Source organism: Dermacentor andersoni, chromosome 6 (assembly GCF_023375885.2).
Source record: "Dermacentor andersoni chromosome 6, qqDerAnde1_hic_scaffold, whole genome shotgun sequence".
Classification (NCBI taxonomy): Eukaryota; Metazoa; Arthropoda; class Arachnida; order Ixodida; family Ixodidae; genus Dermacentor; species Dermacentor andersoni.
The window spans coordinates 138,997,283-139,141,461 of record NC_092819.1 but is presented as its reverse complement, the minus strand read 5'-3'; the positions used below and the strand labels follow the sequence as shown (position 1 = coordinate 139,141,461).

The window sequence follows — 144,179 nt, the reverse complement described above, 5'->3', positions numbered from 1 at the left end:
GCACATTTCAGTTGCAGACTCAAACGGTCGTAGCATCTTTTAGCCAGTGCTGGTTCCGCATAGATATTTTGCATTGACGTCATCTTAGGCACCATCTCAGTGCACTAGCACGTCGAGAAACGATACGTAACCAAGGAATGTGACAGCACGACAGCCGCGTCTTGAACGGTGCGACAAATCAGTGAGAATCCGGTGAAAAACAGTCCCCGTCAGAAAGCAGCAGGATTTACGCGTCATGTTATGCTGCACCGACCCCATGAAGACCGCCATGTTTGGGAAGTAGGACGGTGAGGGTCCGTCCGCGACGTCGTGCGCGAACTATGTGTTGTTCAAAATAATGAATAAAAGCAATCTACAGAGAAAACTAGACCACATATTTATTTGTGTATTGCTACAGCCCGACGAACACTTCATGAACAATTGTGTTCACCCGTAGCTGCATCCATTTATCGATATACCATGCCTGCGGGCGCATGATGGTAGTGCATGCTTGCGTAATGGAAAACCATGCCATTTTGTATACGTTACGGTCTGCTAACGAAAGCAACGTCTGCATGGCCTATGTATAAAACATGCGCATGTGCCATTTTTATTACACGACCACTTGTTTCACGTCGTTTACCTTTGCACACAAGTATACGTCATCAGCTCACTGAAACTTTCTGGCACCTTCGTTGAAAGCAAGGCTGAAACGTTTTCAAAAATGATGTGCTTAGATGTACCTTCTGGCCGACGTACAGTGAAGCTGCGTCGTCGGTAGGACACGTCGTCTTACCGCCTTCAGTATCACCGGCTAGAAGGCGAAGAACTGGCGAGTGTAAACAGCGGGCGAACAAAAAAAAAGGCCTCAGGGTGCAGCCGACGCCTCCTGGGCAAAACGTTGGCTCTTTCTTTACACTTCCTTTGTTTGCCTACTGTTGATGACTTTGTCCTCATCCTCTTCTGAACCACTTGTCTAGTTTTACCGGCACAAGACGCATGGTTGGCACAATAGAGACGTTCCAGAAATAGTTGGACTCCCCTCGCCCAAACACTTCACCCCTTGCTTATAGCTTCAAAGACCAATCGCTTCTTTGGACGCCCGTCCTGCTAGCTTTCCCTTACCCGGCACAAGAGCCTCTGACACAGACTGCATCTCCAAAGTGTAAGTAAAGAGTGTTGTGCGTGATCTTCGAAGTGCTCACCAGATTTTCCAGTCTTCCACGCGCTTTGGTCCACAGGTTCAGTGCCCGGATGGCTTCAAGACCGTTTTTGCGCGCCGCGCCGAGTAAGATCCGCTGGGCACGGTTGTAATCACACGTGCGCACCAGCCAGCGTGGAGACTCGGACGTGGAACTGTAAAAGACAAATGTAGGGTGTAAACAGTACGGTTTGAACGGCCATCGCGGGCTATAACGTAGCGTTAGAGGTTTCAGCCACCGTTACCGCCCCGGCTGCGTTATGCCTTGGCGTACCCGAGGTGGCCGATGCGGAGGCCTCGGGCGGCGGAGGACAGCCTACGCTTCCACGTCCTGTTTTGTATTGATGTGCCTGACGCCAGCCCATGATTCACGTTGCGGATTGAGTTTGGCGACAAAATCGTCTTTTTTCTCATCCTATGGCCGTGCTAGGATTGCAGCATAAACATACCATAAAGGTCCAAACTCGGCCGGGAACAGGTAAAAACTTGCTCGTGAGCCACGTGCAGCCCGTGGACTGTGTGTTGTGCATCTCCGTTCTAGAACTATACGATGCAACTTGGTATATGACGACAGGCGATATGCTTCAAACTGCCTGATTTAGGACACTGACAGCAAACAGGCGTGGTGCGTATAGACCGTGTGGTGAAACGCGTGTCCGCCGTGTATTACAGCAAAGCGAGAGACCGCCCCACTGTTTCTGACAAGAACGTGTGACCCACAAAGAGGCTTCGGAAGTCGGACCTTTATGGTATAATGTCGCGAACGCCACTGAATAACTACGCGAATAACTAAGCGTTCGCAGTGAAACAATGAGCATGCAATACGGACACTGCAAATGTGCCGAAAATTGCGAGACAGGGAGGATAGAAAAAATGAAGCGGTAGTTAACACGTCAATGTCGTGTGGGCATTCGGTTCCCACGCCTGGCATTATTTCATTCTTCAAATCCTGTTCGAAATGTTTCCAACAAGGAGGAAGGAAAAAATTCTGCAGACACACTTAAGACTGATCACGTGTGGGAATGCGAAAGCATTACAATTGCTTATGTGGAGTGTTTTCGATTGTTGTTTTCGACATGCATTAAAGTTCTTTCTGCTGAATCGGTGTGTGTGTGTTTTCGTATACGTTGGCCAGAGGTTGGAAACCCTCGAACCATTTTGCTGCTGAACAATGAATATATTTTATGCCTAATGGTAGGTCTGTCGCGACCATGGTCTAAGAATATTATACCTATGTATACAATACTCTTACGCCGTGGTCTTTACTCTGTCGTCTTTATTCGTGTTCCCGTGCTTCGTCTTCTGAGACACGCTTCCGTGGGCGTCCACGTTTCAGAGCTGACGCTTCGGACTGTATCGCAGTAGACACAGCACCAATGAAATCCGAAGACCAAGTGACACAGGGGGAGGCAGCGACGTGACGTGTACAATGACGCACACACTAGACACAACTTTATTCACCCACAACGGTGGAGTTACCGTGGCGTTGGGGAAGCGGGTTCCTCTCGCACCCCGGAATCCCGCGCTCGATTCTCACCCAAACAAAAACGTACTTAATTTTCTTTTCAAAGGAATTAATTGACTTTGTTAACATAAACCTGCCTGCAAATTTTACGTGAGTCCGAGTATTTTTTGACGTGTTTTTACTCTTCGCACCATCGGCCATTTTTGTTACCATCTTTCGGTCACGCAGCCGACGAGAATGCCGGATTTTCGCGCAATAACGCATATAATGTATTCGCGTTAAGACTAAGGACAGGCCCTGATGTCACTCTCTGTGAAGCTCAGTGGCGCTGGAAGTTGTCGTTACTCTACCATGAAACCAGGCCAGATTCTCCTGTCTTGTTTAAGTTTCTCGCCATCGGCGCATAACCACGCTGGGCTGCTCGCCGCATTTATCCGACCAACGGATCCAATCGCCGTGTACTCCATTGCTATACGACCTGTGATAAGCCCTTCTGCAGTTTATGAGAACAAACACGTAAGCTGGTAGTGGCGTTATAGGAATCTTTTTGCTTTATTGAACACGTTTTGGGCGGCCATACACTGTGGAGATGTGACGAGGCACAACGTGCCCACGAACAATCCGGCAGAGGAGAACGTCGTTACGTGGTTAAATGCACCGACTGCGGTCTGAGGTACGTTGTTCTCACGGTAAGCGACGCTTCATGGAAACAAAGTTCATCGGTCCCGTACAGGAAGCGGTTTGACCGGGCCTACGTGCGCCCATGACCCGTTTGATGTGCACGCAGGCGTACGTTCTTCTGACGACCCTTGTTCACTCTTGCAGCGCATCCACCAGCCTTGACTACCCTGCGCCCTTTGAGCACACAGATAAGATTACTGCAGCAAGGGGCATTCGTTCCCTTATTACTCACAGCAGCCGCTTCTTTACTATCCTTCAACATGGCTGTTTTACGTGCCACAAATGCATCGCACACCATCAAAAGCAGAAACACTGCGCAGGTGTCACTGACTTGCAAGCAGTTTATCGTACGTGTTCTCAAGCACAGCGATCTCAGTCTGAGATGACACGTTAGTGTGAATCCACAGAAGGCGGGAAATATATTGCAAGGTCGTCCTTCATCCGTGGCATGGTACATGGTGTACGCCGTTGCGTGGGCACTCATTTCACGCTTTCTGCTTCTTTCAGTCTCACCTGACCACCTCAACAACTGGGAGAGCACGATCTAGACAACACAGCGGTACAAAACACGCAGACATACGCAATCCTACACACACGAGGCTTTTTCCACAGTACGAAACCTACGGAGCGACACGTGTGAGCGCACATAAGCATAACACAGCCGCCATTGTGACACGACAGCATGGCCGCTACAGCGCCAAAATATCACTTGATTTCCTCCACACTTTTCTCCTAGCGCGCAGAGGGCAAAGGGCCTCTCCTCAGTTCTGTTTACTTCCTGCATTGTTTTCAGTCGTTTTTACTTCAGAAAAACGCTGTAGGCCGAAGGTTGGCCACACTGTGTATCGTAGAAAGAGAACCAGTCATGTGTTTGTCCTGCAGGTTGCGTGACTTTCTGTGGCGTCTGCTGCTATGCGGCAGCAGTTCTAACACGAAAGCGTTTTATGCCGGCGTCCATTATTGACTTTCTGTGACGCATGTAACAGATGTGACCTCGGCGCGAAGAAGTAAAATAGCTGGCTGGTTGCAGCACTGTGGAAGTTACACGACTTCATAGCCAATAGGAAAGGCAAATGCCCCTCGACATGTGCGAGTCCGCGCCGCGTCGTATTCTCAGCTTCTGCTTGCCATCCTGTTGCACTCTCCATGGTTGGTGAATTGACGCAAAAAATGTTTTCACACCGCAACTATAAGCTGCATTTACGTGCATGCGATTCCAGGGCTTCGTTTTACCTTTACACTTTCCCTCCATGTTACCTTGCAGCCTCCTTAGGAAGTAGTACGCCCAAATGCCCTTACAAACGTTCACCTGCGCCACAGCCTCTGCCGGCATATAATTTGCGTTTGCTCGCTACCGTCATCACGTACCATGCTCGAGGGGGTTGCAAATTAACGATGCAGTGATCAATTCAGCTTATATAGCATTCCGCATCGTCAATGCTTTACCAATGCCAATGCTGTGGCGCGATCTGTTATCTAGAAATCAAACCAATTTTACGGTTCGGTGCTGCATCTGTAGTCCTAGCAGCGTGAAAACAAACAGCAGATCTCAATAATTACGACCAACAATACCTAATTATTTGACCTCAACTGGAGATGAGACACAGCGATGACGGATTTTGCTGCTTGTTTCTTGCTGACAGGGCGGAGAGCCAGTGACAAGCGGAAATTCGCATCGAAGGGTGTGGTCGGCGCTGTATGGGCGCTGCCATGTTACGGTTAGGGGGTCTATTACGGCTACCGGCGTCGACTGCCGCAGTAACTCCTTGTTTACGGCGTGCATGAGCAAGGCTCCTGGCCTGTCGCGTATCGCCGTACCGTATCATGTAGCAATAAAAAATAAAGCTCTCTACTGTGTACCCAATAATCAGCCGTTTATGCCCGGAACTATATACCGCTGAGCAAGGATATTACATGTGTGCGCCTCGTACCTTCGGCAGTGCTGCAAGTGAGATGGAGATAGGAGCGGTTAAGCGAAGTACTGCATCGTGACCATAAAACGAGCGCCGACAGGAAGTGCTTTGGAAGCCACAGAACAACGGCGGGTCCAACGCGGTATGACCTGGTGTTGGCACTTTACGCTAACGGTGTGTCCGGTTTGTCTTTCGCGTCGGATCAGCCTGTTGCGCCTCGTCGCAAATGTAGTGCGGCTTCAACAAGCATCAGCAGTTCTTACATGCCGCCTACTGATTCGCTTGTTATGGCACCAACTAAGAAAACTGCTGCGCTAAGTGGCGCAGAAAGACAACGGCGTCGATGGCCGAATCTCGGCGAGAGGCACGCCAGCGTGAAACAGAGCACCAGCGTTTAAAGGGCTGCAGAAAAAAAAAAAAAAATAATCGCCGTTCCGCCGGAAAGGCGAAGCACCGATTGCGATAGCAAATTAGTACGAAGTAAGGAGAGTAGATTTATCGGCCGTACAAACTTGTAAAGATTCGCTAACTAAATTAACAATGATAGGAGGATAGAAATTAACAATGATATAATCTGTTTGCAGAGTGAAGGCATGTGAGGGTGAGCCGGCGAACGCGGTTCAATCTCGTGTGCGCGAGCGAGTAACGCGGCCCGGATGCGTGCCCTCTTTTTGGCCCTCCCATGTGGCGTACGCGGTAGAGAGGTGAGGCGGGGGAGGAGGGAATTCTTCTCCGGCGGCTGCTAGGGTGTCTCATGTCCCCCTCGCCCGCCGCTCCTTACAGAGTGGACACAACCGCGGCGTCTTCCACGGCGTTCGTTGCCCACGCGAATCGCGGTCGCCGTAGTAGACGGCTTTGGCGGACGCTGTAGGGACGCGTTGCCGGCGCTCGTGTCTTGAAAGCGGTCTGCGACGTGGCTAAAGGTCGCGCCATGCGCCCGTATGGCGGGGCATCACTGCGATCCAGATTAGGGTGCCTCGATGCGCGCGCGCGCTCTGCTGAGGGTGAAGACAACTGCGTCGTCTGCTACGGCGGCTGCCATTGCCATGCCTACTTCAGAGGCGCGGGCGTGCGCCAACAGGCTTTTTGCACTTGCCGCTGCAAAAGCGCGCTTGTCTTCGCGACCAAAAGACAATACAACTGCGTTTCACGCCTTTTCTAATGAAGTGTCACCAGAACAGGCTTGTAAGGGGCAACTGTCCAAATATTTTAAGATTTGGACGGTCGTTTCTCCTAGCACACGGCGACTCGGGTGCTAGATTGGAAAGAGTTCATAGAGCGCACTAGGAACCTAACTGCAGGATTAAAATAAATTAATAACAGCAATATCATAAGCAGGTAGATTGCATTCAATTACTCAATTGTGTAACTAATTAAGAACGCTCCAGTTGCCTTATTCACATTTATTGTCAACCTAGAATGACGGTTTTTTTGTAGAAGAAAAAAGATTAATGTGCTTTACGTACCTTGTCCTAAGAAATAAAAGCCAGCGCATTCGCCACACGTACACGAACCGAATATCGCAGTACGTGAGCCGCGCATGCATGCATTGTGCACTGAAAACCCCAAATATCTCCAGGCATTTTTATACGCGTGTAGTCGGCCATTCGAACTTGGCGGGACCACTGTATATTGGTCAAATGATGAGGAAAGTTATTAGTCGCAGTGAAAATACATCCGTTTATACTCGAATGGAATCGAAATTTTGAGGTCATTAATAGGTCAAACTAATGAGAGTCGACTGCATTAGTATATTCAACGCGCACTTAAGACAGTGTTTTAAAGACAAAATAACAATCTATTGCCGCGATCAGAGGTTAGTTGAAAACAATCATTAATATTGTTTAAAACCATGAAAGTTGTTTATTTGCCCCGAAAAAAAATATTTCAGGGTACTTTGAAGGCATGTTTGCACAGATTATCCTTGTCTTCAGAACCTGGAGTCAGTGCAATTTAGGACACTTATTAGGTGTAAAAATAGGAACTCTGCTAATGCTAGCAGCATGAGTGTACTTCAGCGTGGATAGAAGCTTAGGTTAAATTAACTCCCGCACACGTCTTGCTTGCGTGACCATTGAGACGAGCTTTCTGAAGGTGTCGGAGGAAGATGCGCAGTCTCAATCTTGCGTACCTGTCGGTCAGCGTTTTCCGTATTTCTTCATCATGGCTTGCGCACAGCTTCAAGCGCGGTCGGTATGCTTGCTTGCAGCAGACCTTTCCTAGGTATGCTGTAAGTGAGCGGACAGGTGACTTCATTGTCACTAGTTTGCCTGTGCACCATGAGTTTATCCCTACAAAGTGCTCCTCGTAGATTTTGAGCATGTGCATCACATCATCACTGGGATAAATTAGGTTGTCACCTTCTGACACATATTCCTTCAGAGCAGTCAGAGAGGCATGTTCGTCACTAGCACATCCCAGTAGGGCATCCTTGCATTGCTGGCAGCTGACAGACGGCAAGATTCCTTTCAAAATGAAGCCTCCTATGTAGTGTAGAATGCTGCACTCTGTTGTGGACAGTTCTTCAATGAACAGAATTTCTGAGTCGTTTATCTCATCAGCTTCCACTTCTGTCCTTTCTTTCTTTGCCTGGGAGAGAAGGTCTACCAGATATTCGCGGTCATCGAGATCGTAGCTCGTCGTCCGTGGGGTAAATAAAAACTGGCTCACGCTCACAAGCCTCAGAGCGCATTTCATATCATACGCACTGGGCACAGGTTTTCTTAGTCGAACCACCGAAAAGAGGTTCTCCAGACAATCCTGTAAGAGTCTGCTGGTAAGAAAAAAATCGTACCCCTCATTTCCCAGCAACACTTCTTGGAGGTGGATGACAACGGTTGTTGCAATGAGAAGGCCAGCTTGGCATGGTTTCCACAGTGATGTGGACCCCATTTTCGTACTTCTAATGGTCTCCATTGCCGTGTGCAACGTGCCTAGGGCGGCATAATACTTGGCCATACTCCTGCGACTTAAGGCCATTGTTGGGTTGCGAGACGACATTAGAGAATACCATTTGAAAATGAGCTCCAAAAACCATGCAGTGGTTTCAGCTTCTTCTTCAATTAGAGATGCTCTTATTAAAAACCGAATAGCAGCTGGTGCTTCGCGGAAAAACTGAACGGCAACACCAACTTTCATTTTCGTGAAATGGCCACTGCTAGTGTGCACCTCGCATAGGTTGGGCGCTACCTTGAGCTCGTGCTCTGTGTCATAGTCGAGCACAGCCTGAACATGCTCGAGTTTGACCTCCGATGATGGCAGGTTGTTCTCCTTTACAGTGGCGTCACTCAACGTAAAAACTGATGAACTTAGTAACTGTCCTCTGAGATTTTTGAGAACGTGTGCAGGGTAAGCCGTGAAAAACAGTTGCTTTCCATCCAAACATGGGTGTGGTATAGAGCACCCAGTTGAGGAGTTCCTGTGGCTTGAAAAGCCAAAGTCTCGCCACATCGCTCGATTTGACGCACCCATATCAGATGTCACAACACGAACTCTGAGGGACACCTGGCTGCATAATTGAACAAGCTCAAGGACATAGTGCTTGAGCACAGAGCCCTCTACGTGATGTCCGGTGAATTCATAAGCGATCACCTGTTTCCACCTCTGATTTAAACCGCCTAGCATGAACACTAACGCGTGATTGGCAGGCTCGTCAGGCTTTGGCGGTAGCGTCTTTCCTCCAAGGAGCGCATCTTCAGCACGGTCCAACTCATATCCACTTGAAATCTCCATTTCATCCAAAAAAAGGATGCAATCTTTCTCCACCTCCTCCATGGCCATTGCCTTGCACCGCATGACGTCAATCACCTCGTGAAGTATCCCCGGAAGGAACTTCAAACCTTCGAGCCTGCGAGTCAGTGTCCTGTTTGAGGGAAGGGGATATCCCAGCTTTCTGAGCGTTTTATATCCAGTTGTCCCGCAAGCGAACTTAATTTGAAGGCCTTGCTTGACCGTTTCAGGCGTCCAGGAATTGCCCCGGTTGTTGCTCCTAGACAGAGCACGGAGCTGATCTTCATTCAGGAACTTGACATTTTTTGAAAAATTCCTGATTTCGCTTTCAAGCCTCTGAACTTGATTTTTGAGGCCCTTAATACTGTTTCTGGCGGCAGCATGATGGTCCTGAAGGTCTGTGTATTTCCTCGTGATGTCCGCTAGCTGCTTCTTCAGCTCTGCAGAATACGAGGAAGCAGTCTGGGTCCCACTAGGTTCGCCGGCTTGCTCTCTCCTGTCTGCATCCTGAACCTGCTGTGGACACTCAGCAATGACATTGCTGACCTGGAATGAGTCCATTTCGGATGTATCTTCCTGAAGCGGAGGTCTGAATTGAGACTGCTCCGTGGTCTCAGAGAGCGTTATTCCTTCACATGACGAGCTGCTTGCTTCCACGGGGGTCGCATCTGATTTACCATTTGAGAGCGAGATCTCTGAAGCCGCTCTCTCCTTCGGTGCTTTTCGCTCCTTAGGTAAAGCTGCAACATAAAAAAATATGCACTTTAAGATCGGTTTATTCGACCTGGCGAGCTAGTACATTCTTTTCTACAACAAGCAAGATGGGACCAAGGATCACATCTTTTCTACAGTGTACTCTTGAGAACGCACATAAACTGGAGCAAGCATGTTAATGTTGTACGCTAACGTGCACGAACCCGACATTTCCAGAAGGTTAAAAAGGTTTTTTTTTTTATTTAATGCTATCCACAAGCATGTTCCCGAGACGGCTTGTAAGCAATGCAGGTAACAATAGCTATATAATACTTATCCGGACTTTAGAAATAACAACTTACGTTTGAATGAAAAAAGAGTTGGAACTGCATTCGGCTTCAGCTTTTTCCATCCATCTGAACGATGCTGTTCAAGGCTGCTTGGTTCAAAGTGAGCCTGCAAATGAATGTGTAAGGTTGAGGCACATTAGCATTTTTGTTTCACTGTAGATGATATAGACAAAACCAAGTATATCATATAACTGGTATGTCCAAAACTGTGTAGTATAACCAAGTGTGTCATAAATGAAACTTTGTTTTACACTTGCTTGACGGAGAGCATCCGTAGAGCACCCAGAGCGAGATTTTATTTACAGACCCCAAGTATAGATAATTAATATAGCAACGTGCGAACAAAAATTCCAGTCATCATGAATATGTGCTCGCAGCAAACAATGCAGGTCATAGAGACGAGGGGGTGCATGTGCTCAAGGACAGGGTGCGAAATAAGTGATAGCAGGTACCAAGAAAAGCCTATGCAGAATGCACTGAAAAAGTGAAGCTTTATTTTCGCATGCATTACTAATCGAACAAATTCACTTTTTCTCAGCTGTTATAACATTTTTAGGACAGTACCACTAATTTTATTTGTAACAAGCACATGAGCACAATTATGCCATGTGTACTATAAGCGGCTTTCCGCGCATCTTATACCGAGCAATGAAATCAATTAGGTGGTATCAGTGATGTGAGCTGCAGTGGGTACACTGTTACGGCTGTCGCTAAACGTTTTAATGCGAGGGCAGCTCTCGCATTCCTTGGCTCGTTGTGCGAAAAGCCCGCCGTTGCCGTGGCAGCAGCACCTCCCCCCCCCCCCCCCGTATTTAACCCGGGGGGCGGGGGGGGGGGTTATGACGAGTGTATTGTCACCGCGGGGGTGACAATGCACAAGTTTAAACCTGTCGGCGTGGTGAAGGAATGTAGAAGAACTTCTTGCTGGGCGAGTTGGTGCATAGCTTTCTTGGGATCGAGCATAGCTTTCTTGGGAAGGAAGGAGCGAGCAGACAGCGGAATATTTCTGCAGCTACCGAGTGCATTAAAAGGAAAATCCCGCGGTCAACATCAGCTGGCCTTCAGTTTTCGGAGAGCGAGGTTGCGGTGCTATGCCGTCTTCACCGTCTGAGGTTCAATCACTCGCGTCCACATCACCACTCGAGACAGCAAAGCGTGGCCGTAGGCGGCAGGGCATGGTGAGAACTCCGCAAATAAAACCCAGCTGAGAGATCGCAATATGACCGATTTGTCGTCTCGCTTTGTCGCGACCTCATAATAAGCAACTTTCGGAGCTTCGCAAAAATTACATAGCCGCACTACACATTGCAGTAGCATTTCGCCGCAGCCCTACACTCAGCAACAAGTAACGCTCTCGCCTTTACACAACATAATGATTGCTTAGGAGCCCACATAATCGAAATAGACTGCACTTTTCCTTTATTTTACTATGAAGGGGAATTGTGTGCGCCATTGTGAAGAGATTTCATGTTCATTGTTTCAAGTTAAAATGCAGTCAGTGAGTCAGAGGAGCAGGCGCACCAAAAAAGGCCTCAAGCTTTTTTTCAGCGAGAAAGTCTCATTCGAAGGAAAATACTCAAACAACGCCTCCTTTTTTCTTCTTTTTTCAGTCTCTCGCGTCAAGAGAACGCGGGCATTTTTGTCTTCTTAAAAGGTGCGGAACTTTCCGGGCAGCGATACTCGTTCTGTGAGCCATCTAATTTGCTCCCAACATTTGCCACACAATCCCTGTGCACGAAGTTGCTAATCCTCAGCGGCACTTAATTTCAGAGCGATCATATTTACACGTCCCTGTTCAGACCTTCCACACGTTCTCTCAATAAAAATGAATCGCGTACCTCAACGGCACGCACATGCGGATCCTTTGGCATACGAAGGAAAGTTTTACTCACGCTGCACATGCACGATGTGTTTGTCGGTTGCCACTTGTCGCGCTTGGTCTTTACTGTCCAAAGCAGCCTTCTCTTGGGGTCCCTCGGGAACTGAAACATTCTCCATCCCTTTCTGGAGTGGTTGGTGCACTGCGGCACACAACAACCCGGCATTTTTCGATGTGCGCCACCGGTCAGCACCAAGAGAAAAGGCGACAGAGCGAACGCGCGTGTTACGGCCGCCGCGCCGCCGCGAGAAAGGGCATGAAAATGGCCGCAGGTGGACTGTCCCGGCCGAGGAGGCGGCACTCGCCCTCCCAAAGGGTGACCTCACCCTAGAGAGGGCGCGCGCGCATCGAGGCACCCTAATCCAGATGTCAGGCATGCACGATCGCTTTTTCGAGAGTGCATGTCGAGATTTGTAGAAATTCAGAAAGCACAAGATTGTGTACCTGCGTGGCTGTCAAGGGTGGAACCCTTGACCGTGCTCAAATAATTCTAAAATAGTCAGCCCTGTAAGGCTGACACTTGGGCTGCAATATTGCTAATTTATCTTGTTTTCTCAAATGTCATTTGCTGTTTGATATAGTTCTACAAAATAGGCAATAAATAAATAAAGAAAAAGCGAAAGGGCATGCCCGCGCGGCCCACATCTTCAAAGCGATCATCGATGTTTGCAGAGTGCGCGTAATGCCGGTAGCTTCGTATGCGCTGTGCTTTGGACGTCTCGTACGCGTTGAAGGGACATATACATGGAGGTAAATTGGCTCGCGGCTGCTGCCGCGATTCCTAACTCCAGCGTTTTTACACACAGTTTCCGTTATCATCGAGCGATGTGTGTTCACGTTTACCTGCGCGTACGTGACACCGTGCTGGTTAATTTCGTTAAAACACGTTGACGGGCTAGTTGGTTTGAATCCATGACAGGATGTGCAAGCATGACTGAACAAGGACGTAGAAAGAACCCACACACAAAGAAAGCGCTCTCTCAGTGTGTCTGTTTCTTTCTACGTCCTCACTGTGTCACGCTCACGCATCTTTTCTTTGTTAATTTAGTTAGTAAGCGAATGTTTGCAAGTTTATACAGCCGACATAACTACTCTCCCTAGTTCGTACAACTATATAGAAATTTGCTATCGCAATCGGTGCTCCGCCTTTCCGGCGGACCTGGGAATTTTTTTCTGAGTGCTGTCGTCTCATTTTGACGCTATTCTCAGTGGGCAAAAAATAATGCTTCAATAATTCCTGTGCGAAGCTTCGTGATAGTGACGCAGAAACATTTCAAAGCTTTCCAAAACCGTTTTGGGGATCACGCTATGGGCATCAAGTGATTAAGATGTGGTAGAACCGTCTTAAATGCTTTACATACGTGGAGTACAAGCCACGCTTTGGAAAGCTTTGAACAAGCCATAATGGTACGATTGCTGATGAAATGAAAATCTGGATATTGGGAGACCATCTGGTTTCTGCGAGAGAAATTTCTCAGCCTGTGAATAGCAATACAGATGTTGTGAATGCCATTTTATGTATGATTTAGACACATAACAGGGGAGCCTGCGAAGCTTGTGCTTAGGATTCTGCCTGCAGCAGTTCGATGACCTGTCAGCTTCACCAAAATAACGCGACGCTTCTTGCGGCTGATGTCACGCACTCCTTTTTTTTTTACGATACCGTGCTAGGTCAGGATCTACAGACACGACACAATGCTATACCGTTGGCTGTTCAGAAGAATTGAAAACACCTTGTGGTTTTCAATTTTCAATTTCGTGTGGGCACCGGCTTTAAATCCCGAGAGGAGCAACGCGGTGGCTGCCGTATAGAAGCACTTGCCGAGGAGGGCCTCTGGGATTTTGCTCGAAAAGCGGAAGCTCCGCAAGACTCGTTGCGTGAAAGCACAAAGGAACTATACCATGAATAGGATTAACGTAGCGAAAACATCAGGTGATGCTTTTTTTTTTCCTGGAGCGCTGTGGACTACTTTTCGGAGAGACGTGGTCTCTCCGCTTTTCTCCCTTTATGAACCTTGTCGCTGTAGAGAGCTCTGAGGACAGCACTTCACGACTTTGTGTTGTATAACCACAAATTCTTTACGAGGCCTGTTGAAGGGTCGCTTGATAAAACATTATCGTACAATTGAGCAGGCAGCAACAATTAGGTAGAACGCAAGAATTTGCGACAATCATGTAAACGACTAGCGTTATGTCGGAATCTGTTGTCAGGCAAAGGTCAGGACGGGGCCTAGGCTAGTAGCCCTCGACGAAAGCGCAAGCACCACTGGCATCCCGGCAGATGCTGACAGAACTATTATAGCCCACCTTTTAATTAACTTCATAGCCAGTTACCGAATAATACGTGCTTAATAGCGTAAAAAGGTGATAGCGTGCGGTCAACTGTCGCACACTGGCTCAGTTCGTCACAGGGAAGAGGCTACATAAAATGTTACGTTTATCACATACATTTTCAGGCGCCGAAGCATGTTATGCCAGAGTTCGCCTGACGATGCAGTTTCGGTCTTGCTATTGAAGTATAGATCTCCATATGGCATAGGCATCCCGCAATAAATTAGCCAGTGACAATGCTTACGCTGCAATCAATAAATGGCGAACATCAGACGGCCGGATCTCCATATTTTTATATCTATACTGCCGTACACTATCGATAGCGGGAACTTACCCAAACTGGAAGAAGAGCAGTAAGACAGGCATCATGGCAATGACGATGACGAACCTCCAGCCAGCAGAGGTGCGGTGCAACCACCCTAGCGCCATACTGGCTCCGCTGTTGCCCAGCTGAATGGCCATCACGTACACGGCGAGATCGCGGGGAGCTACCACTTCGGAGACTGCGCGAAAAGAGCAGCAAAGGAAGTCTGCACGATGCTAGAATACACGCGCCTCAGTCGAGAGCTTTAGCTTTCCCGTATACATATTGACCTTTAAGGCACGAATTTAAAGACCGCCGTTTCCAGCATGCCATGTGGTGGCCGGCAGATTCGGATACGCCACGGGGCGACGCAAGGATCACCGAAAATTTGCCGCCTGTGTCAAGGTTGCCACGTTGAACGTGGCCCGTTGCAGTGCCGGGAGTGCGGCGACAATCTGTTGCCTGAACACATGGGCGCAATAGCGCATTGAGTGAGCGGTTTTTTTTCTGGTTGGCGAAGACGCAAACTCGGTACGCCCGAAATGCAGGCCAGCATGCGTCCCGACGTTCAGCGAGCGAGGGTGCTAAAGCTTAAAGCCTCAGAATTTATATCGAAGCGTGAGAATGCTTTTTCCTGTTACATGAGTGCTGTAGAAGATGAATAATAGGGATGCATGCTAATATATATGCCACGGCTGGCACTTTACTTCAACAGGTAAGTAAAACATGGTCGCTTACTGTAATCACAGCCGTGTTCTCTGTCTTTAAACTGTGGCACGCGATATTGCTACAAGCGTTGGTATACAGGGTGTCCCAACTATAATGCACCATCATTTAAACATACGCAAAATGTCATGTAGCCAGACTGAACCATGGTAATGTTGTTTGCTTTCGCTTGGAGATACATAGATCATTTTTTACATTCCGCCTAAATACATTAATCTTAATTTTTTATTCAACTTATCAAACATTATAATTAGATGAAAAGGGTCCATGAGAAAATTGTAGAGCAACACGAAAAATTACCGATACAGGTTTCTGTTTCTCAACACGTGCTACATAAGAATGTTTCTCCTAGCGTGAGGGAAGCTCGCGAATACACGCGAAATTGCCGTGCGACTGGCCGCTCGAAGCACTTTACGTGTATTCGTGGGCTGCTTCTTCGTGACACGTGACAACGTTTAGTGCGAGAGGAATGCAACCTGCGCTCACTCAGGACAGTCGAAATGACGGCGATAGGCGTGACGCAAACAGCGACGCAGAAGCGTAGCACAGTGTAGAGGTACGGCGACGACGCCATGGACAGCGACAAACCGGCGGCACTCATCGGCAGCAGGCAGATCAGTAGCGAAGTTCGACGGCCAAACCTGCGACAAGCCCATGATCGCGCTCTCAAAAGCCTTTCTAATAAAAGTTACGTGCGAGTGCACACCTCAGCAGTCCGCGCGCCAGGGCAGTAAGACGGTGGGACTCAGTCGTCTGCTAAATGGTGCCAAGCGGTACGAACGGATTTACCAGACGCCTAGAGGCCCACGCAAGTTCACTAAGCGCAATATACTGCGCATTCGACTTAAGAAAGTAGCCAATGCTTTATGTTAATACGCATGCATGCTGCGTCGCATGCAGCACCAATAACTAATAATCGGCGCCAAGAGGGTGCTGACGAAGGTGCCTTCGCATTTTGTTTCTTGACAATGCGGCAAGGAACTGCGCCAGATGCAGAATTTGAACGATCGGGACCAAGAATTGTTGCGATTGTGCCGCGAGAGTTGAACAAGAGCACATCCGCAGCAAGTGCAAGATGTCTTTAATTCTTACGAGAAAAATGCCGCTCCCTGTATCAGCCGCAGCCAATAAAGAAGGAATGGTTCTTACGAGCGAAAAGCTTTGTGCATTAATCTTTCCGCAGCTCGTGATTATAAGGCACGCCAAGGATGCCTTTTGCGTGTAGTTTGTTTAAGGCTTTGGCTGAGCTGAGGGTGAGGTTGAGGCGCTTTGGCTAAGATGGATGCCAGTTTGCCCAAGCAAATTCACTTCACTCTTGAACAGAGCCAGTGACGGCTAACGCGTGTGTCGTGCATGTGCTTTGTTCCGACGAATCAATTTGTCTCACGAAAAGAAGCAACAATACTGACTGCACGGTTAATCAACATTTTATTACTAGTATTTAATTATGAACACTCACTAGGAGAATTCAGCGCGAACCATCCTGCCAACGTGACTTTCCTTCAATTGATTCTGCAGCGCCTCGTAAACAATTATTTAGCTTTGATAGAACTATCCATAGTCATTCTTTATGCATGACCGAAAGGGTTACGGTTCACCAGCTGAGCAAATATGGAGAGCGGGCCTCACCTGTCGCTCAGTATGCCTGCCAGTATGATGCCCACAATGGCGCCGAGCGTGTAGGTGAGTGACGACCTTTCGATCCACCAGGCTCGTCCGCACACCAGCTCCCACTGCAGAGCGTGCAGACACTCGTTCAAATTGCAACGTAAGTGTGAAGAACCAGAATATGCCACCGGAATTAGCATCCACAAGACGCCTGTCTTCGTAAAACAAGGCTTAAGTAGCGTCTTGCACGTGACGTGACTAGCACGAGCCGCTTGCTGTGATGCCTTTCACAACAAAGAGCGTACAGCAAAACCTTGAAGCATTACCAGCAATGGAGACCAAAGAGAGTTAACGAAGGCGAGAGGTATATAGCTTAGCAGATCGCATAAAAAAGAATTTACCCTTCATAAGAAGTTATCCTCTTCACTTTAAAGAAACCCATTACCTCGTTATACCTGTGCAGATTATGTACTTAGGTTTCTGGAGTTGAGGTGGCTCTCCAAAAGCGAAGTCGGTCGCCTCCGCCTTGCTAGAGGCAACAAGCCCGAACGAGAGTGGCCACCGTAGCACAGCGCAGAGTGCGTTATGCATGCTTATTGATTTTGCACAGTCGGAGCAGTGCTTAACTGGTCATGGCATGCTTTCCGAGGCCATCACATCATCTCTATAGGTCATGGTTACACAAATCACGTCCAGCCTCCTCTGCCTCATGGTTAGCTCAGATGGGAGAGCAACCGCCCAGAAAAGGCGTTGGTCTCAGGTTCGAGTCCCGGAACAGAACGATTTTTTAATAAATTGCGAGGCTGTCCTTCTGAGAAAAACTGTATCGGTTTCCTTCATAGCTTCGTGCTACAATTGGGTGGATGGCAATTTTCCCTTTCATATACTTTCCTTCACCTTGCGGGCTTCCGCAGAATTGATTTTTCATTGTGAATTGCTTCGAAAAGCTTGAGCTCATGGGAAATATAACTCTAGGTTACTCAGCAGTTTCGTTATTTCAATGGGACCTGTCGCAGTAGTCAGAATTGCTTAATCGCCTAGAATTTTATAAACGCATAGTTCAAACTTTACGAAGTTTGTAGGTGTTTTGTAAATAAAACTTTGTGGTTTATTGTATCAAAGGCTTTAGTAAAGTCTAAAAAGACCGAGCCAGCAAAGTATCCGAGATAAGGTGAATGTCGAATATAATCAGTTATTGCTAGCAAGGCCAAGTTAGTCGAGCTTCCTGAACGAAAACAAGACTGACAGGGCTTCAGCAAGCTAAATTTGTTGAGGTAAATGTTAATACGACGAAGTATTAATTTTTCTACAACTTTACTAATTGAAGGTAAAATACATATAGGACGATAGTTCGCAACTTGAGCTTTGTCACCCTTTTTATGAACAGGAATGACTTTAGCTTTTTTTAGACTTCTAAGGAATATACCATTCTTGAACACAAGGTTAAGTTACTAAGAGCATCAAAAATAGTCGGAGCAACAAGCTTTAAATGAAATGCGGAGATTGCATCAAAACCAAGACTTGTGTCCTTTAAGCTGTAAATCTCAGTAAGGTCTTCTTCAGATGTTACAGGAAACAAAAAGAAAGATTGGTCGCATCGGCTCGTATGATAAACGGAAGGAACATGGATAGTATTATAAATTTCATAAAAGTGATTACTGAACGCACGAGCAATGCTAGGCAGGTCAGTGATAGTCACATTAATGTAAATTACTTTTTTTCAATGGAACTGCCAGAACGCGGTACATTCAAAAACTCGTTGATAAGTTGCCATTGTTTTTTTGGATGAAACTTATTTCTAATGAATTGAATTTCGTAATATTGCCTTTCTGATTTCTTTAATAAATTATTCAACATGTTGCAATATTTCTTAAAGCGTAATGCTAAATTAGCATTGAAAGGCTGTTTTTTACTCTTCCTATACATGTTTTCTTTTTTTCCTCATGCTCACAAGTAGCCCATTGGTGATCCAAGGATTATGCGGAAATTTAAATTTCTTTTTGCACTTAACTGTGACAGTGTTAGCATTAACAGCTTTTAAAAGTAAACAGGAAAATAACTCGAGCGCTTCTTCTGCATTTAGTTTGGTAGCTATAACTGTCCAGTCAACTTTGTCAATTGCATCAACAAAACTTATGTTATCAAGATACCAGGGATCTGACCTAGGAGGGTTAGATTTGAAAGTAATGAACACAGGGTAATGATCTGATATGTCTATGTCAGTTACACCAGACTGGTGAAGGCAAACTATTAGTGAGGGCATGGTCTAAGAGGGAGCTGCTTCCTCGAGTGGAAATCCTGGTGGCCGAAGTTATTAATTGCTTATGCCTAAAGCCAGTAAAACAGTCCGAATAAGCGCATACAGTACTATTGTCGACATCGAGCAAGTTAATATTTATGTCACCTACAATTAGGACAGGCTTGTTTTCATTAGTAATTGTTTGAAGAACTAAGCTAAGATGATGAAGGAAATCAGGTATGGAAGAAGATGGAGAATGGTAACTACAGCCAATAATAATTCCGCCACAATAATTTGGAAAAGACAAGGCATCGATTTTGATCCAAACAGTTTCGGAGTGAAATGTATCTATGGAAAGGTCCAGTCTACGTTTATACTTAATGTGGTGTGCGACAAAAATCGCGCTACCACCATGTTGATATGCAACACGGTTACAATACTCAGCCTGATAGGCATGGAACCCGTATAAATTGCTATCAGCCGGGCCAAGCCATGTCTCAGTTATGCAGATGAACGAAAAAGTGTGGGAAAGAGAGTCGATGAATGAAGATATGTTATCATAATTCTTACGCAAACTTCGCGCATTGAAGTGAAACAATGAACAACCACCAGATTAAAGCAGTGATCTAGCTTCAGAAGGTGAAAACAAAGACATGTTTGAGGGAATGACGGAATAACTAAAACACAGACTAATCGCAAATCAGGTTAAGTGGTGACGCTGAGGTCAGACTCAGAGCTTATGAAGAACACTTTGCTATTTTCTGTCTTGCGTGCTTTAATCTGACAGTTGTCTGTTCAAAGGAACTGCCACTTATGCTGCTTCTTTAGAACAAAAGCTCGGTTGAACAGACGTTTGTTCTCAAATGTAAGGTGCTCATTGACATAAATAGGGCTATGATTGTTACCAGAGAGCCCAATCATGGAGGTTCTCAGGCGTGCCTTTCGAGCCTTACGGAGGAAGTGATTCTTCTTGACATGGGAGCTAAATCGAATGATTAAATTTTTATGGGGTGATTTGCTAGCGAACCAATGAACTGTGTCGATGTCCGCCACATAAATTTGGCAGTAAATTGCATCAGCGACAGTACTCAGCCTTACTAACCTCACTGACGATGGACACCTTCCTGTCGCGCAGGTTAAACTCCCAAGAAGTGCAGCTGTCGTTCGTGCCGGGCTCCAGGCACGGGTTTTGCTTTCCCAGGGACACATTTGTGCCGCTGCACCAGAACTTGGGACGCACCGCCACCACCTCGGGCAGGAAGTAGTGCAACTCCTGCAACAACAAGCTTGTGTTACAAGCAGGTATTCATTTTTCACGTCGCGCAGGAAGTGCAAGTCAATTAGCACTGCGCTATGGCGTACTTAGGCGGTGGACATGTTATGCACCTGCGCCCCTGTCTCGTTTATAGAGAACAGGATCGCCGGGAAATCTGGAGCGTACTGGCGCTGAGAAGTTGTACAACGTTTGTATTGCTGCGGCCTTAGTAGAGTGCTGCAAGCTAGCCGTGCAGTGCCGGCATCTCTCAGGACCACAAACAGTAAGGTATGCACAAGGCTAACCTTTTCTCCGGCAGTTTCTATAAGCTAGCGCTGCAGCATTCGCAGGTCAGTACTGCCGGTGTGAGCCTGCTCACATTGTCTTGCAGAGCTCGCGGTTGCGAATGATCGGGCTTTATGCGATACAAGTTTAGGCAATCGCCAGGTAGTGATACGAAGGCCTACCGTTGAGAGTGCAGCAGCGAACGTCTTTATTACTAGGCCAGAAGCAAAGGCACACCGGTATCTTGCCTAACTTACAGCTAATGATGAGAGAAAAAAAAATCAGTGGCGATTTAGCGGTAAATTTTCTCTTTCGCTTCTCGTCAATGGAGTGTTCTCGTTGGTCCTGAGACTTCTTTACGTTTGCGGAAAGCCAAGTTCCCGGACAGATGCACGGCTGCAACGACGCTGGTAGCGCCATCTGGTGACCCAATGTTTAAACAGGGAGCACGCAAAACTAATACTGCAGTGACCTAGAATATTACATTCAAATGTTGTTGTAAAGCGCTGATAGCGACACAGTGGTTCAATTGGTGTACATTTACGAAATCTCTTTGTTTCGACAATAACATTGAGGCGACACAACAATTTATCGCTCATTTTAATCTGGCAGAGCGCCACGAGATGTCGCTACCAGCGTTACCACCGCCGGCCCGTGCTCTGGGAACTCGGTAATCCGTAACGATTAAGAAGTTCGCGGACTAACTAAAACTATGCAGCATGCGCCCAATGCTCGGTACAGGGACCTTGCTGCCTTCCATCCCATCTCAATGCAGACTCTGCGTCAAGGATAGAACCAGAAATCTGGCGCTCCACAGCGGAGCACCGTATATATATATATATATATATATATATAACAGCTACCCTACTGCGGTGCGCATGTCATAGGGTGAAATATTTTGGATTGTGGCACCACTGCCTCCCTGCAAGTATCATGGAACAGCACGTGCAGGCAGGAACCTAGAATAGATGTGTTAGACGGTAGGTCAAGGGCGCACAGGTAAATTACCGGTCCGGAACGACAGAGACTAGGCGATCTGTGAAAAGTGCCGAATGATGCTATAAATACTGGGAATATTTTGTTAGGATATGGCAGCGCCCAACCAGCGATGAATGGTGTCGTGCTGCTCTTTGGGCTTACTTGAGTGCCGGGGAAACAAAAATGTATTTGCGGCACAGGCTACTCTGAGATATCATGAATATTGTAGACAAAAAGAAAAAAACGAAATCAATTTTCACCAAGATTTCACAAATCACCAAGATTGCCCCGAAAAAGGGGCAATCTTGGTGACACGTGCTAAATGCTCTCTGCAAATGGGGTTCCTAGCGTCATCTCCGTCGTCATCATCAAACGAAGAGAAATCTGCAAAGCAGAACGCGAGTTACTTTCTTAAGAAAAAAAACAATAAAATTATTTGCAATGCACTTTCTTTGGCATTAGAATGCAGCAAAAATTTACTGCGTTAGCATTAGACTACGATTTTCCAACAATAAAGGGGCCACGGTACGTGAAGACAGCTGGCACAAAATTTGCACGGCGTTGGCGAAACACTGTCTTACGTTTATTTCATTTTCACTCCCTCACACGCGCTTACGGTGCGGACACCTCGTCCGTGCTTGTTAACTAATACGCCTATAAATAAATGTGCACTAAGTATTGGCTAATAAATGGTTTTAATAAATATTATGGCGCTTCGATGCGCGATGCTTCAGTCGGCGTAAATACCGCACATTTCAAATGCCATGCCGCGTGCTGTAGTCAAGTCCATGCAATCGCGGCTTTAAGAGCGCGCATATTACACTTGCTGTATTCTACGTAGCTGCCATACCTGTGTGAACAGGGCGACAATACCGAAGAACACGCAGGCGTTCTGATAAGGTCCCGCGCCCAGGGCACCGAGGTAGAAGTCCATGGCATCATCTGCTTGGGCCATGGCGGGCGAGTGTTCCAGCATGGCCAGTCCCATCGGTGACTTGGGCAAGTGGCCCGAGCGGTCTTCGGCATGATGCGCAATAGAGCTTGTACGCTGCCTGAGGCGCTCGGGGCTGACGCGGCCGAGTTCTAGGGTCAGCCTGCTTAAACGTCCAGGCGCCATTTCACCGGGGTCAGCCATCGTTTGGCTGCGAAGATAAAGAACATCAGGCTATATTTTTAACTCCAGAAGACATGGTTATTTTCGCTAGTATGCCTGTGCACAAAAGTGAAGTGACATGCTTGAGGTAATATCTGAATGCACTTAGAGCGCAAATGGAAACAAGGATGAAAGCAAGAAGTAACAAAGACAACACTAATATTCCAGTGATCTTATTCGCAGAAGAAAAGCGCTTATATTAAACTTTGCCGTAAATCCCCAAATGAAAAAAAAAAAAGCTACGAAGACGACGCTGTCACCTAATTACACTGCAGGGAGCCACTGATCCTTCCATGTCACGTCAAAGGACACGGGTGATGTTTAAATGTTTATCTGTGAGGACAATCGATCCCACATTTTCAGACACATAGCTACCTAGCGCAATCGCGGCTGCCTCACATATTTCCGTTGTCATTTCGCCTTTCCTGCCGATAATTTCCCAGCCACCACGTTTGGTCTGGAGCCACAGTAGCAGCGGTGTATTGCCAAATTCCCTGCTCTCCACCTCACGTTGTTGTCACGTTCAAGCAGGTGGCCAGCAAGGCAACGTTCGCACTGGCTAACGCAGCATTTGCTGCACGAAAGTGGTATCCTGCACATGATACCTTCTGCGCATATGCGTGTGACTTTCTGAGCTGAGTTTGGCGGCCACGATGTGGAATGCGTTGCTCGCACTTTGTTTTGCGTAAGCCCAGCAGGAGCCTTGAAAGGACTCGAAAGCTCATACACTGACCACGCTCGTCAGGTCACACCTTGACACCTGGACAAGACGGCCCGTAAATATAGGCAGAACGAGCAATCTCTACTGCGGTGCTCTCTCGTGATGTATTTGGAATCCTCTGTTGCCACATCGTTCGTTTATCACTTTTCTGGGGGCATCCTCAGAAGGGGAAACGTGGATGCGCAGGGCGTATTCGGGAGCGACCAGGCAGTCAATCTGCTCTCGGGAACCTGTTTCAACTATTTGTGAGCAAAACAATTTTGAGTCGTGAAGGCACGACTGCGCAACTTCATTTTCTTTTATTGTGAGCTTGTACAATTGCTGGGAAGAGGTGGTTTTTCGTGTTAGGTTTATATTTCCAAGGTAGGCGGTTTCTGAATACAGTGTTCGAGATCTAAAATTGTAATTCTTAGTCAACAGGCACCTCTTACGCCAATGTAAGTTGAAAGATAATGTTAAAATGCGTTTATTGCTTGTAGCACCTGTTCTTCCGCCATCTGGGCTTCACAGTTGATAAGAAACAGGTAATCGTTTGCATATGGAAATATTTTAACAATTGTTATATTGGCTCAGCTGTTTGACCAACTTCCGGTCGCACTTAACGGACGCGAAATTACATGGATTGGAGGTGCCTATAGAAAAATCTTGCTCTTTAAGTTACAGGTCACTCCTTCAGGTAGCGTATTTAGCACCGAAGTGCATTTTAAGAAACTGGAGAGAACCGTTGTAGCGTATTTAGCACCGAAGTGCATTTTAAGAACCGTTAACTCTAACGCCCACAGTATAACTTTTCTTTCAAGATGATGTGGGCGTCAGTGTTATATGAACTTTCTGTGGATGCAGCAATTCTGTGCTTTCAATTTCAGCTGGACAAGATTGGTATGAGTAAAAGCATAACTAGTTGCCAGTGAATTCGCAAGCAAGAGCCACTGACAATCATCATTGTACTGCGCCTCTCGAGTTGTGGCCCTCGCTCTCCTGTCAATTCTATCCTTTGATAGCTGCTCAAATGCAAATAATTAAGAAGAACCAGTCCTGAGCGGGAAACGTCACAATGAGAATCTACAAAGGCCAGCAGTGTATCAAAAAAGAGCGATAACTCAATGGTGGCCACTTGCATAGAGTCAATTCTAAAGAGCACCTCACGGCAACTCACTTCGAGTTGAAATAGCGTTGGATTAAGGCTCTACGTACAAGCAGCAAATGAAGGTGTTGTATAGTGTCTCCCTCTGAGAGATCTCCTGTTAACTGTCCAATCATGTTGTGGTCTGGTTTGGCTAGGTGGCGCACCCCCTTTCGGTCAAGTGTTTGGCTTCGACCAATGAGGTGGTGACATCTGGCAGGGAAGTCTTCATGCATTAACCCCACAAAGCTCGAACACCATTCAACGTCAAAAAAAAAAATTTAAACAATTTTCTCACACGTATTTCTAGCCACGGAGAGTATATTGGTATGAAGAAAGCAGCAAATATATAATTGAGGAAAAATTAATTAGTATGCTAATTACTTAATTAGTAATTCATTCGCTGATCTATACACAACTCAACACTTCCTTCAGAATATCAAAAATGCTAGTATGGGCTGTACATTGTGTTTACAGCACTAAATCAGTTTTTTCAGGCATCAAATTATACGCATCAGAAATGATAGATTGGGCTTTGTGGGGTTAAACGGCCACTTGCCGGCTGAGTCTTTTGTGTGGTTTGCTCAAGAGCGGTCGTCTCTGCGCTTCGCTCTCTCGCGTCGCCGTCGTCGGGCGCTCACCGCGCTCTCTCCGGACGCCGGGCCCCCGCCGCCAGCCGCTGCCGACACAACAGAAGGCATCTGCGTGTTGCCGCTGCATTACGGGCCATTTTAACCGAGCGCTTTTCTTCTCAATCGGACACCGCTGAAATGCCTTGCCAGACCGAAAATTAAATCGCGTTCGAGTATCGGTGTCGAAGGCAACAACTGTGACCGTCGTTTTAAGTACCGAGGCGATGCCTGTCAAATGACAAGCGCACTAAGAACAATCGAAGCGTACTTCGGTGGCCACTGCATTCGTGATACGTCTGTGTGATCTAATCGAATGCATGTCGAACGCTACGCTGTCATGTTAGAAAAGGGTAATGTAACGTTGCACATTAGTTGCGGCTTGGTGCAGAAATTATGATAGAGCCAGTCAGTGCACTTACCTTCAAGTAGAAAAATCGGGACAGGCGATTGTTTTCTTCGTCTTTCTCTTTTCACGGCAAGCGAAAATAGAAGAGCGATCGAGTTACTAATGAGCCGCAGCGCTGCGTCACGCGCAAGAGGGAAAGAAAGAAGAAAGAAAGAATTCCAACAAAAACCTTTCTCAAAACTTTTCTTTAATTCACATTTAATTTGATCTTTTTATAGTGAGGAAGAAAACGTGAGCTGTAAAATTTCACATTAGTGATTTTTTTATATTTGTCTAAAGAGAGACAATTCTCTTAAAAAAAAAAAATTAAATTATGGGGTTTTACGTGCCAAAACCACTTTATGATTATGAGGCGCGCCGTAGTGGAGGACTCCGGAAATTTCGACCACCTGGGGTTCTTTAACGTGCACCTAAATCTAAGTACACGGGTGTTTTCGCATTTCGCCCCCATCGAAATGCGGCCGCCGTGGCCGGGATTCGATCCCGCGACCTCGTGCTCAGCAGCCTAACACCATAGCCACTGAGCAACCACGGCGGGTAATTTTATTTTTATACAAAGACAAAGAAGTTAGTGTACTACTAGAATGAGATATGGAATTGCTCTAGACTTTTTGAACCCAGCCACAGCAAATTTTTCAGGATATCGACACCTCGCTTAGAACAAAAATTCCTTGCACACCAGTAAAACTGAAGTAATTTTACTTGGTTATGCTGTCGAACACCATTGTTAAACTTTTATCATCACAGGGCTGGTCTGGCACCCTCCCCTTTGTGCCCATTCTGTACAGTAGATGAAACCATAGATCATTTTTCCTTATTCTGCCGCCGTTTTTCCTCTTTAAGGAAATATATTTTTAGAACCGACGTTCCCGCAACCTAGCTTAAATTTCTACATGTTAAATATCCTTTCCCTAGGAGCCTTATCTGTTGGAAACTACAACAGGTATGTCTGCTCAGCCGTGGAGGAATTCATAGTTGTTTCGAGATGGCTTAAGTTTGTTCAGTTTTTCATACATTACTTTTATCCGTTTCCACATTACACTTCTACCAGTTTTTGTAACACCATCTTCCTAATACCATCCAAATCTTGGCCAATCCCCAGCAGTAGGTACGCGCCATCAAAGGAGGATATCCTATCCTATGCTACAGCTTTCCCTGCCTATTACTTTGCCCTCAGGAAAAAGAATGATGAGGGCTGACGATGAAAAGGAGGTGCGCATTTCCTTGGAGCAGAAACTACTGCCGTAATAGAAAGGTTCAAGTCCTGCTTACCAAGTTCTGATGTCGAATACTACATTAAAGTATTGCCTGCATCAATCTAGTCTGGCAACCTCATCCTCGTGCACATACTGTGGTAAGGATGAGTCATGTGGCCATTTTTTCGTAATTGAGACAATACACCTTAGAAGGACAATTTCATGGTACTGGATTCAATGTAACGATTCCTGATATCCTATGGGTGGCAGCCTCTTGTTGGTGCAGATGTTGTGATGTATATAATTGAATCAGGTAGATTTATTTGCAAGACTCTTCAATTTCTATCTGACTTCATTCTTTTCAGCTATTCAGAATTTCTCAGTAGTGCTTCTCTCTAAGATTGCGTAATCATTTTCGATACCACACCCGATTCTTGGCCACTCCCCCGCAGTGGGTATGAGCCACTCTTGGAGGACAGAACAAGCCGGTATTGGCCGATCTCCCAGACTGGGTATGTACCACTAAAATCTGGGCTCTGCATTCGCTACACGCCGGGATGGGGGACGCGGCCGAGCAGCTGCAGTTGCAGCTCTGCGGGATGGTGGCTCGGGACGTGCTCGAGGGCCTGCACGTCGACGACCTCTTCAACTGCGCGCGGTCCAACGCGCTCTGGGAAGAGGCCGCCCTGCCACTGCTGGCAAAGAGACTTCGCTTCTTCGTGCTACTGCAGGTGATGTACCGCACCGCCTTTCGTGCATGCTTTTAACCGGTGTCATTTGAGAAAGAGGTCGTTCAGGTTGGCATCTGCAGAGAATATCAGTGTGTGTGTAAGAGTTTGAAATCTTCAAGGCATCAGTTATTTCAGTGTCACTCGCGGGATACTGGCAGGAAAACAGAGCGGGCTCTATGTTGATCTTGAGGAAGATCTGGAGGGATAACGATAGAAAATGATTAGTGGTAACTAACATTGTGCGCTTTTGTATACTGCAGTGGGGTGGCGCGCGCGCGCGCACTCAGGTTCAAGCAGTATGAGAACTCACCTCGTTCATAGCAGCGACAGCTGTGAAAGGCGCTTTTTAAAGCTCAAGATAATGACAGTGTCCCCAACACAGCTCTAATAACCCAATGAACACTTTGAGGACCAACCGACTCGCCCAAATCAAAGCATTGTTGCTCGACGTATTGATGGCGTTGATAGGAGTAGTAGTCAATAATGACGAATCCTTAGGAAAGTCCTACCCAGTCAACCACTCAGGGTTTCACACAGGTGCACAGGTGAGGTCACAAGCATTAACGCATCTTAACACCGCAAAGCATATATACAGTCCTATAAATCAACCACAGGTTCCTAAACGAAACATGCACACCCGCATACAAGCATGCTTGCGACATTGTGCTGCAGCTATTGGCCCCTTTCGTTGTTTTTAATGCGATTAGCACTCTTTGGGTACTTGAAGCATTTTTCCGACTCTAACCATCTATGTTTCTAACTGTTTTCCCGCCAACCTGGGTCACGGGTATTTCATGGTCATACCGGTAGCGCATCCGGCTGATGTGCTGAGAGAACAGGTTTTGAAACCAACCTTTGGACCAACTTGGGTTACTGAGTATGTGGTGCTGCATAGCTATGGCCCGCTCTTCAACAAAGCTGAAATGCGGCACATAGAATAAGCTCTTTGACGTCACTGGTGATAAGGCGCAGGATATGTGACACTGCGTTTGTACCGCCCTTCTATGAACCTATTTAACGCCAACTTGGTTAACTAGGCTCATAGAAGAATAAAAATGGGTTGGATCGCATACGGCAGACCTTGTCAGCTCCTGACTTGAAGCTTACCATTATCAGTGAAAAGGAAGGTGTACAATCAGCGCATTTTACCGGTGCTGACATATGGGGCAGAGACTTGGAGACTGACAAAGGAGCTTGAGAACAAGAGGCAGCTCTAGCTCAAGTACTCCTACCTAAATACATGTAAAAGTAGAATTAGTATTTATCGGTAACCACTGTATCAAATTTAACAAGGTTTGTTGCATTTAAAAGAAAAACTTAAATCTAGTGACTGTCGGTTTCGTATTTTTGATTTAGATTGTCAATTTTTTATTTAAGATTGGCAAAAACCAAACGTTTTCAGAAAACAATACTGTAAAGTTTACAACTCGAACTCAGCAAGTAAAGCTGACATCACAATTATGTGAATGGCATCTGATAATACATCTAAAGCGGAGAAAATTGATACGGTACACATGAATCCAAGAAAATGACTAATGTGGAAATACAGCTTTTGCAGGATCCTTGTACACAACGTAACGCATTCATGTAATATATAAATTAACTCATCTAATTTGTCCGCTTCGAATGATCTAATCGATGCCGTTTACCAAACCGCGATATCTGTTTTCGATGCAGAGCTATTAATTTATAAACTTCGTGCGTCTATATTTTTTTCAAACTTTCGAATTTCTGAAAATCTTTTTCACAAAATTCAAGCCTTACATCGAAATTCCGCTTCCAGCAGTCATTAGAATGTAACTTTCTCTCTCAAATGCAGCAAATTTCATTAAAATTGGTCCAGGGGTTATTTCAGAAAAGCTTTTCTGCGTTTTACACGTACTTGAATAGGCCGCGTCGGAGTTGGGCCCGAGCTAAAGCTTCCTCTTGAAGGGACCCTAAAACGACTTTGACAATTTTCTACAAACGTATTGAGCCGTTAGAGTAGGTCCTTTTGATCGTTAATCGACGCATCTAATTTCCCCGCGTATAGCGTGCAATTTATCATAAGGTTTTAAGAATGTACTTCGCTGCAAATCGCAGCACAATGCTCGGCGGAATTTTCAGCCGCCCCTACCCATATGACCTAAATCACCCAATTGACGTCATATTGGCGAGCTATCCGATTAGCTGCCAGGGCGCGTTATCTATAATTTTTCCACCTTTATGGTGAACAAATGATCTTCGTAATAGTTGGAATGTTAATTTGTTTCTATAAAAGGAAGGTAACAGAATGGTAATGCAGAACAACAATTTATCACTACACATACGGACTTCCTGCACACAGCAAGCGTCGTCTGCTTGTGTAACAACGTGCTCCATTTTGACGAGAGCTCCGCGGTCAGAGTCGGTCTCGGTCTTTTTGCGAGCACTATGATTCGACTTTGTTGCGTTATGGACTGCAAACATAACGACTGGCATAGCGACTGGCGATATGTCAAGCTGCGACATCGTGTCCCTCTGTAACTCAGCAGACGAGCGGACTGGCTGCAGCGCATCGGACTGCCGCTATCCTATCGGCGCCATGATTTGCACGTTTGCGTCCGTCACTTTACACCGGAAGATTACTGACGCAACAGCGTTTCGCGAGGCCGGTATTAGGGTAAACGCAAGCGCAAGGGGACAGGGCCTGGCTGTCTCCCCTTGCGTGTCGTTTCACGGGATGAGCAGAGGCGCAAATGTGGTCTGCATGGTGCAGCCACCTGGTGGCACAGAGCTCAACCACACACAGTAGGAGTAACAAAATGTATTCTTCTTTGCTGCTGGTATAAATTTTTCGCAGTAGTGTAATCGTTAACACGTTGTTTTTGTATTTGTTTAAAATGTTTTACATTTGGTTAGAGCAATATTAGCTCTTTGTTTGGCTGGTTAAGCTCTACGCCAGCGGGTGGCTCGACCGTGGAGACCGATTAGGCAGCCCACGTACGTCTACACAGAATGCTCGCAACGCACGCTGCCTCGATATCTCTCGCTTGGGGTCAACTGCCAAGCAGCTGGCGGAGAGTTTCGAGAGGCTTCGCCTGCTCGCTCCTAGCGAACCGGAAGTTGACGACACGACGTGCCATCATGACGGAGAGCCAGTGGAGGCGGAGCTTAGCCCCGATCACTCGGCGAACGAGTTGAGGAGAATATGCATGACTATGGAGGAGGGCAACTTGTAATGATCCGTAGCTCTTTTAATATGAGACGTTTCACACAAATTGTGGTGCGAATGATTAACTTTAGCTGTACGCTGCGCGTCTACAAAATTTCCCCGAACCATTTCAAAGGCCCTTTAAGGACCGCGCAACGAGCGATGGAAAGAAGAGTGCTAGGCATAACGTTAAGAGACAGAAAGATAGCGGCTTGCATCAGAGAGCAAACGGGTATGGCCGATACTCTTACTGACATTAAGAGAAAAAAAATGGCGCTGGGCTGGTCATGTAATGCGCAGGTTAAATTGGACCATTATGTTTACAGAATGGGTACCAAGAGTAGGGAAGCGCAGTCAAGGACGAAGACTAGTTGGTGCGACGAAATCAGAAAATTTGCGGGTGCTAGTTGGAATCGGTTGGCGCAGGACAGGGTTAATTGGAGATCGCCTTCGTCCTGCAGTGGACATAAAATAGGCTGCTGTTGCTGGTGATGATGATGGTTAACTAGGTATATGCTGCTGTTTGTGAGCCGCTGCGCAGGGACGAAAATGATCCTTTAAATTATTCCGATGCTCAGAGGGATACAGTTAACGGGCATGCGTAGACAGGTGTTTACTGTCATCCTCTTCAGCGAGCAACTTCACACGATATTCGTTTATCCCCCACAAAAACCAACTTCGTATTTCTTTCTTAATGACGAACCAGAGGGTAAGAGCGCCAATTATTCATATGACCAATTTGTACCATGGATATGGCTATAACTTTATTGTGACAGGGATAACTTCTTACCCTGTCTTGAGGAAGGGGTATAACCAAACGTAATAAAGTGGGCCAATTAAACTTGCTCTAGGTCAGAGGGCTAGAGTATGTACGCGAGGCAACTTTCCCTTGCGAACCATAAAATTGGGTTTTATTGCGAAACTCATGCGGGGGCGGTTCCAGTCGGAGCCTAGAAAATTTGATGTACTGGAAAAAAGAAAAGGACGCTGCTCCTCGTAAAAGAGTTAGACTCAGAGGGGTCGAGCAGAGAGTCGATTAGTTCAAAATAGTTTTCGTCTTTCACATTGCGTGGGAACAAAAGTAGCTAAAGGCAAATTAAAATGCTTCCAATTATGAATGGTGCACTCCATTAGCAGAACTCCAGCTAATGGTGCACTCCATTAGCAGAACAGGAGCGGAGACAAAGATCGGGGTGAGCAGAGGAGTAGCGCAACGAAAGGGCGACTCGATGATCCCCCATTGAAACGTATCACGCGCTCCGAGATCAGGCACGAGTGCGAAGGTATATCACGTGACCAGAGTGTTTAACTTCCCGCGGTGGTAATCGCACGAACTTCGATTTTCAGCTGCCATTGCAGCTGCATACTGAACCAAAACGACCGAAACACAGCCAAAATAAAAGTATATGACGCGTTGGCGTCCCGTGCCTTCCTTGACCCTCCACTTTTCGTGCGGCAGCAGTGCTAACTGCTCACGACTGCACTCGGCGTCACCGAACTGCTCCTGTTCTTCCATTGGAACGCAGCTGCTGCGGAGAGAGCACGTTGAGGACGCTTTTACAGTGCTCCTGTTGACTCAATAATTGCGTTGTAAAACTGTCCTGCTCCGGAGATCGTTCAATAATGGCTGACATTCAAGGTTGATAAACAAGCATAAAGTAAATGATATCTGAAATTACGTTGCGGGCAAGTTCATGTGGCAGTAATAAATCGATGCAGCACGAAATAGTTCAAAAGAAAACTTAATTGCCATAAGAAAGAGCGAGATGAATGTAATGAAAAGGTAAGCGTGGCAATGTCATCAAATTCGACTATACAAAAAAGGCAGCAGATGGGTTATATACTGAGCTGTAGAGTACCGAACCCACTCAACCGTGATTGCAAGAAACAGAAAGGAACCAAGTAGCAAACAGAAAGTGCATGTTTAACGACCGATAAGAAAAGGTTAAAAAATTCGGCTTCAATTCACGCTGTGAAGGCTGTCAGCCAGTGAAGCTGTGGTCTCACATGACCCGATGGATCAATGTGACGTAGACTTGAACGATTGAGCGATACACTACATGAAATTATCGATAATAAGACAATTAAGTACATTGTACCAAAACTTTGTTCCTTTGAAACGATATCGATAATTTTCGCCACTCTTCGTGTTCACGCTGCTCTTCGAGAGTCCCAACTTCGCGCGGCCTTCTCAAGGCGCTATCAGAACACAATTGAAATCAGTCGCTAGCCGAGATCCTGTTTTACGTATGAAAGTGTAGTGACGTCACTCCGTGCTTCGTACGCTAGAGTTGCTGCTTCCCGGCAACTGCATCTTATGCAACTGTAATTTTTACGGGAAAACACACGCAGCGAACACTGTGCTTCGCATTTTTCGAACGCGCCTTATCATCTATCATACGATTGTGACACTTGTTTTGTGCTTTTATTTATTGAAACGAATAGCGGGGCGTGCCTTGCATGCGCAGCTCAAATCAAGATGGGTAGTTTTCTCTTCAGTTCGTGGAATGGCTTTCTGTCGACTTTTATGTCGCCGGGATTCCAGGATCCGAGTCATATATATCTTCGCTGTATGGCTTTTTTTAAGCCACAGCAGCCCGAACGCGAAAAGATACGTTGAAATATGCAACATGACAACAACACATTGGTACTGTAGTTTCAGCGCAAATTGAACAATAAAAATGATTAAACTGGAGTATTCAAACCTTCATGAGTGAAGCAAAGAATTAGCCTATATATCTGGTGTTTACTCATCTTGTAATGGCGCTGAGCCAGACTGAGTACGGCTGCTAACGCAGGGCTCACCTGACAAGACTACCAGGCCTTGTCGTTCTGTCTGGTGCATCCTGGCCCTTTGTAAAATCATGTATGTCCCGTGCCATAACTCTATATGATCATTTGGATTTACTTAGGAACAATCCAGCTTGTGGTACGTGGTACATATAATTTTCCAAGAGGGTTTGTTTGTAGCCGTACTCAGGTGTTTGACCTTTACTTTCTTTTCTTAGAGCCATCCCAGTACCACGATATGTACGAAAGTAAGGTCTCAAATGATCATTTCATCTTTGTAAATTAATTCAATTTTTCGCTTTATCCCTTTTGCCCCGCCAGTTCGTCTGCCCACAAATCATTGTCTTAATTATGCACCCTAACACATCCGCGTCGTAGTGTTTGGAACAATCCATCATTGATGTGTTTTTTTTTTTCATTTTTACTTCTTATATGCAGGACAGATTAGACGATCCATTCACGCGCAGCAAATTTCTGGAAGAACTCCATTCGCGTCTTGCGGTCGCCGAGAAAGCGTCAAAGCATCCATCCTTTGCCATAATCCTATGCTCAGAAAGGCACTATGGTAAGTTCTTCGGGAGAACGACCCAACTGTTTACAGTAACATATCAAGAACCGTTGTTTAATAACTATTTCTTGGAACCATAGTTAAGCCAGTTTCGCTCATTCGAGACGGAGCGATTCGCTTATCAAGCAATCTTAAGCCAAGATTATGTCTCAGCTGGTATCTGGTCGTCGTGGGTTTTGGAGGCTTCACCCGAGCAGCCAGCTTATGTCACTATGAGTTAAAATATTTACGTATATGCGTCTCCATCGCCTTGTAATTTCATCATGTGGCTTCAATTTAGATGGCAATGTAGTGACTTTGATAAGAATGTTCTTTTTAGGAAAACGCCTGATAGTAATCAATAATAATAATAATAATTAAAATAATAATAATAATAATATTAATAATAATAATAATAATAATAAAGAATAGTCAACCCTGTCTTTAGTGTAGCATTACTGCAGTATGGAAAAACACTATAACGAGGTTCTACCAGAATAATACAAATTTAATGTACTCCGCAGGTGTACAATAAAACAAAACACTTTAGCTCATTCGGGTTACTTCTTATGGCTGCCATTAGACAGCTGCCAGTTCACAAGAGACGAGACATTTTACTCCACTGAATAAAATCCATCGAAAAATGCCATATTATGACGCCAGGTCTTGCTCTCGATAAAAGTTAATAGCTGACCAAATGATCTTACTGCCAGTTTTCAAGTAGTAATCGTTCAACTGATGAAGTCTAGAGTTTGGCAGAATGACATCTTGTCAAGTAAAAGCGTGATTGAATGATTGGTTAAGTGGAGAAATTAAAGTAATTTTCTTCGCCTTGGGATCGTAAGTGAGTCTTGTATCACGCGGGAAATATGGTGTATGTTTTAGTCTTCGCGCAAGGAATTTAGCATAATTTTTACTAATATTCTCATGCTCTTGAGCCTAAGGGAGGTAATCTGAATTGCAAGTGACATTAGATAAAGTCTCGTAGGCAAATGTCACTTGTTGGCAAACGCCCAGACGTTTTTAAATCGAAGCTTTCTTTGCCTCTCCTCCCGACTTTCCGGGCGCTGTCATGGTCTTGCCGCGCGTGCTGCTGGTTTTTTTTTTTTTGCAACTCCACCAGATGGCGCTCGCTGGTCACGTATGCAGCAAGTATGCGGCCTGTATGGTGGGCAACACAGCAACAAAGAACGTCAAGCGGCAAGTCAGAGAGGCTGCAATAATCTCATGGGTAGCGGCAATGAAAAAGAAACCTACCATGAGTAACTACTTCAGAGGAAAAAAAATCAGGAAAGAAACCATTTATGATAACTCAAAGGGAATCTCATTACTTTTCGAAGCGAGATCGGGATGCCTTAGAATACGCACCTATAAAGCGAGATATAAGAAGGAAGAAGAAGCATGTGCTTGCTGCGGTAAAGCTAGGGAAACGACGGAGCATGTTTTATTAGAATGTGAAGACGTCTACCCAGCGGTTGATTTAGGCACCACTGGCCTCCTTGAAGCCCTTGGGCTCAGCGGGAGCAGTGGTAAAGCAAACATGTCCGTAATAGGCATTAGTAAGAGGCGATTGGAGGATTGGTGGAAGAAAAGTAGGGAAATGACAAAAAACGGAGAAGTACAAAAGCACAGTTCGTAATAGGTGATCAGAAAATTTGGGCGTGGTAGTTCATAGTGTTTTTTTTTTTCTTTTTTCATCGTTTAACCAAGGTAGGACATTAGGCAGTATAATAGCAAGAGCTTGGTGGCGCAACCCACCGCCCCGTTCCAGAGGGGACGCTCATAACATCCATCCATCCATCCATCTATGAAGAAGAAGCACGTAAACCCGGGCCAGAAAAGTGATTCTCAATCGTGCACTGAGCGTCGAAGACACCAAGGCCCGAAAGAAGCAATGCGCGGAACAGGAGCGTCTTTGCTCCCAGTGAAACGTGGTGCAGACTGCTAATGCATGTACACAATGTGTACATGCAATTATCATAATTAATTGAATTACGCACAGCCTCATAATTCAGTTAAAGTTTACCATTTGTGCCACGGTGCGATTTCTCAAGTGAGGCAATGATAATGCTTAACTGTCAGACATGTCTTTTAGCAAGCACCAACTAGGCCAACAAGCAGTTCTGTTGCGATCAACAACGCCTCAAGCAAACGCGTCACCCCTTGTATTTTGTGGACTGCGCAGACGAACAGTAGTGATGCAAGCAAGGTAACGTTTAACATCAACTCACTACTCTCTTATTGGACTAAATACTGAATAACATACACATTCACTGCCAACATCACCGCTAATTATTGTCAATCAAAGTAATCAGCCAGGAAGCTTCGTTTGCAATGATTGCCCCAGTGCGTCGGATCAACAAATTTTTGTTTGGACTAGTAAAACAACTTTTCAATTTCACCGAACTAATGTAGTGCTGTATGAATAGGATTCCCTCAAATGTTTAATGCGATCAAACGTATGCGAAGATCTGTCTTATGGTGCTGAAAAGACAGCTGCTCCAAAAATGTATCAAGATGCAGGGGAAAGTACCTCAGATCAGGCACGTACCCAGGGGGGGACCCGGGGGGGCCCGGCCCCCCCCCCCCCGAAATCAAGTGGCATACCCCCCCCTCCCCACCCACGCCAGATCAATGTTGATACTTGGCAGCTGTTCATCGGTCAGCATTATGCTGCCTTTTTCACTCCTTTTAGATGGCGGTAGTTATCGGCATCTCTTGTAATGTGAAGGACAGTTTTCTCATAGATTCCGCACCCGTGCGATTAACTCGAGATGCGTTCAGTTGTCACCATCTATTCAACCGTCACGCGCATAGCTGTTGCTTTTGTTAGTTCAACCTTCTCTGTTTAGGCAGATCCTGGGACCAGGAGAGGGATACGGCTGTTACTCAGCTGGTCTGTACCCTCATGGAACGAGTTGCGGCCGGAGAAAATGCCAATTGCGTTTAACTTTTCAATTTGCTTCATTATTTCCTCGAGTTACGGCTCGCCGCGACGTTGGCAGATGCCCGGAACCATATACACGTGATATGGGTTAGATAAGGTGGGAAATAAAATAATGTGCAAGAGCGTCCATCATGAGACCCTGCAATAACCCTTAAACCCATAAGCAAGATGACTGTCGCCCGTTACCTCGTCTGTTTTTCCCTAATTGTATAGCACTTCTCGTGCAAAATTGGCAACTGTAAACAAAAAATCGAAAGGAGTTGAGAAATTAAGCGATCTACTAAGGGAGAGAGCCAAGGCAACAACCAAACTGCAAGCAAAAGCGAATAATAAAAAAAGTTCATCGTTGTTTATGAGAATATTTATGCATCAACATATCTTTATTTAAAAAGGAAGTAGAGAAAAGGCCGCCAGAAGTGGAAAACAATTACTTGTTTTGAATGACGCTTCCACAGTTATTGGTCGAACCGCCTCACGTAGCCATTTCTCTGCTGTGCATATGTGGGTGTTTTTCTAACCTATCGCGGTGAGCGCAGTACGTCTAGAATCGCAGAGTCCTGCGCTCTACGCGGTTGTATGGGACTGGTGGCCGCACAGCGTTACGCAATTCGCGGAACTGTCAAAACTGATCAACAAGGCGAAATTAACTGATATTCGAAACTATAACATGAGAAAGACTGAAGAAGCCGTAAAAAATGAACGCAGCCTGAAATCAGTAAAAAAGAAACCTGGCATAGGACAAACCATGATTGATGCACTAAAAGATAAGAAGGATAATATCATCAGCAATCTCGAAGATATAGTAAAAGCAGCGGAAATATTCTAAGCTGACCTGTATAGAGTACCCAGAGGAGTCACGATACCTCACTTAGAAACAGTAATGACCAGGATAGAGAAACTCTCCTATAACTAGCCATGAGGTCAGAAGGGCCCTGCAAGACATGAAACGATGAAGAGCAGGAGGAAAAGGTGGAATAACAGTCGATTTAATCAAAGATGGAGGAGACATAATGCTTTGAGAACTGGCGGCTCTTTATACGAAGTGTCTATCGACTGCAAGGGTCCAAGTAAACTGGAAGAATGCAGACATACTAATCCACAAAAAAGGAGACGTTAAAGAATTGAAAAATTATAGGACCATTAGCTTGCTCCTAGTATTATATAAAATATTTACCAAAATAATATCCAATAAAATAAGGGCAACACTGGATTTTATCAACCAAGGGAACAGGGTGGCTTCAGGAAGAGATACTTTACAATGGATCATATCCATGTCATCAATCAGGTTATCGCGAAATCTGCAGAGTACAATAAGCCTCTCTATGTGGCTTATATAGATTACGAAAATGCATTTGATTTAGTAGAGATACCAGCAGTGATAGAGGCACTACGTAATCAAGGAGTACAGAACGCTTACGTAAAAAGCTTGGAAAGTATTGCTACATACGTGTGGTATTTGTTTGTTTGAACGATGCGCGTGGGCGGCATAACTCCAGAAAAGAGGAGGAAGAACGAACTTGGCTCGCGCTGTGAATCTAACCGGTCAGCGCTGCAACCGTTGTTGTAGATATAATCTGTAAATAGTTTCTCGTCTTACTGACTCGTCCTTCGCGGAAGAATATCTACAGAGGTTCTACAGCTACCTTAATTCTATACAAGAAAAGCAGGGGAGATACCTATAGAGAAAGGGGTCAGACAGGGAGACACAATTTCTCCAAAGCTATTCACTGCGTGCTTAGAAGAATTCAAGCTATTAAACTGGGAAGGCTTAGGAATAAAGATCGACGGCAAATATCTCAGCAACCTTCGGTTTGCGGATGACATTGTTCTATTCAACAACAATGCAGACGAGTTACAACAAATGATTGGAGACCTTAACAGAGAGAGTGTAAGAGTGGGGTTGAATATTAATATGCAGAAGATGAAAATAATGATAAATAGCCGGGCAAAAGAACAAGAGATCAGGATCGCCAGTCGGCCACTAGAGACTGTGAAGGAGTACGTTTACCTAGGTCAATCAATCACAGGGAACCCTGATCATGAGAAGGAAATTCACAGAAGAATAAAAATAGGTTGGATCGCATACGGCAGACATTGCCAGCTCCTGACTGGAAACTTACCATTATTATTAAAAAGTAAGGTGTGCAATCAGTGCATTTTGCCAGTGCTGACATATGGGGCAGTGACTTGAGAGCAAGTTAAGGACAGCGCAAAGAGCGATCGAACGAAGATTGCTAGGCACAACGTTAAGAGAGAGAAAGATAGCGGTTTGGATCAGAGAGCGAACGGGTATAGAGGATATTCGAATTGAATTCAAGAGGAAAAAATCTAGCTGGGCAGGCCATGTAATGCGCCGGTTAGATAACCGTTGGACAATTAGGGTTACAGAATGGGTTCCAAGAGAAGGGAAACGCAATCGAGCACGACAAAACACTAGGTCGAGCGATGAAATTAGGAAATTTGCGGGCGCAAGTTGGAATCAGTTGGCGCAGGACAGGGGTAATTGGAGATCGCAGGGAGAGGCGTTCGTCCTGCAGTGCACATAAAACAGGCTGATGATGATGATGATGATGATGATGATGATGATGATGATGATGATGGTGGTGGTGGAAGTGGTGGGCCCCCCCCCCCGAAAAAAAATCCTGGGTACGTGCCTGCCTCAGATGTCTCATCTGGACTATAATCGTGGTTGGGACTCGGAACGACGAGTCGGATGCGCATATGAATGAATACTGTGTTTGGCTAGAGAGCGGTGCAGCTATGTACGATTGGTGGGTATGACTGTGGTGCCACAAGTTTTCTAAATACTTGTTACTGAACACCCAAAACTATATAGAGTATAATGACTAAAGCACCGGAATAGTTGTCCACAATTAGTCGTGCTCATCGTCGCAGAGTTTCCCTGTATAGTTTTACTATCCATAGTTAGGCAGCAACTGAACACGTGCACGAAGGTTTAGTCATAAATATCACTACATGGATGAAATTTGAATCCTATGCATTGTTCAAGCTTACGTATAACCGCATAGTAGTTCCAAGCTTACAGTGGGTATTTGCCGTACATTCATAAATGGCTAAGGAATACGAATTTCACCATTTCATCTGTAGCGCGACCCCCTCGTCACCTACAACAATCTCACCCAGCACTATAATTTAGTCAAGAGAATCATGCCGCTACTTCCCAAAGCACTCAATAAAGCACAAGTCACGTACAGGCGGCTTCAGACGGGCACCTACTCGTGCCCAGCCTTCCTGCACAAAATATTTCCGGACGCGCGCCCTCACAATGCGTGTCGCTTTTGTAAAGATATAGCTAGCCCTGCTCACATGCTATGGGGTTGCCTCCTGGCACCGGGGCCGGGACCACCAAGGAAGAGTGGGACCGAGTTCTACGCAGCTTGGACCTTGAAGCACAGCTCTGGTCTGTCTATCTCTTGTGGCCTGTCTGCACGCCTCACCTCTTTTTGGCGTAATAAACTCTCCATCGGACCCGCGACGCGGCGGAGGGGCAGGGCCTCTCTGTCCCAACGTGGGAGCGGCCCGCTGCGCGCCAATCGCGATCACCGACAGACCTCAAGAAAGTTATTCATCCATCATCGATCTTTAGCTGTGACTTACCCTAAAATTTTTTTAATACTCAACAACAAGAAATTTCATTTAGAAGAATGACTTTCCGTTGCACTACGGATGTTACTTTCTTCCAGTCTTGCGTAATATTACCACCTTTCGTACGCCGTCATAAATGGCAAAAAAAAAAACATGTTTTGCGTAATTGGATGAGAGGTGTCACAGTAGCGATATACACTCTCAATATCACCCAATGCAGCACAAAGTGCTTCCCAGCCTGAATTTGAGTCTGGCGTAATGAACGATGTAATTATAAACGAATAATCATAAAATTATATCGTACAAGCCGTATATGGAAATAGCTACCACTGTGAACAGTGATATTAAGAGTTGACTCCGATAGACCTTATAGTTTTTACTTCATACAGTCATTGTGATTACCAAAAGCAGGATAGAATTTATCATCACCTGCAATCAAGCAGTGGCCTAACCTCTGGTTCCATTGATATATCGATATCATGTATGCCCAAGGGGGAAAAAGGCACCAACAATAAAGATAAGCATACTCCCACGCAGTTCTACCATAAGTGCCTCGACTGCCAAACACAATGCCATCCCGTGGCCAAACATCTTTTTTGGGGATGTCGAGCTTATAGATAGAGGTGGTCGAGCTTATAGAGAGAGGCGCCGCAGATGCCCTAAAACAGGACGACGATCCCAGCTTACGAGACCTGGATCTGACCAACGGGCGTGTGGGCTCGACAAGTGTGTCGTGTACCACTCGATTATGTGGGCTTCGCTGACCAATATTGTCTTGTTGTTTGAACTGTGAGCCATTTGGATATATGCAGCTGACTGACCATCGTCATCTGCTTGCTTACCCCTCCCACCTTTCCAGCCATTACCATATACCCAAATTCTCATAGCACCGCACCATAGGCATAGGACCAGCCCTTTTCAACAACAGCATTTATTAATCAATACTTTAAATGCGAATAACATTCTTTGCATTGCTGGACAACTTTTAATGTCATTAGCATTTGTTGCCTACTTTGCCTACTTTAGATCTATCTATCTATCTATCTATCTATCTATCTATCTATCTATCTATCTATCTATCTATCTATCTATCTATCTATCTATCTATCTATCTATCTATCTATCTATCTATCTATCTATCTATCTGTCTGTCTGTCTGTCTGTCTGTCTGTCTGTCTGTCTGTCTGTCTGTCTGTCTGTCTGTCTGTCTGTCTGTCTGTCCGTCCGTCCGTCCGTCCTCATACGCCTGCACATTAGCACAAGTTGTCTTCCAGCTAAGGTGACTGGATATGTGATCATAGTGATGATGCCGTAGTTTCATTGCATCGCCATAATTGCAGCTTGTTCACCTCATTCGCTTCATTCCGGCATCATTGTCGCGCCTACTGCGCCAACCAAATGATATACAGGTAAATTGTCTAATAGCTGGGACCCTAGGTATGCGCACGTTGTCGTGGTGTCACCGTAGTCACTAGATCAACGTCAGTGCAGCTTGGTCATTTCATTCTCGTCATGCCGTCGTCGTCCCGCCGTATACGCTGACACAGTGCCCTACGTTGTGTAATAGCTTGAGCCACTAATGCGATCTTCGGCTGGTCGTTTCTGAGCGCTCTGGAGCGCTCTCGCGAGCGGCGTTGTCTTCGGCTGGTTGAAAGAGGGTGCGCGCCCTGCGTTCGGCTGGTTCTTCCCGATTGCTCTCCTCCATCTTGGAGCGCTCTGAGGCGCTCCGAGCCCTGTCGTCGGAGCAGTCATCGAGATTGAAACGTCATCGCAGCGCCGCGTCGCTGCTGTTGGCGACGGTTCACCGTAACCTTGGCAACATAGGCCACTCACTGCATGCTGGCGTCTCGACGAACGCTCGTCCCGCCGGCACGTCCGCCGGTTTTTCCGGCAGCGCCGGGAGCTTTGGATAGGCGAAACATCGGACGTTGGCAGTAGTCACGTGGTTTCGCATCAGCAATTTCCTCCTCCGAGAGCGAGTCGCACGTTCGGCTTGCGCGCTTGTCCTCTACCTTTGAGCTCGGGAAACGCCCGATCTACTCGACTCTGCTTCGGGGCATACAGGCGACCAGTCGAAGATACCATAAGCATGTGTTCATGGTCGTGAGGCTGTCGTAATCATTCCATCGTTGTAATTCCAGCTTTCACATTGGACTCTCGCTGTATCATCGTCACCATACAGTCAACATGCATTTCGTTGTCATAACGTTATCGTAATGCGATTTTGATAGTTTCATCGTCGTCGCTCAGCTTCGTCATGCGGCTCCCGTCATGTCACCGTCGTGTCACCATTCTTGTCAACACGTCGTCGTCATACAGTCTTCGTCACGCATTCATTGTCACACCTTCGCTGTGATGCCGTCATGTCCATCTTATTGTGCTCACTTGAACTTAATCAACCGACTGCCGTTATGCCGTTGTCGTTACTCCAGCGTCGTCGCACAGTCGTCATCATACCATTGTCCTCAAGCGGTTGTCGTCACTATCGTCATTCTATTGTAATGATACTGTCATCGTGTAATTTTCTTTATGCCGCCATTGTTAGCCATCGTCGTCATTGTGTCGTCGTTACACAGTTGATCTCATGCACCGGTTCTCGTATTGTTGTCGTCATTTCGTCGTGGTTTTGCCATTGTTGTCATTCCAGCTTTGTCATCCAGTTGCAGTCATTCCATTGTCTTCATGCTGGCATCGTCATACTGTCCTCGTTATAACATCGTTGTCCTCTCAGAGTCACCATCTTGTCGTCGTGCCTTCGTCGTCTATCACTTTTGCCGTTCCATCGACGTCATCCCGTCTTCATCCCACCATCCTTGGCACTGCATTGTCGTACTGTCGTCATCACGCCGTCTGCTCATTGGCTACTTTGCCAAGGAAGTGCCACGACGATGCCGACTGATAGCGGAGATGGGCGCATATATAGCTGAAGTAAGGAATGTCTCGTAATGGCCATCATACGCGTAGGTTCTAAATAAACGTGACTTGAGCAATACGGTGCGTCCCTGCATTGCTAGCATTCTAATCGCATTACCGTCGACGGTCGTTGTGAGATGGGTTCTGCCGTAATTTTTCTTTCCGGCTATCTAGCAATTCGTCTATTCAACCAAAATTAAGGGCCGATCCCGAAAGTAGTGCAATATAAAATGTGGGCCATTGTGTGGGCCACTAGGTATGCACCATAAAAATTGTACCGCAATTCAATGAGGTTCTTTGACGCCAACTCAGTTATATGCCACTGCGTATGTGTCGCTGGGGCATCTAGCCCTCGTAATGTGTCACTGGTGACGAGCCACAACGTACGTGACACTCTTCAATGAAAGTATTCGCCGTCATCTTGGGTCAGTGTGTGTGTTCAACTGGGTATGCGCGGACTTCAAGGCAGCGCCGTTAGAAGGCGCAGCGTGTGTAACACGAACAAAGAACAATGGAGCAGACAAAGGAACAAAGACAAGCGCTTCCCTGCGCTTGTCTTTGTCTTCTCTTCCTCTGTGCGTTATCTTGTTATTGAGCTGATTTTCCTCATCGACACCATCTGTGAATTCTGCCCATGTTTTTTTTTTTTTTTTTTTTTTTACAGTGATTGACTTACGAATGTCGCGACGACTCTCTGCCCAGATTTGTCAAGCATCGCCTCTTGCTTCCCCAAGGGCGTCAGCGTCGTTCAGATGGACGTGCAGGGTCCGGTGACCGCTCAACGGTGTGGCATCAAGGAACGGCGGGATGCCAGCGTATGCGTGCTGGTTTTCTACGGGTCACCCGGTGCAACGTTCGAGTGCGAGTGGTCGCCGTACGCCGCGTGCGGAATGCCCGTTGCCACAGCCGCTCTCTTTGATCAGCTGAAACGCACCATTCCCATCTGTGGCGGCGAGGTGCGCTTAGCGTGGTTATGCCCAGAAATAACACCACCGGCACATTCACCCGCACACATGCATAGTCACGAACCACACCCGTAAAAGCGGATGACATTGCCCTGGCAAACCGAGTGTTCACATTAGGATACGCAGCAGAGTTTCTGCTTCTTGTTTTACAGAGAGGGTGAGTTCTTTTTTAAAATCTAACACATCTTGAAAAAGGGATTCCACACAAGTTACTCAAATAACGTTCCTACTTGTTAACTTTGTGCCGATGCGGACTTCATTTGCAACAAAAACCAAGGCAATACATTTACTGTTGAAAGTGACTATATATATATATATATATATATATATATATATATATATATATATATATATATATATATATATATATATATATATATATGTATATATATATATATGTATATATATATACACCTTTCTGGAGACAAACTTTACGACACGCGCATATGTTGGAGAGTTGAGGGGCGGACATTACTTGCCCGAGCAATCGAAACTCGTATTCAACTAATCCACCGCAAATCACTAATTAACTGCTTAGTTGATCACTTTGTGGAACAAATTACAAGTTAAGAATTGTAGCCGATTAATTTGCAGCGCGTATCCACTTGGAATGAATCTCCAGTATCACATCAGATTGGAGATTTACGCGATCAAACTCACCGTAAAGCATGCACTCTCGTTCCACTTACTTCTTGCATAGAAGCACAAAAGCATATGGAACGCCCATGTATTTCGCCCCAAACGTTGAGAACTAATATTTCTCAACTGGCGTCAACAGGGAAATCTATTTCAAGTGAATACGTCTTGCAAACTCACCGGGCACAACTCGTAAATTAGAGTGCGTGCCGCAAAGTAATTATTTAAAAACTTTATTACCGAATCCTCCTTAATGGGTTAGATATGTGTTTGGTTTATCATGCTGGTAACGTCCGTATGTCTGAATAATACATCTCCAGGACAAGAATAACGCCATCTGCTACATGCAATTTATAAAAACTAGGCAAAACTTAGGAATGATCACCCCTGTATGTTATAGTGCGTGCAGTATGCGCAAAATTTCAGACTCAGGCCTTTGGTCAGCATTTATGAAGAATCCTCGAATTGCATTTTATTTTCCGGGCGTAACAACCTGGAGCCTTATACCTAAAGGTGAAGCAGATCAAACATCATCATCATCATCATCAGCCTGGTTACGCCCACTGCAGGGCAAAGGCCTCTCCCATACTTCTCCAACTAACCCGGTCATGTACTAATTGTGGCCATGTTGTCTCTGCAAACTTCTTAATCTCATCCACCCACCTAACTTTCTGCCACCTCCTGCTACGCTTCCCTTCCCTTGGAATCCAGTCCGCAACACTTCATGACCACCGGTTATCTTCCCTCCTCATTACATGTCCTGTCCATGCCCCATTTCTCTTTCTTGATTTCAACTAAGATGTCATTAACTCGCGTTTCTTCCCTCACCCAATCTGCTCCTTTCTTATCTCTTAACGTTACATCCATCATTCTACTTTCCATAGCTCGTTGCGTCGTCCTCATTTTAAGTAGAACCCTTTTCGTAAGCCTCCAGGTTTCTGCCCCGTAGGTGAGTACTGGTAAGACACAGCTGTTATACACTTTCCTCTTGAGGGATAGTGGCAACCTGCTGTTCATGATTTGAGAATGCCTGCCAAACGCACCCCAGCCCATTCTTATTCTTCTGATTATTTCAGTCTCATCACACGGATCCGTGGTCACTACCTGCCCTAAGTAGATGTATCCCCTTACCACTTCCAGTGCCTCGCCACCTATCGTAAACTGCTGTTCTATTCCTAGACTTTTAAACATTACTTTAGTTTTCAGCAGATTAATGTTTAGACCCACCCTTCTGCTTTGCCTCTCCAGGTCGGTGAGCATGTATTGCAATTGGTCCCGTGAGTTATTAAGCAAGGCGATATCATCAGCGAATCGCAAGTTACTAAGGTATTCTCCATTAACTCTTATCCCCAATTCTTCCCAATCCAGGTCTCTGAATACCTTCTGTAAACAAGCTGTGAGTAGCATTGGAGAGATCGTATCTCCCTGCCTGACGCCTTTCTTTATTGGGATTTTGCTGCTTTCTTTATGGAGGAATACGGTGGCTGTGAAACCGCTATAGATATCTTTCAGTATTTTTACATACGGCTCGTCTACACCCTGATTCCGTAATTCCTCCATGACTGCTGAGGTTTCGACTGAATCAAACGCTTTCTCGTAATCAGTGAAAGCTATATATAAGGGTTGGTTATATTTCGCACATTTCTCTATCACCTGATTGATAGTGTGAATATGATCAATTGTTGAGTAGCCTTTACGGAATCCTGCCTGGTCTTTTGGTTGACAGAAGCCTAAGGTGTTCCTGATTCTATTTGCGATTACCTTAGTAAATACTTTGTAGGCAACGGACGGTAAGCTGGTTGGTCTATAATTTTTGAAGTCATTGGCATCCCCTTTCTTATGGATTAGGATTATGTTAGCGTTCTTCCAGGATTCTGGTACGCTTGAACTCATGAGTCATTGCGTATACAGGGTGGCCAGTTTTTCTAGAACAATCTGCCCACCATCCTTCAACAAATCTGCTGTTACCCGATCCTCCCCAGCCGCCTTCCTCCTTTGCAAAGCTCCCAAGTCTTTCTTTACTTCTTCCGGCGTTACTTGCGGGATTTCAACTTCCTCTAGACTATTCTCTCTTCCATTATCGTCGTGGGTGCCACTGGTACTGTATTAATCTCAAGCGTATGAAGGCACAAAGACTGCAGCAAGAGGCACGTGCAGTTAGTATATTGCACACGACATTCCGCTGTCCGGCGGTCGCAACCTGAGAAGCAGGCTAATATCTCAACAATCATCTTGCACCGTGCTTTCAACAGGGCAGGGGCAGTAACATAGTGATTATGCTGCTTAAAGCGCGATTGTTAACACATGGTATATGTTATGCAATGCAGGATCCTTAGGCGATAGAATGACCAAGGAACGTGGGAAAATTACGGAGCGTACGTAGTTTACAAAAGAGGCACCACGTGCGTTAGAAACACTGCTTAATGTTCTTTGCAAGGAGTTTAAATATTTTGTTTGGTAATCTGACCATGTGACAGAGCCGTTTACTCCGGCAAGCACTCTACTTTGCCGTGCTGCTGTTTACTGTCACGCTTAACCGAATTTCGCTTTTCACGCATCGTCAAATATCATCATCAAATACTGTCAGCATTATTCACCTTTCATCTCCATCTGTGTACAGGGTGCCCCCGCTAACTTTAGCCAGAGCTTAAAAATATGCGAATGCCACGTAGCTGGACAGAACAATTGTAATGTTGTGTGTGGTCGTATGGAGATAATTTATTTTTTCCTTCCTCCTAATCAAATAATTATTCTCAATAATAATGATGGTCTTAAATATTAGTTAGATGAAAAGTGTCAATGAGAAAATTGTAGAGCGACATGAAAAACTCCGGATACAGCTTTCTGTTCCTCAGTATACGAAAGTGTTTTTCCGAGCCTGAAAGAAGCCCGGAAATGCACGCAAAATTGCCGCGCCACTGGCCGATCGAAACACGAGCAAGGTCGTCGCATTTTATTGCTTCAATCGTGCGATTTAACGGCTGCCAACGCTGCTTGCCTTGCGTTTAAGAATTTAAAAAAATGTCAAGTTTCTCTTTGTCAGCGTCCCTTGGATATATACCCACGAACAATAATTGGCAGGTGATCTTGAAGGCCACGTTTTGCGGAGTTGCACAAAATGGGTGCGACATAGCCGCCATATTTGAAGCATCACTTACTGCGAGAGGTGGAGACAAAGGCAAATTTAAATCGTTTTTCTTGAGGAACCATGCACGTAAGTTAGAGCAGCATGTGTATTCTTTCGAAATATGATCTTTCCATGATATTTGTGCAAGACCTGAATAGCGGCATGAGTAAAATCTTTTTTCTACAATTTCAAGCGAGAAACTCATGTTTCTGTAGCAAGCCTGCAAAATCAAGGACAATATCAAGGGATAGGTAAGGACGTCAAACAGGGCCTGTAAATTGGTTGAAAATGACGAAACAAAAGTCTAAGATGCTTTACAATGAAAAACCTAAGAAATAGTAAGATTCGAGTGAATGTCAAACTTTTCCTTTATGATGGCATGAAAAAATTAACGGAAATGCTTACAATAACACTAAAGGCTGTGCTTTGCTCTCATAAGGCCCGAGCTAGCTATTGGGGGCATATACAAAAGCATATATTGATCAACAAAGTGCCTACTGTACAAAAAAATTTAAAGGTTACTCAGCACATGCTGATGCAATAAGGCAAGATATTCATCCTGCCAGAGCTACTGAGAACGTCTCCATTCGAGTAGCACTGGGGTACAAAGATGATCCAAGCATTCATTGGGGGAGATTAGCTGGCAACATTTAGAATATCGGTGAAAATAAAAGCAGAGAAGAGATCGACACAAGGATAGCTAACCTTACGCAGTAAAGCAGAGGCAGGCAGAGTGGTAGATTACAATATGGTCACTAGATAGCTGTATAAGGTAAGTACAAATATAGCTGGTAACTACATATATGGAAACACAGGCTTGGTAACTATTTGCCGCTACCACTAATCAAGAGGGATGGTATTATAAATGATCAGTTATCAGGATCACTATCAGCAGTGTTTCCAGAGCACCGGTGAAGAGAAAGTTCTCTGGAATTGAGTTTTATTATTGAACTGTCACGGTCCTTAGGAGTGCTACGATTTCTTCGTTTTGTTCTCCTTACCTCGTACAGGCTAATAAGTTTTCTATTTGTCCTCAGTCTATTTGGACTCAGTCTAGTTAACCTCCCTGCCTTTCTGTCTTCCCTTCTCTCTCTCTCTCTATTTGTCCTCATGTTCTTTTTATTTCCCGCATGTTTTCTAGCATGTTAGCATACGTGCACGAGTTACCGTAAAGATAATTGTGCATTTACTAATTTATTTGAACTAACGTTACTCCTCTGCATTTATATGTTTTTCCAGCAAGTGAAGTCGTAGTTGTTCTTGCTATTCTCAGTGCATCCGTGATTACAAAAATAACTATTTTCACACGCACTACAAATGTTAATCTCATGCTTGCATGTTCTCATGTATCTGAAAAATCACGTACGAGTGTTTTAACTACAACAATTCTGGTATGTGTGTTTTATCGCCCCAGCGACTTTATGGTGGCAAGCATTTGGCTGGCAGGCGGCTTCATATGGCAGATTGGCAATAACTTCCTTGCTTTGATAAAACTCAAATTTAAAGTGCAGACAGTTGGGTGGGCGTGAAGTACACAGGACGGACACGACCAGACACACGCATCGATGAAAAACGGGTAACTTGAAATTAGCCTTGTTTAACATCAATGATATGGATGGTTACCTAGGCTATAAGCTGCACGAGGAAACAACATTACTGTAGCCCAAGCTGTCCCTCTAACTTCGATATATCTACTCCGTTCTAGGACGTGTACCGACATCGAAACACGGGGATGCCAGCGCGCTTCGCCCTGTACATTACCAACGCCTTTAACAGAGGGGTGATGTTCAGGCGGCAGCCGAGCCTGTTCGACGTGGGCGTTTGCATCCTGTGGACACCGCGTTTACGCGTTTACCCAGGAAGCGCGCAAAGCTTCTCCCCTGCGCCGGCATACTGGGGCGCCATGTCATTCGGGGAGAACGTCAAGGCTGCTTGCCTCAAGTACGCCGGATGGACCACAGTGCTGCAGATGTGGCAGCACCTGGACAACGTTAGGGCGAGCATCGACAACATCAGCGACGTCATAGTGCTCTTCTTCCAGGAAGAAGAGCTGAAGGCACCCGTCGTGGAGGCGATGTGCCGAGTGTTCGAAGGCGCTGCCCTCGTTATGGGGACTGCGTGCTCGCTGGCCCTCGACGCGAATCCGTTTTCCTTCGACCTTCAGCCGACTGGCGATGTCCAAGTTTCGTTCCCTCTCCAAACACCGGTCATCGTGCTGGTTTTAGCCATTCGCTAGAACCAAAGCCCACGCACGGATGCTTCATGATGTGCACAGGTCACTGGTTTGTACTGTGCCACTCTCCCCCCCCCCCCCCCCCCTTTCGGGTGTTACTTTGGACTTCGCGTGAGCAAAGACTGTTTCGCGCAGCATGCTCTCCGAGAGGAAGAGCCGTAATGCTTGCGCCGGTGGGAAGTGCGAGCCACTTGAGACAAACATAGACGAGCACCTTCAAGTACAAGTAAACGGTCGTAATGACGATGCAGTAAGAGACCGATGTCATAAAATTTATGTCCATACATGGTGTGTGTATTTTGCTAGTGAACCACTTTTTACACTACGACCCCAAGGCACTAAGTTTATTCTGTGTATGCTCATAAGCGACCTGATTGGCTGACCTCCAATGCTTGTACCCGATCTCTTTTATCCAATTCGGTTATCGTATGTATAAAACCACAAGCAAATACGTATCGAAGTGAGTCCTTCCTCTAAAAAGAGCCCATGACTTAATTTCGGCAGTTTCTAGCAAATGTGCTTCTCATTCATTGTGTAGTGCACCGAGTACAACGAACGACGTGAAAGGACACACCAACCCCTTGTGTCATTGCCTGGTGTGTCTTTCGTGGTTGATAGTTGTAATCAGCGCATCACAAAGAAAACGAACACCAACTAGCATGATTTCTCGCTATACTCAAGTGTATCCCTAAAGATAGATTAAATATGAGAATCGCTATCCATGGCAATGCCGAGGAAATCTATTATCACGTGTCTTTCAGCAAGGTGACCCCTAACACCAAACGCACAGACACAGATAATAATAACGGTTCAGTCTTTTGCCATACGAGCGCCAGCGCACAGGGAAACCTTCCTCGGCAAACACTTCAGGCCAAAGAAACCTCACACTCCTATAAAAGCGGCGCCAACATTTCGTGGAACCTGTGAGCACGCCTCGAACACTGTTCTTGTGCCATCCAGCAAGCGAAGCCCATGGCGTTGAGACATGCGCATCGTATGAGCCAACATTCGTGCTCGCGTGCTTGCTAATTTGACCCGTGTCGGACAGCTTGCTGTTGGGTTAGGAAACACTGCAGAATGTAGCACTTGTTGTCGAACTGTAGCTCTTCAATTCGACGTGTATGCGCTCACACTTGAGTTACCTGCACGTAGTTCGGAGGCTGCGGCGTTCAACACCATAGCTCGCGAAAACTGCGTTGTCTGCATGCGAATGGGTAACTTCTTGAGAACGTCGTGGGTTCTGCGAAGCTACAGCTATTGCGGTAAATGCGTCCAGCGCCAAAGCGATTGCTAACACTTGTTAATGTCCTCAAAAGCGGCAGCTGCATTGTGCTTTCTTGGTAAATGCAACTTCACGTCACAGAACACGCAAATGCACCTTGACATTTTCCTCTTACGCCCGTCGGTCCGTCAAAAAATTATATGAGAAAAAAAATGTGCAGATATCGTCGACGATGGTCTTCAATGTAAGCGAATAGCCAGACCTTCTGGAAGACTGTTCGCGTGATACATTTGATGCGCTTGATCTCGTATATTTCTTGCAACGAAGATATCTCGATCACGGTTTTTGTTTCATGGCGTGATTCTACAGAAAGTAAAAGTGTAATGCGGCCGGCTCACGCAACCAGGTATGTATTCATTTTTATCACTTGTGGGAAGAGATAGAAGATTGCAGTATCATGGAGTTTTCAGAAATATTATTCTTCAAAAACAAATGCACGACTATAGCAAACAGTGCGTTTCAAAACTGGTGCAACTTGGTTGTGTACGGTTCTGTTCATTCTCTTACCAAACTCCACCATAACTCGCTGAATTTAACGACCACTTTGTTAAAGCTTACCTGCAATGTATTTGCTGAAACTTTGTGAGCAAGAGAAACGTTTCCAAAAGCGGCACACTTTGTAAGAAAGAAAAATGTTTAGAATTTTCAGTTTCGCAAGTTCTGTGACTCCTCGGTAATTTGCCGCTGTGGTGGGCAGACGCTGACCACCTATGCCTACATCTAATAATTTCGGTCTGCTTGTGCAGTTAAGAACCTTGTAAGTGACAGGTCAACATTTAAAAGTGTGTGCCTGATCTCACCAGTAAATGTCACAAAGGAAGTTCAGTCGGCGATGTCAAGCTCACGTTTGTACAGCGAGTAGCATTTTCGTATCTCGTTCATTTTCGGCCCTCGTATTGTTTTAAGGGCATATACAAGCAGCGCGACACATTCTAGCGTATGTAAAACGGCAGTACTCATACCCCCTCTCATTCGAAGAGATAGCCGTTGCACTTTATAGATTTCTCTCAGCTACGTCACGCAGTTTCGATGAGGAATAAAAGGGCAACCCACATTGGCTATACAAATGCACAGCTAATTGTTTACCCCTTGTCGTGGGCTATTCACTCTACCGATCCCTGTGCCGAGCACGTCCCATGATTCTAACAGTCGGCAAAAACTTTTGCCATGTCCACGTGGTAACGAGAACGGAGTACTTGGCAATATTCTAGTGACGCTTTAACAGAAACGACGAGCCGATAGGGCCAACATCAAGCACCGATAAGGGGGGAATAAGCCCTCGAAAACGAGAGAACACGGCATGACAATCATGACCAGCACGCGTGGAGGTGCATTTACTAGGGAAAAAATCACAGATTCATGTTGCGGATAGAACGTGGCCCAGCAAGCAGTGAAGGATTCCTACTTGAGCATGGGCGCCGTGAATTAGCCGCTCGCAGTGTGATATGGTTGGATGCTAGATTGATACGCCACTCATGGATCGCGTTATGAAACATCAATCCGGGATGCTTTGTGCACGTACTTTAACGGCTCATGAACGGCAAGAAGTTATAAAGCTGGCTCACGAGGAGGAAGAAAAATAAAGCTGTGCCCATAATTAAATAGCAGCTCACATATCAAAGAACGAACTGCTCCAGAAACGATAGCCGACGTGTACGCAGAATGTTTATGAGGGCGCAATGAAATGTGGCCCACAATATTCACACCATGGAAAGAGTCGACACATCACATATTTATGGGACGTCACAGTTATGCGTTTGACCGAAGGGTAAGTTGTTTACAAACGATAGATCTTATTGGCAACTTTAAAACTTGGGACGACATTGGTAAACACGGAAAGCACGCATTTTGTCGTTGACAATTCTATCTCGTTAGCGTCGTTGTACCAGCGACGTTCATGTCGACAAAAATTACAACGAAAAAAATTGTTCTCTAGAGAGAGAAGAATTTCTCTTGAAGACAAGTTCATTGGTAAAGAAACATTCGGCATGGCCGATGCATGGAACACGCGACTCATTTCTCTCCAGGGAAGTTGCTCTAGCATCTTAGCTAACCAGGAGGCGTGGAGATAGTATAGGACAGGATATCAAGCAGGAAATCAACTATGCACAATGTTATCTTTGCGTAGATGAGTACTGAGACGGAATGTATAAGTTTTTCTTTTCACACCGTAACAGAGCCGGAAGGAACAAATAGCTGTATTTGGTTCACGTTGGCTACTGATTCAGGAGAACTTTTTACCATGCATTGCCTGCACCAGAATCCGAATCCAAATTAGAAATAGATGGGGGTCATTTGAGAGCGGCACACCTTTATTGCGAATTTCAACGTGACGCCATCGGGATAGCAAGCGTTTGAAATTGGTGGCCATTAAATAGTTCTCTGGTATTGGGAGACTTATACGCATATTGTCACGTACGTTTCTTCATGCCCTATGCTGCTTGATTATTGCTGGCCTTTTACTTTGTTTTCTCCTGTCGTGATAATCCACGACTGATAGCTACAGTGAAGGATGATGTGCACGTCTTGTTAAGCTTTCGCGGTGGTCGGTACCGGGGCGTTATATGTTCGATTGTAGCGTTAGAAACTAACTGCACGTTGTTGAAGGCCATCTATGTTATGCGGACTGCTGCCCCGTAGCAGACACGCTTTATTTTTCTTGCGGGGCCCAAGTTCGCCCCAAATTAGGTGTAAATGATATTAACAAACGGCAGAGGGACTGAGAAGTAATTTCGCCCCAGAATTGTGGATGATCGCCGTTTTCGGGCTTCGCCGAGAGCAAAACCAGCCTAGGCGCTTGGTCACCGAGTCAGAAGGCGCTCTTCGGCAGCAGAGAGCCCGCGTCGCCACCTCGGGGCATCTTAACCTGTCGCACGTACGGTCTGGAAACGTCGGAAAGGGGGTGACGTTGGGGGCTCTTTGGCCAGGAAGCGCGGACGGAGGCGCCCTGCCTGGGACGGACCATGGGCAAAGCGTCATTAGAGCGTCAATGGGCATGCTTGGGGGACAAATGGGCAACTCCAAATCCAGAGGGATCGCTGACCCGATGCGGGGTCTCTTGAAAGACAGGCTGGCATGGGAGACACAATCCATCTCTGCACTTACAGTTTTATGGGCCCCCCGAAGGAGAAGAACCACGCGCAAGACGGCATGATGAATCGGTGGGTGCGCTTCTGCAGGGGTGCCCTTTGCGGCATGCAATGCGGTTTTAATTAAGGCGCGAGCACGGGGCGACGCAGATGTTCGTTCCCCGTAAGTGTTCCTCAAAATGTCGGGAGACTTTCCCATGCATGTCGCAGAGCAGGACGGTTGGGGTGTTGTTTGTTTATTTGTTCTTTGGCAGTTCCTTTCTCTCCCTCTATCTCTCTGAATGTTCCGAGGAACGCAGGGACAGGGTGAGGGTGTCTCCAGTGAGCGACAGCCCATTTGTCCCAATCAGGTCATTCGGGTGTCGTGATTTGCCGTGAGGGGATTCGGCAGGAACGATTGAAGCGTTAAGACCTGGCTCCCGACCTCTGACGGAGGTTCTGGGCGAAGGAAAGGTGCTCTGCACTTTCGGCTCTGCCGAGTTAAGCCGCCGGTCCAAGTGTAACCGAAGGGTCTTGACGTACCAACGGTGTTATGCACTATCGGCTATGTCGAGTTGATACGCCAGACTCGCTGTAAATAGCTGTCGATGTAAATATTGTGTACATAAAGTCTTTTCTCTAAGCGTAAACGTCTATGGCGTCCCATCTCTGATGGAAGAGGAGAAGCGACCACGACAGCAGCTGAATAGATGTTTCTCTACCAAGTAAGCCGGTTACGCCAGCTTGGAGCACTCTGTGCTACGAGCATAGGAAGGTAGAAAATTTAGTTCAGGTATGTTCTTTTTTTCTACACCATCCGCTAACTTCATGCATACGTGCTGTACGGGACAATATAACTTCGGAAAACAAAAACGCTTTCTATAGCTTAGCAGTCGCTTTTGGTCGCACTGGCATGAAAAATGATGTAGGTAAATAGAGAAATGACGTATTGCCTCCGACCTACTTGTTATGACTTGTGCTTCCACAACGTAACTTTTTTTCTGCTTATGGCTTGGAGATCAGTGCGCCCGCCTTTTTCAGGGGCTTCTGGTGACTCTACGACGTCCCTTTTGAGTCTTGAGCATTGTCGTGTTTTTTCTCAAATAATTTTTGCTGTTGTCCTGTAATTGTTCTTAAGTAATTTAACCAAACTTGAACCGGTTCAAGCAAGCTTCGGTCAGGAATACTTCGTAGTTCAGAAATTAAAATGAACAATAAAACGTTTTGTCTGAACAGGAACAAAAAGAGGAAGGAAAACGGTTTAGTTCGACACTCTGCTACAGGTTGAGGGCAAATTCATCCGCAACTTTTCTTTCCAGTTTGGCGCTATTCTAGATTGAATGCAAATCGAACGTTTTGCCTTTTGCAGATGCAGTACATACCATATAGTGTTGACATTCCCGTACATAGGGGGAATGGGCTGGATACCCCGTTGGCCTTCCACAGGACATATCGGGCAGATGCAGTAAGTCACAAACCTGTAGTCATATATGTATGCCCCTCCTCCCGCAACAACTACCGCTTCCGTGGCTATAAACAAAAATCTTTCGCCACTCCACACGCGCATCGGTAACTTCGTGTGGTTCATGGCTTCCCGCACCGTTTCTGCCGGCCCGAGGATATGGCGTTCAGATCGGTTCATGAATTACTGTATGTGCACCCGCTGCAGCCTGTTTATTGGTTCAGGGCAGTTGGCAGCCTTCGGCGCGACTTGTCTCTTCCACGCTATAGGCTAGCTGCCTTCGCAGACCTACCACACCTGTTGTAGGATTATATCTGACTGCACTAAAGTAGTGCCTGTACTATGTGTGAGAGAGAGAAACGCTTACTGGTACGAAATGCTGAGAGGCCACGGCCTGAGGTACATTCCTCTAACCAGCTATATTCTGCGCTAGGGGAAGTGGAAGAGGGAAAGAAATTGGGTAGAAAGGGGAGCATGATGGGTGACGAGGATGACAGAAGGACATTGTACAACATTCGACAAACTATTAGGTTTACTCAGAGCCTATGGTCCAAACCAGGGGCCGAATTCACAAACCTTGTCATTCGTAAGTGCTGTTTTTCATTGGCAGATCGCCTTCGCTAATAATATGTCCTACATCACTGTTGGCTGTCCCTAACGCTTTTAGCGTAAGAACCTTTTGTTAATACGGGCCCTGTTATTTATAAAAAGTCTAGTAAAGGCTGTATTGCCTGAAAACTAGATATAACGTCATGCCAAGTGCTAAAGATAACGTCCTCCAACAATGGTGGGCTGTCGTAGCGCGTAGCATCATTTCTCAACTTTTGACGCTCTTTCATGTACTGAAGCTAGTCACACAGCACATGACCTATAGTCTGTTTCACAATGCGCAGTTCACAGTGTGGATACTAGCTAAGTGCATCGCATTAGGTGATCATACCTGTGCCTAACCGCCACCCCCTGCCTAAGTCTGCGCAGAACACTCACACAGCTGCACTGAATTTTTGGTGGTAGCCTAATTCTCCCGTTAGGGTCCAGTCTCTAGAGTCATCTGTGGCGATTATACAGATTGTCCCAGTGCTTTTCAGTCACTTTTCGGATGACACATGAGAGAAGGCAGTTGGCGTCCGCTCTTGAAAAAGGAATATTAAGGAGTGGCTCTCATTTTTCGAGTGCCTTCACTTCAGCATCGACCAGTTCGTTTCCATGTTCAACATGGCGACTGGGAATCCATTGAAATGTAATATGGTGGCCGTTTTCTTGCGCAGGAATGAATAGCTCGGAAGTTTGCAGAGCCAGCACTCCATAAGAGCTTTATTTCCTTACAACTAAGTAACGGCAGAGCCGATTTAAAGTCCCTGAAAACTGTTATTACTTGAGGAGGCTGTCGCAAAATATAGAGAACTGCCTCTCGGATTGCCACTAGTTCCGTGGATATTTGTGTCGTCTTGATACGCAGACGAAACTGTCGAGTGACTTTATGCCTATGCGCGACGAAAGCAGCTACGACGAGACCGATCCGTCTGTACACATATTCAGCGACAAGCCACATTCTTTCGACATTTATTCAAATGTTAGAAATCTCAGGCACATGGTAGGTATTCGTGATTTTTTGAAATACCGAGAATAGATACGTACCCGTATTTTAGACATTACCCACGGGGGCATATTTGGAAGTTCATCAGAGAAAAAGGATTACGGTATGGCGTATTCTTAATATTTAGTGACTCTCATAAAATTTGAGTCCGGCTGCATGTCGAGAAGTGTCGATAAGGGGTAGCGACACTGTACTAAGTAGACATTAATTCATACAAATCACCCACCTGACCACCACCTGCTGATGCATGATTCACATTGTAAGCCCCTGCCGGATTTCAATGAATAGAACAAACTATGTGCGTATGAGATGCTTGACCCATTATATACGCCAAGGAAGATTTTCAAGTATAAAATGTTACCTTCCTCTACATTGAGAATTTCCAATTAACTCATTTCAAGAAATCGAAACAAGTATTTGTGACAAAGCTGGTGCCGATATGAGCTGTTTTCCAGCGCCTTCATTGTGGCACGGCTTCTAACAATAGTCTTGCTTGAACTGAGTATACTGTGTACGGTACAATTAATTTTCACTTTGTGTGAGAGTGAAACACACCAGTAAATACTGCTGAGGCTACAGAAATCAAACAAAATAATTAGCTGACTTCTATGACGATCTTCCATTGAGTGTAGAAACTCCAGAGAGGCGCGCGATAACTTTTTATACCTTTGTAAAAGCTAGGCAATCGTTGAGGTTTTATATGCAAGAATCCCAACTTCTGACATCACGTCGTACGCCAGACCTGTAGACACACAATTACAAAACATAAAGCACATACGCACGCACATTTTATTCTCCTTCTAGTAACGCACCAGCGGCCCAGCTCTGAATATTTCCAGCTCTGCTGCGCATAACGGTAGCAGCGGGTCGTATAGTTGTCCTTGTGTGGGTGTTTCACGATACGAAAACCCACTTCAAATGTGACTTGTAAGTGAGGCATTTGTAAAGCTCGTGATACGCAACGCTGAAATTTGTCCGAAATTATGTTGGTGCTGATTCCGAACCGGCTGCAAGTGAACGTCGTCTTCGTTCTTCGTCGTCTTCCGGCTTCATTCGTTTACCTGGCCTAATTAATCTTCTCAAACCGGAGCAAATGATCACGGATGCCACCAATGCAGCTTGTGTGTTTCCTCGCTGCTTTAGATACACAAATTGTGATTACAGTTGTCTAAGTGTCACGCGGCGCTGCCTCCGTCGTTAGCACTCGAGGTCAGTTCTTTATATTCTTCCAAAATGACCCTTCATACGAGGTTGCCCAGTCTCTGACTTCCTGCCACTCGCGTGTACACAATAATTGCATTCATGAACAAAGTTCAAGTTAAACTGGGCATCTTGAAACATTGATGATGACGCTCAGGATACTCGAAGGAGTTCTGACAGGCAGCGAGCTTGCTGTGGAACTCTCACTGGCTTCGTTCATTCGTGTACATGTGACCGTTTGAGATGGCGGCATTTAGCGATTCAGTTGCTGTGACCGACGAACCAATGTCACACCCGGAAGAGGTAACGTTTGACATAAGTTCACTACAAACGAATGCTGCCTCAATAAGTAAATGCTCCGTTGGCACGTTTCAACCAGCTTCGCGCTGCTGCTGCTGCGATGCAGTTGGTCGGACGTCCCTTCGGAACGCTGGTGCATGGAATATCCATTCGGTGTGAGCAGCGTTTGCCTCATTGCCACTGAGAATACTGGTTCCTGCTTCTGTCGGGCGGGGGTCACGGAGGCATTTTTTCGCAGCATGCCCTGAAACGCGTACTTCAGTCGACTTTCTCCATGTTGTACATGTCCCCTAGGATGCGTTCGATGGGGATGTTGCCGATGGTGTCCCGGAAGAAGAGCCGCTCGACAGTGGCCGCCGACACGGCCCGCAGGATGGGCAGCAGCAGCAGTAGGCGGCCGAAGCGGGTTGGCTGGCGCGGGTGCTTGTGTCGGATGTAGTCGCCCAGTACGCACTGCGCCTGATCCTGCAGCATCTCCACCGGGTGCACGTCGCACAGGCCGATAGTCTCTGCGTGGTAAAGGATGGCGATCAGTTCGTGATACAATTTGCTAAGGCAGTGACTTCGTTTATTCACTTCAATAAAACTAAATTCGCTCTCCCGACCCTTCGAACTTATGAAGCATCACTGTAAGCGAAAGGAAGTGGTTCATCTATCGCTTTCCAGGCTGACAGCGTTCTACAATCTGATAGTATAGCAGCGTGGGCAGACCAAAGGGCACTGCCCAGTCATTGAAATTGTAGGAGACGTGTCATCCGTCATAGAGAGAAAACTCTTCTTGCTGTAATCTGTGGTCGGCATAATAGGAGGTGGGGTGAAACCGCACGTGTGCCATTGAAGTGACTTCACATACTGAAGAAATTCAAGCTAGTCAGGTATATTAGTGTTGGGGAACTGTCTTACGTTATTCTCGCAAAACTGGGGCAGGGATATTACAGAAGGCTTTCATACGAGATACAGCTTCCCTGCTTACCTGCAGTCAGTTCTATCTGCTGGGGAAGTCAAGTAACGTTTTTGTGTGTTGTTCTGCATAGCGTCGCTCGCACTGCCGTTCGACTGGCACTACGAGGTATAACACTGGTATTCAGCAGAAAAGCCAACACAGCTGGTGCAGGCGCGAATGCATTGTTGGCTTCGGCGTTGCCGAACGCAAAGTTACTACGGCTGTACGGCTTGTACGATTTATTAATGTTGCAATGATCGGTCTTTAGTGTTTGTAATCTCATTTCAAGTTGCGGAATGACCACTGCTGCAACCCGGCCAGACTGTTGAACCACCCGTCTTTCTCATAACTATCCGGTTCAAGTTCACAAATAGTTCTCTGGGGCATACTGATATGTCCGCGATGAATTCTTCCGCCGAAATTTCCATTCGAAGCGAACGTCGCCTAAAGCTATGCTTAGAGACATGCTTGCATGTGTGCCTCAATATGGGCAAGAAGAAGCAGTGTAAAATTATGCAGTTGCGCGAACAAAGAAATACCAGCTCAATAAGCTGAACCGAAACCGCAGGGTAGTGGTCGGTGAAAGGTCTATGACACTGTTTATTGGAAGTCATGCATCATTTTTTTGTATGGCATATGGCGTTAAGATCATTTTGTGAACTTCCGCATTATTTAATGCTGCTTCAAAGCCGCAAACATCATTTGCACGTTTTGCATGGAGGCGACGTTAAAGTCTGTAGCACTGAGCGTTCGTCTCACTACTACCCTGGCTTATACGTGCAAGAGGACTTATTTTCGGGCGTCACGGTATGACCGCCTCTTGAACATCGCGTGACCCTTCAGGGGCCTACACAAAGGGAACAGAGTCCGAACTGCTAATATCGCATTTGCCTATAATGACATGGCGCTCCCGGACTCTGCCCAACTCTAGCATTTACAGTGCATCATACACATCATACAGCGTCATTCGCGGTGTAACAAAGGTGATGTGCTATGTTCTCCGAGTGAAACCTTACCAGGCTTGAACAGTACGACCGCCTTGAGGCAGCTGCACTCGGTGTCATCCGGCGAGAGCTGCCTCAGTCGACGCATCACGTCCTGGATGTAGTGCAGTTCGGCGGCGTGCTGGGGCGACGACGGTGGGCCATCCAGGCCGTCCGACTGGTGCAGACGCAACGAAGCGGCGGCCGTTGGCGAAGGGCCACCACCCCCTTTGAGGCCCGGCAGCGAAGAGACGATGTCGGCTGCCACCGACCACTGGGCCATGTAGAGGAGGAACAGGTCCTTCCACGACTCCTCCAGCAGTGTAACCTGTATGGGGGACGCGGAAGAGTTAGTGAAAGGAAATAGCGAAAGGGTTTGTAATGTTGCCATTATGCAATGTGCTGTTTGTAATGTTGTAATGTTGCGACAAAAATGAATACAATACAGAATTTTCTTTTGCTGGCGATGAAGATCATAACGCTAGTCGTCGACACGAATTTCTATGAGTTTTTGTCAAGAAAAATATTGCTCAGCAACAAACTACGCGTGTCTTCACGTTATTTGTGAACTTGAATTGGGGGAGCCTGTGTGTGTGTGGGGGGGGGGGGGGGGGCGCTATGCAATAGACGTATACACAGCTGTGTGCGCTCCGCACCAATTAATAAATGGTAAAGACACAATTCCTGACATGAAGTATATGTGTTTTTTCAAAGCATCTAACGGTACTTGCGTTCGCTCGAGAATTTCTCGTTCTCGTCCTTCACGTAGCCTTTCGGTCCGACGAAATTCATGTTACACTAGTGCTTGCTTTTAGAACTTTCTCTACATAGGTCTTATGGTAATTTAGGGGTGCTTCAAGTGCCAGACACGGAAAGTAGATAACCACATTTCGAAAATGGCGGTAATATGCATTTTGCTGTTTAACAAGTATGAATGCGACTAATAACTCGTTTCGTCCATCCGTTCTTCATTTTCTCTCCTGTGCGACGTAACTTTACAATAAACTATGCCCTGGCAGTTTGTGCAATATTTTCATAACATTAGGTGCCGCGAGAGTAGACAGACATTGCGCGAAAGCGCGGCCAGCACTGGCTTGCTTTGGTTGAACGTAGCGATTCGGCGGAGAAATCCTTGAATGTAAGGGGCCACTGTGCGCAATGGATTATCTGCGCCCACCGACATGATCTTAATCTAGTCACTTAAACGTCCAGCGCAACACTGAGCAGTAGCCAGTTGCTCCCGTTGCTTGGACCACTTTATTCTCCTTGCCTCATCCTACTGAACAGCCAAATTTCTGTCTTTTTTCCCAGTTCTTTTATTCGGACGCTAAAACCAACAATAGGGAAATGCTAATACACTGGAAAGAAATAAAACAAGGCAAAGTGCGATTTATTTTAACTACTTCGTAGCATGTAAGCAATAAAATGCGGTATTGATGCGATGAATGTTATATACGCATAGTGGAAGATGGTAGAATAAATGATCTGTCATCAAGTATGCCTCAGCTCATGTTGTTAAGATCAAAACTCTCTATCAATTTTAATTAGAATGTAATTCAATAGTGCGCGAATCAAGAGTGTGATATCGTACTTTTATGACGTTGCCTTGTAACAAGTATTCTGCACACAAACTGTTCCAAAAACGAAATTGCATGCGGAATTGTGTGGGCTTGCTAATGCCCAATAGGAATTTTGTTTCCATTCATAAAGTGCATCTCAGTGACGACACTCAAAATACCCAGTTCAGTCCCCTTCCCAACTCTGTTGGATACTCAGATATTGCTATTGTGTATTGACATACAATGATGTATTGCCACAATGTTGTTTGGGAGACCGGAGCTTTCTCAAGCCGAAGTATATCCAGCTTTTCTTTGGGAATTCCCATTAACCTTGTATTGATGCTGCTAAATATAAACCATCGATTGATTGACTGATTACTCGTAGATAAGCGGGAAACTACTGTTGGTACGCGACCCTTCAGTTCACAGTATTTTTATAAGGAGAAAAAAAGGGAACACAGGGCCTCTTCTTGTATCACTGGTCAAAGTATATTACATGTGACCATCAATAAATACAAATAAAAAGCGCACCTGGTCGCTTTTGGATAGCGTCTGGAACGTTGGCAGACATTTCACCCAGCGGATGACCATGAAGAGCAACCTGGCCGTGACCTCTTGCACCGACCCTCCTCCCCCAGTGCTGCTCCAGGGGCATGGCTGCGTCACTCCGGAGCCCTGCAGTCGCTGGCGGAGGACCGCCTCCTCCAGCGAACCGAACGGGTGCGTGGTGGATGAGAGCAGTGAGAAGGCGGACAGGCCGCCTTCGGTACCGAGCTTGGCCGACAGCCCGGAAGGTGGACCGCCGAAAGCGTTGTTCGCGCCGGTGCCTCCACCACCACCGCCGCCTCCCATCCTGCGAGCATTGTGCATAGGGTATGTTGTATACTGATATCGCGTGTCACACTGCATTTTCATGATAATCGCTTATCGGCCACGCAAGCAGCAGTGGGCAGATCACTTGTTCATCACCCTATAAAAAGGGCACGGCATCAATAAACGTTGTCTGTTCCACCCTGGCGTCCGCCTGGTACGCCACAGTTGGCGACGAGGAAGCGGTGGCGATGGCCGTCGGCAGGATCGGCGAGTATCGTCTAGGCACAAACGCGTCATGGGACGAATACGTTGAGAGGCTAGAAATGTTCTGCGAAGCTAACAAGATAGCCAAAGAAGAACAGAAAAGAGCCGTCCTGCTGAGTTGTTGCGGCGAAGAAGCGTACGGGCTCACCGTGATTCTGGTGAAACCATCAAGACCGAGAGCAGCAACCTACGAGGAAATTAAGACGGCGGTTCACAAGCACCTGCACCCAAGGCCTTCAGAGCTATACGCAAGGTTTTTGTTCTACAAGAGAAACCAGGCTGCCGAGGAATCTGTTGCGGACTACGTCACGGCGCTTCGGAAGCTAGCCGAAGACTACGGTTTCAGCGACGAGCAGCTGCCGTTGGACATCATGATACGAGATCGTTTCGTATGCGGCCTCCAGAACGAAGCCGTTCAACAGCTACTTCTAGCAGAACACGACCTTACGTTCAACGTTGCGTACGACATGGCCGCGACCGCAGAAGCGACAGCCAAGCAACAGCGAGACATACGCATGCAAGGCCAAGACGAGACGAAGGACTGCCAGGGCATGATACAACCAACCCGCACGAAGAAAGACGCCACGGCAGAGGGATCCAGTTGCCACCGTTGCAACTGTAAGCACGCTCCGCATTTATGCAGTTTTAGAAAAGCGGAATGCTTCAAATGCAAAAGGGTTGGACATATAGCGAGGGCTTGTCGTTCAAAAGACGAAAGTAGAGCAGCCCGGAAGACGCCTGAGCAAAAGAGGAAAGTTGAAAAGAGCAAGGGCGTGTACGAAATGAGTGCATTGTTTTCACTTTGCGAAGTGAATGAGCAGGAACAGAAGTTTATGGTTAAAGTACAGATACAAAGACAAGAAATCCCAATGGAGGTTGACTCCGGAGCGTCATGGTCAATTGTGAGTGAAGATACATTTCGAGAAATCGAGGTGAAATACCACTCCAAGATTCTGGAACAACTCTCGTAACCTGGTCAAAGGAGGCGTTACCGCTGCTGGGTCGAGCAACCGTCTTTGTAGAATTCAAGGGCCGGAAGGCAAAGCTGCCATTGTTGGTAGTAAAGAATCGAGGCAACAGCCTGGTTGGGCGAAACTGGTTTAGGCCGTTAGGCATTTGCTTGCGGGGAATCGAGCAAGTGAACGCGGAAGACGTGCCCTCATGATTTTCCGAGGTGTTTCGCAGGGACCTTCCTGGCTTCAACGGACCACCAATTCACATCGAACTGAAAGACGACGCCCAACCAGTGTTTCTCAAAAGTCGACCAGTTCCACTGGCCCTCAAGGACGACGTGGGCAAGGAAGTGGATCGCTTGGTGCAACAAGGGGTATGGGAACCCGTCGCGTACTCCAACTGGGCCACACCACTGGTAGTGGTAAGAAAAAAAAGACGGAACATTACGCCTATGCGGCGACTACCGTAGCACCGTAAACAAAGCTATTAAAAGCAGCGGGTATCCTTTGCCCACTACCGCTGAAATGCTCGCAGCTCTGGGTTCAAGCAAATTTTTTACAAAGCTGGATCTAGCTCAAGCTCATCAACAGCTAACGCTAGACGACTAATCGGCTGAAGTGCTCACAGTTAATTTGGAATTTCGGTGGCGCCGTGGGTATTTCAACGTGTCATTGATACGCTGTTAGCAGGCATTCCCGGCGTGAAGGCCTATCTTGATATCTTGATTTCTGGCCGTAAGGCGGAATAGCACGCCGAGAGATTAGAAACCGTGCTATCGCGTCTGCAGAATGCGCAGTTAAGAGTAAACAAAGACAAGTGCGAATCCAACAAGCCGAGCATTGAATTCTTGGGTCACAAGATTGACGCCACGGGAATACATCCGAGCCGAAGCAAGACTGACGCCATCCATAAAGCGCCTGCACCCACAAGCAAAAAGGAGCTGCAAGCGTTCTTGGGGTTACTGAATTTCTACAGAAGTTTTCTCAAGGGCAAGACTGAAGTGGCAGAACCACTCTATCGACTGCTCGACGATGACCACGAATGGAAGTGGACAGGTGAGCACCAACGTGTGTTTGAGAGACTAAAAAATTGCTTAGCTCCGACTCTGCACTTGTGCCCTATGACACCAAGCGTCCTTTAATTTTGCGCTGCGACGCATCTCCTGTGGGAGTGGGGGCAATGCTAGCCCATCGTGCGACTGATGGGAAGGAACAGCCCATAGCTTATGCTTCCCGGACGCTTGGAGCCAGTGAACGTAACTATGCTCAGATTGATAAAGAAGGCTTAGCTATTGTCTTTGGCGTGAAACGGCTCCACCAGCACCTTGCTGGGCGAGAATTTACGGTCATAACGGACCACAAGCCGTTACTGGGCCTGTTTAACACGGACAAGAGGGTGCCTGAAGTTGTCGCCCAGAATGCTCCGTTGGATTTTGTGTTTGTCTGCGTATAACTACAGCCTTCAGTACAGGCGAGGCCAAGAAAACTCCAACGCCGATGCACTCAGTCGTCTGCCAGCTCCGGGAGACGAAGACGAGCCACAGCCACCTGGGGACGTGCTCCTAATGCAAGCGGTCGAGTGTGCACCGCTTCTGGCGGCAGATATCGCTGCGCTGATCAAGGACAAAGTCTTATCCATGGTAAAGGAATGGATTCTTAGTGGCTGGCCGTCAACACAACTGGACAGAAAGTTCGCGCCTTACGAGGTGAGGAAGTCTGAGTTGTCGTTGCATCGTGATTGCATACTGTGGGGGAATCGCGTTGTAATTCCCAACGCAGCAAGAGAAAGTGTGCTTCAACTCCTGCATGCAAATCACCCTGGGATGAGTGCTATGAAAGCGTCAGCTAGAGGGCTCATGTGGTGGCCGAAAATGGACCACAAAATTGAAGCGTTTGTACGACACTGTCAGCCATGTAAGAGTAGCCGGCAAAGCGATCCCAAGGTTCCAGTGCATTTTTGGATCAAGCCAGGTCAACCTTCGAGTCGCCTACACATTGATTTCGCTGGTCCAGTTAATGGAGAAGTATTCTTAATCGTGGTAGACGCGTACAGCAACTGGGCTGAGGTCGAAATCTTGTCATCCATGAAAGCTACAGCTGTCGTCACCAGCTTAAGAAAGATGTTTGCGACACATGGTGTGCCAGACGTTATCGTTTCTGATAATGGCACAGCATTCACTAGCTCGGAGTTGCAAACGTTTTTAAAGTGCAATGGGGTGCGTGCTATTTTCACTGCACCTTACAATCCCGCCAGTAATGGTAGGGCGGAGAGAATGGTAAGAGAAGTTAAAGAAGCAACAAGAAGGTTCAACGCAGTGCAAGATTTCGCGGTTCGTGTTTAAACAGCACACGACGCCACATTCGGTCACGGGAAAATCTCCGGCAGAATTAATGATCGGACGAAGGCTGAGGACAGCCTTGGACTGACTTCATCCGGACCGAAAACACGCGCCTGAACCACAACGACCGGAGATTAAGAGGTTCCGTGTCGGTGACGCGGTCTATTCTAAAGGCTTTTGTCCAGGTCCAAGGTGAAAAGCGGCCAGGGTTGTGGCAGTCCGAGGCCCGGTGTCGTACATCGTCCAGCTGGACAACGGCGAGCGCCATCACACGCACCGGAACCAGTTGAGGAGCGCCTGGACGAGGCTCGAAGCCGATCCAGTCGCAAGTGCAGACTACCACTTCAGGCTGCCTCCTACAGCCAGACGACCACAACAGCTGCCGGTCAGCTCGGAAGCAGCCGCAGGGGCAAGTCCGGGCCAAGCTACCCAAGACCCGGTCGAGCAGCGAAGATCAACACGCGTTAGACGGCCTATCGCACGTTATGGCATTGATGACTAACCAGACATTTTGCAATTGTGTAACGAATCTTAGGAAAAAGGAATGTTGTATACTGATATCGCGTGTCACACTGCATTTTCATGATAATCGCTTATCGGCCACGCAAGCAGCAGTCGGCAGATCACATGTTCGTCACCCTATAAAAAGGGCACGGCATCAATAAACGTTGTCTCTTCCACCCTGGCATCCGACTGATACGCTACAGGGTATTCTCGGATTGTGGTAAGCAGAAAAAGAAAAACTTCGTTATTGCGTCTTTTCCCCCAACAGAGCTCCTCAACATGTAGCTAATATACTAAACTGAAAAAAACCTTTCAGACTCAAACAACTAATGTTCACCCGAAATATAAATACCTGTATTCTACGCTGTGAAACTGGATGTACAGCAGAGCAAGTGTGGAAGTTAGACAAATAACACGACCCCAACTGGCGTTAGACGATGTTACACAAGCACCACCACCACAAGCCACGTACTTCACGCGCGCAAGCACGTGTGTGAAAGTGCAGCAAACATCATCATTCTTTAAGGCCGTCCGCCAGGCACAAGGGCCTTATTGTACTAAATTGATATCTAAAAGTAAATTGCGCCAGAAAATGCGCAAAGTACGACTTACAAAGAAGCTGCAGGCATGATAGATTTGGATTGTTATTCGAATATACGAGAAAGGAAAAGTTGTGCGGAAACTGAAAGGCAAAACCCTTTTCCAATTGTCGTTTGAAGTGTGCCTGACTAACCCCGACCGCTAGGTGGCGGTACCTTCTGTACAGCATACATCCTCATTCTTGTAGGCCCTCCATCTGTAGCGCTAGAGCACGATTGAAGCTACTGAATTTGTCAAAGTAGAGTGGGTGAAAAAATTCTTAAAATGCGACTTACACGCAACCTGTAGACATGTTAACATCGAACTGTAATTCAATTATACCAGAAAATATAATTCTGTTACATGGAAACAAATAACAAATAACACAAAGCCTTCCAGCTGGCGTTTGTTTTTGAGCCGACTGCCTATAGCGCAAGTGCGTCATTGAACTAATTGAATTTCTCAAAGTAAAATGTGCCAGAAATTTTGTAAAATTCGACTTGCACACAATCTACAGACACGATAGCATCGCATTATATTTCGAACGTACGAGAAAACTTAATTTTTTTTACGCAGGGACTCAAACACTATTCACCCTTCAAGCTGCCATTTTTGAGTGAGCAAGGCGCGAGACATCCCGACCAACTAAACGCTAACAGCTTGGTTGTAAAAGAAATTTCAATGGTTTTCAAAAAACTTCGGTGGTACTTTAATAGTGTTAATCTTCACTGGTGCTTCTTGTCAACACGGGCAGTTCCGCACTGCTCAATATGACCTGAACAAAGGGAGCAGGATGATACATTCCGGAGTCGCTGAAAAGTTTGCAATGGCAGAGCACAGCGTTTTCTTGGAGCGTCTGGAGTATACGTGGCCATCTACCGTGCGTCTTAGTACCCCGAGAGTGCCTTTGTCATGGAGAGCGTGGAGTGTATCGCAAGGAACAATAATAAAGCAGCACCAAAGTCAAATAAGCTGACGACCGCTAACTGGAAGAATACCAAGAGGAGGTACAGATATGAAAAATAATATCAGGTGGCGATTATAGCTGTAACTGCAAGAGAAATTACGCCGCACCTCGTTGAGGTGCAGCTAGGATCTATGATTGAAACCAAGTTTACCACATTGCGAAGTGTTGTTGGGGATCTCGCTCAACACACGCCCTGCTTCTACGAGGCGCGAAATGCAACTAACCGCGGTATGGTGCAGACCGCTCTCAGTTGAACTATATATATTTGGTTGCACTATGTAAAGATGGTTTCATCCACTTCTGCATTGATTACCAATGGCTTAATAAGGTAACCCCAAAAGTCTTATATCTCGTTCCATGGATCGATAATGTCCTTGATTTCTTACAAGGCACCGAGCACTTTTCATCTTTAGATCTGCGCTAGAGTTCTGGCGGGTGCCCATGGCAGACGTTGATAGACCCAAGACTGCCTTCGTTCATCTTTACGGGTCATATGAATTTAATGTGACCCTTTTAGTCATTGTAATGCGCCCGCCACTTTAAGCGCATGATGGACTAGGAGCTGCGTGGCTTGAAGTGGTACATACGTTTAGCTACCTGGGCGACATCATAGCCTTTGGTCCAGATTTCGCTGCCTACCTTAAGCACCTCAAAAATGTCCTAATATGAGTAAAGCATCCTGGGCTCCAACTCAATCTCAGAAAATACCACTTCGCTCAGCAGTAGCAGACGATTCTCGGCCGCGTTGTATCCACGAACGGTTCTGAGCAAGGACCCGGCTAAACTCCGTGCTGTGTCTAATTTTCCTAAACTGATGGCAATCGAATATTTACGTAGCTTCGTAGGGCTCTGTCCCTACTTTCGCCTGTTTGTTCGCAATGTCGCCTGTATCATGTCACCTCTAAAACAACTCCTTAGAAGCGCCAGCGATATTTTGCCTTTTGGTCTTCCGAGTGCGAACACGCGTTCTCCACGCTCCGGCGTCTCTTAACTTCTCCCCCAATACTGCGCCATTACGACTCCAAAATTGCAACTGAAGTGCACACGGACACCAGCGGAATCGGCCTCGGTGCAGTACTTGCACGACGGCAACTTGGCTTCGTCCAAGATGTCGTTGCATATGCCACTCAAACGCTCACAAAAGCTGAATCTAACAACAGTGTTACCAAGAAATGATGCATGGCAATAGTTTGGGCGCTCGGCAAGTTTCTGCCTTATTTATACGGCCGCGTGTTCCACGTTGTCAGAGACCGCCGCGTGTGATGTTGGTTGTTTTCATTGAAGGGCCCACAGGCCGCCTTGCACGTTGAGCTCTTCGGATTCAGTACTAAATGATATCCTCATTGTATACCTTTCCGACCACACACATGCAAATCCTGAAGCACTCTCCCGGTCACGCCTCTTTGCCAAGGGCGCGTCCTTCTCCATTTTTGAACTAACGCTGCCCTTTCTGGACATCGACACCATTTCTTCAGCGCAGCGCAACAATCCATGGATCGCTGCACTAATTGACCTTCTCTCCGAAGTACTTACACTTCCGAAATCTCGGACGTTGAATCGTCAAGCTTCGCACTTGGGTATTCGTGATGGCCTCCTGTACCAGCGAAACTATTCGCCAGATGGTCGGAAGTGGCTTGTAGTCACACCACAAACGTTACGATCTGAAATCTGCGGCCTTCCGTCCAGACCGCAATGTGCTCACGCCGTTGTCTTAAAGACTTATACGAACGCCTGCGGCACTGATACTACAGAGGTAGGGTGTAGACCTTCATTCGCAGTTTATAGTACCTACCCTGAGTGTCAGCGACGAAAAAAAAGCTGTCATCCTAAGCCCGATCATTTGCAGCCGCTTCCTTGTTCTGCCTGCCCGTTCGACCGTGTCGACGTATTTCCGTATGAACCCCTCCCATTCACTACTGCAGGCAACCGAAGGGTTATCATCACCGTCGACCACCTCATACGATACGCCTAAACAACCGCTCTGCCCACAACCACAGCGCAGAACGTCACATCCTTCCTTCTTAGCAGGTTTATCCTTCGACATGGTCTTCAACGCGAACTTCTGAGTAGCCACGGTCGTGCCTTCCTATCTGACGTCGTTGAAGCACTTCATCATCATTGTCATATCGTCCATCGTACCATCACGGCCTACCATCCTCAGACAAAGGGCCTCACTGAGCAATGTAATCCGACTTTCGGCGACATGCTTGCAACCCAGGTTGGGTCCGATCAGGAAAACTGGGACCTGCTTCTCCTCTTTGCTATTCTTACGTCGACAACACTGATACGCAAGTCGCAGCTGGTTCTTCTTCATTCTTCCTAGTGTACGGTCGCCGACTGTGTCATACCATACACACCTATCTGCCCTACCAACTCGATGCCTCGAAGTAAGCACCCTATTGCAAAGCTGCCCGACATGTCGAAGAATGTCAACCGGCCAAGGGTTTCGCTACGACGGACCAGCAGCGCCAGAAACAAATCCGAAACGACCACCCTCCGCCAACACTTTCCTTCCCGGAATATGCGTATGGTTGCACTTACCACCACATGTTCCTATTCTGTCTCCAAAATTTCTCCCTAATTATGACGGGCAATACCGCGTGGTCGAGCACAAATCTCCTGTTAACCACACCGTCGAGCCCGTTACGCCGCCGGCCGATCTCCGCCGCCGTGGACGAGATATCGTCCTTAAGTCCTACTTCGACCCTTCTGTGTCCGCCTCTTAGATCGCCAGGATTGCTCATGCTTATTTGCGTGGGGGCAATTGTAACTTTAAAGGAGGACAACCTTGGCCAAGCAATATCGGCAGCGCACGGCGCGAGACAGTGCTCTACCTTGTGAAGTTTCCGGTGCTCGCAGGGGTCGTGTGGAGCCGTTGCGCTGCGTTAATGGGGGCTCCGTCTCCCTCTCCTCACTGCCTGGACGGGTGGCAGTGGGTCATAAAACTTTGTCACTCTCGGCTGTGATCCCGACCACGGCAAGGTCAACGGGCTTTACCTGTTGGCCGACATCATGGCCGGGATTCTGACCCTGATATTGCGCGCGTTCCGGGCACATGCGCGCAAGACGGGGCCCGAGAAGACCACAACGGGGAGTCGGCAGGTGCGTACGTGTTCCTCTCAGCCGGCGGCGGCCTCCTTTGTCTACCGCCGGCCGATGGTTACTTCGGCTCGTCGGGGTCCCGGCGTCGGGGGCGCGGTCACTCTTCCGTCCTCTCGATGTCCTGAAGCAGCACCTTCCCATCGTGCCTCCATCTGGTCGTTTGTTTATTTTATTTCTGTTTCCATTTTCTCCTCTCTGGGGTGCGCGATGGTGGGCACTAGCCGAAGGACAGGCAGCCTCTCTCAGCTGGGTTCTTTGTTCTTCGTTTTTTCTTTGTTTTCTCTGACACAGTACATTTGGCCATGTACTGTGTCGAGATTAGATTTGCCTTCGGGCGTCTCGTTTATACTTTCTTTGTTTTTCTTTGTTGCTACTAGACAGCTTCGGCTTGCTGCGCGCGTGGTCTCGCTTACCCTAGCTGGGATTGGCGGGGCGCGCGCACGCAGCAACGTGTCGGCACACGGAGCAGGCCGGACCAGGCGCGGCAGCCTGTATATGCATAGCGGCTCGGTATGCTGGAACCCGTGGTTGTCGTCCGGTGAGCACGATATCAGAGCGTGCGTGACGTAGCGTGAAAGCGCAACCTGAACCAGTGTTTTTTGCTGTGGACCTTTCTGGATCCCTGGCCCGCTTCCCATAAACCTTGCTTCAACATATATATAGTGCGTGACCGGCTTCCCACATTTCACGTACAGTTTTTCTCTCACTTTGGCACTCCTATTGACCACGCATTAAAGGAGCTGTACTTAGCACTGCGAGAATTTTGTACCACTGATAAAATGTGCCTCACCGCGATAACAATCTGCAAGTCTAACCCACAATGGCTGGCGCTTAGGCCAAGGCGATAACATTTGCTCACCTCGCGCTGTTCCAGATGAGTTCCTGGGAGCGTTCCGCGTTCAGCAGCATCTGCAGGAGACCCGCGGAGCCGATCAAGCCGTCCTTAGGGAACATCGGCGACGAAGGGGGCCCGCCGTCGCCGCCGGGCGAAGAGGACACGGCTGCGGTCATGACGGCCGCCGAAGGGTCGAAGTGGCCCGACATGGGAGGCTGCGGAGGCGCCGGTGGGGGCGGCGGCTTTCCCGATGGGAAGGACAACCCCGACAGCAATAGACCACCACCGCCAGCCGCCGGGTGCGGTACCTTTACTCCGTGTCCCGTAGGATCGCCGCCAGACTCCTTGACCTTGGGTTTCCTTGGCCCACGTTCGTGTTGCACTGCTGAAGAGAAGGGTGGCGCGCACGCGTTGAGCCGACGGTGGCCTCAGAGTATTCCGATCCCTATATTCAATACGTATTCCGTCTTTCTCTTGAGTTGCCGGTACATTTTGCACCCACAAATATTTAGACAAACGCATGACGGGCATGCTGGTCGAAAGAATGCCGAAACAACGCGGTCGAAACTACGCCTGACTCCGTCTTAGAAGTTCGTTAAGTTGAGCAGGTTGGTAATGATTGATTTCCCTATATCAGCAGAAACCGAAATACCACGAAGAGGAAACACACGAAAAAATGAGCAATATGAACTCTGAACAAAAATTCATCGTTGATTTAGGAAAGAAAAGTTGCATATGCACAAACTCCATTATTTATCAACGCTCCACTCTACTTCACGTCGTGTGATCATGCTTAAAGGCAAGATGGCATAATGTTCGCCAGTTACAATAGTGCTACTTTATGGTGACATGACGTCGTCTGTTCCAAAAGAGCGATTTCATTATCTAATAGCGCTAAGGAAGCTTCGCTTACGCTTTCATCCCCATTTTTCTGTAGAAAATATATAGCTACACAATTTCCCGGGACATAATATCCGTGCGATGACACAGCACTCAGTTTAAATGGTACAAAAACTTGCATGCGCAGTTCCGGCAATGTTCCATCAAATGCGAGCCCATTATACCTTTCACATTTCTTTTTTTTATACCTCTCACATTTTTTTTTGGCACCAAACCAAACCAAACCAAGCTGTTCTTTCTAGCTCCAGTTTATGTCTGTGAAAACCTAAGTTCATCCGCTGTCCTCGCTCCCTGCTCGGTCGTGATGGAAGCGGAACGGTCAGCAGAGCGACAGCGACAGCGAGGACACCCATGTCTACTCTCTCAGCAGTGAGGACACTTCCGATGACGACTTCCACCTTGTGCAGAGCCGCAGAGCGAAGAGAAGGAACACCAGGACGTCCTCATCGTCAAGCACGCAAACAGTGAGACAGACGCAGGGGCCGGACGCTAATACCGTCATATTTGTGCCCCTGCTTCCAATCGTCAAGATGAAGCAACTTAACAGGCAATCTGTGTCGATGTCACTGGAAGCCCTGGTGCCAAATGAAATATCGGACATTCGAGTGAACACGCGAAAAAATCTACTGGCGGTTTATGTCCAGCATGCGGCTGCTTTGACCACTCTACGCAGCGTAACAGACCTCGACGGCATTCAGGTGCGCTCTTACATCCCTCTGGGATCTGACGTAGTCCCCGGCGTTATCTATGACGTAGACGTAGCCATCCTTAATAGCGATTTGCCAAGTCTTATCAAGCCAGCCAATGATGAGGTCATCGTTGATGTTAAGCGGCTAGGCAGTTCACGCTGCGTGAAAATAGCATTCAAGGGTAAATATATACTCTCGCTTCTTAAGGTGGGACACTTCAGACATGCAAAGCGGCCTTTCATTGCAAAACCTCTTCAGTGCCGCAAATGCATGAAAATGGGAAACGTGAGCGGCGTCTGCGAAAATCAGGCAGCATGCTCCCGTTGCGGAGAGCCCCACGCTGCAGATAAATGTGGCGCGACTGTAATAAAGTGTTCAAACTGTGGAGGATCACATGAAGCTTCATCGGAGAAATTCCCACATATTAAGAAAGAAATGGCCATCTTGAAAGAGATGGCGAGATCATTCATCTCATCGCGAAGCCGCCGATAAAATAAGGAAACGACGTTCACGTCGCTGGCGCTCCTCAAGGAAGGCGCATGCCGCTTCCTACAGCACCACCTCCTCCTCCACCGCCCAGGCCAGACAATGTGGAAAGGACCGCGAAGAGCAAGTCCACTGAGAAGACCACATCTGCCGAATCTTGGCCGGCTCTACCGAAACGATAACATTCACCAACAGAATCGCAGCAAACTTTTGCTGGACAACCCCCGACGTCTACTGTCGGCGATTTGTGCGACAAAGACAGGCAGGTGGCTGATATGCTGCAATCGCTAGTTAATACAATGCGCATTATACTGAACAAACTGCAAACACCAGCAGCTCGAAACGCTCTGCAAATACTTGATGCACTAACTGCAGTGCTTGCTAGCATCGTTTAAGCATCATGGCTCGACCAATAGTCCCCTTCCGCACTGAACTTAAAAGTGCGTCGATCTTTCAGTGGAATGCCAGGGGTCTAAGGACCCGTATATCAGACTTTCGCCAATTCATTTTTACAAATCGCTTTCCCATACTGGTTATTTGCGAACCAAATACATCAGCTCCACTCAGACTGTCCGGTTATGAATCTTTCGTCTGGTCCACATGCGGTGCGAGAACGAAAGTGATCATCTACATCCGCACGGACTTAACATATGTCGCTAACGCGGTAGAGCCTCATGACGACAACCAATATGTCTGCCTAAATGTCCAAAAGAATAATATGTCATTTACACTAATTGGAGCCTACATATCCCCAGCGGGTCACTTTGACGGCGAACGACTTAAGAAAATATCACTAATGAACAATGGCCCCTGTGTTATCACAGGTGACTTCAACGCACATCACCAGCTATGGGGAAGCACTAAAATTGACTTCAAAGGCAGGAGTCTTGCCTCCTTTGCTTACGACCATGATTTGTGCTGTGTGAATGACGGCAGCCCTACATTTCTGCGAGGCATGACCTATAGTAGCTGCTTGGACTTAACTTTGGTGTCACGGCGCTTTGCCTCGAGCGTTCAAAGGTTTACGGACATAGAAACACATGGAAGCGACCATATTCCAACATACATAAATATTAGAGGAGTTGAGCAACGCTCCTCTACTGTCTTCCGTACAGTTGATTGGTCAAAGTTTTATGGATGACACCTGTCGAGAAGGCCTTTCACACACTATCGAAGAAGCAATCGCAGAGGCATTGAAAACATCCATCTGCTCGCTTACAAGGTCAGCAAGGCGAACAGACTTGGACATGGAACTGGAGAGGCTGCGTGCGGCACGCCGACAGGCGGAGAGGTGGTATCGGCGCACGAAGTCCGTCTTGGATCTGAAGGCTTCAGGACGCATACAAAAGAAAGTCCAGCGTCGCATAGATAAATTGCAAGATAAGCGATGGAAAAGTTTCTGTCAGCCGCTTCATCCCCGAAAATCGCTCTCGCACATATGGAGAAGAGTTAAGGGTCTTCGCTCATCTCCGCATCAAAGGAAGCCCTTCGCTGCTCTGGCCCTCTACCAACTCCGCTCGGAACTTCAAGTGGCTGAAGAGTTCTGTGCATGGGTTGCTGGGCCCGTGGCCATCATTACTGACGCAGCATTGAATGACATCCCTGAGGCACGTGTACCATAAATGAACGTGCTATTTTCACTCGAAGAGCTCGATGCTGCATTGGCGACCTGCAGGCGTTCTGCGTCACCAGGACCTGATGGCATCACGTATGCTGCCCTATGTCACCTTGGACATGACGCACGTGATGAGCTGCTCAACTACTACGATGAGTTTTGGCAGAACGGCGTCGTTCCTAAACAATGGAAATCGAGCCGCTTGATCCACATTCTGAAACCTGTAACGTCTCCACTTGAGCTCTTATCATATCGTCCAATTGAGCTTTCGAGCTGCGTCGGCAAAGTGGTGGAAAGAATGATACTTGCTTGCTTGGAATGGTACCTAGAACGATTCAACATCTATCCGGACGCCATGACAGGCTTTCGTCGGGGTCGCACGTCCATCGACAACGTCGTTGACATCCTAACATGGGTCCAAAATCAAAAAAGCCTCAAGCGCCTATCTGCGGCACTTTTTCTAGATATAAAAGGAGCATACGACAACGTCGCCCATGAGGCCATACTGAACTCACTTGAGGCTGTTGGAGTTGGTGGCCGGATATATAAATGGATTCGGTACTATTTGAATGAGAGGCGTTTTTTTCTTACAGACCGAAGACGGCCCAACTTCAGACCACTACATCTGCCGTGGTGTGCCGCAAGGTGGATTGTTGAGCCTTATTATGTTCAACCTCGTCCTGGTAGGACTAGCGGATTACCTACCGCCGAAAGTTCATGTCTCAATATACGCCGACGACATTTGGATCTGGGCCTTTGCGGTGACTTGCCCTCAGCTAAGAGCCAGGCTTCAGCGGGCACATCCATGACGGCGTCTTATCTCCGAGAACAAGGCCTCCGTGTGTCTGCTGAAAAGTGCGCATTACTTGGTTTTACGCACGAACCAATGTCATTGTATCCTGTTCCCATCAATGGTCAAGCTGTATCCTATGTTAAGACGCATCGCTTTCTGGGCGTCATCATTGACCGCAACCTCTCGTGGAGCCCTCACTGCGTCTATCTGAAGAAGAAATTAGTCGCCATTGCTCAGGTCTTCAAATTTCTCTGCGGGAAAAACTGGGGTACACCAGTCAATTCTATGTTGCAGCTGTACAGGATATTGTTTCTCGGACTCCTACGTTACAGCCTACCGGTGTTGCGAAATGCATGCAAGACGAACTTTTGCGCCTTGGAGAGCATACAAGGTCAAGCCCTACAGACGTGTTTAGCGCTGCCTCGGTGCACCTCAACAGCAGCAACAATCGCCATCGCAGGAGATCATATAATCCAGACACATGTAGCTGTCGACTCTCTCAGAGCGCACATTCGCCATCTGTCAAGGATCCCGGACCATCATTTGGCCTCCCTAGCAGCCGAGAGACCTCAAGCAACCTTTTTACGAGGGATTAGCGCTCATCAAGTGTGCATACCGGCATCTTTTATACCGGCGGCGAAGCCTTCCTGTCCCCTGTGGTGCCTGCGACAGCCTCAAGTGAATTTTGCTATTCCTGGAATTACAAAAACGTCCTATCATCCAGCGCCGGCTCTGAAGCAACTTACGCTCCTATTACCGCACCAGACGTATCATGACCACATTCGTATATATACCGACGGTTCGACCTCGCCTACGAGCTCAACTGCCACATTTGTCGTTCCAGCCAAGAACGTTACAGTTAAACTCAAATTGACGCACACGACTACATCTACATCGGCAGAACTTGCAGCTCTCCATGCCGCTATGATGTACATCACCGAAGAGCCAAAAGAGAAATGGGTCGTATTTTGTGACTCTAAGGCAGCCCTTCACAGCATCAAGTCTGCATTACGTCACAGAACTTACAAGCAGATCATATCTGACATCAGGGAAGTGCACCACCATGCTCCCAAAAGAGGACACCACATTATATTTCAATGGATCCCTGCTCACTGTGGCATCGTCGGCAACAACCTAGCTGACAAGGATGCCCGGTATGCCCACGAAGATGCCAAGACGCGTCCAACACCTTTGGCGAGGTCGGACGCTGCCAGTGAACTTCGCCTACTTGCACGCAAGAAGTCACAAGATCTCTGGATTTCAAGTGCCTTCAATTGCAGATTACGTAAACTGGACCCCACGCTACGGCTACAACTGCCATCTAGCCTTTCTCGTGGCGAAACAACCTTGTTGTGTCGCTTGTGGCTGGGAGTGGCGTTCACGAACGCATACTCCTACCGTATGGGAATGGCCGAGAGCCCGATGTGCGACTCCTGTGGGTGTGAGGAGACCATCGAGCACCTATTGTGTACCTGCCCTCGCTGCGATGTCCAACGCCTCTCTCTGCGGGTAAATTTACGCCGACTGGACTGTAGACCGTTCACCGAGTCAAAGATTCTCGGACCGTGGCCACACCCGTCACTGGCTCGAAAAGCGATTCGTGCACTAGTGCAGTACTTGAAGTACACCGGCTTAAGATACCGTTTATAGTGTCCTTGTGTATGGTGTCCCTCCCACACGTACTCAGCGCTTACTCTCTCCCTTCCTTCCTCTTTCTATTCCCCTTTCCCCCACCCCCAGTGTAGGGTAGCAAACAGGATGGTGTTCTGGTTGACCTCCCTGCCTTTCCTATCCTTGTTTTCTCTCTCTCCTTTAATTCTCCCTTAGGTTCAGTGACAAGAACATGAATACAATTTAGTATTATAATATTTGCTTACTTTACATGTTGCTGCGAGCTCGCGATCTAAGTACATACATTTGATAAAGCCGTACGCTATGGATTATTAGATTGAGGTAATTTGTCTAAGGATACGTTTTTTTAGTATGTGATTCGTTGCAATGTTTTACTATGTCCTATAGGCTCAGCTGAACTTCTTTGTCTTCTTGCAAGTGCTGGACGTGCTGAGCCCAGCACAAGCAGCCCTCGAATAGAACCATGGCTGACAATCGCCAGTCTTTCCGCAAAGAGGTCAGAGAAGCATCGATTATCCAGTGTAATGCCAGAGTTATTAGATGCTGGATGTCTGACTTTCATCTGTAAGTATATTCTAACCGCTTCCCAGTGATTGTAATCTGCGAACCAAAATTAGCAAACTCAATCCGGCTATCAGGTTGCGAATCAATCATGCCCTCAAACTGTAGCAAAAGCAGCTGTCTTTGTGCTTATTCGTCGAGAACTTGCCTACGTCTTTCGGCATGTGCCACCTCATGATGAGAATAAGTATGCTTGTGTGACTGTTACGAAGAAAAAGCTAACTTTTACAATCGTGACCAGCTACTTATCCCCAACAACCCGGTTTGATAGCAAGAGTCATCTTGGCAGCAACCCCTGGTCCACGGATTATCACAGGAGACTTTAACGGGGAAACTGGGGAAACTCCAAAGTTAACGCAACGGGTCGGCGACTCGCCTCATTTGCAGCTGATAATGAACTGACCCTGCTTGCATGACGGGAGCCCTACCTTTCTACGAGGCACACCGTAGAGCAGTTTCTTAGACTCGGCACTTGGGTCACGTCACTTTCCTACTCATGTGAAGTGATTCTTAGAGATTCAGACACATTGCAGTGAACCCATTTCCAGTTACCTTAAAATCAAACGTTTGGCCAACTGTTATTCGCCAAACACAAACCGCCGCATTGACGGGTCCACATTCGAAACAAGCATGGAAGAAGCTTGTCGCAAAGGTCTCCCTTCTGGCATTCAACAAGCGATCACGGAAGCAACGCAGAATACGATGTGCAGGCTGACATGTTCCCCAATGTTTTCAGAATCAGACGTGGAGTTGCAGCGACTCCGTGGGATTCGTCGGCGTGCGGAGCGAAGGTACCGACCAGCAAAGTCTATCCATGATCTAAGAATGAAATGGAATCTCAACTTTGGGCAAAATTTTGTGAATTCATAAACACCAGAAAACCTCTTTCTCATATATGGAGAACGGTATGAGGCCTACGCGTAGTGCCCGAACAATGCAAGCCCTAGCGCTTTTCAAAACATCGAGAGGACATGTAGGTAGCGGAAGATTTATGGAGGAAGATTGCAGGTCAGTCGAAGTACACAGACTCCCTTGGTACGTATAGCATCATGCCACATTCATGGGATTCACCATGGGCATGCCTTTCACCACCGAGAAGCTCGATGCGGCTCTTGCTCTGAGTAATCGGTCGTCGTTGCCTGGACCAGACGGCATATGACATATACCGCATCTTGTGGCACCTGGGTGAGCGAGCACGAAATGAATTGCTGGATATTTTCAATGAATCCTGGCAGGATGGAAACATCCCTCAAGAATTGAAGACAAGCCGTCTGGTGCCAGTCCTCAAACGGGACAAGTAACCACCAGAGCTTAATTCATACCACCCAATCGCGCTGGCTAGTTGCGTAGGGAAGGTAGAACGCATAGAACGCGTCGAACGCATAATCCTTGCCAGATTGTAGGGGTACATGGAACGCTACAAACTTTATTTAAACGCTATGGTTTGGTTTTCGACGTCTCCGCTGCTCCATTGATAATGTCATCAATCTGGTTACTTACGTTCAACATCAAAAGAGATGTAAACGGTTATCTGTCGCTATGTATCTGGACGTAAAAGGAGCTTATGACGAAGTTGCTCATGACACCATACTTGATGCTTTTGAATCGGTCGGGCTTTTTGGCCGAGTGTACCGGTGGACGCGCATTACACATGAGGTCCTTTTTTGTGCAGACCGAGGACCCTCCCACCTCTGAACAATACATACACTGTGGTGTTCCCCAAGTTGGCGTCTTCAGGCCCACAATATTCAACTTTGTTCTTGTCGGTCTCATGGAACACAAATCCAAATGTTGTCTAAATATCAATGCACACCGACGACGTCTGCGTGTCGACGTCAGGTGTAACACGTCCTCAAACGCGCGAGGGTTCAAAAAGCCGAGACTTCAATATCGGCGTATTTTAGCTACCCAGCTGGCCTCCAGATTTCACCTGAGGAATGCGCGCTGGTCGCATTTACGCAGAAGTTAATGATGTCCTATGCCATATCTATCAATGGGCAAAACCTCTGTTACACCAGGACGCACAGGTTCTTGGGGATGATCATGGACCGGGCCTCAGTTATATTCCCCATGTGGCCTATCTGAAGAAACGTCTAATGGCCATTTCACAGGCTTTCAAATTTCTTGGAGAGAACAAATAAGGTACGTCAGTACACGCGATATTAAAACCGTACAGAGCGCTGTTTCCCGGTATCTGGGGTACAGCTTACCTGTACTGAGCAATACCTGCAGAAGCAATACCCGCTTACCGAGAGTGCTCAAGCGCAGACGCTAAGGGATTGTCTTGGATTTCCGCACTGCACACCGACATCAGAAACAATTGCGATAGCTCAAGATTACCCAGTAACAACTCGTATCACATTGGAAGTGCTCAGAGCACACATCAGGCAAATTGCCCGAGCCTTTTTCAGCCACCTCGCCGCACTACCGAAAGACCGGCCCAGTGGCTCCTTTTGACAGGGGATATCGGCGTTCCGTGACTGCCTCCCTTGAGATTATATACACCTGCCGAGAGGCCGCTATCCCTTCCTAGGCGTTTGGCTCCACCAGAAGTTCGACTCGGTACCAGGAACTCGAACGAAAGCAGGACTCTCGTCGTCAGCTCTCAAGCAGCTATCTCTTCTCATACTGGACGAGACATACAAGGACCATCTTCACATTTACACTGAGAGCTGGACAACTGTTGACGGATCTACAGAATCTGTGCTCTTTCCCGAAAAAAGCCGGGACCATTCAGTTTAAAACTTCTCACCGGACAACGTCGAGTGTTGCGGAGCTTGCTGCACTTCGCAGCGCACTTCACATGATTTATAAATGTATACCACGGAGATGGGGCATATCTACCGATTTGAAGGCAGGCCTGCATTGTCTGCTCTCCGCTTTACGTCGTGGACAACAGCACCAACTGGCGCTGGAAATAAGGCATCTATATCACCAACTAGCAGGAAAATGACATAATGAGCAACGAACATGCCGATGAAGCTGCTAGGAGGGCTCACGAAAATGCTGGGGACGAACCCATCCTGCTATCAAAAGCCGATGCAGCAACAAAGCTTCGCATACTGGCGCGTGATGCCACACTATCTATGTGGAATAGGTCAGGTTTCCGGCATACTCGATTGCACCGCCTGTACCCGTCATTCCATCTGGACTTTCTCGAATCAAGACAACCGTTCTCTGCTGACTATAGCTGGGAATGTCTTTTACGAATACATTTGCTTGCCGCATAAGAATGGCTGACAGTGCTGCCTGTGATAGTTGCGGCAGCGAGGAAACAATCGAACATATCCTCTATCATTTTCCCCGCTACAGCTCGCAGAGACAGTCGCTCGTGACGGAGTTGGCACGCCTCGACAACCGGCCGCTTTCCGAGTAGACGAACTTACAGTGCCGGCTGATGCGACATTCACACCAGAAGGCGATGAAGGCCCTACTGAAGTTCTTCCGGTCAAGCGATCTGTTTGAACGACTGTGACAGTCCCGAGTTCCTTCGTGCGTTTTTTTTTCTTTATTTTCTTCTCTGTGTGGCATTTTTATTTATCTTTCTGTCTCGCCTTACACCTTCCCCAGTGCAGGGCAGCAAACTGGATATCTATATTCCGGTTAACATCCTTGCCTTTCGCATCACATTTATCTCCCTTTGTCTTTTGTCGTCTAATTATTGCGTTTAGATTAAGTATCTTGGTAAACCTTTAGTGTAAGCCTCTTGCTTTACCTCGTCTGACTAACAAAAAAAATTGCAGCATTAAACACGTACCTCCGCTACCTGAATATTCGTTTAAAGATATACACTAAATTCAACGAATGCAGCCTCCATAGAGTACCGGAGCTTCAGATTGACGCTGCTTACATGTGTAAACGCTATTCTGCTAAACACGGCATGAAAGTTTAGTAAACATGACCGTTACTGGTGAAATTACCGAGGAGAACACTGAAGCGTACATTAATTATGGCGCGTCATGTATCGCTCAGCGAGTGCAAAGCAGCCTATATGCATCGCGATTTTTTATTGATACTGTTACGGAAGGATGAAAGAAGAGAGAGGAAGACGATGGGAGACGCTGGCTGCTGCATGCTGTTGGTGGTCAGCCATCTTAGCTGTTCCAACACATCCTATATATATATACATTGTAAATATAGTTTTTATATACTTGCAACATCCCCGTAACATACCTTGGCATATACTGGTTTAGTGTTGCCATGCTGTGAATGTCATTCTATAACCCAGTGCCTCGTACTTAGGTACCTATTGAAACCTTAGCGCTTGAAAGCCTACCAGGATGCCTGTAGAACGGAAATATGCCGCTATATTTTCACTTTTTGTCTGCATCTTCGCTTTCCACACATCGTCTGTAAGCCTTCGACTCGCTGACGCCACAGTTCTAATGTGTATCAATGCGGTTAAATATAGTCTAACTCCACATCTACTCTCACTTAAAGAGAGTCCAAAGAGAAAAATTCAGTCAAGCTGTATTAACGAACTGCCTGTCTACAACACCGAACAAGTCACTTTTACCGCAAGAAGGTGCCTGGTAATCAAGAAAAACGCAAGGACGAAAGACGGATGGTGGCTACGCATTCAGGTTCTCTCCCCTTCCAGCTTGCCGTGATGTCATGGATTTTTATCGAGTCTGCTCGGGCCTAGTTCTCTTGTTACAGATAAACATGGACTGAATTCTATTCCTAGAGAGCCAAATACGAAACTTGCTGAGCTTCGCGAAAATTTAGACGCGAAGTGGCCTAAATGCAAGAAACTAAATGCAAATTCACGACGTCACACGGACGTACCGGCTCTGGTGTTTCGGCACAAAATCCAGGAACTGGAACCTCGGCCTCCATTTCCGCTTGTGTTAAACTCTTACTACAAAATTAACGAAGAATAAGTTTTGAAAGTATACTTCGTCACTCTAAACTGGTTATTTTTTTTTTCGCTTGAAATCATCCTTGTATATTCCTTCGATGACAAGGGGACGCAATCTAACATTTCACAGAATTTGTATTCAGAGCCATGCCCCTAACATGGCAGGTACGTGAAGCCTATATAACAACTTGTTACAACCAGAAAGGCTCGAAGCTTGACGCGGCGATACATTTCATAGAAATACGCAGCGATAAAGCATGGATAACATGGACGTTATGGGCTATATGGCTTGGGATGACTCCTCGTTCCAGACCACGACACTCGAAGGTGTTTCTCGCATATTGCGTCTAAATTGCAGTGCAATCGCCGTTGTCGAGAAATGAATCCACGACCACGCTTTCAGCAGAAGAACACCCATAACCCTCCCTATTTAACCTACTGCCTGTCCAGACGCACCTCCTGTACGTCTGATCTGGTCACGGATGAAACATTTGCACGTGACACCAACGGAACCTATGTAGCGATCTCATCTCTTTGAGAAGCACCAATGGTAGCGGCGTGAGGTATTGTTGCCCTTTCAGATTTCTTGTTTGTTCGTTTATGTGTGAGCACAGAAGGAGAAGCTAGCCATAAATGAAGCTTGGACTTGTCTCACGGGTTATGGTACTGTGGAGTTAAGGTTTCAGTAGAGTAACAAGTTTACGCTAGATTTCGTAGTACAGTATACTTTGAGACCAATACCAGTTGAACTTCGGGCTAAGCTTCACATTGTGCACACTACAAACAAGCAAAGAAACAATAACGGTTGACCGAGAACGACGCCGCACACAGAAAATATGGGAGGCATGGTCGTTCGAAGAATAACTATATTGCCTGAATTACATCAGGTTCAGTTGCTGATGCCCCTCGCAAAGAATGCGGAGGCTGTGAGTCAACTGACAGGTTTCAAATTTTAACTATTCCTACTTTTAAATTGAGTAAGTGAAGATATTCTTAGCGCCAGCATAGTTCACGCAGAAACTTCAATGCGCCCGCTCACGCTGCCCACATGTTTTGCCGTTTGCTTGGCCAATTCAGCATGTCGCTCTCAAATGTGGCACCGGCGGAGTGCAGCCGCGAGTTTCGCTTCAACATTCAAAAGAGCGTTTCGCAATAAATCCTCGATTGAGGCACGTACCGGCGGTAGCGTACTTCAAACAACGCATAGAGCCTCGCGCTTTCAACCGGGAGTTAAGCCCGCGGACGCAATGTCAGGGCACGGCGCCCTCAGCTCGCTCAACAGTTCGAGACGCCCGAGAAGTGACGAGAGGCGTTCGCGAGCCATGTTTGACCGGGACTTAGCGCGGGATCTCCGCTCCGCCGCCAGCGAACGAACGGCTGCAAAGCACCGCGCTCACTTAAGCCATTCCGAAGGCAGGCGGGAACCATAGCGACGCGGCTCGTCGAAATGGAAATGCCTTCGCTTCGCGAATCCCGTGATGTAGGCTCCCGACAACTCTGAGTGGCGTCGGCTGGCCGGCAGCACGGCAGTCGACATCACGAAAGCCCCGTCGCGTGGAAGCCCGCATCGGCTCTCTCTTTGTAAGCGCCTAGCGCAGCCAGGCTGCCTGGCGGGGATTGGCGAGTGTCAGTGGCAGGGAAATGTTTAAACTTTTCAGACATGTACGACTACGACTGCAGCGGGCCTTCGTTTGAACAAAGCTGTCGTTAAGCAGCATTTATTCGGCATGATCTTTCTCAACAATGCGCCGTAATAGTACGCTGACGAAGTTGATTACAATGTTTGCATGTGGCACGCATGCCATTCATTTATTTTCCGAAGCTACTAAGGGAAATCTTAAAGGTAAGAAAGAAATGTCAGGTAGATAGTGTAGGTGTAAGCTTCACCAATGAGGCTAAAGAGGAGAGAGAGAGGGCTCTTTATTAGAAAAACAGAGAAAACAGAGAATTTTGCCGGCGCGTATATAACCGCTGGCATGCTACTCTGTATAGGGATGGGGAATGGGATGAAAAGATTCCAGAAAAGAGTGGGAGAAAAAAAGGATAAAAGTAAATATGAAATGTCCGAGTGGACCTGATACTAATATTTACAGGTGACATGGCGGGTAAATTTAGGCTTTTGTATAGGAAGGATGCAATTTTTAAAGCTTTCCTATTTGACCAATTTCTGTCAGGTATTTGAACAATAAATCCAAAACCCGTCGCTGTTTCGAAGGGCCGGGCATTGGACCTAAGATGCTCGGTAACGTTAACGGTTCGTGGCAAATCATGTCCATTTGGTGCTCTAAAAATTGTCTCTCGTCGCGGTACGCGGGGCATTCTAGTAATATGTGCTCAATTGTCTCTAAGTTGCGACAGTTATCACAGTATGAGTTAGTGGTTAATGCTATGCGGTACAGATAATTGTTCGTGTATGCCACGTTCAGTCGAAGACGATGGTACAATGTCTCTAAGTGTCGAGGAAGTGGTCGTGGAATTTTTGGTCTCATATCTGGGTCAATGTAACGTAGGAAGTTATCTTGGTGAAGCGGCAGATTCAAGATGCGGTCTTTTTCTTGATAGGCATATTTTTTTGCCATGTTTGAAGCGTCGGCTTTTGTAAAATATGTTCTTTTGAACTTGCGGTTTTGGAATCCATTTCTGGCAGCTTCGTCCGCTCTTTCATTTCCCGAAATGCCGGCATGGCCAGGTATCCACTGAAACTTTATGCATTGCCCAGCAATCTTAGCCCTGTGGTGAAGATAAGCAATGTCAAATGCTGATGGTTGATTATTGCAACGCTTGTGCCTGTTCCACATACTTTGTAGGGCTGCTTTTGAGTCTGTGAAAATCACCCATGTCTTTGGCGGTTGCTGTCGAAGTACATACACAAGGGCCTCCTTAATGCCATATAGCTCCGCTGAAGTAGATGATGTCGCTCGCTCAAGACGAAACGAGAATCATTGTCCTGTAGAGGGAACAAAAAGTCCGCATGATGAACGATGTGGAGTTGTAGAGCCATCTGTGAAAATGTGCGTTGCGGCTGCGTATTCTTTGTGCATATATGCTAAAGCTATCTGATAAGTTGCTGCTTGAGGCATTTTCTTTTTCGCACTGATTCCAGGTATATATGGCACGATTTCCAGTGGGGACAGTGTCCATGGTGAAATGTTTCGCGGCATAATTTGTGACGCCTGAGCAGGAATCGAAATAGATATGCTTCCGACGGCCTGCTCAAAGCTAGATGTAGCACGGGTTCTGGAAATATCCTTTAAAAAGTGAGTCTTCGTATGAATGACGTGGCGGAGGTGTATCCGAAGTGTCTCCTGCGAACATAGCACTTCCAGAGGCAGGCATCCAGCTTCTGCTACAGTCCCTGAGCGGGACGACCCCTTCGGAAGGCCAAGACATACGCGAGGGTAGTTGTTTCGTGCTGCCTCTAGTTTTCTCTTGCTTGTGGGAGATATTTTGTGCAGGATCGGGAGGTAATATCGTAGTGTTCCGTCGACGTAGGCCTTATGGAGGAGCACCATTGATCTACAGTTGCTGCCCCACTGTGATCCGGCTAAAAATCGGAATACATGCGACGCCGAGGAAATCTTCTCACTCAGTTTTTTCACTTGGGGCGACCATGTGAGGTTCCTATCGATCGTCACTCCAAGAAACCTTTGCGTCTTGACGTATGGAAGGGCACGACCACCCAACACTAGTGGGTATTTTTCCATACACCTCCGCGTGAAAGCCATGGCAACGCTTTTGTCGGGGGACAATTTCAGACCCCTTGGATTTAGGTAGGCCGATATATTTGCTAGCGCTATCTGGAGGCGTTGTTGGGTGGTACTGCGGGAACGTGCTGCACTCCAAATGCAGATGTCGTCCGCATACAGTGTGATTTTGACGTCAGGGGGCAGGTTTCTTTTCAGATGGATGAGGACTAAATTAAATAATACCGGGCTTAACACAGCTCCTTGTGGCACTCCCTTCTCGACGGCTTAAAGCGCCGTGGGGCCATCCGGGGTACATATGAAAAGTTGGCGTCCTTGAAGATAGTCTTCAATCCATGCGTAGAGCCATCCTCCAAGACCAAGGGTTTCCAAAGCGTCAAGTATTGCTTTATGATAGACCGAATCATATGCTGCCTTAATGTCTAAGAATAATGCAGTAGGTATGTTGCCAGAGACCAATTCCTCTTCAATTGATGAGACCAAGGCAATGACATTATCAATTGCGGATCTATTTTGCCGGAAGCCATTCATTTCCTCCGGGTAAACTTTTGCAGTTTCCAGGAACCAATTTAGTCGTTTGTAGATCATTTTTTCGAATAGCTTCCCTACGCAGCTAAGCAGAGATATGGGTCTGAAGGAGGCGTAATTTTTTGGCTGCTTCGCTGGTTTCAATATAGGAATGACTTTCGCAAGCTTCCATTCCGTAGGAACCTCCCCAGTTATCCATGAGGTGTTGTAGTACTCCAGAAGGCGTAGGCGAGATGTGTGGCATAGATTTGCGAGCGCTTCATAACTCACGCCGTCATGGCCAGGTGAGGATCGCTTGTTTACGTCGCCGATTGCTGCCGTGAGCTCTTCGATGGTGAATGGTAATTCTAAGTCAGGAAGGGTAGCTCGAGGTGGACTAGGCTGACGACTTGCAATTTGCCGCAAAGGTTGTGCCCCGTTGGAAAGGAGCCTGCAGTACTGCTCTGCCACCTCTTTCAGGGATGCGCGCTCATGTAATGAGAGGGCGATAAAAGGATAAAGCTGTTGCGGCTCCTTGCGAATGCCTCTGACGACTCGCCAGATTTTGCTCAGCGGTTGTCGTATGTCCAGTGTCCCACAAAAGTCCCTCCACCTTTTTCGGTCGAGTTTGGTGAGGTGACGTCGTATCTGTCTTTGTGCCCGTCGACAAGTTCTGAGGTCTTCGATATTCTTAGTACGTATACAGCCTTCCTTTCGGCACGCCTTCGAATGGCACATAACCTTTCAAATTCCTCGTCGTTTGTTGGTACATTACAATGCTTAGTGGCAGAGCGGGTACTGTGTTTGAGGCAATGAGCTATTGTCGGTATTATTTCTGTATTCGTAGTCGAGGCTGTGATTCCTTTGTCTACGGCTGCTGTGTAAGCGTCCCAGTCTACCGACTTCAGTTTCACTTTTCTGGGCGACGTCCGAAAATAAAGGGCAGAGATTAGGATCGGGTAGTGATCACTACCTCGAGTCTCGAAATCTGTACACCATGCGAACATAGGGGCCACTTGACTTGATACGAATGTGACGTCAATGCAGCTAACAGTCGTGGGATTTTTCAGGTATGTTATGCTGCCGTCGTTCAAGGGCTCTATATTGTATTTTGCTAAAAGCTTCGCCAGCTTGGCACCCCGAGCACATGTATGTGAACTGCCCCAGATCTCGTTATGTGCTTTGAAATCGCCACAAATAATATGTGGAGACTGAGTGTTTGTCAAGTTTTCCAATCTTGTCACGTCGCAAGGTGATCCTGGTTCCAAGTAGACGCCGATCAGGGTAAACACTTTGGATGCAATCACTGTGGTTGCGCAAATATATTCGTTCTTGTCATGTCACAGTCCTTGGCTTTCACTAGCGTCAGCGAAAGGCACATGACATAAATGCAGTGTCTCGCGCTGTCAGAACAAAGTACACGCTTATACGGCGTTCGACTGAAGCAATTACAAAAAAGGAAGCACAAGCGATTAAGAGAAGACGTTATAGAGGTTTCACTATAACCAAGCAAAGTACATATAGGTGTTTAAGTAAGCGCTTATTGAGGGAGCTTCACGGATTCCTATGTCTCGTGAGAAGCTGGTAAGGAGCATAACAGCAAATAAAATGCAGAGCTAAAGAGCATGTTTGATGGTACATACCATTGGTCATAACGGCATTAACGCACAAAAAGAGTTTCCAAGAATATGAAATCGAGAGAAGTGTCAGCAAGTACAAAGCTGACACTTGAGTGGGAGAAGAGAATTGGTGCAATTCGCGAGAGAGTGTTTTCTTGTACGCAATAATATTATTGTTGTGTACAGATAAGAAATAAGCAAATACAATAATATTTGAAGTCCTGTACGCTGAAAAAGTAAATAGGTAGTACAGAAAATAGTCCTTGAGCTGCAAGTTTATTCTTCGGGTATCATCTTTTGCAAGTAAGCCTGTCTTAACAACTTTGGTATTGTGCTTGCTAACATCCGCTGTCCACAGCTCTCAAACAAATTATATTTCTCGCTGTGTGTTCAAAACGACAACTTCGGCATAAGCGCAGTGCCATTCTTTTTTAATAGAACACATTACTTATCCCCGTATTCATAAATGCATTTTAACTTAAGCCCACGCTTGACCTTATTTAAATGACGCCTGTCGTGAACGCACCTAAGCAAACGCAATGAGCGTCTTGAGCGCGTTCGCACCAGGCGTCGTTTATATCAAGTCAAGCATGGGCTTCAAGTTAAGATGCAATTATGAATGTAGAGGTTAGTGCAGAAGTAACAGGACATAGTTTATAGACGACAATAGCGATACTCCCACTTGTCTGTCTTTCCGCCCGCGCTCTGCACGTCCCATTATTATTATCACCAACACCATGTCGCATAGAGGACTCTTGCGCTTCTTCCAACGATTGGCAATGTCGGAATACAAGTTGGAGCCCACATCATACGACTTTATGTCTTTTCCGTTTTGCTTTTATGAAATGTGCTTGTGTGCGTTGAATTAGCAGTGAGACAAAAATTGTACCCTGGCGGTGCAGCTCCCGTAGACATTAGCGCCAGAGTTCCCTCTAGTAATTATTGTATGAAACTCTGCCTTTAGTAAACTAGAACAGTGGAGCCACCGTGGTGTCGGGGAACCGTGCTCATGTGGCACTCTGGAGGCCCGGGTGCGATCCTCACCAAGACAGAAATTTACCAAATTTTCAATTCAAATGCGTTAATTTACATTGTTTAAGGAAACTACCTGAGATATTTGAGGTGGATGCGAGCATTTTTTGACGTGTTTCGCTATCGTCGCCGACAGCCATTTTTGGTACCATGTTTTGGGCACACCGACTACACGCCGACAGATTTTCGCGTAATGGGTCATTTAATGCTTTCGCATAAAAGGACTGTCATGTGAAACACACCTATTCGAATTTACTAGACATCTCTTCCTAAACATGGACATGGGCCCACAAACAGATTCCATTTTTATTGATTTCGCTAAGGCTTGCAATCGCGTTGCTCATTACCGTCTCGTAGCTAAACTCCTATGTCAAAACATCCATTCCGTAATAGTGTCTTGGATCAGAACTGTTTTATCATTCCATAAGCACTTCACGGTCGGAAATTATTACATTTTCAGTATTAGCGAGGTAACATCTGCCATCAGAAATAGCGTCGTTCGTTAGCTTTTTTACAGAAGGCTGCGTGATCTATTGTCAGACCTGCTCACCATCCGACCATGTCGCTCTTCAACGAGATCTTGACTGTACTAACTGGTGCTCTTATTGGCAAATAACCCTGAACACCGGTAAATGCAAATAACATTTACGCGCAAAAGAGCATTTTAAACTTCTGATTGCTTACTCACCCATACCTCGGCATCCTCCTCACACCTAGCCTGCCATGGTCTGCGCACATCAAAAACAATAAATGCTAAGGCTTCACGTACATTCCGTTATCTAAGCCGTAACCGTCGCGATGTTCCTGCCCTTACGAGGCACATCACCTATGTGACATTCGCGATGCTTCAAGTCGATTTGCAGCCCTTATCTGGTCACCTCTCCAAGTCTCCCTAATCTCGACTCTCGAGTCAGTTCAAGACCGCGTCGCCCGCTTCATTGTCAGAGATTATCGCCGCGACTCTAGCGCGTCATCCTTATCCCTCTTATCTCTTGAATCACGAAGAATCATTGCTTTGCCTGTTTTGCAAAATAATCCGTAGCAAGCACCCTTCCATCCCGCCGCTCACTCGTGCATCTCGTACATCTCGGCGTCTGCATAATCATCTGTTTCCGACGTATCTTTGGCCGAACCAATCCTTTCAGTGCATTCACGTTTCTACACGCCATTCAGCATTTGAATAACCTATACCAAACGATATAGCTAATATGTTTAAACCGATACCCTTCAGAGAACACTCAAAAATTTTACTTCCATAATTCATCAGAACTAATTCTACTGCGCACCTAAGTTAACTCTGTTGCTTCATTCCTTGCATTATTTAAATTTGTTACGGACTTGTTTCATGTTTACCAGCTGACATTTGTATAATTTCTTTAAACTCCTTCTTGATATTTCGTACAGTTGTTTGTTTCCTTTATTGCGTTATTCATATTTGTCGGAGACGTCTGCTTTCATTCTTTACCCGCTAACATTGTAGTTTTCTATGTGCTCTTTCTTTGCTAATTCCCTTGTATCTTCCCCTTACGCAATACTCCTTCCGGAGCGTGTGAGGTAACTAAATAAATAATTTATAATTAACTAAAGGATCACTCAAGGACAGCAACGCGACGCATTAGGGGGCTGCGACACAATTGGGCTGGGTATGTACTACGTTAAATGAACTCCTTTCACGCCAACGTTTTAGTGAGCTGCGCCATGAATGCACAGGCTACGTGACCCTCTTCATTGAACCTTTCGCCAACGTGTGTCACTGAGTACGCGCCACTCTCTGCCCACCAAATGTGGGAACAATTATTAGCGTTCGCAGGCACCGGCGCACCACGCCTGTCGTCTCGAAGGCCTTGCTTGGACGCCTCGAAGGCCTTGCTCTCGTCTCGAAGGCCTTGCATGTCGATGGCACAGCATGTCCAGAAAGAAGCGCGACACCGTGTATCCCCGTTGCCGCATGACGCATTTCTCCGCGTTCGCGCGCACCGTCACGCCATGCGTTTGGAAGGTCACGCGCGGTTCACGTAAACAGGGCTAGATGGCGCCGAGCGTCCCTAAAGAAGCGCGAAAGAGGAATCTCACTGCCTTACATGCCTCATACATAACTCATTTCTTTGGTGGCCGCACGGTCCCTCGCCATATTGATTCGATGCTAAACGCATTACCCTCGACAGTCGTCGTAAGATCTGTTCCGCCGCTTTTTATTCTCCGCCTACGAATGTAACCTGAAAATGAGGACTGCATGCGGTCCATTGTTGGCATTGAGAACTTCCCTATGCTCTTGTCGGTTTCAACTTGTTCATCTCAATTGCGAAGAAGTTCAGTTTGTCCGGCGAGCTCGCGCTCCACACAGTTTTGCTCACGCGCGTAGACTTGAATCGCCATGGTTCTGTTAAAAACGAGGAGCAAGGAGCTTATGATTGCATCCTCCTAGCCGCAACAGGAAGTAAAGACAAACAAAAGAAGAGATAGATAGCTCAGTCGGCATAGCGCTAAAGGCAGCGCGCTACAAAAACGTGGCAGAGAGCTTAAGGAAAAGAGGGAGCACGAAAGGGGATAAACGAAAACCGTGGAGTGAAAGGTGGCAGCGCGCGTGCTCCAAGACGACTACGTGGAGTGAAAAAGCGAGCTTCCGGAAGCAGGGCGCCTTTGTTTGACTTGGACTCAAGCGGGGCCAGTCTCGAGAGCACCGGAGACGAGGCAACGGCCGTGTGCTAGGCTTCTCGCCTCAGCCGGGGCCAGGAAACCATGGCAACGGCACTTAGTGCGCCAAAGCCGCCGCCCGTGACCCCGGTCGCGCGAAAGCCTCGACGACGGTGATGACGACGCAGCCGTTCTTCGCCGACGCCTTGTGTCAACAAGTGTGAGCGCGTTTCGGGGAGCGGGCTTTGGCGCTCGGTCCCGGCGCCAAGGGGTGAGGAATGGGGGGATATGGGGAGACGGGCGTTGAGGAGGAGGGAAGCGTGGCTCGGAAAGGAGGCTCTTGCGCGCCTCTGCAGGGCAAATTTAAGCTGGCACTATCGAGGCGAGATGCGCGCTCACGTAAAGCACACGCTGAGCGCCAAGCAGGCTAGCGATGGTGCACGAACGATAACTAGTTTGGCTATTACACGAATTTGTCGGAGAGCGAGTATACTGTTTTGGCTCTCCACTTGGAACATTGAACTAGTCGGATCACAGCGTCCAAGTTTGACACGAGACGATTTGCACTTTTTGTTGCATCGAGTAGTTTTGTCGCTAAAATTCCCACCTTATAATAAGCGAAGTGCACCAAGAAAGAAAAACGACCCTCGTTTCACGAATTCAACCCGTATTTCACGTGAGCGTACTTTCCCTAATTTCTGCCGTCGTTATTTATCTAATTACTGTCCTTCTAGCTCGCTGTTCATCTGCAAGGTCACAAGAAGGAGCCGCTCTGTCCATACTACTTCACAGCTACGAAGCAGCGAGTGTTCCTTCCAAGCGCCGATACAGAACTGACTACGTGCCTATCCGAACACCCACTCAAGGTACGTATGCATGGTAACGAAGCTACCATACAAGCCCATATGTCCTGCAATGGCGGCTCATGAAGGCACGGCAGCACTATCTACATTTCGCCGGGCTAACTTCTCGGTGGAAAAAAAATCAAGGCTTGCCATTCGAGGCTTGCGGCACCAAGTCATCTGCTGCATCCGCTCACATCATATCGCATACAAAGAGAACACAGCAGTACAAATGGCGCTTAAGTAAGCGAGTATATTTGTCACAACATGGCGTCACAATGGAGTATCAATGGACCCATATGTACTTATTTCCCTCATTATATAACGGCAGGCGTTAAACCGGTCAGCCTTCAGAGTTTTGCACGAATTCAGAGCAGTAGTTTCACCCAGGTATTGAACTAAGTACCACCTGCATGTGTTCTTAGCACCAACACACATCTGGTATTTCGGTGTTAAGACAAAGTCAACATTGCCTTGAAATAATTCATGAAAGCCACACTTCAATCTGCTTTAACACAGCAAGTGTGTCACCTGATATTTCTTGTCTGGCCCTGAATAAATTGCTAAAACATATTATTTACAGAAAAGGCTGGTAAAAAATAATGTTACTTATGAAACCTCATAAGGCTAATACTTTATATAAGGGCGAATGAGAAATATTTTCCACTATTAATTATTTAGCCGAAAAACGGCTGTAAATGTGAAGTTAACATATCCATTCCCAGCGGTGAACCTTTCTTCGACCCGCCGGGCCTTATATGCCGGTAGCTGTTCAAGATGGAGGTTGCGCTTCACACGTCCACGGCGTACGTGCCATGAAATGCGATGCGTTTTCCATGAAGCAAATGACGAACGCCCATCAAAATGCACAGGAAAATTCAGCCCAGGTATGGGGAAAGGTGCCCCGCTTTGAGAAGTGTGAGGTGGTGGTGTTGTGAGTTCGCAAAAGGCCGCGTGCATCGCGAACTGACGACAACATTCCCTGCGTGGATGCAATGGTGAAAGCGGATCGGCTGGTGCACTTCAAGGACATTTCCCGGGAGCTTGGCATTTCGTATGGGAGTTGTTACGACATCGTTCGTGGGTTTTTAGGGTGCCGGAAGGATTCAGGTCGGTGGGTGCCCGAGCTGTTGGATGATATGATCAAAGGCAGGCGAATGATTCCTTCACTGAATCATCTGCAACGTTACATGCTGAGGAGGGTGAAACTTCCTGGAATGCTTCATTACTGGCGATGAATCGTGGATACTGCATTTCACGCCGGAATCGAAGCAGCAGAGTCTGGTGTGGAAACATCCGGGTTAGCTTGTGACAAAAAAAAAAAAAAAAAAGAGTCCGTTCACTGCCATCTGTTGGGAAAGTGCACGCTGTTAACGGTCGTCTGGAATCGGCGAGGGCCGTTCCCGTGGCATTTCATGACACGAGGTCCAACCACCAGTGCCGACAGTTATTGTTCCGCACTGTCATAGGTGCTGGCTGCCATCGGGTGACAATGCCGGGGGATTCTCGATGTGTACAACGCGGTCAATCTCTGCAACAATGGGAGGCCACGTGTGGCAATCAGAAGCTCCGACAAGCTCCGCTCATTTCACTGGGAGAGTCTGGGCCACCCAACATACTGGGCGGACCTCGCCCCGAGGGCTTTTCACATTTACAGTCTGCTAAAGAAGTTCCTGGCCGGACAGCGATTCACATGGAACCGTGAAGCCACGGTAGCAGTCTGGCCGTGGTTCCACAGCCAGCAGGACGAATTCTACCACAGGGGCCTCTCAAGTTTAATGCTTCGACTGGACAGATGTCTGAACCGGTGCGGGGAATGCGTGGAAAAATAGTGTAAAGTACGTAGAATATTACGTATATTTGTCATTACCTGTATATACCTTATTTTGGCTAATAAAAAAGAGAGGCAAAGACTTTCTAATTCGCCCTCGTATATTCTGCCATTACTTTTTACGTCTAAGCACAAAAGATTGTTGACAACATTTACAGTGTTAAATGCGGTAACACAATCTGGGCATATCTCAGCATCGATCGTCACGAGCAAACTTCAGGAAGCCTGCACAGTTTCGTCCTAATAAGTATTCGTGGACTGGATGGAAGAAAAGAGCCATGGCGTCACATTGTCCAATTCTAATTATATTGTCTGCACTTTTTCATATTTTTACATTGGTGACATAGTGAATGCATAATTTTCATGAACTAGTGTTTGGCCTCGCGTTATGTACTCGCGCTTCAATCGCCCGACCATAATTGATTTCGCTTATCATTTGTTTGGAACGGCATTTCAGCCTCGATTTCGCGATCATGGGAATTGACCTTGGCCAACTTATGTCGGACGCTGAAGTCATCCGCTTTGCGCTGCGCTACCTCTCCGAGTTGGCACTGCACCAATTGTGCCGATGCCCTCATCCGCAACACCACTCGCCCAGTCTTGTCTAGGTCATCCATCATCCGCCGTGACAGCTGCACCACTGACCTCATTCTTGGCGCTGTGCCAATATTTATAGCCAAGCTTCATACACCCGCACCGCGAATCTTCAGAAGGATGCCATATACGAAGAAAAAAAAACATATGCTGCAGTAACCAGTATTATTGTTTTCAAGCAAGAAAATAAAAAGGTCATTTTCAACAAAGAAAACGTTAAGCTACATACGTTGCGCCGCATTTGCATGCAAGGCAAAGCTGAATTTCCGAAACTCCGCGATCCATTTAGGCGGCCGTTTGCGCTAAGAAATATGGTGTACAGAGACATCTTGTGAAACAACTGTGGTTACAGTCCCCATAAAGTTAAGCACATATGTGTGTGAGCTCATCTGCCTTCACCTGAAATATAATATTCTAAAATAGTGTCGCTCCGTTTCCGGCCTAAATTTCCGTTCTGCTGGAAACCGTGTAAGGCGTAATGGGATCTCAACCGGAAGAAACGACGCGCATGTGTGCACGCCCGCTTTCGGACATATTCTTACGCCACCTCAATTGTGGTACAATTCACAAGCTAGACATCATAAAAATAAGTGTGTGTTACATTAATCACACATGAAAAGAAGCATAAGTAAGAGGTAACATCTCTTGGAAATAAAGTATTAGGACTGTACGCGCCACAAATTTTATGTTTAATAAAAAGAAATGTTGGTGTGAGTGTAGTCGATTTCAAGATGGGTAGTGATTATAAACTTCTAAGGCATTTCAGAAGATTCAACGCTATTTTGCTTGCGCATGCGCAAGGAACTCAAGGCACGAAGTTTTGTCTGGGGCATGAACGCTTCCAAAAATCTCACTGATGTTACCACCAGAACCGGTCGTTTTGTGAGCATAGTCTCTTTCATAAAGGATCCCACTTCTTATTTATCAGGAAGTGTCCATTGGGATTTTAATCCATTTACCTTCGAAGAAACAGTGGCATTTGCTCAACAGGGTGCTTGAATAAAATTAATTTAACTATTATTGAGGCATATCCGAATAAATTATGACAGAGATGCTTAAACGACACTAAAGGGAAATATTAAGTCAAGCTAAAGTGATATATTAGTGCTCGAGAATCTCTAAGGCCTCAATATTATCGCGAACTAAGCTTTAATAACACTGAAATTTAGGTAAATACAGGACGTGATTAGAGAACCCCCGGGACAATGAAGTACTTGCGCGATGACGAAAGCACTCCTGAGTTAAATTCTGTCACTAGTACTCAACCACTCGTTGCGAAAAACATCCTTGTATTCTTTTATAAGACGAAACGAAATGCTACTTGTGCAGTTCTATTTCATGTTTAGAAAAAAGAACTCATTGAAATAACCCTTGACAACGACGCGGGTGGTCGGAAGGTTTCTTTTCCGCTCGACTCCACGCAGCCCATGCTTTCGAGTTTGAATAGTCTCTTTATTGCGTACTGCTTCGCTGGTTTTGCTGGCTCGCGAAAGTCGCACCAACTGCAAGTAGCAGGGAATTCAACTTCCATGTGATGTCGCGGGATGCCCGGATGCTCTACGCCACTTTAGCAAAGAGGCAGCTGCTGCGACGAATCCACCTTGGCTCGGTACCGCCGTCTGTCGGGCGCCGTTTTACTCACCGGCAGCAGCAAAGGGCGGGGATGGCGTGCAACGTCCCCACTCCCCCGCTTGAGATGTGGAAGATTCGAATTTCGAAAAAGGTATCCGGACCCTTCGGAGGCGATTTCTTCATAAACTATGTCTTTTCTTGGCACGAAACAAGCGTGGCGAGTTTTCTGGAATGGTTTTAAAACAGTCTATGTTGGCTTAGTATTTGCCTTTAGTGTCCCTTTACGACTGCTGACGTGTGGGAATGCGAGCGCATTATAGCCCCTTTGGTGAAATGTTTTTATTTTGTACGCTCGTGACGTGGCGCCACCTCCTCTCCATTGGCTATGCCGCCATGTGGCCAATGACGCCCAGGCTACACCAAACCTTTAATCAAACAGATGGCTGTTACGTGACGTGTGCAATGACGCACGCACTAGCCACACATTTAGTCAAACCGAACCGCGTGGAGCCGCTGTGACGTCGGAGAAGCATGCTCTTCTCGCACCCCGAGGTGAGTACGGGATCTATTCCTAACGAGAACAAAATGTGCCAAATTTTCTTTTCAACGCCATTAAGTTACTTCACTTTCAGGAACCTCCCTGAAAATTTTACGTCAATCCGAGCATTTTTGACGTGTTTGTACTCTTTGCACCGTCGGCCATCTTTGATACCATCGCTCGGTACCAACATCTATGCTCTTCCGGATGCTGCTGCGGCCAGATGGGACAGGAGGAATTAAAACTCATGAAATCAACGCGCATGCAACGCTGTACGCAATGTACCACGCCACGGCAATGGCAACGGACGAAGGACTATCCACGGCAAATTTTGCCCTCTTCGGCGGAATCATGCTAACGTGCCATCGTACAGGCCGAAATAGATGCGTTTTAGAATCTGTACAATGAACGCCTTGCAGGTCGGTGATTTCTGCTTTTGACAGCGCATGGTGCATTTGCAGCACGTAGAACGTACGTTATCCAAGAATGCATAATATCAGTCTGAGAATTTCATGTTCGGTAACAACTTGCTTTCGTGTATAATAAAACAAATGTTGATCAACTGTTGCTTATTGCTCGCAGTACTCGTGACAGCACGAACGTTGTCAAGCAGAGCACGTTCGAGGGTCATACACACCTGGACAGGTGTACCACAATATACGTGCTGATAGAGCTTTACGCAGAATATATGCATTTTGCTGCCCTCGTCAAGTGCGACGGCTAGTCGAGGCATCATCAGGGGTGATGGGAAAGGAGCGGCTGCTTTGACTTATTAAGGAACGAATCCTCCCTACCGCAGGCGTATCTTACCTGTGCGCGCGAAAAGCGCAGGGAAGTGAAAGTTAGGGGATGCGCTGCAAGAGTGAGCAAGGCTCGACAGAACGTACGCCTGCGAATATATCAAACGGCTGTTCCGTGGTCGCACGTAGGCCGGGTCTACGCGCCTGTTGTTCTGCACCGTGCGCCGGCTATCACAAAAATTCACTTCCCTAAAGGTTCACTTACCGTGGGAAGAAGACACCTCAGGCCGCAGTCAATGTATCTAAACGCCTGAAGTCATTTCTAAAGTCAGAAATGATGTTCTGCCTACTCGCCGGCGCGCTGTGGTAGTGATGCGCGGCCACCCGAAATTTGTTCAATAAAGCACGATGGTGGTGGTGGTGGTGGTGGTGGTGAATTGTAGCAACAGGTGGGTTTAGCCTGGCGAACAAGGCCGGTAATTACGCCGCCCGAGCGTCTCGCACAATACCGCTGAAGGGTTTCACCATATGTCCATCAAACCAGTCTCTCTTAAGAATTCGATGAGGAGACGTGAAGTTTCTTTCCGGGCTATAACTGATCCCTCGGGAACTATAAGGTGTTGCAGGTGCCCATGCGGAAGGTCCTTGTTTTGCAGATTCTTCAGGAGAGTGTCTCTTTCATCTTGGAATTGCTGGCAGGACCACAAAAAGTGCTCAATGTCTCCTGTTTCGTTGCATGCCGTACAGTTCGGAGAATTGATTCGCCCCGTTTTAAATGACCAGGCCGGTGTATTAGCAGATCCTGTCCTTATTCGATATAGAAGTGTGGCTTCCTCCCGGTGCAATCTCTTGGTTACGCAGGGCATATGCGGTGGAACCCAAAGCGACGCGAGGTGATTTCGAATGTTAGATTTTTGCACTTGATTGCTCTTTGGAGCTTTGATTTTGGGAGAATGATAGAGCGCTGCGTATGCAAGCGCATCAGCTTTTTCGTTTCCTGAGATACCAATGTGGGAGGGAATCCACTGAAACTTTACTGTGAAGCCTTTGTTGTTGAGTTCTTTCACGATGGCTAGTGATTTGCGTGGGAACTTGAGGGATGGCAAACCACGGTATACTTGTTGTAATGCGGCCTTTGAGTCCGTAAGCACAACCACATTCTGCGGAGGCAAAGTCTTTAATTTGCGCAGAGCAGAAGCTATTGCTACGCCTTCCACAACTGTCGACGAGGCTATACAGTCCAGACGGCCAGACCACGTATATCTTAGAGAGGGAATATAGAATGCAGCTGCACAGCGGTCTCCGTCTGCCTTGACAGAGCCATCTGTGTGTACTTCTAGGTGATTCGGGTAAATCGTGTTCAGGTGTTCCAGGACTAATGACTTGGCTTCTGCAGATGGAATGCAGCTCTTTGATTGCAATCGTGGTACACTTAAGATGCATGTGATGTCCTCGAATGTCCAGGGTGACAGCGAGAATACGCGTTTGTGCTCATGAACTCCAAATTAATCGCAAATGGGTCGGTGTGTCGCACGTGTGTCCAGTACACTCCTGCAGTGCAATAAGAATGCGTACATATTTTTCGTGCCAGACAGCTCGCAAGTCTGTCTGAGAGGCATAGGAAATCCAAGCAGAGAAAAGCAAGTAGAAGGGAGCGATAAGCGCGGTCTTTTTTGTTTAAATACACGCTAGAACTGGGCAGCGGCCGGTACTTGCGGCAGATGAGAACAGTTCAATCGGCTAGGCTGATAGGGCATGTTTGTTTTCACAAAAGCCGCTAAAGCAGCGGATTCAACCGCCCGGTCCAATTTGCGAAGCTGAGTATGGACTTCTTTCAGCATGACTTCGGCGACAGTAATGCGATGAGGCATCGCGATGACAGCCTTTGCTTTTGGATTGCCGCGCAGCGCCCGAGACCAAGCAGACTGGTTTCGCGTAGCGCGGCGTGATATCGCGAGAAATGTAAACAAGACAGGAGAACAGGCCCGTCATGATCGCGCAGCAACGTCAACTTCCGGCTTCACTTATGCCATCTTCGGCTGGTCGCCTCTGAGCGCTCTGGAGCGCTCTCGCGAGCGGCGTTGCCTTCGGCTGGTTGAAAGAGGGCGCGCGCCCTGCGTTCGGCTGGTTCTTCTCGATTGCTCTCCTCCATCTTCGAGCGCTCTGAGGCCCTCCGAGCCCTGTTGTCGGAGCAGTCGTCGAGATTGAAACGTCATCGCAGCGCCGCGTCGCTGCTGTTGGCGACGGCCCACCGTAACCTAGGCAACCTAGGCCACTGCATGCTGACGTCTCGACGAACGCTCGTGCCACCGCCGCGTCCGCCGGTTTTCTCGGCAGCGCCGGGAGCTTTTGATAGGCGAAACATTGGACGTTGGCAGTAGTCACGTGCACGGTTTCACATCTGCCATTTCCTCCTCCGAGAGCGAGTCACACGTTCGGCTTGCGCGCTTGTCCTCTACCTCTGAGCTCGGGGGACGCCGGATCTGCCCAACTCTGCTTCGGGGGATGGAGGCGACCAGTCGAAGATACCGTAAGCTTCAAAGAGTGAGGTCAGGGCCTCTCCTCAGTTTTTGTTCCTTCTTCCATAATCACAGTTAAATCTCGCGCGCCATATATGGAGGAAAGAGGGGAGGTAGCGCGGGAAGGAGGAGGAGGGTATGCTTCCATTCCGCGAATAAATGCGTACTTCGCACGGCCGCGCACACTCGTGCGTGCAGTATATTGAAATGGATTTGCAGACGACTCACACCTTTGTGCATGTGGTGTTCTCGCCGTTCTTGCGTGGAAGCGACAGAACGCACGAAGGTCACTTCGCTCGCTGCTGCTCCCGCGATTGCTCACACCAACGTTCGCATAGCGAGTGTCCGCGCTAATCGAGTATATGTTTATGTTTGCGTGGGATCGCTGACACCATCTTATTAATTTAGTTAGCAAGCGAATGTTTACAAGTTGATAGGGCCAATAAAAGTACTATTCTTACTTCTTATGGATGTCTGCTAATTTGTTATTGCAATCGGTGCTTCACCATTCGAGCGAAACTGCGTTTTTCTTTTGTCTTGGTACCATTAGAAACTTCATCTGAGATCGTCGCAAGAGCTCGCTGAAATAATGAACTTTGCCAAATTCGGACCTTCCACCATAGCACTCTTGATCACTAGCTCAGCTACAGCATCGTCATTAGAGGGGAGCGATAGTCGGCGAGTATAGAAATGTACCTGCTTTGAACAGCTCTTAAGATATGCAAAACTGACATTTTTTTCACGCTAAAGAGGAGGGAAACCAGGAGGGAATAAAAAAAGTTCGAGCGACCATGCTGCACCGATGTTTCGTGAAAATGTAAACGCGCAGCGGCTGTTGCTCTCCACGCTCGCGATAATATGTCGAACTCGGGCAGAAGTCAGCGACGTGGCTGAAAAGGTCCTTCCGTCTTCGAAAGCTTATCACGATTGAGAATATTCACGAGCGGAAAGCAAACATTATTAAAGCGAGTACGCCTTGATGGATAGCCACGCTCAATTATTTAAAGGAAGCTCTAGTATTTACCGTGGTGTCAGGTGCTGTATATATAGGTTCGGAAGTTGCCGAACGCCCGTCACCCGGTCTGCTCGTTGCAGAAACGAACGGCTATTCAAACCAACTGACATCACCTGATCTTGTCGACGATGAGAAAGTGCTTGCAGAAATGAGAACACAAAAAGGCGTAAACACACAGGCACGGCATTTTGTGTCTACAGCGTCGATTTATATGTTCTTATCCTTTATATAGGGTGTAACAAGTTCACATTGCAACGCTTGTCTACTCTATGTGTGTGCAGGCCCACGAAGCTGACAATGTCATGAATACAAATATTTCCATGTACCGGCTACATGTCATGCGTACAGGACGTGTCGCTCGAAGGTGTAAATAAAAATAGTGTGAAGAGTAACAATCGCTGAGCCCCCGATCATTCGTTGAAGTTCATCTATGCATGAAAAGGCGGCAACGCAAAAAAAAAAAAGCACGGAACAACACCGGAAGAAACAATCATTTAACTTTTTCTGATAAGCGTGCCGAAATACTGAATTAAGCGTTTGTGCCGGCTGAGAAATGTGCACACTGAAGGATTATAGGAGTCAAGTGGGCGTCATGGTGAAATACCAGTGGGAGAGGAACCGCTCACCGTCCTTGTTCATGCTGGCCTCAAAGCACCGCCTTAGCCTGCAGGCCCGGCACTGGTTCCTGTGGGTCTTGTCGATGGGGCACTTGCCCTTCAGCTCGCCCTGGGCCTTGCACGTGTAAACCCGATTGCGGTGGATGCTGCGCTTGAAGAAGCCCGAGCAACCTGCGCAGCGACGGCAAGAGTGACTCCCGTGCCTTGCTACTTCGAATGCTAATACACGAAAGAGAGAAAGCGAATGAAGGAGAGGGATGTCAAACAGACCCACGCCCGCGGTTTACTACCCTACATTCAATGCATAGAAATCAAAGAGGTGTACGGCATCGGAGGGGAACCAGGCGAGCGTTTGGTTTGGTACACAGTGTATATGTAGACGCCGGATGAAACAAACTAAAAGGAAAAGAAAAGAATAGAAAGAGTTGAGACCATCTTCAACAGGCCTAGTGAATATACTGGTACCTTGAACACATCTGTCGCATGCAGCTACCAAAAAGTTATTCCCACGCTAGAGCAGTTCTTAACGTGAACCAACCACTTGTATACATTTCTATGGTGTTATTCTTTAGGTATACCAATTTAAAAAAAAAAAAAAGGCCTATTGCAAATAGTACAATTCTAAACCCTGTGCTTTACTTTTAAAGAACTCGATGAGGCGGCCATTACTTCTACAAGAAGTCAAAATGGTTAATAGAATCATTAACATAATAATGCTTAATAACTTTTCTCAATAATTAATTTACGGCGCGTAAGTTAATATACAAATTGTACCTGGTTCACTTACGGCACCTATTCTTTAACTCTAACAGACTGTCGGTTATCTGCCCTACGCATGAGATGGCCTGTCCAGCTGCATTTCTTCCTCTTGATGTCAAGGAGAATATCGGCTAGCCTCCCTTTTCGCTTTAATTCACACCGCTGTCTTCCCGTCTCCTAACGTTACATGTTCATATGAATGTACAGTGTAGGCTGATAAACAGTTGAAGAAGCTCCTCATGAGCCACAAGAACCATCTTCAGAAATAAGTGAGCTGCTACATCCTTTTAATACTTCGGTGCGCCTTCTTTTTCCTTTTTTTTTCCACAATTTGAAGGCACGTGCACAAGAGTGTCGAGCAAGCTAACTGAAATGACAGCTTTCGTGCATACGTTTGTATAGCCCACCAGTAAACAATAATTACTCAGTAGTTTAAGAGTGCACCAATGTCGTACTTTGCTTCATGTAAATCCAATAAATCTCTCGTTTTATGTCTGCTTTTTTGTTTCTAATGCTGTTGCAATTATTGTTTTGTGTAGTTAACTTTTAGACATACCTGCTATGGCACAAGTTCTGTTGCTCACATCTTTTATACCAAACTTCTGATGAGAATAACAGATTCTAAAAGCTTCTTCGAGTTAATTCATCGTGACGGCAGGCTATCTGTATTGTCTGTATAACACGGTCAGCTTTTGGAGTTCTTTACTACTATCTGGTTGCTTTACACAGAATGCTCTGTCCGCTCGCTCTGTGCACGGTGAATTCGTTCAAATTCGTTAAACCGCGAGCATTTTTTTTTTTTTGCAAGCCGTTCTATGGTCCTGGCGCCACCGAGCTAGCGAGGCGCTGAGCTAAATACCGATAAAATCAGAGCCGCCGATGTGGCACAGGTTCTACATTCAGATGACAATATCGTCGCCTCCTTTTGTCTTGCAATATATGCGCTGTATTTCGCCGCCACCTGTTACACGTCCTGAATCTGTGCACCTTCAATAAAGACAGTTTCACTTCCGCCATCGACTCGGCGGGTCTCATACATCCATCTCTAGCACCAACGCAACAGCCCACCTTCCTTCGAGCGTATGACGCAAGCCAGTCCATCCGCACACAGACTAGCCGACCTTCAGTATATCGTCACGTGGTAGTGACGTTAAAGAACACAGTAGCAGTACTGTGTTCTAGCACGAAATCTGATCAGCGGGTCAAGCGCGTCGGCTATTATAGATCAGTCGTCGAATGTTCCAGAGTAACCGCTGGGACCGTCGTGTCTTCCACAAAGTTCCACACTATTCGCGTCGCGCATATATAGATGCAATCAGCTTACACAAGTTGCGGGGAAAGACAGCGGATGGTACCATCGATAACATTCCAGAAACTTCTTTTGCATGCAGGCGTGTCCTGCGCTGTGCGATAACATTTCTTAGGTGGTAAGAAGTGGTGGCCCGATAACGATAAAGAAGTACACGTGTCAATATTTACATATATGCACACGTGAACACTAGCACAGCTGAATGAACTAAAAGCTCAAAATCCGTGGCAATTTCTGCAGTTTTCTATTTCGTCCATCTTGCTCTATATAGACTGATCAGCACAACTTGGTGACGCGAGAAGTGCCATCCAATTGATGATGGAGCGCAGGGAACAAACGGCAGGTCGAGAGGCAATGCTTGTTTTGCTTGATGGGTTGGAAGCGGTCTTAAACTGCGAAAAAAGGGAGAGCGGTGACAGATTCAAGAATGGTTATAAAGGTAGGAGGGTGAGGTAATTTCTCCGCTGCTGGGCAGCCGGGTAGAGTACCGGTAATGACAATACAGTGATGGACTGTGAAGCGGTGAAGTGGACGGCGATGGTGCGTGTTGCGCTGCCTGGTGCTCGTGCAGCTACACCGGCACTCTCCTGTTCTACGTTTCGACACAACTGCTGTATAACTACGAAAAATATATTTTTAGAATAATTATTGTGAGTTTGTATGGATCTTCATAATGATTTAATATTACTGTTTCAAGAGGCATGCATTTGCCTTAAGGCGTTCGTCTGAAAAGTACATTCTGTGAGCTATATTTTCTCGCCACTTGACATTCTCTTTTGCTACTCCCGTGCGGCAATGACGTTGCTCTTTCGGTATTCCAGTAATTCTTTTATTGTTTGTGTGCGCGTGCAAAGGAGCACCATTTCTACACAACAATTGCAAAGCAAATGACACGTCGAGCTTGCTTCTGTCATGGTTCGATGTATGGAGATGTGCGTATAAGGTTGCTTACCGTCGCAGCTGTATATTCCGTAGTGCTTCCCTGAGCTCCTGTCGCCGCAGACTCTACAAGGAATGTCCAGGAGGCGATCCCCTGTGGTTCAGGCGACGGTAAAAGAAAGAAAGCAAAATGGTCAATAATTGCGGAGGACTGCATGTATAGCGATGTTGTCTTCTCCATTAAGTACTTTTTCCAGCATATTAACGTACTGCATCCCAAAGTTCCTGCAAAATGGGCCTAGAATTGTCCTAAACTTGTTATCGTTTCTGCTGTACATTGTTCACGTTGATTTTTATTTAGGCTGTGCTTACTTGCACAGGGCGCGAACAATACGTTAATTTTAATTGATATGCTGTGGGGTCTTAGGGTCTCACAGGAGTACCGACCACCGCGGGTTCGAGCTTAGCGAGCCACAGGGCCGCGTCAGCCGTCAGCCTCTAGCGCCGCTGCGCGCGAGCTCAGGCCACGAGGGGCTACCGAGCGACGCACGCAAGAACACAGTATTGCCCTAAATTGACGGAAACCGTTTATTGTCTCCAACGGCACCCAACACTGCACGAACGCCCAGTCCCGGGACGGCGGGGAACCAAAGGGGTCCCGCACCAAGGGCGAAAATACAGTTAGGGGCGCCTGTAGCACGTCGCTGCGAGAGCACAGGCTCAAGCTGGGACGCGCCGCTAGGAAAAGTCCCGGCGGCTATGCTACTCGCTCTCGCGATAACCGATGGGTCAACTCGGGAGAGCTCGGGCAATCTCCTTCGGCTTGGGCCTCCGATGAGTTCGGCTCGGCGTGGTACGACCTCGCGCGAGCACTAGGCACCCGTTCTTCGGCTTAGCGTCGGGATAGGAACAACACGAGGTACGCGCTCCCCGCACGGGCAAAGGCACCGTGCGTGAGCTCAGTCCTAGTCACAAAGGTGTCGGCGGACGAGAGGAAGCATGTACGTACCGGGCGCTGTCCCAAGGAGCAAGAGAGTCGCTACCGTCACGGCAGTAGCCACCAGGGGCCGCTCCGTGACGTCACTAGCTCCGCCCTCACCGCGAACCAGCGCAAGTGGAGCGCCACCGCCAAAACTGGTTCGGAGCAAGGACGACGTGGCAAAAAGGATTGCAGACATGGGTGAAATGCGCCCGCGCAATGGCACGTCGAATTCCCCAAATCCCCACATCCTCCTCTCCTTAATTGCCCCCCTACCAGTCTGGCGAAGAAGCTGGTAGGAGCTAATGCACCAAAGACAACTGAGCCTTTCATGCACTAGCTAATTGCTACCTCAGCCCAGCAAGCACTATGCGTACAAAAAAAACATACATACAATGATAATGGAAAAATAATAAATAAAAGATCATACACTCTAAAATACAAGAAAATGACGCCGCGAAGGGGGGAAGAAATATTAACAAAAGAGTCTGCTGCTAGCGCGGGGCAATGTCCAGGGGTGCGAAGAGAACGCGGCGCGTATAGTTCTGTGGCTAGGGCGGTGGCCGAAGTCGCGGGAGCTGCGAGCGTAGGCTTGATTGCAGGCCACGTTAACGCAGGAACGGGCTCACCGTTGTTCCGTCGAAGTTGCCGGCGAGCCCGATGAGTGCCGCTTTCGTGGTGGTGGTGGTCCCGAACTCCAGGTGGACGGGGCAGGACACTGCCAGGTCAGCTTGCCACGCCGCCGTATGCAGGATGGATGAGCAGCCACAGCGGCGGTTGCAGGGCGTTCGGACGGCGTCGGCGACTGCAGAGAGCCGAGCTCCTGGCGTGATGTCATAGGGTCCCGTCCACCATCGGTATCCGCGGCCATACGATGGAGTTGGTGCGGCAACGAGCAACGGCCTCCACGCACGCACGCACGCACGCGCACACACACGCACGCGCACACTCTCCTCGTGGTACCGCGCATCACCCCTAACGTCCGCCATGCCGCCCGTTGTTCACAACGCGCCGCGCCGATCCAGGGTCGAAGCTTCCCTCTCCCCGCACCAACGAGGCAACGTGACCATTGTCACCCCCGCGCTGCACGACACGCCAATTACACACGACACGACACAACATGACCCCGTTCTTGACAAGAAAAAAGGTAAAAAAAAAAACGAAAACGAGAAGAGAGAAAAAAAACACAGAAGAAAACAAGTTACAAGTTACAAAAAAAAAAATGAGCTATACCACTGTACACTTAAAACATTAACACAATAATTACACTCAGCATGCGTACCCAAAAATAAAAATAAAAATGCACACCGCTACAACACACTGCTAACAACATTAGCAGAAAGCTGGGCTGGGGCCAGCTTCTTTTCGTGCACTGGCCGCAAAGAAGCTAACCCACTGAGGCTAAGCAATATTACTGAGGGCCTTCGGTGGCGGAAAGAGTCCGCCGTCGGGCGCGATATCACACAGGTGACCGTTTCCTCAGGTTGTACCGGTGCGTGGTCCGAATGCGGTCCTTCGCGCCGGGTGTGCCCTGTTGCTTGCGCGTGGTGCCACTGGGCACCGGCGCGAGCTCGTCGGACCGCGACGCAAAGGCTTTCAGGTCGGCGATATGGGCACGGCTGAGTTTTCCCGAAGGGGAATCCTTCAGCAAGTACGCGAGCGGAGACCAAACTTTCTCTACTCGGTACGGACCAAGCCACTTAGGAGCGAGCGAGGCTGAGAACCCCTTGCTCGCGTCGCTAAGAGCTTGGTTGCGCTTCAGGACTAAATCACCTACCTTAAATGAAAGATGGCGATGCTTCCGGTCGTACTGAGCCTTCTGCTGGGCCCTGGCCGAAGTCAAACTCTGCCTTGCTCTACAGAGAGCCCGACAAAGCCTGTCCCGAAGTGCTGAAGCGTACGCAGAACAGTCTGCCGGCGCCTCCTCATCCCCGAGCTGACATTGAATGACACTGGTCACCGGATTTGCCAGCTCCCTTCCAAAATTGAGGAAAGCGGGAGAGAAACCAGTCGAGCGATTCTCGGCGGTTCGGATTGCGAACGCGAGCTCACTCAAGTGGTCTGCCCAATCCTTTTGACTTACGGCAAAGGCCGCCAACATTGGTTTGAGGGTTCTATTGACCCTCTCCGTCAAATTGGACTGGGGATGGTAGGGCGACGTGGTGCAGTGCTTAATTCCCAGGGAACGGCACGTAGCACCAAACACCCGAGCAGTGAAATAGGACGCGTTGTCCGTAATTAGTCTTTTCGGAAAGCCGAACCGACAAAAAACTTCCTGTAGCCTCTCCAGCACCGCTCGCGCGGTCACTTTTCGAAGCGGAAACAACTCCACCCACTTCGAAAAATGATCGACGACTACCATCAGGTGTGTGAACCCCTGCTTACTCCTGGGGAAAGGCCCCATAAGATCGCAGGTGGCCACTTGCCACGGACGCTCACTGTCAATTGGTTTCATCAACCCGGGCGGCTTGCCACCCCTTGATTTCACCGTTTGACAGACATGGCAGGAACGGCAATAGCGAAAAATGTCACGCTTTATGCCAGGCCAGGTCACAGTTTGGCTTAGTTTCGCAAAAACTTTGGAGCCACTCAAATGACCGGCCAAGGGTTCGTCATGAGATGATCGCAACAGTGCGCTTCTCAGACTCTTGGGGATAACCACCTTAAACGGGTCCACAACCTCGTCATCGGTAGCTATGTATTTCAGCAGGAGCCCATCGTGATCCAGCAAATATGAATCCGCGGGGGACCCAGCGACACACGCCGGTTCCGGTCCCCCTGCGCCCGCCGCACTACCAGCAGCGTCTCGGCGCTCCGTCTCCCTGAGACCGTCGCTCACTCCGCGACAAAACGGATCAATTTGCTGGGCCTTCAGTAGCTCTTGCCTGCTGAATGCGATTCCAATTCTCCCAAAGGGGAGTCTGGTCTCGTCCCCACTCAGGACTGCAGCCAACGGCGTTGTAGGTTCGCTTTCGAGAAGCTCCCCCGCTCGCTCGTTTTGCGGCGCGCTGCTTGCCTGGAGAGCGGAATGACAGGTTTGCCCGCTTGCGGACTCGCCTCTCTCTGCGCTCGTTTCGCCCCCGACGCTTGCTGGCGCAAAGGCACCGGCAGTGGCTGTAACACCTGGAGGAATGCTCTTGGTGCACAATGGGGCACGGGATAGCGCGTCAGCTACCACGTTGGTGCTCCCCTTTCGATACTGCACTGAAAAGTCATAATGCTGTATCAGGAGAGCCCAGCGCGCCAGCCGGCCCGCAGGCTCACGGAGCCGCATCAGCCAACTGAGCGCACTGTGGTCCGTCTGCACTACGAATTTCGTCCCATCAAGGTAAACATCGAACTTACGTAGTGCAAACACGATAGCGAGGCACTCCTTCTCGGTCACGGAATAATTCCTCTCTGCCGGAATCAAGGAGCGGCTGGCAAAGGCCAACGGCTGCAACACACCATCGTATTCCTGTAGGAGGACTGCTCCTAAACCCAGATCGCTCGCGTCGGTCTGGACAACGAACGGTCTGGTCAGGTCGGGGAGTCTGAGCTGCGCTGTCTCCGCAATGGCGCTAGACAGTTGGCGAAAGGCCTGCTGCTGCTCAGGTCCCCACTGCCACGCGGCCGACTTACCCAAGAGCTTGCTCAAGGGTGCCTGCACTCGGGCACAGGACGGAATGAATGACCGGTAAAAGTTGGCCATTCCCAAAAAGCGGCGAAGGCCACGTACGTCCTTGGGCGCGGGGAAATCGAGGATTGCCCGAAGTTTCTCCCGGTCCGGCTCAATGGAGCCTCCGCCCAGCGTAAACCCCAGTAACTGAACTCGGGTTTGCGCTAGTTGGGCTTTCGCAGGATTCAAAGTCATCCCGGCGGCCCTCACCCTCTCGAGCACATCGGCAACATGGGCCAAGTGTTCTTCGAAGGTTCGTGAATAAATCACGATGTCGTCGAGGTAGCACATGCAGTATGACCACTTTGCTTCCCCGAGGACGCGGTCCATGAGTCTCTGAAAGGTCGCAGGACCGTTGCATTGACCAAAGGGCATACGAGTAAACTCAAATAACCCTCTGTGGGACGTGAACGTGGTCTTGCACCGGTCACGCTGATCCATCCGGACCTGTAGGTAACCTTTGGAGGCATCCAGCGTAGTAAAGTACCTCGCACTGCCCAAGGTTCCTACGATGGAGTTAATCGTGGGGAGCGGATAGGCATCCTTACGAGTCACTCCGTTCAGACGGCGGTAGTCTACGCACAGGCGATGACTGCCATCTTTCTTAGGCACCAACACAATTGGAGACGCCCAGGCGCTGTACGAGCGGCGGATAATGTCGGCCGATAGCATCTCGTCCAGCAAGCCATCGATCACCTGCCTCTTGGCTAGGCTGACGGGCCGGGGGTTACACTTCAAAGGAAGCGCGTCTCCAGTTTCGATCGCGTGGCTCGCCAAATCGGTACAGCCAGGTTGATCGGTGAAGAGCTCTTCGTGCTGGCATAACAGTGCCGACAAGCGAGCCTTCTGTGTATCATCCAAATGAACCGCACAGGCGGCCAGAGGATGTGGTGCCTCTTCGTGCCGTGTCGCTCGATCCCTATGGGGACTTTGAGTCGACAAGCGCATAGCGCAGGGGCCTGCCCCCGAATTCTGCGCGCGACGCGGTTCGTGCCGTGCCTCTCCTTCCCAAAGGGGAGTCGTAGCAGGCGAGCGCACAGCTCGAGGGCTTGCCCCCGAACTTGGCGCGCGGCACGTTTCCGACGCCCCATCTGCACAGGCAAGATCGGACGCCGGCGGGCTGATGAACGGCTTTAGCAACGTAAACGGTCCGTCGCGATAGCCGCCATTCGCAATGTCCACAACGATTCCAGTTTTAAGGAGAAAGTCCCTTCCGAGAATCACCGGAACACTGAGCCCGGGGAGATGAACGAAACGCGTGCGTCTCATTCGCTCTCCCCACCTGACAGTCAGCCTTGCGGCGCCCGCCGAATGGGCCACGCCTTTCGCGAGATTGAATGTCGTTCGGCAATCCCGCAAGCGCACTGAGTGCTTCTGCAAGTGGGATAACACCTGTTCGCCGAACAACGAAGCGCTTGCGCCCGTGTCCAGCAGCGCAGGAAATTCGCGGCCGACAATGGTCACCGGAATAAAGGGCGCGTGCGCCCCAGCAACACAACCTGCTCGGTACGCCGAGGGGACAAGCAAGGTTTCGGTCACTCGTGCCTTCACGAGCGACCCGCGCTCCCGTTTCCCGACCTCGCAGGAGGCCTGGGCGCGGTGCAGTCCCTTGCTATATGCCCTCGTTGTTGGCAGCGAAAACAGCGCACTCCGCCGCGGTACCTTTCCCGAGGCGGAGCGGCCTCAGCTCCCTGCCGGGGTCGACTCGCTGCATGACCAAAGGGCCTGTTGTCACGAGCGTCCGCATCTGCGATGCGTTGGGTCGAAGTGCGTCCCTGCGCATGCATTTCGGGCGGTGGTGCAGCACAGGCTGCCCGCCTCCCGTACGTGTAGGGATCTAGAGCGCGCGCGCTCAGCTCCCATGCACACCCGCTTGTAGCCGCAAAGGCAGCTTGGCCGGGTTGTTGCCGTTGGGGGAGGGGCACAGGCCCTCCCCACGCGCAGCGTGGCTCAAGGGCCTCGCTGGCGGGCGGCGGTGGGCGATAGGCTCGCGCGGCGAGAATGTCGCCTTGAATGCGCTTTGCCTCGGCGGCCAATTCTTCTAAATCTCGGAAGCGGCCGCCGCGCAGGTACGCCGAAAAGGTCGGATGTGCCTGCCTGATCACCCGTTCGACGCGTTCCTCGTTCGAAGCTTTGGGCTCGGCGACTAAGAACAGGTCTTGCATCGCGCGTACGTACTCCTGAAGCGACTCGTCAGGAGCTTGTGTACGTAGCTCAAGCTCTCGCCGCATCCTACTCTGGTAGTCAGCGGGTAGGAATTCGCGCAGGAATGCCACGCGGAACTCCTCGAGGGTTGTTGCACGGTATCCGGAAAGCCGGTACCACCTAGCCGCCGTGTCAGTAAGTGCTACGGGAACGACGCGTTCCAGCACCTCCTGATCCTCCAAACGATTTGCCATCTGGTAGCGTACCAGGGAGTCACAATAATCCCTGGCACTGAGCAGGTCACCGTATCCGCTGTAAGTCGGGACTGCCAACCGTACAGCGGGGTGCGCGCATTTCGGTACAGCCGAAAGCGCCTTAACTGCCCCCGAGAGTGACTGAATCATTTCGGCGGCGTTTTGCAACAGCGTCTGTGCACCTGCTCCAAAGGGAAGCGTTGGCGCGTTAGCGGCGTGGCCGAGCAAGGGTGAACAGTCGTCCAGCTCGATTAGCGGCGCGGTTTCCACAGGGATACCGGCCGCGGCGCCGCCAACCCCAGAGCAAAACGGGCTCCTAGCGGGGTGCGCCTGCTGTCGTTCACAGCCGCCACTTGAGGCAGCTATACGTGAGTTGCTTAAGCCGCTTGCAGCCAGCGTCGACAAAACAGGTGCGCGCTCGAAGGTTGCGCCACTGGGCACAACCGAATGCACTCCAAAGGGAGACGAGTGAGCGAAATTCGTGGCTGCAGCATTGTAATCCCCACAGGGGGCCGTGGCAGACCACTGGTTTTGGCTGCTCATTTGAGGAGCAGCCAGCGGGCAAACGTCGGAGAGGGCTAAGGCCCCGTTTCCGTGCTGCGCTCCGTAAACTCCACAGGGAGCCGATCGAGAGCGCTGCGACATCGCACTGCCTTGCATTCCGAAGGGAATCGTGGCAGACGAATGTGCTGGTGTGCACTGTTCGGGGAGGGCTCTGGCCTCGTTCCCAAACAACGCTACTGCTCCAATGGGAGCTGGTACGTAGCGCCTCGTGTTGTCGTCCCCACAGGGGGCTGCGACAGGTGAGGGTGCATGAGTTCGCTGCTCAAGGGGAGCACTGGCCCCGTTATCGAGCAACGCGGCGTCTGCTCGCGGTAACAAAGGGCAAAAGTCACCTAACAAATGACAAAGGTCACTAGGCCTAGCAGACATAACGCGGCGAGTACAATATGCAAAGGCGTACTGACTCGGCTAAGCACAGACAAAAGCTTAATGAGCCTTTGAATCCGCGTTGGGCGCCAGTGTGGGGTCTTAGGGTCTCACAGGAGTACCGACCACCGCGGGTTCGAGCTTAGCGAGCCACAGGGCCGCGTCAGCCGTCAGCCTCTAGCGCCGCTGCGCGCGAGCTCAGGCCACGAGGGGCTACCGAGCGACGCACGCAAGAACACAGTATTGCCCTAAATTGACGGAAACCGTTTATTGTCTCCAACGGCACCCAACACTGCACGAACGCCCAGTCCCGGGACGGCGGGGAACCAAAGGGGTCCCGCACCAAGGGCGAAAATACAGTTAGGGGCACCTGTAGCACGTCGCTGCGAGAGCACAGGCTCAAGCTGGGACGCGCCGCTAGGAAAAGTCCCGGCGGCTATGCTACTCGCTCTCGCGATAACCGATGGGTCAACTCGGGAGAGCTCGGGCAATCTCCTTCGGCTTGGGCCTCCGATGAGTTCGGCTCGGCGTGGTACGACCTCGCGCGAGCACTAGGCACCCGTTCTTCGGCTTAGCGTCGGGATAGGAACAACACGAGGTACGCGCTCCCCGCACGGGCAAAGGCACCGTGCGTGAGCTCAGTCCTAGTCACAAAGGTGTCGGCGGACGAGAGGAAGCATGTACGTACCGGGCGCTGTCCCAAGGAGCAAGAGAGTCGCTACCGTCACGGCAGTAGCCACCAGGGGCCGCTCCGTGACGTCACTAGCTCCGCCCTCACCGCGAACCAGCGCAAGTGGAGCGCCACCGCCAAAACTGGTTCGGAGCAAGGACGACGTGGCAAAAAGGATTGCAGACATGGGTGAAATGCGCCCGCGCAATGGCACGTCGAATTCCCCAAATCCCCACAATGCTTAACAAACATACTGGTTATGGGAATTGTATACTTTTCTGGTGGATATATTGCGTTGATTTCGACCTTTTGTAAACTATGCGTGGCCGCGTCCTGACTCTTATCTACATATTATTTATATTGCACACTCTCGAGTTATTTCCTTAGTTTGTCGGCTTATTCCGCTTAGCATATCAGCCGTAGCGTTGATAGGTGTTGTACGTCTAGGAGAGAAGTAGGCGACATCACCAGTGATGTGAACCTCTACTACACCAGCATTTAAACAAATAGCACTATAGCGGACCCGATAAGTATAAACCATGCTATCAATCCACGATAAAGATGCTCCTGCCGAACCACTTTATCTATCTATTTTTGTTGCTTAATGCAGAGAAAATACCGCGCGAATAAGGTAAAGCAGAGAAATGCAACATTATATAAACAGAGTAAGCAGAACCAGACAATTTTTTGCCTCGGTTGGTGTGCGGTGAAGGGGGGGACTCTTGTGACAGATGGCGCAACCTACAAGAGCAACGGCACCGTGGAGGCAATTAAGGAGAGGAAAAACACCTCGGCCGCGGTTTATTGGAACCCGGCCTGGCCTTGGTGCCAGCTGTAGCGGAGAGCGCCCGGTAGGATGCGAAGGCTCGGAGCGGATGCGCTAGCATGATCTATCCGCCTGCATTCGCGACGCTGTTCTTTGATCAGCGGTGCTGTGGCCCTTTCTGGTGCCGCTTCAGTACGGCAGCATGCCGTCTGAAAGAGTTCAATTCTGGGGCAGCCGAACGCAAAGGTTTACGGAGCACGGGATCTAAGAAAAACGTTCGATTTGCGAGCTGCCTGTAACCGTATAGTCAGTAAAACCGAGCATTACACTGTTGTTCACGTGGGCTGTTACAGGCTGTAAAGGTGAATGTTAGGCTGCGTTGTGGGACGGCGCAGAAAGTCAGCTTTTTTGTTTTCTCTCAGATTTCGCGTGCCGTAAAAATTTTGTGCCCGAGTGTGAATAGATTTAACAAGAACAGGAAACAATCTCACGTGTGGATAATGATGGTTAAAGAATTAAACACCGCGTAAACCGAAGTAAACAAACTTTCGCGGTTGAATGGCGAAGTCAAACAAGCGTAATGTGTAGGGCGTTCTAGTTTAGGAATCAATTCTTCAATTAAAAGTTGCGTTTATTTCTGTTTTCAACGCTTATGTTATTGCTCCTTTTCCTTACACAAGTCACCAATCCCCCCGCTGTTACCTTGATGCTCATACTGGCGGTGAAACCACAGTACCTATGCATAAATATCGCACGGTCATTTCGACGCCCCTCTCCCCCGATACCACTACACGCTGCCCGATTGGGTGCCATCTATTGCAGACGTGTGTTTAGAGCGGCGAGCAAGAGACACGCCCCCGTTGACTTATCCCTCCCTCGATACCGGCCCTCGGGCTCTCACGGCTTCGTTATAGGGCGGTGCGTCGGGAAGTCAGCAAGTGAGCGCCGGACACGCGGGACACACCCGCCAATGAGGGCGCGCGAAGCGAGCGTCTGCGACCAACCCACCACCGCGTGCCGGCCCTCTCTTTAGATGCACCTTCTGTGTGCAAAATCACGTGTCCCTCCCGCTGTGCGGAATCGCCATCCGCCGGTCGCCGGCAAAAAGGAAATGCCCGCGCTCCCCGGCTGTCACACGGTTAGCGCCTGTGCTGAGGTTTCTTTTTTTTTGTTATTTTCGCTTGGTTTTCACGGTCAACTTTCTCGGGTACACTTATTTAAAACAAGAACAAAAGCGTCGGCAAGAAGGCGGACATACTGGTGCGGCTGTTGCACAGGAAAACGGGCTAAAATTGAACGATTTATTTCAGGTCTTTCTATTCCTTTTCTGGAATGATGCAAGGGCGCCAGATATTTTATGTGTCACCGGGATTTTCATAAATGCGAGCATTTATGTGGTATGTGTTGCAAATGGCGGAGGTGTATCGGGAGTGGAAGTAGTGCAGTTCGACATTTCAGACTCCGGTTGCGAATGAAGTTAACCGCAAACATGCTCTTCATAACTTAGCGCCGCGTCGGATTTTTTTCGAAATCAGTATGTATAAGAGGTTATAAACTAATGTGACGTGCATCAATAGAGCGCTTCAGAAGGGCGCACTGTAATCGAGGCACCCTATATTCCGATTCATGCACTCGTATTGTGTTATGGTGCCATTATGTATTGTGTTATCGTATTATTTTGTTAAAAATAAAAAGGTCGTAATTATTAACTACGTCTATCACTAAAGACAGCTGCTGTGTTATGACCTTATGAAGAAATCGCGTCATATCTATCTTATACATTTGTGCAGGAAGCTTGAAATGATTTTTAAGCAATCTCTCTCTCTCTCTCTCTGTAGATATATATATATATATATATATATATATATATGTAGCGTCGACATATTGCCCTTCTGCGTGTTACGGTTTCGCGGTGGATAACAAGAAAAGAAAGCACGTGCTTACGCTTTTCCATTGTGGAGTCACATTTGGTCGGCAGGTGCGGGCCCAACCGAGCCCAGGGCCAGTGAACTCTCTGCGCAAAAAGAGGAGATGCGTGCCGGATGTAATGAGGGGCGAGCTTGCCACGATTGCCATTGTTTACATGCCTTATAAAAGCACATTCTATTATTGGCAATGCCATTCCCGCCAATCTTTCTGTTCGATTCTGCGTAAAAGTATATAGCGCCAGCTGTCTGGTTTGTTCATGAGCCTGTACGCTAGAGAGTGTGTTAACGCCAACATGACTCCGCATTTTTAAAGAATATGCTGCTCGGTAGATCTTTCTTACTGAGATGTTGTATGTACCATGCTGTCGTTTATCATTAAACATGTTGTTTAGGGCTCTCCACGCTTCTTTTACAACGATGCACTGTCATAAATGAAGCTTCCACGATTTTTATTCGTGGCATTGCTACAGTTGCAAAAGTTACACTCAGCACACTGCAGGAGCGGCTGCGGTAAACATTCAAAGCAACGACATGTTGCAATGACACACGAAAGGTAACAAAAGCAAATGGCGGACCAAAGAAAAAAAAGGCACTTGGACGAACAATGTGTTTCGCCTTATAAAAAATGACAGATATAAAAACCATTTCTTAGTCTTAATCTCTAGTACCTGTTTGTACATTTATAGGGCGTTTAACTTTAGGTCCGAAATGCGAATCATGGTTTGCGATAGCAAATTAGCAGACAGCCATACGAAGTAAGGATAATACATTTATCAGCCGAGTCAACTTGCAAACATTCGTTTGCTAACTAATTGGACAAGTATGGCATCAGTGCGCACAGCAAACATGAACACATCGCACTCGATGACGGCGGACACTCGCTGTCAAAGCGCTGGCTTGAGGAAACGCGGCAGCAGAAGCGAGCGAAGTGATCTTCGTAATGTCTATCGCTTCAACGCAAAGCGAGCACCTAGGACAAACAGCACGCACAAAGCTACGATGCGCCGATGTACCTAGATTCTGCCCCCAACGCAGGTCGCTCTCAAGATTCAGCAGCGCGGCCGCATGCAGCCGCCACATGCAAAGCTGCAGCCGGAGTAGAACGCATATCGCGAAACTAGTGTCAAGCGGGAAATTCATTCCAGGTGGATACGCCTTGCAAGCTCACTGCCTGGTATTCGTAAATTGGAAATGTGCCGTAAAGTTATCAAATGCCATGTCAATCACCAATTTTTTTTTAAGTATGTATATGTAGTGGATAGTGTGTTTCGATCTCTCGTACAAACACTGTCCTCCTTTCTGAGCATACGAGCTCAAGGACTAGAATTCACTGTAAAATAATTTACACCCTAAAAAGTGAAAAAAGGATGTAAATGTGTCTATAACTCACACCCTTAGGGTGTTATCTATATAACGGACACCCTAAGGTTGTGAGTTATAGACACATTTACACCCTTTTTCACTTTTTAGGGTGTAAATTATCTTACAGTGTTAAGCTACGTCGCAGTCAATTTTACAAATTCCTAATAAGTCCTGATATGTATGGCCAACAGTGCGGCGTTCAATTTGTGCTGGTGCAATGAGACTCTAGAGCACCTTCTGTGTCACTGCCCATCCTTTGACACTCAACGACGTACCTTACAAGCGAAATTCAACCTGCTAGACAATAGAGCGCTCACAGAAGATAAGATCATTGGACCATGGCCTATGCGTTCTTGCATGCTAAAGGCCACAAAAGCCCTTCTGCGCTTCTTGAAGGACATTGGATTGTGTGAACGTTTGTGACAGTGCAAATTCCACTGCGACTGACTGTGAATGACTGGCTATTATTTTTCTTTTTTTCTCCTTATCTGTTTTTCCCTTTCCCCTCCCCAAGTGTAGGGTATCCAGACGGGCAGGTCCTTGGCTAACCTCCCTGCCTTTCCCTCTTCGTTTCTCTCTCTCGCTGTAAAACATAAACATGATCGCACTTCACATCGTTTTTTAATAACAAGAACCGCATTGCGCGCTCCATAAGCGTAATGCGCCTTTTCCGAAATATAACAATAGCGGCTGAATGCTTTCCAATCCATTTACAGTCCTGGAAAAAACAAAACAAAGCAATAAAACTGGCCGGATTCCACGTGTATGTGGGAAACGGTGTAAAAAGCTGTTAATGCGAAAGCATTATACGCCCTTTGACGCGATAATCTGGCATTGCCGTTGTCGACGTATAACCGTAAGATGGTACCGAAAATGGTCGACGGCGCGATGAGTAAGCACACCTCAAAAATGCGCCTATTGACGTCAAATCTGTCAGGCAGGTTTTCGTAAACAAAGTAAATTAATCAAATTGCATAGAAAATGTACTGCACTTCGGTCTGGGTGGGAATCGAAGCCGTGCCTGTGGGGTGCGAAACGAGCACAGTTCTCCGACTCACGCCACGGTGGCTCCGCGGTTATGGTTGACTATAGTTCTGCCCAGTGAGTGCGTCATTGCGCACGTCACGTCAGTGCCTCCGTCACGGCCTCCCACGTGTCACTTGCTCTTCATACTTCATCGGTGCTGTCTCTACAGCAATGCACTCTCGACGCCAAACCATGAGTGTATAAAAGGAGATGTGCCGTGTGCATGTGTCCTTGTACACGTCATGTCGCTGCCTCCCACGCTTGCCCTTCGGATTTTGTCGGTGGTGTGTCTAGTGGGACGCATTCCGAAGCGTCTACCTGAGCGGCATCTGTGAAATGCGGTCGGCTACGGAGACACGCCGCAGAAGACGAAGCAAGGGATCGCGCACAATAAAAAAAAAAAAAAAAGAAGAATGCCGTGCAAGTTTGTAACGTGCACTGCGACATACGGATGAATCTTAAGCGAAAACATTTACCCTAAGTGACTATACAATGCTTTAACATTCCCTCACGTAAGCAGTCTTAAGTGCCTCGGTCAAACTTTCTTTGATGCTTATGGAAATTAGAGCCTGATTACCATATCGACTATGGGGGCTGCAAGCCGGGTGCTCCGCCTGCCAGGAGGCCCCATGAGAAACATTTCCTTGACGGGCTCCTGAATAATTTTAAGTGGCTCATTACCAGGGTGCCATCAGCAATTCTGGTTACACAAGAAGTTGTCACAGGACGTCCAGGGAACGTTCTACGAGAATTATTATTTGAAAGTGTTTGGCAGCAGCCGAAGTAGTTTGAGATTGGAACGGCGCGGATGAAAGTTCAAGAGCATGCGAAGTCAGCGGCATGGCAACAAGAGCGAAGGTTACCCATATACAAGTTGACCTGCGGCTAGTTTGTTGGCATAATGGTAGATGCTGTAAGCAGACGGATCGGTCATGAATTGCAAGAAACCAAACATTCCTCCCTCTTCGATTCCACACCAGACACCTCCATGTCCACATGCATCATATTGTCATCTGGAACTTGCTATGCTCCTTCATTCATTCATTGGGCTTGTAACAACATGATCGCCCATCGGTGAATATGTGGCAACAAACATGTGCTCGCTTTTTCACGAAAATGGCACTTTAATTGACAACTGTCCAGATCAGTCCTACGATAACACCATGGACATGGCAAGGAAATACAAGGGCTTGTAGGCGCACAGAAAAAGAAAGAAACCATTCCCTATTATGCACCATGATGAGGTAACTCTAAGTTTGCTTGGTTCATATATGCATGCTGTCCATGCAGTAAATTTGTTAGTCTAAGAGCTAACATAAATTATAACCCTTCTGCGCGTTTATTGCCTCCATGGCCATTACGATGTATTTAAGCATTCGGGTCTCAAACTGCGACACTGAATTCGCGGTCAGTCTCAAAGTCTTTCTTGATAAAAAGTTCTCTCGATTTTATTAATTTCTGATTTTATCAATTATTTGCCGGCGCTCCACCCTCGGCGACAGCAAACTGAAACCTACAGCCATCATTCCCGTCTCACGGAACTTGCAGAATATTTCTTACAATCATACGTTATATCAGAGTTGGCTATTGTCGCAAAAGTCACAAGATGCTTTTGTAGAAGTAAAATATGTACTTCACCATATTATGATAACCTTATTTTTTCTCACATTATCAAGTGTTCCGAACCTATTGTTTATTGATATCTTTGATTGGTGACCTCCGTGAAACATTGTTGACAGGTTGAGTTTTCTCCAGCTGTATCAGCTTGCAAAATTTTGGTAAGAATTGCACAGAATGTAGACTCTTTTCTTCGTTTTTGTGTTAAAGGTAGAGTTGTACACGGGGCTTTTCGTATTCGCGTGTATAGATTGTGTGCCACATGTGCCGAACGATATAGAGTGGCCCTGTATAAATAATACGCTTGTTGCTTTACAACACGAGGTTCTCTTTCTCCTCAGTGATGCCGCTAGAGCAGTTCGGGGATAGATGACTAACTTAATGACAGTGACATGCGCGTTAGACAACAGGGATTGAATGACAACCTAACAGAAGCGAATCAACCAGTTTTGCGGAGTGGATCCCTCCATTCCAGTCACACTAACTTTCAAAAGGGGGACATACCCGTGGAGTGGACATATCCACTCCTCTTATCTCCGCGGTATGGTTAAGGTTGAACCATTCTCAGTGCTGGAGTGGCACAGTTTGTCCGTTTCATTGCTTCAATTTAAGTGTATGAAACGATTTCTCAATAATTGTTTAATACTTTCGTTTCCATTATTTTGTTTAAATTCTTGACATGGAAACTAATATGTTGCGTACTATTTTGCGCACAAGGACAAACACTCTTTCTGACCCCTTATTTCTCCAGGACATTGTTGTCTGTAATTTCTCTATAGTTAATATCACTCGAGTAAAGCAAAGTACAAATCTTTTTTTACACCGCTTACCCCTGCATGCAGTGAGTGAGCTCAATTATTTCAAGAAAAACTAGGCAAGCAAAATGAAATGGTTGTCATCAACGAGAAAGTGGTTCTCGCAGTGAACGAATTTTGAGCTGCCGGGACCGGTGACGTCTAATACCTTTCATTGTTTAACCATTAACATTGATGGACGCCATTTCATAGAGGACCCCTTAAGGCCTGTTATCGAGCCTTGTGTATACTCGAAATTAGGCTAAAAACATAGCGCGCTTTCCCAGTCATCGTAGGCTCACACAGGGTGCGACCGTTGCGACGTGGCCGTTTTTGGCCGTCATCCCTTTGCTTATGTAAAGATGCTCTTACTAAATCAAATAATTCTAAGACGCCTTAACTTAATGTTAGGAGTTCATTAAAACTAGAGAAAGCTGACATAACTCCGTAAGAAAAAGTTATAGGCGTTAACTCAACGTACCTATCGTTATATGAACTTCGAATCATCAGCGTAACGAAGAGAAGTTTCCAAATCATAACAAATCATAACGCGAAGGTATACAATGGGTAGAAAACAATTTTGTTTATAATTGCCGCAGCAAAGGCAGTCACCTATAGATACATATTGAGAGAGCTTTACTGAGTAAAAATTCTGAAATTGAACAAGTCTAGCTTAGTCTAATTGACAAATACACTTTCTTTTTAATTAAGCATAATATAAACATTTAGTGCTCCGTGAATTTGCGCCCATTCAATTCCAACTGCGTTCCGGTATTTCGGACCCTCATTCTGTTCCCCTTCCAACTGCCACAGTGGGGACATCACTCCATTCTTGTTCCATCCCAGGTATATTGCTTTAGAATATGGAATGATTCCGGAATAATTTCAACTCCGGTGTTGCCACCCCACAACTTTGAAAAAAAAAACTTTTTTTTTCGAAGTAGAAATATTGAAAATGTCATGTTAAAATGCGAGGTCTCTTTGTATGTGTTTACAGTCTTTTGTCTCAGAATAAACTTGAAAACAACGGACGAGACACGCAATTCTAACTATTAGGCATTTGAACCCATCACCGTGATCCCATCATTGAACCCATCACCGCAGGGACGGCATCGTCAACTACCGATCGCCGGCGCCCCACTTCCGCACCCTCAAACACTACGGCTGGGTCGAAGGAACCGACGCGACATGTGGAGGCAGCTGGTTCGCCTTATACGTCCTACCCGCGACAATGCAGGTCTCTGCGTACGCATGCAGTCGCCTTCGTGCATATGCGCTCGCACGAGAACGAGCAGTTCCAGGCGCTCGTGGAAAAGGTGTTCCTGCAGCTGACCGCCACCGGCGTCTGGAACGCCGCCAGGAAGCGCATAACGCACCGTCTCCATGCGGTCTACGCCGCCGGAGTGCGATCGTCGCCTCGGTGGCGTCGCAGGTGCTCAACGTCTACGCCGGTGGCACGCTAAACTTCGAGTGGATGTACGTCTCCGAGGGCGACGAGGACGTGCACTACTTCCTCCTCGTGATCCTCGCCGTCTTCTTCATCATTCTCATCACTGGTAATTCATAATCATCGTCAATGGGGCCCCAAACAACAAAGTTACTTAAGCGGGCCTGACAGAAATTTCCTAACGTAGTTTGTCCTTATGTATTTAAATGTATTTCTCAACGCTCCTAACTTGATGCACACTCGGGTTGTTGCTGTTATTGTTGTCTATTTTAACATGTGGCACGCTCTGATTCATTTTTCCCCTTAACTACTGTCTTCACACTATGTTGCTTCTGTAGCTAGCCTGTTCATCAGTGCTCTATATACAGCTGAACGATCCTCGCTCATTGCATACATGCTCTGGTCGTATATTACATAATTTTTTTTATCCGCACTCAGCTGCTTTCGTTGTCGACTTCATCACTTCTTGCCACTTGTTGTGCTTGTCTATTCGGAAACCCATACCCAGTGGCAACGAGGAAGCGGCAGGGTGTTCTTTATTTAATCGACAGCGCTCAATTGGCCACCAGCATGCATTTTCGCCGTCATCCCACAGGAGCTGACCTTGTTCATCGAACGCACGCTTGAGAGCAGCACGATACCACTGCGCAAGCGCTCCGTCACGTGGCTTTTTTTTTTTTTTTTTATATTTCGTGAGCTTTCTATGCACCCCGGAAAAAAAGGACTACGTGAGACGTATCGTAAAGGAAACAACTCGATCGGTGGTTTCTGAAGGTGCTCTACAAATTCGCATATGATGCTTGAGGTCCTCAGCCAATAATTAAAAATTTGGGTAGTTAAACTTATATAATTAGTGAGTTATGGGGAAACGAAAAATGTCTGAGTTACTATAGGCTTTCGTATGCGTCATGCATTCTGTTCAATTCGCTTCCGATGCGCCTTTCATTTTTAAATTCTTGGCTAAAATTATGCTGGACCCCTGTATAATGTCGAGTACATAGCGCACATATCCAATCATTTGGTATGTAAGTACACGCCATGTAGTTATTAAGGCGAAAGCCCTGAATGGCTTGTTGCAATGGCTCATACCCCGTTAAGGCGGCGTCTAGTAGAACGGTATAAAAATATCATCATCAGCAATGGCTCACACCGGCGTAAGCAAGCAAAAATGCAATGGCTCATACATTCATTGAAATCACCCATACAACGCACAAAGCAGCATAAGTTTCAATAAAGAACAACCTCAAAACAAGCATCTGGACCATCAGTAAAGCACTGCATATCCCCCTCGACGCTGCGGCCGAAGTTGCTCGCCAAGCGAGAGGTAGGTGCGACATGTGAAGCGATGGGAGCAAGGCGTTCGACCGCGGGTGCTGCTTTCTTCTGCTGAGAGGATGCAACGTAAAGTCGAAGAGAAACGTCGTTGGCGCGAGTCTGACCCAGCTATACGGGCTCGAGACGCCTCTGCTAAGCGCCGAAAACGAGCCGAAGAAGCCGAACTGCGAAAACAGCAGCGCGACTACGCAAGACGGCAACGCGTAGAGAGGAGGCCGAAGCTCGCAGACAATGAATTGCCACACGTTTACTCCACACTGAGGCTCGTTATGTCTTGCAAGAAGTCTGACGCATCTAAACTTATAACCTAATGCATTAGCAAATGTGCAGGAGGCTTTCGCTTTCACGTGTTACGGGAGTGTAACATGCGGCCGGACTTTTTCATTAGCGATAAGCCCACAACTATATACGCCACAGTAGATGCTGTTATAATCTATTGGGCCACAGTCAGCAATCTTTAGTTCATATATTATGTTTCAACAATGTTCCTCTCTGTGTGTATATGAGCGGCCGTTCATTGCAGAAGCGTTGTTTACTAATTGAGAGCTTGATTTATTATTATATTTTAGTTTATATGTAATAATAGTACCGCCTTAAAACAGAGGCTCCGGCAACAAGATGCAGGATGCTGCACTCAGGCTCCAGCGGCGCCAAGTGGCACATAGACAACGGCTGCCTATTCAGTTGCACTACGTTAAGGTTGTTAACCGGAGCACGCAGCTTGGAAAACGTCCCGTGCCCTGTGATTGCATACGCTGGCGAGGTATTTATTTGAAAGCCTCAAGAACACTTAATATACTCTTACCTTATACAGTCGATTTTCATAAAAAGCCCATTTTTGTAGGGCTTGAATCAAGTGTTTATCATCATGGTTTTCAAACCCGTGGTGTTTGCTTTCGAAATATGCAGAGCCAAAGTAATTTTCTATCTGATAACGCTCATACTAAGCTTAACAAACAGGCACTCGCAACAACGACAACTGAGAAAGGTATCGGAAGCAATTGGAGAAAACAGAGCTGGAAACTATATATTGGACAGCTAATATTTCTTTACCTATACATGCACCTTGAGTAACACAAGCTCGTGTAAATTTTGATAGCATTGAACAGAATCCCTAATGTCTAATATGTAAATCATCTTCTTGTTTTTTATCGTACATCCAGCGCATCCCTGCGTTGATTAAGGGAGGCTGGAGGATGATGGATGATGGATGATCGGTGGATGATGGCATCACCCGGGCGGGTGCTTGGAAAAAACGCACGAGACAAAATGATGAAACGGAAAGTAAAAAAAAAAAAGAAAAAGAAAGTAAAGCCCGAGATTCGAAAGGGGGATTGGAGGAGTTGCTAAGGAGGAAGGAGGAGACAAAGGAGAGGAAAGACAGGGAGGTTAGCCAGTGTAGGTACCGGCTGGCTACCCTGTGCTGGGGAAAGGGGTAAAGGGAATGAAAGGAGAAAGAAGAAGAAGAGGAAAAAAAAAAAAGAAAATTGACACAGTAACGCGAAACTACGCGCTACAACGTTCAGAGGCGGTCGCACAATTCACATGTCCTTAAAAACTTCAACAAAGCCCTTAAGGCCTTGAGTGCCGAAGCCCGTCTGGACCAGTGTCCTAGAGCTTTTTCCTCAGTAAAGGGGCGATTGTCCAGTTTTGCGAGAGCGGTCACGAGCACTTTTCTTCGCACTGCGTAACGGGGACAGTCACAAAGGAGGTGTTCAATCGTCTCCTCGCAGCCGCAAGTGTCACAAGTAGGGCTGTCGGCCATTCCAATGCGGAATGAATAGGAGTTTGTGAATGCCACGCCGAGCCACAGGCGGCACAGAAGTGTTGCTTCCGCTCGTGGCAACCCTGGTGGTAGGCGGAGTTGCAGACGTGGATCCAATTTGTGGAGACGTGCGTTCGTGAATGCACTGGTGTTCCACAGATTCTGTGTAAGCTCGCGGGCGAGGGAGCGAAGACTTGTGGCTGCATCTGTTCTTGACAGCGGTATGGGTGTAATCTGGGCACCATCATGAGCCGACCGGGCAGTTGCTAAGCTATCCGCTTAGTAACATTGTGCTGCTAAACACGGGCTCGTGGGTTGGATCCCGCCCACGGCAGCCGCATTTTGATGTGGGTGAAATTCAGAAACCCTCGTGTACTTAGCTTTAGCTGCACGTAAAAAAAAAACAAAAAAACCTACGTAGTCAACCTTAATCTGGAGTACCCTCCTACATCTGCAGTGTGCCTTATAATCATATCGTAGTTGTGGCCATTAAAACTCTAGAATGTATTATTATTTCTTTTTTATTATGAGGCAAGGCTGCCTGCATAAGTGTCAATGGGCATTATCGGAGACAGAGCCGTTGCTTACCAGGTGATCTAAGGCGGCGCCATTTTCTAGGAAATGTGAACCGCTGTTGCTGAATGCAAAAAATAGCCAAAAACACTAAAGCTACTCAATAAATCAGTTTTCGAACAAAATCAGAGCGCACTTGACCACGACTAACCTGTGTTCGCGCAATCATGTCGACTGCCACGCAGGGAACAAATATTGATTCATATTGAACGCGCATGCGCGTACAGAGCTTGTTGAAGTGTTTTATGTGGCGATATCTACCTCCTTCCAAGAAAAAGCATGTTGTGTCCCTCCTGCTTATGCTAGAACGTATAGGGCACGTATTTTTTTTTTTTTTTACATAGTCTGGAGACATTTTAGAGGACGCATATCAGCGTAGCGAACTTGGCATATGCTTCCAGAAGAGCTCTAATCTACGAGGATATGCTATGCTAACCGCCATGGGGGCATGTGCTGACGATGGCATTATGCTGCTAAACCCTAAAGGGCGGCAGTAAATCTCGCGCCATGGCCGTCAAACTTAAATTGGGACGAAATGCAAAAGCGCCCGTATACTGTGCATTGGGCGTGCGTTAGAGAACCCAGTGTGGTCGAAATTAATCCGGACTCCCCCGCTATGGCGTGCCTCATAACCAGATTCACGTTTTGGCACGTAAAGCCTTAGAATTTACCTGATTGAATCCATTGCTGCTAATAACATGAGTTTCAGAAGACTAAGTAATACAGATTTGTTAATAGCCTTTTTATCAGGACTGGGGAGGCAGGAAAATAACGGCAACTTTGTACGCATTCGCATTTTAAAGCGCCCCCATTTTTTCCCCCTTTTAAATATCGCACTTATTTGAGACATTGATCAGCGAGCTTCAGCGTTTGTTCGTGCAGGAAATACTGAATCCGAGCATGCAGAAACCCTCCTGCTTCCGGCAGCGCAGGAAAGGCGATGCCGGTATTACGTCGGACGGTGATGCCCCATGATGAAGCACGCGACGAAGTTTCAGCGATGGCATGGTCGAGGGTGACTACTGCTGGGGTATTCCGCCGCTGCAACGGCGGCATATGCTCGAAGGACAAAGCGTGCCGTGTCAGTATCTACCGCAATGGCCCGCGACCTTCAGGTTGAGACTTCGTCGCGCTTTTCGTCATGGGGCATCAACGTCTGACACGAGAGAAGTAGTTGCCTTTAATGCGCTCGCGGTCCACTCGGTTTCTATATCGCGCAGATTGAACCTAGAAATTCGATGACGATTATGTCTAATTAGGTGACATTACCAAGATAAATAAATGTGGAAGCGTGTGCGTAGGGCGGGGGGGGGGGGGGGGATATAGGGGATGCTGGAAAATGCGATTGCTTCCCAGTCTGCCGTATGAAGAACAGCATTCCTCAAGGTCCTAATTGAAAACGTAATAACCAACCAATGCGATTAGCATTCTTCCGAAACACATGTAGTTAACGACAAAGTATGTCCAGAGTGAAAGAATATGTCGACCGAGTATGGTTTATTGCGCCCCGGCGGGCGTCCGCATTTCCATGTGGGTCAAATAAAGAAAGCTATGGGGCTCATGCGCGTATTTAGATACACAAACCCGGAAGGCTGACGAAATGATTACCCAGTCCTTCTCTACGGCCTCAGGGCAGCTTTCGCACGATAAGGTGGATAAATGCATCCATAATTCCTCGTACACCCCGCACCAACTGCTCTCTCGGAAATTCGCATCCAGTTCGCCTCCTTTTCTCCAGCTAATTATATTGAAGTCCTCAAAAGTGCTCATCTATTGCAATATTTCTCGTCAATGTTAGCAGCTGGCGTGCATGTCGTCATGACTTGGTCAATAATATGCTTCTGAAATATCGATCGCCATTGCCCATAGGATGCCCAATATGACTCCATTGCATTTGCAATGAGTTTTCCAGTGGCTTAGCGTATAGAAAAAAAAATTTTCAATCAAGTACATCACTGAAATTGTTCCGCAAATTAATAGAGAGGTTTGCAGAGCGTTCCTTACATTTACAGTGCGTTTTATAACTGCAAAGAAATAAAAGTACAGGTCCTGTCCTAATATTGTATCTATATCGTCGCGAGTTCAGCGTATAGTATATGTAAAGACCGACATGTCATTGGCATCGTGAACGGTATATACAAATCAAAATACTGATGGACTTCCAATTCCACTTGCCTTACTTATGCGTCTTCAGAAGCATAAAAGAGTATGTTCGCGGACATTAGGCGAATATTACTTCTGGCAAACATCTCTGTTCTTGGCAATTTCTTCTGCGAAAAAATAAAATAAAAACAAATAAAGTAAGCATACACCGCAAGGCACAACTTACGAATGCGGGCCTGTCGATAAAGGGTGCGCACAGATAGTAATTTTGTAAAAATAATGAAATAAATCCAAAACAACTTGAGACGGGAAGGTGTTTCTTAGAGAAACGGCTATGCTGTGTTTGCATATATGCACGTGAACCAAGAAGTTGCGACGCATTATGGGTTAGCTTTCTACTGTGAAGTATAAACAACAATCCATTCTAGGGTAAACCAGAAAGGCGGGAGGTGGAAACTCAAGACGAGGAGCAAAACGAGAACAAACTGAAAGCAGGAGCCAACGCTTCGATAAGTGGACTTGCCTTCTTCAAGGCGACATATCCTTTCCTTGCCACAGAATATATATAGGTGGGATTCTCCTAAAGGGGAGTGGGCGAGAGGCGGGTGGATGCGGCAACGAGCGAAGGTGTGTTAGTGGTGAGGGTGTCGAATTGAGAATAAAGGAGTGCTGTGCACAAGGCCAGTGACACTACCGTCTGTCAATCACGTGTCAACGGCCTCTACAGCACTCCTATATTACCTGTTGCGCTGGTGGTCATGGGCTATCGTGTTTCTCCATTCCAGGGTTTTAAAGCAACAAATTACGTGAAATTAGTTAAACCTCATTAGAAACTGTGAGGAGAGAGCCGCGGGAGTGTGGTTCATAATATTTCAGCAATATAGAGGATAAGTAAAACGCAATACCTGAAATGAATTATTCAATCGCAGGCGAATATATAGTCGAGTTACCCTTGCATCGAGCGCGAGCGGAACTCTAACGGGAATACATAATAGAAAAAGGATTTAAAAAAATTGGAAAACGTATTTCGCGTCGGGTATACCGCGAGGTACACGTGAGGCAACTTCCGGCTCCTATGCAGCGATTTAGCTCAATTTTGTCTCCATTTCCTCGATGATTCCACTAAGTGGAAGCAATGACATCGCCCCCACTGCTAATGTTTGAGAGATAGCGGGGAAGCTTCGCCAGGACGCCTTTCCGCTGTTGAGAACTAATCAATGACCTAATTGCTGCGCGTAAGAAAGAATTCTTGAACTGGACGCATAGAGATGCGCGAAACATTAGATTAATAATGCGCTGTGAATTGTTATCGTGAGAAAACTGCGATACGTGTGATATCTTCAAAAACTAGCCCTTGTGTTTGAGCGAGGTGTTCATCATCAAGTCCTCAAGAAGGCCCGCATCTTGAAATCTTATCAGTCGCTAAGAGGCATGTCGTGGGTCTTCTCGTATATCCCGAACATACTCGATAATCGAGTAAGGGTTTTCAATTTCGTGTTGGTATCTCTCTTGCGCGCGAGGACGCCTATATATAGGGTCGTAAGTATTTGGCGGGAATAACTCGACGACATTTAGCCGCATTGTGTTGTGTCCTTAGGAGATTCCATGTTCACAAAGATCTATTCTTATGAACAGGTGTCGGGTAACCGTCTCAGTGGTTATATATTAACGAAGGTGGTTTGGCCATTGCCACAAGCCCTCCCAGAGGACAACCATTATGAATTAGGCCCTATTGTTCGAGGTACGCTTACTTACGCAGCGGACAGTCGGCTCTATATTTATGTGATGTCTTTTGACTCTGGGAGCGCAACAGGACTTTCAAGGATCGGTCATGGTACTTTATTAGCTGTGGGCCTTAGCTGCGAAGCAAGAGAACACGACTTTGATTTCCGGTGCATGGCAGCAGCTGGTATTTCGATTGGATGGTAATACAAAAAACGCTTACAGACGGTGTTTGTGCTCACGGTAAAAAATGCCGTTTTTCCGCACGTTAAGAACACTTATACACAAAAACATGGCTGATTGAAAGTGGTGCCATGGAAAACATCACTTTCTCACTCCGAAATAGGGAATGGCCATCCGTCCGTCAAAGTGAAAGTAAATGGCTTCGGTAGCTATATTCTCTATAATATCTTATAATCTTATAATATTTTCTTTGTCATCGATGGCTTGAATCTGCTGTGAGAATCGCGATTTTGTACGAGAGCGACATTGAAAGTTCCACTGAGCATGCGAATGATGGAGCGATATAGATGAAGCACGTGTTGAATGAGGGACCTGAAATGGCGAAGTTACTCACATTCTCCAGCGGCGATGTGACCCGTAAATCCTCCGTGTTGGCGGTGGTCTGGGCCGGTTGCGGCGCTTTCCTGTCGAACACTGTGACTTTCGGAGGCCTCGGCTACGTCGCGCGGCGAGCAACCAGCTCACTTTCACTGCGACACGGTCACGCGCGGGTCATTAGGGGGAGCAAGGAGGCGACGATGGCCCGAAGACGGACGCGGTGCACAAAAATGCGTGAGCGGCCCACAGTGGCAGCTCTGGTAGCCTCGCGAAGGTGAAGGCATACGTTCCAAAGTCTCGCCGTTCCGACGACCGGCGACTCGCGGTTCGGATGGCCCCGAGTGACTCTCGATAGAGCCAAGCCGAGCCACCACACCAGCCCGGGGGAGAAACCTGCCTTCCCGAAAAACTGGCTTCACCACCCTCACCCGCTGGCCAGCGGAGCCCCTCCTCGTCCTGCCACGGTCGGCACCTCTCCCCAGGCACCGGAGGTGACGAAGGGGGCACCGCCATTTCGTCACGGGAAAGCGAAGGGAAGTGGGGCAAGGCTTGCCGCCGCGCGGCGGTTAGAAAGTGTGGCGTTCGCGGGAAGGGAAAGCAAGGGCGGTGACGACGGGGCTTTTAGGTTTGCGCTGGTTTCGGTTTCCTGACTGCTGCCAGCCGCCGCCGCGACCGACCCTTCGCTGAAGCGGCGCAGTCGCGGGGAGTCGCCTTTCTCTCCTCTCGGTTACGCCGTCATCCCTCTCCGCTTCCCGAAAACGCCCCGGAAACAAAAAGCGAAGACCGCCTCCTCTCCCGCTCTCCCGTGCCGTCTGGAAGGGTACGCGGGGATCAGCCATCGCAGCGCGCATGCGCTAACCCACATGCGCCTCCTGATTGGTGCCGCGTCGTGCGAGCGAAGGAGGGATCACGCTGGCTTGCCCTTTGGCGGTACGAGCCTGCCCAGGCCTTTGAGGGCTGTCTGAGCAAGCAGAAATGCAGATAGCCTGAGAGTGGGGAATTGGAAAGAGATAATGGCGTCCCCGCGTTGGCGCCACTCCTTGCGAGCGGGTTCCGCGACAGGGTGCAAAAGCGATCCCACCCACGCCGGCCTCCTCGCGCCATGTGGCACGCTGGTATCAAGTTCTTATACTCGGCGCGGACAGTCGATCACAAGAGGCGGAGGAGGAGAATAGCGTGCACTCGCCGAGAAGAGAGAAAACTGACGTTTCTAGCAGAACAAGAAATGAAATAAAATGTGACTGGTTACGGCAACTCTTAGGTCCAGCTCTTCGGCTCGACTCTGTGGGGAAGGACGCAGTGAGGAGGTAAGCATAGATTTCTTCACTTCATCGTAGCTGGAGATGCTGCGGACCAGTGGATCCTCCTCCTACTATCTCCGCGTCGACGTTCATCGGAAAGGTCGAGCTGCGCTTGTGGAACGTCTCACAGAGTCGGCGAGTTGGACCACTCGCTCTGCTTCGCGCGGGCGGGGCAAAAAGGAGGTGTCGTTCGTGTATAGCACTCGTCTCATCTTCTGCCGACGTGTCACGCACGGAGAAACGGCACATTTGGACAGGATCGTATTATCCTGTTCCTTTTGCCCTTCGACCCGGTAGGCTTCGTCGTGAGAAAAGCACACTCTGGCTCCTTTTGTTCGGTCTCGAGCAAGAACGAAAATCGAAAGAGGGAGGTTTGTGGCAACGCTGGAAATGAAAGGATGAAAGGGTTTGAGCCGGTTGGCACCGAGTGCGAACCTACGTTTATCGCGCGTATGTACTTCGGGTGCTACACGATCTGGGCGTTGCGTCTTTCGACGTGTTTCTTACTGGGAGCGCTCTCTCCACTCCTGCCGCTTCACTGTGACCCGTCGATCAAGCACAGTTGACAGGACACGTGTATAAACGACAACGTGGTCGTCGACAGGAAGACCAGTAGGTATCGAGATCGAAGATTATGAAAAGGTGGGCGTAGGCAGGCGGCACGATGTTTGACACCTTCATCCGTGCCTGCCCTATCGAACCCGAGAGGTCTGGCACGAAACGCCTCACGGATCTCCAGCGCGTTTGTGTTCCGTGCGATATGCTTCCAAGCGAAGTCCTATATATACCACCCACATTTGGGCGCTAAACTTTCGCATTATCGAGGTCGACACTGCTTGGCGTGTCATGTTTATGCTTGTTAGACAGTGCCTCAAGTAACACGCTGTCGTTTTTGTTTCAAGACGTTTTCGACGTTTTCTTTTCAATATATTCCAGTCTCACTCATAATTTGGGACCTTACTCCGGTTCCTGATCATGGCACAGAAGGTTCAAAACTCTGTCTAGTGTTAAGCAAACTGCATCTACGCGCAGCTTCAGGGTGGTTGAAGCTTTTATGTACAAGTGTTTCACACACGTATATAGGTTAATAGAGAAGGAGGTGCCAAAGTCAACCTGTCTGGGGGAACGCCTGTTAGGGAGTTCGTTGTAAACTAAAAAAAAAAAAAACTTCGATAAATTAGACATTTTGGCTAAGGAGCACGACGTAACAAATAATAGAGCTTTTAGACTTACCGTATGATAAAAAGGCAGTAAAATTGTCAAGCATATAGTTATTTTCTACGAAGTTACCACGCTTTCAGTACAGCGCAATATTTTCAACTTTATTATTCACGTGCCCCACACGTGCAGTTCACGTCATGTACCAAATGTGGAAAGACGCACTGACAGATGTACCGCAATATCATTGATAAGAACACGTATGTGACAAGCAGGAAAGCTAGACATGAGCATCGTGACCCGCCGTGGTTGCTCAGTGGCTATGGTGTTGGGCTGCTGAGCACCAGGTCGCGGGATCGAATCCCGGACATGGCGGCCGCATTTCGATGGGGGCGAAATGCGCTAACACCCGTGTACTTAGATTTAGGTGCACGTTGAAGAACCGCAGGTGGTCGAAATTTCCGGAGTCCTCCACTATACGGCGCGCCTCATAATCAAAAAGTAGTTTTGACACATAAAACCCCATAATTACGATATTAGCATTGTTTCAGTGGACTAAAGGAATCAAAATACAGGCCAACATCCACGAGTACATTCGCGGAGTCGACGAGTGTTTTCTATTACGATCTGGTGAATATGAATTGAAAATAAAAGGTACCACGCTATCAATGCCGAATGCCTTGTCTTTTTGAACAATATTTTGAATAGAAAATTTCAGCTGGCGATGCCAGACAACCCGCAGGTCAATGCTTTTCCTTCATGTCTTATCGGATGTAATGCATACTGAATTTGAAAATCCAAACAGCCTCGACATAATTCATGTGGCTGAATATATAATTAATATTTGAAGCAAGTAAAGCCTGGTTCTAACTTGAAAAATGACAGGCTTAGGCCATAGAGGCTGAAGCCGTGCGAACTTGCCCAGCAATGTACGCTGCTAAAATGTACTACACAATATCTAGTAGATAACTAACACTGCACGGCGAACAGATAGCAACAAATAGCAAATACCCCTGCGCCGTCATAATAGCAACTACTATTAACATTTCAGTTTCGTTTGACTGCCATCACAGCATCAACAGACGTCCCTGCCCTCAAATAGTGACTGCTCTCAGCCATGTGGTGCCTCGCCTGTATACAAACTTCCCACCTATGCTATACAAGTGCATCCTACCAAAGAGTAAGATAACGTTAATCTAAACGGTGTGGTTCAGTTCTGCTCCAATCTATGCTGCCAATCTACCATAAATTGAGTATGCAGTATCTTTGACCCTCTGGCTAAATGAAGGCGGAGGGAGTGGAGAAAGAGTCCATTCTTTGCTAGAGTACTCACTAATAATTACAAGGCTTAATAGCTGCAGCGGGTTGGAGGGTAGCACTTTTTTGGGAGAGTCCACTGACTAGTTCAGCTGTTAATTCAGCTTTTTTCCGCACTTCCCCCATCTAATTATTTGAATTAAATTCATTATTGTTATTATCATTAATAATACTAGCAGTACTAGTAGTAGTAGTAGTAGTAATAGCAGTAGTAGTAAAATTAAATTAAATTATGCGGTTTTACGTGCCAAAACCACTTTAGGATTATGAGGCACGCTGTACTGGAGGACTCCAGAAATTTCGACCACCTGGGGTTCTTTAACGTGCACCTAAATCTAAGTACACGAGTGTTTTCGCATTTCGCTCCCATCGAAATGCGGCCGCCGTGGCCGGGATTCGATCCCGCGACCTCGTGCTCAGCAACCCAACACCACAGCAACTGAGCAACCACGGCGGGTAGTATTATTATTATTGCTATTATTATTATTATTAGTAGTAGTAGTAGTAGTAGTAGTAGTAGTAGTAGTAGCAGCAGTAGGAAGAGCAGGAGGAGTATGTCATGTGTACCTTCTTGTTTAAATTCTTCATTTTCAGCTGGTCCACATTTCTCCTATACTCCTATACTGCCGGTTTTACTCAGTAACTACTCTTCCCTGAACCTGTCGCGTGCAGAGTCGCTGCCTACAAAAGCTAGTAATAAGTTAGCTTATTTCTCTTTTACGCTCATACAAACATATTTACAAACAGTTCTTTCTCTATATGGTTATGGAACACTGGAACACGCGACCTGGTACTGTCGGGCATTTTCCACTGGAAGAATACTTGAACGCCACTGAATGCGCCCACTAACCATGCAGCTTTTGCGTATGTATATGTGTATGTTCTGTATTTTAGAGGATTGTACTGCATTCAGGGCTTGTAATATTGTGTGCGCGGACGTTCCCATTTCTTTTCCTACTCCTGCCATCGTCCCATTGAGCATTGCAGTATCCTCAAATAAATAAGTGTAATAAGACACCGCGGTCATCGAGCTTACGTATACCAAATCCCACTACCACACTCCGGTCACGCCATTCAATCTCCTTCCAACCCTTCCAGCCCAACCATCTCTAACCCAATCCATCACGCTTTCCTGTAGTGATTTAGGCGTTACCGGAAATATTTACGAAGATCGCAACTATAAGATACAATCCTAAGGCACCAAAAACTGAAAAGGCAAGCGTTATCTTCGATCCCGGCTGGTCCGCCGCATTTTGTTGGGGCAGAAATGCAAAAAATGATTGCGTCTTTAGATTTAGGAGCACGTTAAAGAACTCCCGGTGGTCAAGATCCATCCAGACTCCAAGATTACGGCGTGCTCATAAAGAGATGATGAAACAGATGGTGAAAAAAATGAAGAAAAATAAATAAAAGCAGACAAAAAAACAGCATTCGCATTACGCGCGCGTGCCATGCACTACCAATTTTGCTCAAGCGACGGCCATTAATCCATCCATTAGCTAGGGCATTTATGTTTACCATATATAGACGTAGCCTTGGAGTGTTAGCTAGTGCCACTCCGAGCTATTGCGCACGGATGTGGGACACAGTTTTTCATTAATTTCTACAGCCCATTTTCAACCAAAGCTAATTTGCTTCATGCCTTCCTTGGCTTCATTGCCTGTCATTTTTATATGGTCCTGGTTAGCAAAAATCGAGACGCTCTGTTTTTCCTTCATAGCCATTAATAGACGTGCCGCAGGGAATAAAGACAAGTCGCGAGTATAATTATGGGTGAAGATATAGAAGGAATCTCTTAGCTTTATGGACAGTTAGAAACCGGCAAGATAAGGTGGAATAAGGGTCGACTAGATAAAAGATGTTTATAGTTGTAGTGCTCAAAAGCATTCCTCTCATCAATAAGGTAATTAGGAAGTCTGCAGTTTATAGTCAGCATTGTTTGTCGTCTTAATAGGTTGCAAGACTTTCTGAACAGCGCCGCGGTAGCTCATTTGGTTAGAGCATCGCACGCGTAATGCGAAGGCGTGGGATCGTTCTCCACATGCGGCAAGTAGCTTTTTCATCCACTCTCATTGCCAAAAATTTATCATTACTTTAATTTATCTATTAAGTACAAGCGCAAGCGATCTCCTCTATGTTATCCTTGGCGTCTTTGTTTGATGGCTTCTCATGGCATGAATAATAAAAAATTGGGCCCCTCAGTTAACCCCCTGTCTTCTCCTTCAGAATAGCCTAGCTAATTCTCGATAAGAAATGCGAAACTAAATATCTTTCAGGAAGTGTGCTTGGAGATATGAGCTATTCGCGGCTATTCGCTGGATGATTCGGTGATATATTAGAAGCAGATTGGGAAGGATTAGTTGTTAGAATGGTAGATATCTCAGAGACGAGTTGTTTGCACCTGACCTGGTCCTATTCATAATAAGAAATTAATACAGACATTTACTCCCACGTCCTAAAGGTAAGTTTGAATATTTGCATGGAAATGCCTAAGCTTGTCTGCAATATCCTTGCAAGGGATTCGTATATTTTTGTATACAGCCAAGAGGGTCACAGGGAATCTTAGCCGTGATGAAGACATATTTGGAAGCAATAAAATGGTTTGGAGCACCTATGGCACCCACTTCATAGAACCATTGCATGCGCAGTACCTATATATTTGAAAATAAAAGGTGCATCGTGTTCGTGCTAAGATTCGGCACTGAAACTTGGAAGCTAATGAAAACAGATAGAGAGGCCGAGAACCATGCATCAAGCTATGGAAGAAAAAGTTCACTGAAGATTACAATAGTCCCTAATGCGATATTTTAGCGCAGCTCTACACGTGTTTCCTTTTCGCGATATATTGGCTGGCGCTGACAATCTGTCTCGTGCGGCACAAGCGAGGCAAAGTGTGGCGCGTCTGCCTCGCTAATATAGGGAGATCGCGACAGGCAGCGCGTGGTTGACGCGTGGGTGCTATTCACAGCAAACGCAGCAAACAGACCTCCAATCACGCTGCGCTTTTTCTTTTCTACAGACGACGCATTCTACTCTGGCGCCCTATCGTAGCCATCGTCGCTGCACAAACCGTCTTGCGCGGCACTGCGCTTTACTTCTCACGCTTTCGCTCCACTAATGACGCGAGTGGCCCTTCGTCGCGGGGAAGTCGTGCCACCAGTGTCAGCGGCAGCAACACACAAGGGAGCCTCACTTAGAGCCTCAGGCGTAGATGCTCACCATCGCCCCCTTGCAGGAGCATTGGGACCCGTCACACACACATTGGTACCGCGGACTGGCCTCAGCAGCTGACGCCATCGACTACTCACCCCACGTCACCCCACGGCAGTTTGGCTCCCCGTCCCAAGCGCAGATGATTTAGACGCCATGGACTACTCACCCCACGTCACCCCACGGCAGTTTGGCTCCCCGTCCGAAGCGCAGATGATTTCCACCTCATGGCTCTGATGCACCCTCCTCCTCCGCTTTGCTCCTCCTCTCTTCGCTGTCGGCTTTCTTTCACCTCCCGCTGTGCTCCGCGTTCGCTTTTCATTCTTCGGGGCGCTCGTTCGCTCGGTAACGCCGACGCTGCCAACGCTTGCCGCAGGAACGGTCTGTTAAAAGCTGCGGTCTAAATCTTATAAGCGTAACGTTAAATTTTCGTTACAAATCTTTGTTAAGTTCAAAGCGATCGCCTGTGATTGACGATCGCCGATTTAAGCTCATTGAAATCGTTTGTCTGACACATTAGACTATACATAAACTAGCCCCCGAAATGGGCTTTAAGAATAACTTACAGTTTTCTCCCGATGGAAGAAGTCTGGTTGTTTTAGAAAAAGTTTAATAACCTAAGGCATGCATGCGTGTCTTGTCGAAAATTTGTACTTCGTCGCTTTGGGACAAAAAAATAATAATCCTGCCACTCATGATTACGGCACATAACACAAATTATCGTGATAAGAGCGCCAGCCATAAGTCAGACAGCGACATTACACCATGAAATCTACGATCTTTCAGCGCTATATAAAGGTTGGCAATGCGAAGAAATGATCGCTAGCTGTTCACCAGTGAGTTTAGGTTTGACTCTGGCTTTTTTGATTGTTCAAGTGCACTTATATATGTCGGCCGCACGTCCAAAATGCAGAACTGTGTGTTTTCAGGATGTTTAGAACAGCTGCAGTATCATAGAAGAGCCAACATCGGTAAGTTGTTCGGAGTCGAGCTCTCCCAGCTGCTGCCGGAAGAGATCTCGAAGAGCTTATTCCTAGAGAATTACCAGTATGACATCTTCAGCACCAATTTATGCAAATCCAGAAGATGTCATATTTCAAAATTTATACATCAGGGAGCTCAATCTTGAACGAAAAATGAACGTTTACTGCAAGGCTGTGTCCTTATCACAAATTTTATCATTCTGCTCCTAGTACTTCAGCCATCATTCCAGCACACCGTCAGTCTTGCCGATTACGTCACGAAAAATCTGTGTATCCTCGGCCTGCCCGGACCACTGCGGACCTACATTCTTTCTTTGTGAAGACTGCCCGGGACTGGAATGACCTTTCCGCCGATGCCGTGCACCACTCAAGTCCACATCATTTCAAGGCTGCCATTGAGTCCATATTGCACTGAAGGGGTCACCCATCCCTCATGTAATACCCCACACTGGGGCTTTTGAGGTAATAATAAATAAAAAAAATATAATAAATGCACAACCTACCTTTGCTTCAAGAAGTAGAGGGACTGCTGCACTGCATGACACGGGCTCTAGGACGATTCACTGTCTGTCTTTCGTACCCGAAAAGCGGGGGTGGGCCGAATATTATTTTTGTAACGTGTTCGTCGGAAAATTTATTTTGATTTTTTTGCATTTCTTATTGTAGAAACATCAACTTTGTTGTATATTCTGGTGACCGCAAAAACGTTAATTGCCTTCCCAAAGTTTTGATACGTACTGTTAAGTTTCTTTCCTGGCATTTTATGTATGACGAAGCACCACTTAGTTTTGTACATTTTACTTTGTAATTCTGTATTCTGCAATAATATGTTGCGTGTTCCTCCGAGGGCGAAATCTTTGTTCCGAGACTCTCGAGAAATGGTCATTTTGCCGTGGTCACGAAGCAGTTAAGAGGATTGAGGACGTTCGTATTAGTGTCGTATCAAACGGGGCGCCTCGTGTCACAGTTGAGGAAAATGGGTATAGTTGTAGTTGTAACAGATGTGGTATTACATGTCCAATTCATTCCATTGTGCCCACTGTTTTCTATACGTGCGACTGAAATAACACGCACCGGGTTCGCGCGTGTATAGAAAGCCGTGCGTGGTGAACGAACGTGGAGCTTCTGATCGCGATCCTGTGCGGATCCCAAATTGCACACAGGCCTCTCCTAAAGGTATATAGGCGTGCATACACGTCACGTGGCACGTGCCAACTGCTGTCGCAAGAACGTCGAGTGCATCGCGAGAAATACTAAAGAAAAAAAGTAGAAGCATGGGATAATGGCAGGCTTTCGAAACGCTCCTTGTCTCGCCCGTGTATGTGGTACACGTGCGCGTCGTCGATGGCCACGGACTGACGCGCTTCAGTAATGCCGCACGTGCGGCGAGCGTCACTCCCGGCCTACTCCATCCAGGTCGTGATGGTCCGCTGAAGCGCATCGCATCGCCCAGTTTAGCGGGCCCGCCTAAGCTTAGCGACGCGAGACCGCGTACGCCACGGGCTCGCGAACCGTGACCGAGGACGGCGTGAGAGATTGCGGCCCGGGGTGCGAACGCGACGCAAAGCGCGCTTGACACGCTTTGGCCGCGTGCGCTTCAACTGCTCCCGCCTTCGTCAGTTACGGTCCAAGGATTGCGCGCGGAGAGCGCGGGCTAAGAAGCCCTTCTCCCTCTCTACTTAGCGTCCAACAAATTGTTTCAGAATCAGTTCGACTGAAAACGAAATCGCCGCTTTCTTTTCCTTTCTTTATTGTTTTTAATTCGTTCCGCCACCGTCTGGGAACTGGTGGCTGGCCTCTTCTGCACGGAATGAACGTTCTGGAAGGAAAATAGACATCTGACAGCTTTCGCAACCTGCGTTAAATAAATAAAAAAAGAAAGCAGCGATAGTTTTTAAATTGTTTGAGAAAACGGAGGAGTATGTTGTTGGCAGTTTCGTTTATGAATTTTCTTGCCTGAACTTATTTTTAGGAAGTAATCTGCTGCATTCACGAACATTAATCTGCGTCACAGGGGGGCAAACAAAGTTTCCTACTGGGATCACAGGGGCAGTCCATAGATGCAGTTCAACAGATATTACTTGAATGTATATAGCGTACCACGACGAGATATCTTGAGCGCCAAATGGAAACAATTCTTGACGCTCGGAAGATGTTACATGGCGTGCTACTTCCTATGTCCTGCCTTTCCTTGAGCGGCCGGCCTTGGATTCATTTTTAGCGTATTCCTCAGAAATTAGTCTTCTCGGAAAGGTTTAACCAAAGGGTCGTTTCATGACACAGGAAGGCCGGAATTTTTTAGTCGTCGTCTTACGTGTAAATGTCGTTATATAATTTACTGGCACATTTTTTTCAGCGTTTCTTTAAACCTTTATTAAATGTCATAATTATCTTGCCCCTCCAATGCAACGTTGCATGCCATCTGTCATGGGCACGCCAGCAAGAATCGCTGCCTTCTAATAAAAAGTCTCTCTCTCTCTCTCTCTATGGCTTTGCTGCGGAAGTAGTAACCCTCTAGTTCATGGCGGATGCCTTGCCGAGAGGCGTCGTCGGTACTCGGCGTTGCGACGTGATGCCACTTCCGAGTTTAACGAATCACGATGTTTGGCCACTTATCCAAGTGGTGAGCACAGCAGTGCCTATTAGCTTCGATGATAAGGCGTAAAACTGCGTATCCGATGTGAAATGATTATCGCGAACGACCTTCTATGCATTAGCTTCCCATCAACACATGTGTTTATTATATTTGGAACACGACTTAATGAATGATACATATGAGTTTATCGTATAAATGAATGTGTTCAAGGATCCCTTTTGCTGAAGTAATCGCTTAAAAATATAAGAACTTCAAGGCAAGGCGTGCGACTACATCTTTGATCAGTCGGAAGATCAGCAGCTCTTGAAATCTTGTCTCGTGCAGGTCTTCTACAGGGGCATGGCCACGGCAGGCGGTGGACGTCCACTGGAGACGCTGGCGCAGAACATGTTTACAGCTCAAGGTGTTCTCAGCTGTTATGCTAAAGCCACACTTAGCTTTCGCGGTAGCTCTCTTACATATTAAAT

The 144,179-nt window shown here is 47.5% G+C and overlaps 3 protein-coding genes across 4 annotated transcripts; 2 read left to right on the top strand and 1 right to left on the bottom strand.

Moving 5' to 3' along the window:
• The first annotated feature begins 27,339 nt into the window (after positions 1–27,339).
• LOC129382644 (uncharacterized) lies at positions 27,340–50,947 on the top strand. The gene is made up of 4 exons (XM_055066764.1): positions 27,340–27,578; positions 33,979–34,105; positions 44,256–44,509; positions 49,987–50,947. Exons 1-4 carry the CDS (start codon positions 27,405–27,407, stop codon positions 50,515–50,517), a joined length of 1,086 nt encoding a protein of 361 aa, XP_054922739.1. The 5' UTR covers positions 27,340–27,404; the 3' UTR covers positions 50,518–50,947.
• A 7,742-nt stretch (positions 50,948–58,689) lies between these two features.
• Positions 58,690–133,561, bottom strand: dsf (nuclear receptor dissatisfaction). 2 transcript variants are annotated; one of them, XM_055066927.1, is made up of 8 exons: positions 133,164–133,561; positions 118,859–118,928; positions 107,586–107,666; positions 104,575–104,736; positions 73,289–73,649; positions 63,440–63,761; positions 61,383–61,677; positions 58,690–59,932 (listed from the first exon to the last, which is right to left on the bottom strand). In XM_055066927.1, exons 2-8 carry the CDS (start codon positions 118,866–118,868, stop codon positions 59,682–59,684), a joined length of 1,482 nt encoding a protein of 493 aa, XP_054922902.1. In that variant the 5' UTR covers positions 118,869–118,928; positions 133,164–133,561; the 3' UTR covers positions 58,690–59,681. The 2 variants fall into 2 exon arrangements, with proteins under 2 accessions (XP_054922902.1, XP_054922903.1); XM_055066928.1 differs by having other exon boundaries at positions 73,289–73,646.
• On the top strand, positions 63,958–67,745 carry LOC140218890 (uncharacterized). The gene is made up of 4 exons (XM_072288596.1): positions 63,958–64,572; positions 65,160–65,312; positions 65,727–65,994; positions 67,564–67,745. Exons 1-4 carry the CDS (start codon positions 63,970–63,972, stop codon positions 67,743–67,745), a joined length of 1,206 nt encoding a protein of 401 aa, XP_072144697.1. The 5' UTR covers positions 63,958–63,969.
• Positions 133,562–144,179: the final 10,618 nt, after the last annotated feature.

Coding starts and splice junctions, on each gene's coding strand:
- LOC129382644 (XM_055066764.1), top strand. CDS start 27,405: ATGGGGGACGCGGCCGAGCAGCTGCAGTTGCAGCTCTGCGGGATGGTG. Junction 27,579..33,978: donor GCTTCTTCGTGCTACTGCAG/GTGATGTACCGC, acceptor TCTTATATGCAG/GACAGATTAGACGATCCATT. Junction 34,106..44,255: donor ATGCTCAGAAAGGCACTATG/GTAAGTTCTTCG, acceptor CTCTCTGCCCAG/ATTTGTCAAGCATCGCCTCT.
- dsf (XM_055066927.1), bottom strand. Junction 104,737..107,585: donor CGGAATATACAGCTGCGACG/GTAAGCAACCTT, acceptor GTCGCTGCGCAG/GTTGCTCGGGCTTCTTCAAG. Junction 61,678..63,439: donor CGCTATCCAAAAGCGACCAG/GTGCGCTTTTTA, acceptor TCCCCCATACAG/GTTACACTGCTGGAGGAGTC.
- LOC140218890 (XM_072288596.1), top strand. CDS start 63,970: ATGGCCGTCGGCAGGATCGGCGAGTATCGTCTAGGCACAAACGCGTCA. Junction 64,573..65,159: donor GCACGAAGAAAGACGCCACG/GCAGAGGGATCC, acceptor TGATTTTCCGAG/GTGTTTCGCAGGGACCTTCC. Junction 65,313..65,726: donor ATCGCTTGGTGCAACAAGGG/GTATGGGAACCC, acceptor TCGCGTCTGCAG/AATGCGCAGTTAAGAGTAAA.